At 42.5% G+C, this 111,910-nt stretch overlaps 2 protein-coding genes and 1 pseudogene across 2 annotated transcripts; 2 read left to right on the forward strand and 1 right to left on the reverse strand.

The window, feature by feature from the left end:
- The first annotated feature begins 5,279 nt into the window (after positions 1 to 5,279).
- ccdc12 (coiled-coil domain containing 12) lies at positions 5,280 to 67,624 on the forward strand. Its single transcript, XM_080194500.1, has 7 exons — positions 5,280 to 5,409; positions 48,133 to 48,215; positions 59,870 to 59,949; positions 62,405 to 62,466; positions 64,148 to 64,182; positions 64,369 to 64,445; positions 66,432 to 67,624. Exons 1-7 carry the CDS (start codon positions 5,326 to 5,328, stop codon positions 66,509 to 66,511), a joined length of 501 nt encoding a protein of 166 aa, XP_080050626.1. The 5' UTR covers positions 5,280 to 5,325; the 3' UTR covers positions 66,512 to 67,624.
- On the reverse strand, positions 30,962 to 33,385 carry LOC145346925 (large ribosomal subunit protein uL16-like; annotated as a pseudogene).
- Positions 67,625 to 74,319: 6,695 nt separating the features above from the next.
- tbrg4 (transforming growth factor beta regulator 4) lies at positions 74,320 to 100,157 on the forward strand. Its single transcript, XM_080194501.1, has 11 exons — positions 74,320 to 74,373; positions 80,574 to 81,039; positions 82,119 to 82,442; positions 83,868 to 84,039; positions 85,555 to 85,712; positions 90,202 to 90,312; positions 91,518 to 91,662; positions 92,907 to 93,155; positions 96,562 to 96,673; positions 97,326 to 97,440; positions 99,479 to 100,157. Exons 2-11 carry the CDS (start codon positions 80,623 to 80,625, stop codon positions 99,578 to 99,580), a joined length of 1,905 nt encoding a protein of 634 aa, XP_080050627.1. The 5' UTR covers positions 74,320 to 74,373; positions 80,574 to 80,622; the 3' UTR covers positions 99,581 to 100,157.
- Positions 100,158 to 111,910: the final 11,753 nt, after the last annotated feature.

Here is a 111,910-nt window from a genome sequence, read left to right on the forward strand (position 1 = left end):
ATGCATCGAAATAATAAAATTTAAAGGTAACAAAGGCATATATAAGGGTTTCGCCAGCCAACATATGAGCTGAAACGGGACGAAACTGGGCAATGACAGGAGTGGAAATAACTGGTCTTAGTTATGGCAGAAATTTATTTTGTGGCACAGTGGTGGCATCTCTAGTGTTAGGCCAGAAGCTTTGGGTTGAAGTCTCTGCCAGAACATATTGGTCATGGAAGGAGCATTCATTATGCAGTTCAAAGGGCTGATAATTAGCCTGGAAATCCTTCCAGTCTGCTAGTCTTTTAAAAGAACAACCTCCTTTTAAAAGTTTAATGGTTGGAACATTAACAGCTTCACGAACCCAGACAAAGCAATGTATACCCTTTATCAAAGCCAAAGTGGAGAGATTGCAGTCATGTGATACGATGCCCCTAGCTGGGAGAATTTGTTCTACTGTCTTGCTGCACCACAAGGCAGTCTGCCATCTTCCATGTAGCAAGCAGCAGTTCAGAAAATGGGCTCAGTCCAGGATTGAATGCTTGGTTCTTGTTTACGCTGGGATTTCTGAACATCTGTACCATCACTTACAAGACTAATTCCTCTCTGTGCACCTAGTTCATTGTGGAAGTGATCTTTACTGGAAAAGTGAATTATGTTTTCAGCCTGCAGGCCTCTGTTTAAGAATACAACATCGAACTTTGACTTTGGTCTTAGGACTCACGTGAGACAATAATTCTTTGTTCTATGATCTTTTCCCTGTAAATACTTCTTTCTCTATCCCTCTTCTATTAAGTAAAGTTTACTTATTAGTCACAAGTAAGGCTTTCATCAACATTGCAATGAAGTTACTGTGGAATTCCCCTAGTCGCCACAGTCCAGCGCCCGTTTGAGTCAATGCACTTAACCAGCATGTCTTTTGGACTGTGGGAGGAAACTGGAGCACCCGGAGGAAACCCACGCAGACATGGGGAGAATGTGCAAACTCCACACAGACAGTGACCCAAGCCAGGAATTGAATCCGGGTCCCTGGCACTGTGAAGCAGCAGTGCTAACCACAGTGCTACCATGCCACCTCATTGTATGAATGAAAAGAAGGTTACATTGCAATCCTCCTCTAGTGTTTGAGTGTGTGTGAATAAACTAACCCTCTTAGTTTATGCTCTTGAGTTTGCTGAGGGGTTATTAATAGAAATTGGATCACACCAAAACCAAGGGTTTGGGAAAATACGCCACTGCTTTGAAGGGGAAAATCAAATCACTTCACCTCTGGAGTTCAGCTCTTTCATCCATTTTGGAACTGGGGTATAATGAAATCATGAGCTGAGTGATCCTGGCAGGACTGTGTGTCAGTGAACAGGTTATTGCTAAGCAACTGCCACGTGATAGCATTATTGATGACTCCCCCCCACTTTACTGATGTTCAAGAGCAGACTGATGGTGTGGTAATTGGCACTTCTGGTCGAAGATTGCTGCAAATGTTTCAGCCTTACCTTTTGCACAGATGTGCTGGGCTCCTCCATCATTTAAGTTAGGGATATTTGTGGAGCTTTCTCCTCCAGCAAGTTGTTTAATTGTCTATCACCATTTTTGACTGGATATGGCAGAATTGCAGAACTTAGATTCGTTGGTTGTGGGATCACTTAGCTCTGTTTATCACAATGCTGCTAACATTGAATGAAATGCAATCAATGTGGTAGCCTGACTGGGTTAACTCCTCATTTTTAAGTATGCCCGCTGCTGCTCCAGGTTATTCCCTCCAGCACTCTTCATTGAATAAGGGTCAATCACCTGGCTTGGTGGTAGTGGTAGAGTGGGGGATATGCCAGGCTATGAGGTTACAGATTGTGGTTGAATACAATTCTCTTGTTGCTGATGGCCACAGTGCTTCATGAATGTCCAGTCTTTAGTTGCTAGATCCATTTGAAATCTATCCCATTTAGCGTGGTCATTGTGCCATGCAACACAATGGATGTGCTCCTCAATGTAAAGACAGGACTTTGTTTCTACAAGTATTGGTCACTCCTGAAAACAGTGTCATGGACAGATGCACCTCAGGCAGACAGATTATGACAATGAGGTCAGCTATGTTTTTTCTTCTTGTTCATTCCCTCACCACTGCCATAGACCCAGTTTAGCAGCTATGCCATTTAGGACTCACAGGTTTACTTGGTAGCACAAGCCACAAGCTTTCAGAGCACTGCTCCTTCATCAGATGAGTGGGAGTTCTTTCACAAACAGGGCACATAAAGCCATAAACTCAATTTACAAAATAATGGTTGGAATGCGAGTCTTCACAGGTAATTAAGTCTTAAAGGTGCAGACAATGTGAGTGGAGAGAGGGTTAAGTACAGGTTAAAGTGATGTGTATTGTCTCCAGCCAGCTCAGTTAGTGAGATTTTGCAAGCCTAGGCAAGTTGTGGGGGTTAAAGATAGTGTTACATGAATCCAAGATCCTGGTTGAGGCTGTCCTCGTGTGCAGAACTTGGCTTTCAGTTTCTGTTCAGCAATTCTGCGTTGTCGTATGTCGTGAAAGCCACCTTGGAGAACGCTTACCTGAAGGTCAGAGGCTGAATGCCCATGACTGAAGTGTTCCCTAACAGGAAGAGAACACTCCTGCCTGGTGATTGTCAAGTGGTGTACATTCATCGTCGTCCAATACTTCCCCGGAGCGGAGAAGCTACAACATCTTCTCCAAGCCTTCAACATGTCATCGATGAAGATAAACATCTCGCCAAGGCCATTCCCACATCCCTACTTCTTGCCTTCAAACAACCGCACAACCTCAAACAGACCATTGTCTGCAGCAAACTACCCAGCCTTCAGGAGAACTGTGACCACGGCACAATACAACCCTGCCACAGCAACCTCTGCAAGACATGCCAGATCATTGACACAGATGTCATCTTCTCACGTGAGAACACCATCCACCAGGTACACAGTACATACTCTTGCAACTCGGCCAACATTGTCTAACTAATACGCTGTAGGAAAGGGTGTCCTGAGGCATGGTACATTGGGGAGACCATGCAGATGCTATGAAAATGGACGAATGAACATTGCTCAACAATCACTAGGCAGGAGTGTTCTCTTCCTGTTGGGGAACACTTCAGCAGTCACAGGCATTCGGCCTCTGATCTTCAGGTAAGCGTTCTCCAAGGCGGCCTTCATGACAAACGACAGCGCACTGTTGCTGAGCAGAAACTGATAACCAATTTCTGCACACTTGAGGACAGCCTCAACCGGGATCTTGGTTCATGTCACACTATATGTAACCCTCGCATCTTGGCTGTAATTGCAAAATCTCACTAACTGAGCTGGCTGGAGACAATACACATCGCTTTAACTTGTGCTTAACTCTCTCTCCTCTCACATTGTCTGTACCTTTAAGACTTAATTACCTGTAAAGACTTGCATTCCAACCATTATTTTGTAAATTGAGTTTGTGTCTTTATATGTCCTGTTTGTGAACAGAATTCCCACTCACGTGATGAAGGAGCAGGGCTCTGGAAGCTTGTGGCTTGTGCTATCAAATAAACCTTTGGACTTTAACCCGGTGTTGTGAGACCTCTTACTGTGCTTACCCCAGTCCAATGCTGGCATCGTCTCATCTTTAGGACTCAGCCAGCTTGGTCAGTAGTGGTGCTACTGAGGTATGATTTTGTGAGAATCATAGAATCCCTACAGTGCAGAAGGAGGCCATTCAGCCCATCAAACCTGCATCAATAACAATCCCACCCAGGCTGTATCCCTGTAACCCCATGTATTTACCTCGCTGATACTCCTGAAGGGGCAATTTAGCATGGCAAATCAATCACCCAGAACACTCAGAGGAAACCCGTGCAGACAGGAGGAGAATGTGCAAACTCCACACAGACAGACACCGAGGCCGGAATTGAATCCGGGTCCCTTGTGGGGCAGTGGTGCTAACCACTTTGCCACCGTGCAAAGTATAACTATGTCAGGCAGTTGCATGACTAGATTGTGGGACAACTCCCCCAATTTTGGCACAAGTCATATATTAGTAAGGCAACTTTACGGTATCAACAGGGCTGAGTTTGCCATTGTTGTTTCTGGTACCTAAGTCAACATGGGGTGGTCTGTCTGATTTCATTCCTTGTAGACTTCCTAGCATTTGGATACAACCGAGTGGCTTTCTAGACTATTCAAGAGCCAAACACATAGCTGTCAGTCAGGAGTCACATGTCAGCCAGACCAGGTAAGGATGACAGATTTCCTTCACTGAAGAGCATCAGTGAACCAAATGTCTATCAACAATGGTTTCATGGCCATCCAAATTCGAACCCTGGGTCTGTGGATTATTGGTTCAGGGACAATACTGAGTGGATCAAAAGATAGTTTGTACCTTAGAAATGAAGGTGAAGAAAAAATTCAGAAAACTGACCCAGTTGAAGACAGTGGCTTGGTAATCTAGCTTCAGAAGGGACAGCAAATGGAGTCCAAACCTCCTCTTGTGAATCTGAAGTGTAAGCTGCAAACATGAAAGTAACCCATTTAATAAGTGCTGTTGATGCACCCTTTGTGCAAATGAGGAAGAACAGTGCTGCTATCAGAAAGTATATTGTATTGCACCATGAATGTGAGGTCTGGTGGTGAACACCTTTCTCAACATTGAAGTTTCACTTCACAAGATCTACATGTTGAACACGCTGTAAATTTGCTGTGCATCCTTTTTATAATAATGGACTGTCCAGAAGGAGGAAACACTTATCTGCAATAATTTGCATTTTACGTCCCTGAATGCACAGCAGCGCCCAAGTTAGGCTTGTCTGATACATGAAATTCCAAGGGAACGATGGATGCACTTTGGCACACTTGATATTTACTTCTCTTTTCTGGGGTGGCAGTTATACCTTAAAATGATGCAGGAGAGTCAAGGATCAAACCATCCAATCAGTGGGGATGCTAGATTGACTGCAGACATATGTTTCTTTTGCACAGGACAGATAATGTGCTGTCTTAAAATTCAAAGAAGCCGGTGCACCATAATCGGTCCCCATCATTTTAGTGGACTTGCAAAATTGAAAGCTTGCTTATGTTCATATAACAATACAGCACAGAAATTTTAAACAGATTTTAAACTGAATACCCTTGTTAGATAACCCTGTGTGTAAGAGTGAACCATTTTAAAGATACACTATGACTTCCCACTATCTGGAGACTCCCTGTGACCAACTTTGAATGGTTTGGTTTTTGAAATGCTGGTGTATGAATCGATGTATTCGGCGTTCCATCCTGGCCGATCGCTTTGTGAGCGGCTGACCGTGTCTGCCGCGAAGCCTGCTGGGAGTTGTAGGCGCTGGGCGGCCGGCGGGCGGGAAGATGGCGGACGGAGCCGGGAAACTGCAAGAGGAGGCCCTCAGGAGGAAGGAGCGGCTGAGGGCCCTGAGGGAGCGGCAGCTACAGGTGAGGGAGGTCAGGCCATTGGAGGTTGGGATGCTAACTACTTCAATTACCCGATCTCCTCTCTCTCCCCCCCCCCCCCCCCCAGCTCCTCAGGCCCCATCGTTAGGCCTCTGTTTACAACTTTTCAAACGATGTGAGATGCCGGCGTGGACTGGGATAGACACAGTAAGAAGTCTCGCAACACCAGGTTAAAGTTCAACAAGTTTATTTGGTGGCAAACGCCACTAGCTTTCGGAGTGCTGCTCCTTCATCAGGTGAGACATGCCTGACGAAGGAGCAGCGCTTCAACAACTTTGTAAGGGCAGGCCACAGTAGGGCACACCAATTATATGTATTATTTATATATAGTGTATATATACACAAACAGAAACACATATGTCCTACGTTTCTTTAAAATTAGAACTGCTGCCCTACATGTAGATGATAATATTGAATGGATCAAAGTGCATCCACCGTTCAACACTTAGTTCCATTGAGTTTCATCATGTGGTAAACATCCCTAATCTGCGCATTGTGTTGCTCTGAGGGATGTAAAATGCAAAATATTGCACAGAACTGTTTTCTCCTTTTCAGCAACCCTTCATTGCCAAAAGTTTCCTTTACACAGTAAAGGATAAGACTCCTGGTCCAGATGGATTTCATGGAAAATAGTCTGCAGCCGAGGCCTTCTACTCATTATATAACCCTGGAAAAAAAAACATAGTGCAAGAGGATGGAGGCAGAACTTGTCCAATGATAAACCAGTTGATCAGCTCAGTATCAGTGACTGGAAAAATAATGGAATCCTTAGGGCATCCAGAAGCAAGAAATATAATAAAGATTGGTCAGTGTGAATTTCAGAAGGGAAAGCCAGAATCATAAATAAAAGCAAAATACTATGGATGCTGGGATCCGAAACAAAAACAGGAAACGCTGGAAAATCTCAGCAATATCTCTGGTGGAGGTCATCCTAACTCAAAATGTTGGCTGTATTTTCTCATCATAGATGCTGTCAGACCTGCTGAGGTTTTCTAGCATTTTCTGATTTTGTTGAGGAAGTTTCAAATGTTAGGTTGGGGATTCAGAGTCTGTGTACAATTACTGGAAGGACAATTCAGGGAATTCTCCTGTCAGAGAGGGGATTAAGGGTTATGGGGAGAGGGCGGGAAAGTGGAACTGAGCAGCGACAGATCAGCCGTGATCTTATTGAATGGCGGGGCAGGCTCGAGGGGCTAGATGGCCTACTCCTGCTCCTATTTCTTATGTTCTTATGTTCAACTTTGCTCTTTCTCAGCTCTCAGTCTGACTTGTTTTCTCATCCCACTGTGACCTACGTATCCTCAATCTCCTCGAACCCCACAGCCCTCAGATTTCTGCATTTCAAGTAAGGCCACTTTAATTGGTCTACTGGCAGCATGGCATTCAGCTGCCTAAGCCCGAAGCTTTGATGTTCTCTTCCTAACCCTCTCTCCCCTTTTTAAAACCCTCCTTAAAACATACTTCACAGATGATCTAATATCTCCTTACGTGGCTTGCTGACAAGTTCCTTCAGGTGTTTTACTACAGTAAGGTATATAGGTTGTTGAATAAGGAAATGGAGATTCAGAGTGGTGAGGGAATGTTTCGTTAATGGAAGTGGGATTCAGGGTAACAGGATGAGGAAATAGAGCAGTAGAGTTGGGATTCATGGTCTGGGTTTGGTAATTTTTTTTTTTACTTACAGCCCATATCTTTAATACATTGTAGCAGGCACCTGTGATATAAACTTTGTGCAAAATTATGTATAATAGAGGTAGTGGTTTAAGAACATAAGAAATAGGAGCAGGAGTAGGCCATCTAGCCCTTCGAGCCTGCCCCGCCATTCAGTAAGATCATGGCTGATCTGTCGTGGCTCAGTTCCACATTCCCGCCCTCTCCCCATAACCCTTAATCCCCTCGCTTATCAAAAACCCATCAACCCGCGAGGCAGCCTCCACCACCTCAACGGGCAGAGAATTCCAGAGATTCACCACCCTTTGAGTGAAGAAGTTCCTCCTGAACTCCGTTCTAAACCGCCCCCCCCCCCCCCCCTTTATCTTGAGGCTGTGTCCCCTGGTCCTACTGTCCTTTCTGAGCGGGAAGAGTCTCTCCACCTCTATCCTATCCATCCCATTCATCATCTTATATGTCTCAATGAGATCTCCCCTCATTCTTCTAAACTCTAACGAGTACAAGCCTAGTTTCTTCAGCCTCTCCTCATAGCTCAAGCCCCTCGACTCCGGTATCAGCCTAGTAAACCTCCTCTGCACTCCCTCCAAGGCCAAAATATCCTTGCCTAAGTACGGCGACCAAAACTGCACACAGTACTCCAGCTGCGGCCTCACCAATGCCCTATACAGCCGCAGCAAGACCTCCCTACTTTTATATTCAATCCCCCTCGCTATGAAGGCCAACATCCCATTTGCCTTCCTGACCACCTGCTGCACCTGCAGGCTGGGTTTTTGCGACTCATGCACATCCTCATAGAACTCCAATAAATTTGTCAGACACGACTTCCCCTTAACGAAACCGTGTTGCGTCTGCTCTATCAAGCAATTCCCCTCAAGATGCCTCGCTATTTCCTCCTTGATGACGGATTCTAACATTTTACCTACAACAGACGTTAAACTAACCGGCCTATAATTCCCTGCCTTTTGCCTGCCACCCTTCTTAAACAACGGCGTAACGTTAGCCGCTTTCCAATCTTCCGGCACTTCCCCGGAATCCAGCGACGTCTGGAAAATAACCACCAAGGCATCCACTATCACCTCCGCCATTTCTTTCAGAACCCTCGGATGCATTCCATCCGGTCCTGGGGACTTGTCCACAATCAGCCTCTCCAGTCTGTCGAGCACCACCTCTCTAGTAACAACAATGTCATTGAGACCCTCCACTCCTACCACCTTTCCATCGCTAACACCAGGCAAATTATTCACGTCTTCCTCTGTGAAGACCGAAACAAAAAAGTTATTCAAGACCTCAGCCATTTCCCCATCCCCTACCACTAAGTCCCCCCTCTCATCCTCTAAGGGTCCAACGTTCACCCTAGCCAGCCTCTTCTATTTTATGTATTTATAAAAACTCTTGCTATCCTTTTTTATATTAAGCGCTAGCCCAGCTTCATAGTTTCTCCTACCCTTCTTTATCAATCTTTGTTGACATTTAAACCTCTCCCAATCCTCTTCTCGCCCACTACTCTTAGCTACTCTAAACGCCTCCGCTTTTAATTTAACACTTTCCTTCACCTCCTTCGCTATCCACGGCTTATTACCTCTCCTCCTACGGTCGTTTGTTAGTGATATAACGTTTCTGTTATATGGATGTTCATATTAGTTTGATTTGATTTGGTTTATTGTCATATGTATTGGTATACAGTGAAAAATATTGTTTCTTGTGCGCTGAACAGACAAAGCATACTGTTCACAGAGAAGGAAATGAGACAGTGCAGAATGTAGTGTTACTGTCATAGCTAGGGTTTAGAAAAAGATCAATTTAATGTGAGGTAAGCCTATTTAAAAGTCTGATGGCAGCAGGGAAGAAGTTTTTCTTGAGTCAGTTGGCATTGACCTCAAACTTTTGTATCTTTTTCCCAGTGGAAGAAAGTGGAGGAGCGTGTGTCTGGGGTGCGTGGCTACCTTAATTATGCTGGCTGCTTTGCTGAAGCAGCGGGAAGTTTAGACAGAGTCAGTGGATTGGGCTACATTCACTACCTTTTGTAGTTCCTTGTGGTCTTGGGCAGAGCAGGAGGTATGCCAAACTGTGATACAACCAGAAATAATGCTTTCTATTGTGCATCTGTAAAGCTTAGTGAGAGTCATAGCTGACATGCCAAATTTCCTTGATCTTCTGAGAATTAATATTAATTTTTATTATAATTGATATCAATTATTTTAATATTTATGTTTACTAATAATTTTAAAACAAATTATGGCCATTGTTGATGAATGTGGTAACGTGGCCCCTTTAAGGAAAATCCTTTGTTGGCCATATGATTGGACCGGACCTTTTGGAGCAGCCACGTGGGAAGGTGGGCCAATCGGGAGCAAGGCCACGCATCCTGGGGTGGGGAGGACTTTCAGTTGGAGACAGGAAGAAGAGAGTGGATGTATGCAAGTCTTTCTGTCAGACTCTTATCTTGTATATGTTTATATTATTTTATTAAATTCTTTGTTGTTGGAGTCACAATGAGTCGCCTCCAGTTATTACATTGGTGATGAGTAAATTGGTATAGTTCCTGCTCTGACCAAGGCCACAAGAATCTACAAAGGGTTGTGAAAGTAGCCCAGACCATCACGCAAACCAACCTCCCACCCATTGACTTCATGTACATTTCCCGCTGCCTTGGAAAAGCAGCCAGCGTGATCAACGACCCCACGCACCCTAGACATACTCTCTTCCACCTTCTTTCATCAGGAAAATGATACAAAAGGCTGAGGTCACATACCAACCCGGCAGCGAGTTCCAGGCACCCACCACCCCCTGTATAAAAAACCTGCCTCGTATATCTCCGTTAAACCTTGCCCCTTGTATCTTAAACGTATGCTCCCTAGTAATTGACTCTTCCATCCTGGGAAAAAGCTTCTGACTATCCACTCTGTCCATGCCTCTCATAATCTTGTAGACTTCTATCAGGTCGCCCCTCAACCTCCATCGTTCCAGTGAGAACAAACCAAATTTCTCCAACTTCTCCTCTAGGCTAATGCCCTCCATGTCAGACAACATCCTGGTAAATCTTTTCTGTACCCTCTACAAAGCTTCCACATTCTTCTGGTAGTGTGGCGACCAGATTGAACACTATAGTCTGAGTGCGGCCTATCTAAGATTCTATAAAGCATCAACATGAGTTGCCAATTTTTAAACTCAGTACCGTGGCCGATGAAGGCAAGCATGCTATATGCCTTCTTGACTACCTTCTCCACCTGTGTTGTCACTTTCAATGACCTGTGTACCTGTACATCCAGATCCCTCTGCCTATCAATACTCTTAAGGGTTCTGCCATTTGCTGTATATTTCCTATTTGTATTAGACCTTCCAAAATGCATTACCTCACATTTGTCTGGATTAAACTCCATCTGCCATCTCTCCACCCAAGTCTCCACCTGATCTAATCTCTGGAATTCTCTGCCCATTGAAGTGGTGGAGGCTGCCTCGCTAAATATTTTTAAGAAGCGGGTTGATGGGTTCTTGATAAGAGAGGGGATTAAGGGTTATGGGGAGAGGGCGGGAAAGTGGAACTGAGCCACGACAGATCAGCCATGATCTTATTGAATGGCGGGGCAGGCTCGAAGGGCTAGATGGCCTACTCCTGCTCCTATTTCTTATGTTCTTACGTATCATCTGATGGTCCTCACCGCTATCCGCAAATATACCAGTCTTTGTCGTCTGCAAACTTACTAATCAAACCAGCTAAATTTTCCTCCAAATCATTTATATATATTACAAACAGCAAAGGCCCACTGATCTCTGAGAAATGCCACTTGTCACAGCCCTCCATTCAGAAACGCACCCTTCCATTGTTACCCTCTGTCATCTTTGACTGATGTGGAGATGACGGCGTTGGACTGGGGTGGGCACAGTAAGAAGTCTCACAACACCAGGTTAAAGTCCAACAGGTTTATTTGGCACTAGCTTTCGGAGTCTCAGGCTCCTTCATCAGGTGAGTGAGGGCTTGTGTTCACAAACAGTTCATATAGAGACACAAACTCAATTTACAAGCTAATGGTTAGAATGCGAATCTTTGCAGGTTATCAAGCCTTAAAGGCACAGACAATATGAGTGGAGAGAGGCCCAAGCACAGGTTAAAGAGGTGTGTATTGCCTCCAGCCAGGACAGTCAGTGAGATTTTGCAAGCTCAGGCAAGTTGTGAAGACAATGCAGAATGGCTGAGCAGAAACTGATAGTCAAGTTCCACACACGAGGACAGTCTGAACCAGGATCTTGGGATCATGTCACAATATCTGTAACCCCCACGACTTACTTGGGCTTGGAAAATCTCCCTAAGTGTCCTAGATGGAGACAATACACACTTCTTTAACCTGTGCTTGGCCCTGTCTCCACTCACATTGTCTGTACGTTTAAGACTTGATTACCTATAAAGACTTGCATGCCAACCATTATTTTATAATTTGAGTTAACTGGCATAGGTCCCTGTCTTCAAAGCCAATGCCTTTTCATGAATATAACCTGTTTGTGAACACAAGTCCTCACTCACTTGATGAAGGAGCCTAAGACTCTGAAAGCTAGTGCCAAATAAATCTGTTGGAATTTAACCTGGTGTTGTGAGACTTCTTACTGTTCTTTGACTGAGCCAGTTCTGTATCCACCTTGCCAGCTCACCTCTGATCCTATGCGACTTCACCTTCTGCACCAGTCTGCCATGAGGGACCTTGTCAAAGGCCTTATTGAAGTCATGTAGACAACATCCACTGCCCTATCCTCATCAACCATCTTCGTCACTTCCTTGAAAAACTTGATCAAGTTAGTGAGATACGACCTCCCCTTCACAAAATCATGTTGCCTCTCACTAATACTTCCACTTATGATCAAGTGGGAATAAATCCTGTCTCAAAGAATCCTCCCCAATAATTTCCCTACCACTGATGTAAGGCTTACCGGCCTGTAATTACCTGGATTATTCTTGCTACCCTTCTTAAATAAAGGAGCAACATTGGCTATTCTCCAAGCCTCTGGGACCTCCCCTGTAGCCAGTGAGGATACAAAGATTTCTCTCAAGGGCCCAGCAATTTCCTCCTTTGCCTCTCTGTTTTCTGGGTTTATCACATCAGGCCCTGGGGACTTGTCTACATGAATGTTTCTCAAAAACCCCAATGCTTCCTCCTTTTTGATCTCAACATGACTCTATATACCCTTTTCCAGACTCATCATCCACCAAGCCCTTCTCTTTGATGAAGACTGACGCAAAGTACTCATTTAATATCTCACCCATTTCCTCTGGCTCCACTCATAGATTCCCTCCGCTGTCCTTGAGTAGGCCAACCCTCTCCCTGGCTCCCCTTATGCTCTCTATATATGTATAAAAAGCATTCCTTAATCCTGCTGGCCAATGCCTTTTCATGGCCACTTTTAGCCCTCCTACTTTCCATGTATTCCACACTTGCTTTGTGTGTTCCCAGCCTCCTAGGTTTGACAAATGCTTCCTTTTTCTCTTTGACTAGGCTCACAATATCTCTTGTTATCCAAGGTTCCCAAAACTTGCCGTACTCATCCTTCAACCTTAGAGGAATGTGCCGATCCCGAATCCCTATCAACTTACACCTGAAAGTCTCCCACATGCCAGATGTTGATTTGCCCTATATTCTGCACTCAGTCCTTTCCTTCTCCGATGTACCCTATGAATGGTATATTTTGCCTCATTAGTGTACAAGAAACAATACTTTTCAGTGGTCCTAATACATGTTTTTCTATATTCATTCATGGGACATGGGCATTGCTGGCTGGCCAGCATTTATTGCCAATCCCTAGTTGCCGTTGAAAAGGTGGTAGTGAGCTGCCTTCTTGAATCACTGCAGTCCGTGTTTTATGGTTGATCCACAATGCCATTAGGGAGGGAATTCCAGGATTGTGATCCAGCGACTACAAAGGATATATTTCCAAGTTATGTGACAATAATAAATCAAATCAAATTCACTTAAAGTTGAAGACTTCTGCCAATTTGTTAGGTCAAATGGGATATGCCACATTTGTTCAACTCCGCATCACCCAACCTCAAATGGCTTAGCAGAGTGAGCTATAGAAATATTTAAAGCTTCTATGAAAAAAAACAACTGACTGCATTTGGTAAGTTTCTTGTTATCGTAAAAAACTATGCCAAATGCCACTCTGGGGTTATGCCAACAGAATTTTTAATGAAATGATGCCTGCGAACCCACTTGGATTTGGTGTTTTCAGATCTGCATGACTCAAAGAAAAGGGACAGAGCTTTCGAAAAATTTTGGTAGCAGACTGACCTGGGTGTCAGGAAGGATTATTAGAAAGAATGGGACCTGTTGCATACGTTTTGGAAGGACAAGGTTTCTGTGTGAAAAAACATGTGGATCATTTGAGGAAGAGAACTGGACCTGATCCGGGGGGGGGACAACTGGCATGTCCTGGTGTGGACTCAAGTGTCCCAACTAGAGAACCAGAGATACCTGCAGCCTCTGTTAGGTCTAGGCAGCCCCTGGCTTCTGCAGCTGAGGAGGAGTTTGCCTTTCTGTTCAGCTGGACCGGATTTATTGCTTGCTGAAGGACCCTGTGTTGATTGAGGCGTTCCACAAGTACTGGAAGTCTTTGGGGCATTTGACTTTGTGCTTGGATTTTGCCTTGGTCTCCCTAATGTGGTATTGTGTCTATGTTGTTTCTCTGTTGTTATCAATCATAGGTGAACTCAAGTTGGGGAGGGGAAGGAGGGGTGTTGGGGGGGAAGGTGGGGTGTTGGGGGGGAAACGAGTGTAGTAACATGGCCCCTTTAAGGAATGATCCTTTGTGGGCCACGTGATAAGCGCAATCTTCTTGGAGATCCTCTCCACTTGGATCCGGCAGTTTGCAGTGTCGATAGTAGTCATGATGTGGAGATGTCGGATCCAAGTGGAGAGGATCTCCAAGAAGATTGCGCATATCGACCGGCATCTGTACATCATGGCCATGTGATTGGGCCAGACCCTTTGGAGTGTAGGAAGGTGGGGCAATTGGAAGTGAGGATGCGCATCCTGGGACGGGGAAGACCTTCAGTTGGAGCCAGGGAGAAGAGAGTAGACGTGTGCGAGTGTTTCTGTCAGACCCTTACCATTTATATTAGTTTAATAAACCCTTCGTTGTTGGAGCAACATTGAGTCGCCTCCAGTTATTACAATGAGGATAAAGGTAGTGATGAACCTGAGGACAGTTGACAGTCATGTTCATTGGTAAATGTTTGACAGGCAGCGTAAGACTGCAGATTTTTTTTCTCCAAAGGGCATGGCATTGGTGAACAACTGAGTTTTTACAATAATCCACAGCTTCATGGTCACTTTTACTTTGTATGCAGATTTTAAAAACAGAATTCAAATTGCCAGTGGTGGGATTTGAATGCACACTCTCTGGATTACGAGTACCTGAGTAACCCTTAGGTTAATGTATTAATTGTGGTGTTATTATCTTTGCATTTTATGCATTGTCTTATTAAATCAAAAGCTCTCAAAACGGCTTCACCTGTAGTGTAACAACTCTTGTTACGTAGGCGATAGTTGTTGTGGAACAACACAGCCTCACAATGAGCAACACGCGTAAGGAGTAATTTACATTTTAATTATGTTTTGAGGAAGGAGTGCTGACCAGGACATGAGGAGAGCTCCCCTCTCTCTCTCTCCTTCTCAGTGTTGTGGAATCTTGAATCTAGATTGTGTTGCATTCAAAAGATGCCAACCCTGACAATGCATCACTACCTCTTGCTGCATTGTTGCATCAACTTGGATCTTAAGCCCAAGCTGCTTATGTGAAGGTGTGCAGTGAGCACCATGTAACTTAAACTACTGAAATGGACTGAGCTGACAACATGTTAATTCAGTTAGTGGCTTCTCTCTGGAGCGTGGGTGAAAAGGAAGCAGTTACTGTGCTGCTGCTGTTTGTGATAAGGTAGCGTTTGGACTGCGGTTGAAAGAGGAAGTTGCTGCTGCAGCTTTATTGCAGTAGATTCAAATCATGTAAATACAGTACTTTCATCTGACATCGAAGAGCTTGTGGAATTATCAAGAAATGTTCGCCCCGAGGGAATTGATTTGGAATTTTTGATTTCTTGTTAATTGATGCCTCATTGTTTAAATAAAACTTTAAGCAAAGTGTAGTTGAAAAGCTACAAAGTGTACTAGAACATCTGCTGGGATAGGTTACTGCCCTTGGTGAGCAGACAAAGCAAGGAAGTTGGAGATGTATACACAGTAATTTGTATTGGCAGAGGACATGGGAGTCAATGACCGCAGCTTTTGTGCTCTGATTAACTTTCTTGCCTTTGAATTTTTGCACACCAAGTCAGATGTAGATTAAAGCTCATGGTGCTCTGCTTCAACAACCTGCCTTGGCCCAGCTTCAGAAGACTACCTGCTACTGCAACATTCTGGCATTTCCTACAGGAGTGATTCTGTAACTGCTGTTTAATGCAGAATTAGGAGCGGGTTTAAGCCATGAGGATGTATCTCTGGATATGATATTGGCTGCTTTCTAACAGTTGTTTCAACAGGCACTTAACTAAGATATGTAGTTTTAAACTGGTGTCACTTGTTTGCGATTGGGGCATCTTCCCTTTCTTGAAGGACATGAGTCAGCTAGTTGGGTTTTCATGATATTCCTGTGTTTCATGATAATTACTTTGCCAGCCCACAAATTATTGGATTTATCAAACACAATTGCATGTTGTGTAGATTGGATTGTTAGTCTAGAGATGCTACTTTTACACCCTAAACAGCTTACTCCGCCATTCAGTGAGATCATACTGATCTGATTGTGGCCTCAACTCCACATTCCCACCTACTCCTGAAAACCTTAGCGTCTTGACTAACTAGCGAGTCAATTAACATCTATCTTTAAAATATTCGATGAACCCTGCCTCCCCCTCTCTCTGGGGCAGAGGGTTCCAAACATTTCCAAACCACTGAGAGAAAAGAGTTCTTCTGTTTCTTTCTTAAATGGGAGACACCTTATTTTTAAACTGTGACCTATTTCATAACTACATGAGCACTGAAAACTTCTGACTCTTCAGTTGGGACTGAATTTGACAATTTAGAGATAGATCCATTGAATTTTGGTGATGTGTGGGCATGAATTGTGGCAGGACTGGATAGTAGGCTTTTCAGTGAGTTGGAGTTTATGAAGGTCGGAAAGTGAGTGATTGCTTGGACTGGACTGGTAGGAAAAATATTGTCAGATTAAGTTATGCTTAAGGTTTTATAGGAAAAGGAGTTGACCATTTAACCTCTCAAGTCTGTTCTTTTATTCATTGAAATTATGGCTGATCACAACCTGACTCCGTAGACGCACCTTTGTCCCATATCCCTTGATTCTTTTGGTTGACAAAATGCAATCTCTGTTTATTGATCTATCATCAGTTGCCGTTTGCAGGAGACACTGTCAAACCTCTACCATCCTTTGCATGAGGAGTGTTGATTGATTTCACTCCTGAAAAGTCTGGCTCTATTTTTGTTCATTGTGCCCCAAGTCCCAAATATTCACTCCAAATCTACTCTGTTTATTCTCCTTGATATCTTGGAATCTTTGATCAAATTCCACCCACTATGATCTTTTTGAATTCCAGAGAATCCAACAGGCAATTGTGTATTCTCCATACTTGGGTAAAACTGTGCTACACTTACTTCAAATCCTTTCAAGATTTGGTACCCAGAACTGCGCAAAGTACTCCAGGTTTGGCCTGACCAAGAACTTGCATAACTGAGGCATGACTTCTATCCCCTTTTATTCCTGCTCTCTAGAGAAAAGTCAAACATTCCATTAGCCTTTTGGATGATTTTCTGTACCTGAGATTTTAATGACCTGTGTTCCCTTGGACCTGATGTTTCTTTGGACCTTCATTGTTCCCAGCTTTTCATCATTTTGAAAGTACCTGTACTGTTCCACCCTTTTAGGTTCAGAGTGATTGATTGCATATTGGCCTACCTTGAAATCCAGTTGCCACAGTTTTACTCAATCTCTTAATCTATCAATGTTTCTTTGTAATTTTACACTCTCATCTGCACAATGCAGCCTATCTTTGTATCATTGGTAAATTTTGGTGTGGCTTTCCAGCCATCCTCTCAGTCATTTATATAGTAAATAGTTGCAGCTCCAACACAAATTTTTCTGGGCCACTGCTACTCACATCCTGCTAATTAGAGTACCTGCCAATTACCCTTCATCTCTATCTCCTTCCGCTCTGCCAAATTTCAATAATTTGTATTCAACTCCATGAGCTTCAAATTTAGCTTATTGTCTGTTATGAGTGACTTGATCAAATGCTTTCTGGAAATCTAGATAAAAATATCCATATAGACATTCTCCTGTCTACAACTTTAACCACCTTGTCTTAAAATTCATGTTTGCCAGACATGACTTACTCTTAGCAATTCCATGCTGGCTCTCTGATGAGCTGAAGATTTTCAAGATGTTCAGTTACCTCGCCTTTAAATATAGACTCGAATAATTTCCTGACAACAGATGTTAGGCTAACTAGTCTATAATTCCTTGGTTTCCCTCTGTCACCTTTATTAACTAGCATAATGGCATGCACAGTTTTCCAATTTAAGGGAACAGTTACTGCTTGGAAAGAATGTTGGAAGATATAGTCAGGACATCTGCAGTGTTCTCACCTTGTAAAATTTTGCAATGGAAACCATTTGGTCCTGGGGATTTTGTCGCTCTTTAGTGTTATTAATTTCTCTATTAGTGTTATTTTGCTTTTATGTTAGGTTTCAGCTGACAAAATAAACATTCCTGTTTGATGTTATCTAGGTTGATGTTATCTAAAGTGGGTACGTAGATGCAAAAATATAGGCAAATTATTGGAAGGGGAAGAGATGGGGAACAAAAGAACATAAGAAATAGGAGCAGGAGTAGGCCATCTAGCCCTTCGAGCCTGCTCCGCCATTCAATAAGATCATGGCTGATCTGTCGCTGCTCAGTTCCACATTCCTGCCCTCTCCCCATAACCCTTAATCCCCTCGCTTATCAAAAACCCATCAACCCGCGTCTTAAAAATATTTAGCGAGGCAGCCTCCACCACCTCAACGGGCAGAGAATTCCAGAGATTCACCACCCTTTGAGTGAAGAAGTTCCTCCTCAACTCCGTTCTAAACCGCACCCCCCCTTTATCTTGAGGCTGTGCCCCCTAGTCCTACTGTCCTTTCTGAGCGGGAAGAGTCTCTCCACCTCTATCCTATCCATCCCATTCATCATCTTATATGTCTCAATGAGATCTCCCCTCATTCTTCTAAACTCTAACGAGTACAAGCCTAGTTTCTTTAGCCTCTCCTCATAGCTCAAGCCCCTCAACTCCAGTATCAGCCTAGTAAACCTCCTCTGCACTCCCTCCAAGGCCAAAATATTCTTGCCTAAGTACGGCGACCAAAACTGCATACAGTACTCCAGCTGCGGCCTCACCAATGCCCTATACAGCCGCAGCAAGACCTCCCTACTTTTATATTCGATCCCCCTCGCTATGAAGGCCAGCATCCCATTCGCCTTCCTGACCACCTGCTGCACCTGCAGGCTGGGTTTTTGCGCCTCATGCACAAAGACCCCGAGGTCCCTCTGCACTGTCGCCTGCTGCAGTTTTTCGCCACATAGGTAATAGTCTTTCCTACCATTATTCCTACCAAAGTGGACCACCTCGCACTTGCCAACATTAAATTCCATTTGCCATTTCCTGGCCCATTCGCCCAGCCTATCTAGATCCTTCTGCAGACTCTCCACACCCTCCGCGCAATTTGCCGTTCCACCAATCTTGGTGTCATCAGCAAATTTCGACACCATACACTCAGTTCCCTCCTCCAGATCATCTATATAAATGGTAAATAGCTGAGGCCCCAGCACCGACCCCTGGGGCACTCCACTAGCCACCAACCGCCAATCCGAATAGCACGCATTAACCCCCACTCTCTGCCTCCTATTTGACAACCAATCCTCTATCCATGCTGACACCCTACCCTCAACTCCATGCCCCCTTACCTTCTGCAATAACCTCTTGTGAGGTACCTTGTCAAACGCCTTCTGAAAATCAAGAAAGACCACATCCACCGGCTCTCCTCTATCCACCGCCCTAGACACATCCTCATAGAACTCCAATAAATTTGTCAGACACGACTTCCCCTTAACGAAACCGTGCTGCGTCTGCTCTATCAAACAATTCCCCTCAAGATGCCTCGCTATTTCCTCTTTGATGACGGATTCTAACATTTTACCTACAACAGACGTTAAACTAACCGGCCTATAATTCCCTGCCTTTTGCCTGGCACCCTTCTTAAACAACGGTGTAACATTAGCCACTTTCTAATCTTCCGGCACTTCCCCGGAATCCAGCGACATTTGGAAAATAACCACCAAGGCATCCATTATCACCTCCGCCATTTCTTTCAGAACCCTTGGATGCATTCCATCCGGTCCTGGGGACTTGTCCACAATCAGTCCCACCAGTCTGTCGAGCACTGTCTCTCTAGTAACAATAATGTCATTGAGACCCTCCAGTCCTACCACCTTTCCATTGCTAACACCCGGCAAATTATTCACGTCTTCCTCCGTGAAGACCGAAACAAAAAAGTTATTCAAGACCTCAGCCATTTCCCCATCCCCTACCACTAAGTCCCCCCTCTCATCCTCTAAGGGTCCAACGTTCACCCTAGCCAGCCTCTTCCTTTTTATATATTTATAAAAACTCTTGCTATCCTTTTTTATATTAGGCGCTAGCCCAGCTTCATAGTTTCTCCTACCCTTCTTTATCAACTTCTTTGTCAATCTTTGTTGACATTTAAACCTCTCCCAATCCTCTTCTCGCCCACTACTCTTAGCTACTCTAAACGCCTAAAAGCAGAAGGAGAATTCAAAGAAGTGATTAACAGAGAGGGCATGGCACCTAGGTGACAAAGTGCAGGCACTAGTCATGGGGGCAAAGCTGCAATGGTTGAAAAAGAAGCTGGAGTCAAGGATAGAGAATTTGAGGGCTGAGTTATAGGTAGTTGAAGTATTGAGGACAGTTCTATGCTGAAACACGAATTATAATGCAGTTTAGGGTTGAAAATGTGTATTCTTCCCAAGTTAATTCACAGGAACTGTAGCCTCCACTAGAATAAAAACTATTGACACATGTTGCAAAACAGCATCATTAACTGCACCTCTGAATGTGCAATTAATATTTGAAGCAGCCCTTCCCTTCTCTTGTTAAATTTACTGTGTAACTTGATGCATGTTCAATCTAAACTTTTGGAGCTTTGATACAAACAAGTCTTTTTCAAGCAACCATCATTTTTCAGTGGTGTGTTTTCAGCATTCTTTCTTGTGGAGCCTGTTCTCTCCCTCCTCTAAGTGGGTGTCTGTGTTGTTTCAGTACATAGAAATAGAAGTAGGTCATTTGCCTTCTCAAGCCTGTTCAGCCATTCAATTAGATTATGGTTGATCTTTTACCTCAGTGCTATTTTCTTGCACTATCTCCATATCCCATGACATCTTTAATATCTAGAAGTCTGTCAAACTCTTGAATGCACTCAATGACTGAGCCTCCACAGCTTCTGGGACAGAAAATTTCAAATATTTACTATTCTCTGAGTGAAGAAATCCTTCTTCATCTCAGTCCTAAATGACTTACCTATCATTCATTATCTTCTACTCTTCTAAGGCAGTTGAGCATGACTTCCTTCCACACCAAAAAGGAATTCTCAGGTGACTGAGGAGTCCAATGTGCAACCTACATTCTGTGACACAGGTGGGGCAGACTGGTTGAAGGAGTGGGTGGATGGGGTGCCCAGGTTGCCACATGCTTCTTTCCCTGTCAACAACTTGCTTCAGCATGCTCTTGGCACTGAAACTCAAGGTGTTTAGTTCTTTCCTGGATGTGGCCTTGGGTGAGAAATTACCAGGTGTTGGTGAGTATTTTGCACTTAGAACATAGAACATTACAGCACAAACAGGCCCTTCGGCCCACAAGTTGCACTGATCACATCAATACCTACCAATCCATAGACCTATCTATAACCCCCAATCCCATTAAATCCCATATACTCATCCAGAAGTCTTTTAAAAGACCCCAGCGAGTTCGCCTCCACCACCACTGACGGCAGCTGATTCCATTCACTCACCATCCTCTGAGTGAAAAACTTACCCCTAACATCACCTCTGTACTTGCTTCCCTGCACCTTAAATCTGTGTCCTCTCGTAGCGACCATTTCAACCCGGGGAAATAGCCTCTGAGAATCCACCCTATCTATCCCTCTCAACATTTTATAAACCTCTATCAGGTCGCCTCTCAACCTATGCCTCTCCAGGGAGAAGAGTCCCAGCTCCCTCAACCTATCTTCATAAGGCATGCCTCCCAATCCAGGCAACATCCTTGTAAATCTCCTCTGCACCCTTTCAATAGCTTCCACGTCCTTCCTATAGTGAGGCGACCAGAACTGCGCACAGTACTCCCGGGTCTGACAAGGGACTTATAAAGTTGCAGCATTACCTCCCGACTCCTAAACTCAATCCCTCGATTAATGAAGGCCAGAACACCATACGCCTTCTTGACCGCATCCTCCACCTGCGAGGCCGACTTAAGAGTCCTGTGGACCCGGACCCCAAGATCCTTCTGCTCTTCAACACTGCTAAGACTTCTTCAAGGAACCTTGAGGGTGTCCTTGAAGCATTTCCTTTGCACTCCTGGGGCTCACCTGCTGTGTCAAAACTTCATTAGGGAGTCTTATGTCAGGATGTGGATGATGTGGCCAATATGGTCCATCCAGCGAAGCTACTTGAATATGGTCAATGCTTGGGATATTGGTCTAACTGAGAACACTGGCGGTGTGCCTTTATTGCATGGTGAAGATCATGTCCATTGTGTCCCTTAGTGGGCAGAATATGCTCCTCTGGGAGGAGCCCTTCAACCACAGGGAGAAGTGATTAAGGAGGACCTTCCCTGTGGCCGAGAACAGGGAAATACCTCTGTTGTTACAGCAGTTGAACCTGTCATCTTTCTTGAAGATGATCACGATTATAGTGTCTGAGATTTTCTGACATGTTCTCCTTCCAATGAGGTTATGTATTTGCACCAAGAATGCTTCTCTGCCAATTTTTAGTGCTTCAGTGGGGATTCTGTCTGCTCCTGGTGCCTTGTTGTTTAGCTGTCGGATGGCCTTTTCTACCTCATGTCAGTTTGGGGTTATGCTGAGGGATGGAGTCGAGGACACTAGGGTTGAAGACAAAGTCTCTGTTATGAGGTCTTCAAAGTGCTCCTCTACCTGGTTAGCAAGTCGTCAATTTTAACTCCATGTACCTGGCTTGGTTTTGGAAAAGTTACTATGCTTGCTAACAAAAATTACTATCAGTTTTCATCTGACCTAGCCTCCCCTGTTAGGTTAGAGAGATTCAGATTTCCACTACTCATTTGGTAAAGTTCTTTCTGATGCCAGTCCTGAGTAACCTGCCTCTAATTTTATGATTTTGCTCCTTTGTTCTTGTTCCCCTCACCAGGGGAAGTAGTTTCTATCTTGCCTGTCAAATTCTTTTAATAATTTTAAACACCTCAATTAAATAACCAGTTTATCTTCTACGCTCAAGGGAATACAAGCCAATTTTATGCAGCATGCCCTCAATTTAAAGTGCAAGTAATTTTTGAAATTACATAAACTGAGATGTATCTATTATTAAAATATTTCTACACATTGCTCTTTCCCATAGAATGTCAGATAGTAATGTAGATTATTATCTTTTTATGCATGTGTAAGGCATGGCACTGATTATAATTGCCTGTTTGGAAAAGTCTCACTGTGCCCAGGACCACCTGAAGTGGAGGAAAAGCATCCAGGAAGGAGCTGAACACCTCAAGTTGATGCTGGACGCACTGAACTGTTTTTATGTGCATTTGATGGACCAGCTTGCAAGTCCCGCAAGAAAGTGGATTTCTGGTGCAGCAGGACCTGGAAGAAAGTGGTGTAGTGGTAATGTCACTGGATCAGTAATCCAGAAGGCCAGGATAATGTTGTGGAGACATGGGTTCAAATCCTACTATGGCAGCTGGTGGAATTTGAATTCCATTAATATCTGGAATGTAAAGCTAGTAATGGTGACCATGACAGCCATCATTGATCATCTGGTTTGCTAATGTCCATTTGGGAAGGAAGCCTGCCATTCTTCCTTGGTCTGGCCTACATGTGATTTCAGACCCACAGCGATATAGGTCTGAAATGGCCGAGCAAGCCACAAAGTTCAAGATCAATTAGGGATGGACAACCAATGCTGGCCTTGTCAGCACTGCCCACGCCCCATGAAAGCATAAGGAACACCTAAAGTTGAAGCTTCGTATGTTTCTGATTGTAGCAGCAGACTGTACATTATTGTTGAAATAGTTTTTATTATACGAGTGTGTTTGGTTCACATGAGTGCAGTTGGTAGTGTGCTTGTCTCCAGTTTAAATCGTTGTCGATTGGAGCCCAGATTGAACATGTGATTCAGGCTGACGCCAGTTGGGTACTGCAGGAGAGCTGCAACGTAGGAGTACTGCCTTTAGATGAGATTCAGAAGCACCATCCAAATGGATGCTAAAGATATCCTGTGACTATTTGCGAGTTCTCCTGGTTTCTTGGCCAACATTCATTCATCAACCAACACCATATTAATGGGTTATTCATCTCATTACACTTGGTGCTAAGTGCACATTGGCTGCTTTGTTTACCTACATGAAAACAGTTGCTTTACTTAAAAGTGATTTATATGAAACCCATCAGGATGTTTAAAACAGTTGTCAGGCAATATAAAATATTCCCTTTTTGCTAAGAAAGCTAGCCACTCTCTAGGTTTAAAACAAAACTCAAAATATGTCTCGACCCAAATTTCCCATCAGAAATTTGTCAATGTTGCAAAGTCACAGTGACGTGCAAGAAACTGCTGCTATATAGGGTACAAAAAGGAAACTTGTGGTTCAGCATTAAGTCAAAATATTTTGAGCGAATAGCTGTTTAACTGGCAACAAAATAATGATGGATCTTAACTTTTTGGAAGGCAAACTTTTGCTGTTCCCTTTAAAATCATTGTGCACAGGTTCCCTCCATCTGCCTCGCTCTGAAGTAGAATTGACCTTGCAGAAATTCATGAAAACGTGCACCTGTGAACCTGTCATTGGATATAACCTTGAAAGTTAAATGTGAGGTGGTGGGTGTTGGGAGTATTTGTGTGCTTGCATTCTACTACAATCCATTTATTTCCTTGTACATTATTTTATAAGTCAATGCACTTCAGATGGATAAGTAGGGATGCTTGTCATGTTTTTATCTGCTTAAACTTATAAATGTCCCAAGCCTTGGTTCTGTCACCTTGCACAACTTCGATTCCTGGACCATAGTATTAATGTGCATTATGGAGAAAGAGTTTACCTCCGTATTGGATAAGCAGACAATCAGTGGTTTGGAGACCTCATGGTAAAGGAAGAATGTTGGCCAGGACAGCTCCATTTGAATTGTGCCATGTGACCATTAATACTTGTCTCACCTCCTGGTCTCAGTTTATCGTCTTTTGTAAAAGATTGCACCTTTGCCAGTACAGATGACATCACCCTGCTTCACCATCACCTTTCTCAATCCCTCCATTATTTCTCACTTGTCAGACTGCTTGTTCAACATCCAGTAATCGATGAGCAGAAATTTCCTGTCCTGAGTTTTAGGAAGACTGAAGCCATTGTCTTTACATCCATCACAAACTTGTTCCCCAGCCATAGATTCCATCTCTCTGGCAGCTGAGGCTGAACTAGTCTGCAATGTCAGTGTCAAATTTGACCCCAAGATGAGCTTTTGACCTCATGTCCATACTATTACAAAGGCTGCCTTTTTCTTTGTAGCTCGGTATGAAATTTTGTTTGGCAACACTCCTGTGAAAACCTTGGGAGATTTTACTATGCTAATATGCTATGTAAATGAAAACTTGTTGGAAGTTGTGCTAAAAACTGTACAAGACCATATTATGAACACTTGTCATGGTTTGGCTAGCATTCTAGCTCTGGGGCCAGTGTGCAAAAGGATTATCAGTCTAATCCATAGTTTCAGAGGAAAGACTTGGGCATTTTTGCCTTCATGGGTAAAGAAATATGGAAAATTAGTTCAAAATGACTGATTGTATTGCAATGGAAATGGATTTAAACGAGCAAAAGGCAAATTTCTGATCAAATCACAGAACAAACTCCCAGATTTAGCAGTGGAAACAAGTACCCTGAAACGTATTTAGAACAAGTGATCCCTGTCATTTACATTTATCTTTGAGCAAGTATTAGATGAGGACAGAATGGTGCACAAGTGTGATTCAGTGCAAAGACAGAGCCAAGTCTTGTGTGAATGGCCACTGGAGAAGGGACTGAAGGGTTTCCTTCATTGCTATTCAGCAAGAAGTCAATGGCAGGCAATAAGCTGGACTTGTAATTGACTCTGAACCTGACTGTTGATTGCCAGTTGCTTAATGATAAGAGGATCGTCTGGAAGTTAATGGATACATTAGTGGATGCAAATTTATTAGCATCAATAAGATATCTTCTGAGTTATTATGCGCTATATGAAATGTCTTTGGCAGAGTCAGTCTTGAACACTAATGAAGGTTGAAAGAGAAAACAACTTGAATGTACCTGTATACAAAAATATATTATATCTCAGTACTTTTTGTCTCTCATTGCCTGCTTTACATATCTGTTTCAGTCTGTTATGGAAAAAGGAATTGGAGTGCTGAATGTTTTAGAAAATGGAGAAGCTGCAGTTGTTCTCCTGGAACAAAGAAGGTTGTTGGCAATTTGGTTAAATGTATACAAAATGGCATGTTTTGGTATGCCAGTTGTTGGTTTAGGGACCTCAAATTTAAGGTTTTGGGCACGAGGTACAGGGAAATGAGGAAAAGTATTTTACACAGGCATGAACTGAAGGGCCTTGCTTCTTACAAAGGTGTGAGAGCAGAAGCAATTATTGATTTCTAAAGAAAATTGTAGGGAAATATTACAGATGAAGGGGTAAGTGAGGGGAATGGGATTGACTGACCTCTCTACAGAGACTTGCATGGACTTGGTGGGCTGAGAGTTTTAATAGATTATTTTTGATTGACAAATGCAGCAGTCATTCTGGGTCACAAATGTTCTACAGACAGCACTGAGATGAATAACTGATTTGTTTTTAATCTGTGTTTTGTTGAGAATGTAGGAACAAGAGTAAATCATTTAACCCCTAGAACTGGTTCTGCCAAAGTTAGATCATGACTACTCTCAAAATCAATTCTATTTATTTGTCTTTGATCCATCTTGTTTAATACCATACTTAATAAAAATATATCAGACTTGGTCTTAAAATTTTAATTGACCCAGCATCCGTAACCTTTTTGGAAGAAATAGTTCCAAATTTTGACTATCTTTGTGCGAAAAAGTGATCTAAATGGCAAAGCTAACTTTAAGATTGTGCGCTCGTGTTCTGGATTTCTGTCACCAGGGAAAATAGTTTCTCTTGATCAATCCTGTTGGAGGGAGGAGTGTATATCAGAATCCTCGGATATTGTTGATATGGGAACTTTATCATTCACCTGCCAATGAGCAGAGAAGCATGGATCCACGGCTTTTAACTCTGGTGTGAAAGAGTTACTGATTTACTGAGGGAAATAATTCAAACTCATCAAAAGGAACAGCATAGCATTTTACAAGCATATTGGTAACAAGGGAGTTGTTCGAGTAAGGTGAGTTTTGTCAATCTGCTAATCATTAAGAAATGGAGTAAGTACTTGGCTTTGGTCAAGCAAGTGATGTTGCAAGAGCAAACGAAATGCAAAACAAGTTGATAGTGAGGTGAGCCAATGTTATGATTGATAAAAGGAAATTTTCAGATAAATTGGTTAGGCCAAAGGAATACCATGTGCCTGACAGGATACATCCTAGCACACAGGGGGAAGAAACAGCAAAGGCCCTAGCAATTATATTTTAGGCTTGTGCCATGTGAATGTGTTCTGCAGCACTGCTGTGTGGTCAGTGTAATATCCATTTATAGAAAAGAAGACATAGATAATTCACATCATTTGGGTCAGTTAGTTTACCATTTGTGGTCATGGAAATTTTTAAGAGTCTCTAAATATGGAATAGTTATGCTTCTAGAAAAAGCGATAATAGAAGTAAATTAAGTTTAAACTTTAGTTATTAATCTTGCAAGGAGGCTTACATTAACACTGCAGTAAAGTTATTGTGAAAATCCCTGAGTTGGCGCACCCTGGCGCCTGTTCGGGTACACTGAGGAAGGATCTAATATGACAGTGCACTTAACCAGCACATCTTTCGGTCTGTGGGAGGAAACCGGAGCCCCTGGAGGAAACCCACGCAGAACGGGGAAAATGTGCAGACTCCACTCAGACAGTGACCCAAGCTGGGAATTGAACCCAGATCCCTGGCACTGTGAGACAGCAATGCTAACCACTATGCCATTGTGTCACCGATTGTCATCACAATTTCAAAAGGGACTCTTGTGTTCAAGAAACCTTATAGAATTGTTCAAGGAAGTGGTAGTTATGAGAGATAGGAGATGCAATCATGTTGGGTATGTGTTATTTAAGAAAGCTTTTAATAAGGTGTCCGGTGGGAGGCAATTATCAAGGATTGAGAGGAATGGAATTTGGAAGCCAATGGAAAATTGGGTTGAAGCTAGAATGAAGAAAGTAGAGAGGGATTAAAGGTAATTTTTCAATGTGGTTAGAAGCATTTAGCGATGTTCACAGAAATCAGTTATGTTCACTGTGGTTTGTTTATAGCCCTCGAATGAGTGATGTCAAAATTTACAGGTGATACCAAATAGTAGATATGCCGAATTTGTTAGAGCGCAAAAGAAACTGACGGAGATAGAATCATAGAATCCTACAGCGCAGAAGGAAGCCATTCAGCCCATCGAGTCTGCGCCGACCACAATCTCATCCAGGCCCTATCCTCATAACCCCAAGTGTTTACCTTAGCTAGTCCCCTTGACACTAAAGGGCAATTTAGCATGGCAGTCCACCTAACCTGCAATTTTTGGACTGTGGGAGGAAGCCGGAGTACCTGAAGGAAACCCATATAGACACGGGGAGAATGTGCAAACTGCACACAGACAGTGCTCCAAGCCAGGGATGGACCCCGGGTCCCTGGTGCTGTGAGGCAGTAGTGCTAACCACTGTGCCACCATGCTGCCCAGTATGTCAGTAAGTTTATTTTAGAAAAACAGTAATTACTATCAGAATGGATGTAGGCTTGAAGCGCTGAGGGATTTGGGATACAAGTTCATAAGATGTTGAAAACAGCACTTCCGGTTGATAAGGTCACAAAAACACTAGTTAATTTTGAAGTTTATCATGAGTTATAGAATATAATTGAGCCAATAGAAGAACTCAGTTAATTAATTTTATTTAGTGTTGGGCTCATTTTAGACGAGGTGTTGTGGAAGATTCATTGTAATGAAAATAGAGCCATAGAAAATAGAACCTGTAGTGAAGATGGGAGCAATTCGGCTCATCAAGTCTGCACCGATTCTCCAAAAGGGCATCTTACCCAAGCCCAGCTCCCTGCTGCCCTGTCCCCGTAATTCTGCAAATTTACCGTGGCTGATCCATCTAACCTGTATGTGTTGGGATGCTGAGGGACAATTCAGCATGACCAATCCACCTAACCTGCACATCTATGGATTGTGGGAGGAAAGCAGAGCACCCAAAAACCCATGCAGACACAAGGAGAACGTACAAACTCCACAGACTCACCCCAGGCCGGAATCAAACCTGGGTCTCTGGCACTGAGAAGCAGCAGTGCTAACTGAAAAATTGTGACCATTTTACGTTATAACAATGCATATTAGAAGTTGATTCATAGAAGGTGCATAAAATTGTGAATGCATGAACCATTTTTGATAGAAGCAGAACAGGTTTTTAGGTGCAAGATTGAATGCAAGAGATTTGACAGGATAGAGGATATTCCACACAACAGTTTGTGTGACATTTACTTCCAGGTTTCATGGTTGAGGCAGCTTCTGTTAACATTCAAGATTACATAGATAAAGGGAAAAGTGCATGAAAGAATCTGAAGAATAGAGGGGGCAAATGTGATTAGAATTGGGGTAAATGTTGATATGGACAGAATAGGCAAATGGTCAATTTGCTTGTAACTTTTCTATGTACGTAGCTCACTGGAGGGTGAAAATTGAGTTCAAAGTGCTGAAAATTAACAGGAGGCTGCAAGAGATTTGTAATCTATCAGCTGCTCTCTTCTGGATTTATTGTTTATGAAAAGAACTGCAGATCTTCACTCTGGGTGTCTGTCAGCAGTTCACTTAATGTTTGTGTATTTTTAGCAGGACACTGGCAGGAATGCTCCTCTCTAGATTTCCAAAAAAGCTGAAATAACTTATTCCCCCATCATCCCTGGTTCTGACCTTTGACAAATTACATTGTTTCGCTGACTGTGTACTTATCAGTGTCAGCTTTACACAGTGATAGAATGAAACTGCCTTACTGTTTATTAAAATGAGTCATTTTTATTGGAAATGTTGAGTATTTGGAGTCATGTCAGACTGCACTAACCTTACTGATCTATCTAAAACCAGGACACTGTAAAAGATGCTCTTGCACTTCTCTCCGACTCATCCTTTGTCTTCTGATTTTTTTTTACCTCCCCATTTCCTGTCAGTTCATGAGTGTTGAGGCTATTTATATAGCTCCGTTGCATATATACCTTGACCGAGATTCGCCACAGATCAGGGATTGAAAAGCGAGTGAGTGCTGAACAAAATCTCTGTGCTAGTTCAAGTGTCTGAATGACTAGTTCTGTTTCTATAACCTAATGAGTGTCAGGTTAGTGGTTGGGTTTACCTATTACAGTAGAATAATACACGGATTGGATGCTAAATGCTATGCCCACAGAACTCCAATTCAGTGCTCAATCTGTGGTGGTAAGAAGATTAGAAGTTGGAGTATAAAAGTGGACAAAACTGAAAAATTCCTTTCCTGTCTGGTGCCCTCCAGCTCCAGGGAAAGGGCAAGCTTAGAGATTAAAAAACAGAAAATGCTAGTATACGCAGATGGCCTGGCAGCATCTGTGGAGAGAGAAAGAACATTAACATTTCAGGTCCATGACCTTTCGTCATTCAAAATGGTAACTCTTGTTTTTCTCTGCATGGATGCTGCCAGATCAGCTAAGTATTTCTTGTATTCTGTACTTTAATTTCAGTTTTCCAGAATCCATAGTATTTTGCTTTTATTGAATGACTCGATGTGTATAGGGTTGCCCATGATTCCCCGCAGGATTAAATAACCCGAAATGTATTGTCTGTGCTCATGCTGCACAAAGAACTTACCGTGCTTCCAATGTTATTCAAGAATCAAATTTATGTAAATTGGAACCAAGACATTTAGCACATCACATATCTGAAAGGGCTAATCACTTAATTCCATAACCCCTGCTCTTGCAAATGGTTTTCTTTTTCAAATATTTCACATATTTATATGCTTCCCTTTTGAACACCTATAGATGTTTCTTCTATTGCTGTGTCTGGTCAGGCATTCTATCCTGACATCCCGCTGTCTGTGTTTTAAAAAAATCGCCTAATCTCTCCCTTTTTTTGGCAATTGTATCGCTTTTATTGACCCATAACTTCCTGGTTCCCCAGTGTTGCATTTGGGGGTACCCCAATGATGTGCTGGAGAATCTCTCTAGGAAATTCTCATGTAAGGGTTATTCGAATCTTGCCCAGAAGTGCTAACTTCCCTTGGATGATTGCATTGGGCTGAGAACCGTCCGACAGAAAAGATTTAAGTCACTAACTTCAGATAGTTCGGCCAGTTTTATCCTGATAGTTGCTCTGAAGGAGTTAGAAGAAGAAAAGCGCTTCTAACTCTCCACCCCGACCCGAGCCTTCTTGGAGATGTGGACCCTCTGCCACCTGGGAACTTGAACTTTGCCCGATGGAGGGCTTCATTCATGTAGGACTTATTCTGCGTCTTGATGTGCATGGACATAATGACCTGGTTGATGTTTACGCAGGCACTGGGGATTGTCAGAGGCCCCACGCACACCAGTCTGTACCAATCAGCGCTGGTACACAACAACATCTTGTTGATGCAGGTGACATAGAAAGGGTGCGGGTGCATTCGGATGTGGCACCCATCTTTGTCAAGGGTCTTCACACATGTACTTGTTGGCGCAGAAATGAGCAGCTTCCAGACCTTCAGAGGAGAACTGCTCAAATTCATCGGACACTATGTGGTCACATAGCAGGAACTTGTCCACCTTGGCTTTCCTACAGCCAAGGTCAAAAATCCTGATCTTGACCTCAGGATATCTGACAAAAATGGGAATTGGGGTATGACTTGTTCTTATCATCTATAAGAATGGTCTTCTGCCTTGGGGAGGGAGGGAGTGGGGGGGAGAGTGAATTTTTTAACTCTGCTCAAGATGTTGCATCTGATTTCAGTGTTTATAGAAACTTTTCAACTTTTTGGGAGTAGAAGGCAGATTGATGCTGGCAATGTCAGCTTGATGTCAATATAAGTCATTAGAAGTTGCAATAAGAAACTTTGTAGAACTCTTCAAAATGTTCTGCCATGATTAATTTGGTAAAATAGCTGAGTTCCTTCAGTCATAAGTTTTGACCTCTAGCTTCTGCTGTTATAGTTCATGTTAGCTGAGGGTGACTGTCAAGTTTACTGCAGTCAGTACTTGTAGCAGACCTCTGTCTTAGTCACATATCCTGGTCCCACGATATGGATAAAGAATGTGGAAGCACCTGCAAACAGCCTCTGGACAGTGTGGGGTTGGAGAAGTATTTGTGTATGCGTGCGTGTGTGTGTGTGTTAGTATTATTGTAACTGTTGCAGTTGGGCAGTCTGCAGTACGCATTCATCTCCCTATGTGAGATGCATTTTTTATGTGCTGGTAGGATGTACATAACATTGATAAGACACTATTTTACTGCCTGTTGCTAATTGCTGTGAAGGCATTAAGGCATGTTGAGTCTATGTATCTAAAACTTATCCCTCAATCAGCATCTACGCCAATATATAAAATCAATTCGGTGCTCAATTATTGAATTTCTGTTTGGGGGGCCTTGGTTACTCCTGTTGTGTTGGGTTTCACTTAATCTTAGGGACTTCACAAAGTACTTCACTGGCTGTGAGCAAGTCTGCAGTCTCCAACATGGATTAGGATGTCCTAAGCCACTATTATAGGCACTGGCTAATTGAAATCTCTTAGAGGTGCGAATTGCTAATTTTCCATTTTTATTTACTTTATCGTGCTCATCATACTGCCTCGCCCATGAATGGGTATGCTCTTACAGGGATGGGATTCACAGTATCCAGGAGTCCTTTGGCATCTTGCCTATGTGGCGAGTTCTTCCTATGTGCTGTTTTATTTGCAGCATTAATTTTTCATAAGTCAGAATAAGGTTCAGATCATGTGAACCAGAACAATGAAGGGAAAAACATGATACATCAACAGCGATTTCCAGATGGTGAATCAGCTGCGATTACATCCACTGTTGGCAAATATTGACTTGGATCCTAACAAAATTGTTCCTAACTCTGCCAGATTTGTAGATCGATTTTATTCATTTTAAAATCAATTACACTGTGCTCCAGGGAGAATGTGGCACGTAACCGGACATGCACTTAGCTGCTTCAGGTTAACGTAGTCAAAGTCAACCCAGTGACTTGGAGTTCAAAACTGATTTTGAAGGAGGAAAACTGAATTGAGAGATGTTTATTTGCTGCTGCAGTCCACCAACTTACACCTTGTTTACACACACACACACACACTCCCTCTTGGGCATACCTCTCCCTCTTGGAGAATCTTAAAAACTCCCCATAAATCTTCCTCTTTTGTTGTCCCCTTCTGTCTTGATTTGTCCTTTTTCTCTATTTATCTTATCTCTCCTTATCTTTGGCATTCCATGTTTCTTTGCTCTGTCTTTATTGGCTCTCCCTCGGCACACACAAGCAGGAAGTCACGGTTGCTCTACAGGTGTTGAGCATGTATACTTTTGAAGTAATGACTGAGGTTGTTCTTAGCAGTGTTTATTCTTGAAAAAAAACTATATGTATGACCAAGTATTTAGATATCATATTTTTAGTTTAGAGACAGTGTTAATTTATTTTTATTTTTAAATAGTGTTTGTTCCCCTGCCCCCAATCTCTGTCAATTTCTCCTCCCCCTATTTCCTTGGATCTTTCTGTGAACTTAGCGGGTGTGTGATTGCATTGCTACCAACTACATGCTGCTATCTCATCTTAGATTTTCATGGATTTACCTCCCCATCCTCATTCGAGCTGAAGTTCCATGCCTGCTCCGCACTCAATTTTTAATCCTTTTTTTCCTGCGTAAAAACTGACATGGTCAGTTTTGACATGGTCAACTGACAGGCACTTACTGTATAATTGGTTGAGTTTTACAAGCACAGTTCAAGTTACACTTAGCTGGGGAATGCTGAATAATATATAATACAATAATTGCTAGCATCTCATGGGCAACAGATAGTTCTGACTGCATAATTTCAGAACAGAAAATAATTTCAAGGATAAGAGGAACCAGCCCTCCTAGTTGCTTGCTTATGCATTTCCTTTGTCTTCTCTCACTATAGCTACTCTGTGTCTTTTTGTTGCCTATTTTCTCTATTATATTCCTGTCTCTCTTTTTCCGGCTCATTTGCCTCTTAGTTCTCTGTTGCATTCTCCCTGTTTCCCGCTCTTTCTTTTTTCTCTCTTGCTTTAAATGCAGGAGTGGAAGATTGGTGGACTCTTGGTATCATCCATGATTTATCAGCTGTTTAGTAGCAGCAATTGTTATAAGTTTTTTTTATAACATTTGAACACTTCAAAGTAACTCATGAAATGCTGCATCCATTCTGTAACAGCAGCATCCCACAATGAGATCAGCAAACCCTGCTGCCATGCCCATGTGTCAGCTGTTGGCCTGCTGCAATGATCCAGTGAAGCTCTACGCAAACTGAAGGAACAGTATCTCATCTTCCAGCCAGGCACTTCGGGTCTCAGTATCAAATTCAGCAACTTCAGATGGTTAACTCTACCCCACCTTGGTCCCTTTATTTTCTTCTTATTTAATTTTTTATTGCTCTCTACCTTTTTTTATTGTCTTTCTTCATTTGTCTTTTCCTCCCCCCCACTCTTTCCCTCTGTTTTATACCCCCTTTCCTTACCTTTTCTCCCTCTTTGCTTCTCCTTTCTTTCTTCTTTAAAATTTTGCCTTTCATTACCACCACCCCTCCCCCCCCCCAACCCCGACCCCGACCCCCACATCTCCATCTGTCACAGCTCACCCTCTAATTTTAGCTTTTCTGCCGTTTGGCCATTCACACCCTTTATTCTCTCTTTGGACTGCCAGTAGCAGCCTTTTCCTCTGGTTCCTGTGGCTATGACTCATCTTTCATTTCTTCACCCTGCAGTATAAATGTCTCCCACTTTCTAAGCCTTTTAGCTTTGACAAAGGGTCAGCTGGACTCAACGTCAACTCTTTTATCTCCTCACAGATGCTGCCCGACCTCCTGAGATTTTCCAGCGTTTTCTCTTTAGGTTTTAGATTCCAGCATCCGCAGTAGTTTGCTTTTATATTATTTTAGATCAACAAACAGATGATCTGTTTGTTTTTGAGGGATTAATGTTGGCCAGGACATTGGGCTAACTATTACTTACGTGGCGAAAAACTGCAGCAGGCGACGGTGCAGAGGGACCTCGGGGTCCTTGTGCATGAGTCGCAAAAACCCAGCTTGCAGGTGCAGCAGGTGGTCAGGAAGGCGAATGGGATGCTGGCCTTCATAGCGAGGGGGATTGAATATAAAAGTAGGGAGGTCTTGCTGCAGCTGTATAGGGCATTGGTGAGGCCGCAGCTGGAGTACTGTGTGCAGTTTTGGGCGCCGCACCTGCGCAAGGATATTTTGGCCCTGGAGGGAGTGCAGAGGAGGTTTACTAGGCTGATACCGGAGTTGAGGGGATTGAGCTATGAGGAGAGGCTGAATAAACTAGGCTTGTACTCGTTAGAGTTTAGAAGAATGAGGGGAGATCTCATTGAGACGTATAAGATGATGAATGGGATGGATAGGATAGAGGTGGAGAGACTCTTCCCGCTCAAAAAAGACAGTAGGACTAGGGGGCAAGCCTCAAGATAAAGGGGAGGCGGTTTAGAACGGAGTTGAGGAGGAACTTCTTCACTCAAAGGGTGGTGAATCTCTGGAATTCTCTGCCCGTTGAAGTGGTGGAGGCTGCCTCGCTAAATATTTTTAAGAAGCGGGTTGATGGGTTCTTGATAAGAGAGGGGATTAAGGGTTATGGGGAGAGGGCGGGAAAGTGGAACTGAGCCACAACAGATCAGCCATGATCTTATTGAATGGCGGGGCAGGCTCGAAGGGCTAGATGGCCTACTCCGGCTCCTATTTCTTATGTTCTTATGTTCTAACTGCAAGCTACTCTTCAAAGAGTGAATGTGGTTTTTAAATCTACTTGAAGGAGTGCACTGTGCCTCAGCTTATTTAAAGGGATTAAATGTCAGGGTGAGGTGATGACACCGGGCGAGAAAAATGGTTTTGGGGAGGGAAAGCCCTTTCCTGCCTAAAGAACAGAAATTTAAGCACGGTTTGTAAATCTTAGTACCCACATATTTCATCTAGGAGCACAGTCAATCCTCTTTTGTAACCAATTGGTAGATATTCATAGAATCCCCACAGTGTGGGAGGAGACCATTCAGCCCATTAAATCTACACCAACAACAATCCCACCCAGGTCCTAGCTCTGTAACCCCACGTATTTACACTGCTAACACTAAGGGCAATTTTGCCTAGCCAATCAACCTAACCCACACATCTTTGGAGTGTGGGAAGAAACTGGAGCACACAGAGGAAACCCATGCAGACATGGGAATTACATGCAAACTCCACTCAGGCAGTGATCTGAGGCCAGAATTGAACCTGGGTCCATGGCGCTGTGGGGAAACAATGCTAACCATTGTGTCACAAGCTGCCCCTTTTGATCAAGAACAGCCTGGGAAGCAAGAGTTGACCTATTCTTAGATCTCCTTGCACATCACCTTAAACATTCCTTCCCCCCACCATCAGTGCACAGTGGGGGTAGTGAGATGTAGCAACTTGCTAACATGTGAACAGCATCTTCTAAACCTCTGCCACCAGTGAGAAGAACCAGGGAAATCCAACATCTGCAAGTTCCCCTCCCAAGTCACATACTGCCTTGACTTGGAACAAGAATTTTTTTTTTTCTTGTTGCTTTGTCAAAATCCTGGAACTCCTGGCCCAACATCAATGTGGAATGCCTGCACCCCATCTCAAGGGCAATAAATGCTGGCATTGCTTGTGTCACTTTGGTTACATGAATGAGCAAAATGGCCATTTTGACTGTCCTGCTTAATAAATTGATCTTGGATGGTTTGGAGACTTCCAGGTTGGGGGCAAAAATAAATTTCTTTCCATTTCTGATCATTGTTAACCAACACAGCCATAGTGTATATACAAATGCTAAATGTGGGATGGGAAATCCTTCACGATTAAATTGTCCGCCTAAGTTCACATGAAGATTATACTTGGTTAAATCATACAAAGCCTGCTGGCATGGTTCCGAGTACTAACATTAACCAAATACATAAGTTGGGAAATTCTCTACTGCATCTGGGGAAAATCCTTCATACCTCAGTATTACCACTGCACTAAAAAATCCAAACTGGAGGTGTGAATACACGATGTAGAGAGCATCAGCCCCTATCCTCCATCATTACTTTATCAGTCCTTGCAGAAAAAGTAGTTTCATTTCTCTTTTATGAAGGATCATTGCCAACAGTATTTCCTTTGGGATAGTCTTAACAGTAAAGGAAAAGTCCATATTTATATACTATGGCATGGGAACAGGACAGCATTTGAGCGTTTGCAACTGACGTTGTGCTGGAGAGTATGTTCCCAGCACTGAGACTCCACGAAAGCATTAGCAAAGTTGAACATTTTGTAAGGGGGACCAAGGGTTAGCATAATGCACATTCTCTACTTATACTGGTGTTGTAAGAAGTCTCACAACATCAGGTTCAAGTCCAACAGGTTTATTTAGTATCACAAGCTTTTGCAGCGCTGCTCCTTCATCTGGTCAGCGACATATATTATTTATTTTGGTGTTATTTAACCTTTCTTCTGTTTTTCAGCAGGGCTAACTGAGGCTGTTGTTTGCATTTGCAAGCAATAATAACCTTCTCATTCAACTATTCAGTCTTCATAAGAAAATCTGGACAATAAATGTTCAACTGTGATGGGCATGGCAGTTAAACCCAATCCTAGCTGGTGTCTATCCATATATGTTTCCAGCATTTCTTGCTAACTAATACGAGAAGGGAGCTCTACCTGACTGTACCCCTCTATCTCAATTCATTGAGACCAATTATAGTTTCCTTTGATATTGCAAGGTCTGAGATCAGCCTTAATCAGTAACATTTGTGCCCCACAAATGCCAGGCAATGCCCATCACCAATAAGAGACACTCTAACCACTGCTCCTTACATTCAATGGTGTTATCATCATTGAATCCCCCACTGTCAACATTCTTGGAGTTACTCAACTGGACTTGCCACATAAACACTGACTACAAGAGCAAGTTAGAGGCGAGGAATACTGTGGCAAGTAACTCACCTTCTGACTCCTCAAAGCCTATCCGTCATCTACAAGGCAAAGTCAGGAATGTGATGGACTATTCTCCACTTGCCTGGGTTGGGTGCAGGTCAAACAGCACTCAAGAAGTTCAACATCACCCAGGACTAAGCAGCCCACTTGATTGGCACCTCATTCACAAACAACCTCTCCCTGCACCGCCGACGCTCAGTAGCAGGAGTGTGTACTATCTACAAGATGCATTGCAGCAATTCACCAAAGATGCTTAGACAGCACCTTTCAAACTCATGACCACTTCCAACTAGAAGGACAAGGGCAACATGGGAACACCACAACCTGCAAGTTCCCCTCCAAGTCACTCACTATCCTGACTAGAAAATATATTGCCATTCCTTCACAGTTGCTGGGTCAAAATCCTGGAATTCCCACCCTAATGGCATTGTGGGTCAACCCACAGCATCTGGACTGCAGCAAATCAAGAAGGCAACTCGCCGCCACCACCTTCTCAAGGGCTATTAGGGATGGGCAATAAATGCTGGCCAGCCAGTGACACCCATGTCCACGAATGAATAAAAAAGATCAGCCATCAGAACCAGGCCATAAATCAAACATTGGGGTGCGTTAGCTGTAAATAGCTCAGTACTGAGCTGTAATATTTTCCCCACAAAGTACTGAAGGGGTGAAGCTTTCCTACCAGTTGTTATTTACTGATAACAAAAGAAAGCACTGTACTCAGTTTTTATTCACTCATGGGATGTCAACATACAAACGAATTAGGGGCAGTTGTAGGCCAGTCAGTCCCTCGATTCTGCACTCCGCTATTCAATAAGACCATGGTTGATCTGGTTGTAACTTCACATTCCTTCCTTACCTGATAACCTTTCATCCCCTTATTGATCAAGAATCTATCTTGCTCTGCCTTAAAAATATTCAGAGGCCCTACTTCCACTGCCTTTAGGCGGAATGTTTCAGAGACCCATGACCCCCTGAGAGGAAAAAAAACTTCTCATCTTTGTCATAAATAAGAAACCGCTTATTTTTAAATAGTAACCCTTAGTCCTAGTTCTGGATTTTCCTGACAAAAGGAAACACCCCTTTTCACATCCACCCCATCAATACCCTTCAGTGATAGGGTCTGATAGGTTTCTATCAGACTCTAGTGGATACAAACCTAATTGCTCCAACCTTTCCTCGTAAGACAAGCTGTCTATTTCTGGCACTACTATAGTAAACCTTGCTGAATTGTATGTTGGCCTTCATATCTAGAGGATCTGAGTATAGGAATAGGGATGTTTTACTGCAGTTGTACAGAGCACTGTTGAGGCCACAGTTGAAGTATTTGTGTGCAGTTTTGGTGTCCCTATCTGAGGAGGAATGTCCTTGCTATAGATTTTGATTTGATTTATTATTGTCACATGTATTGGTATACAGTGAAAAGTATTGTTTCTTGTGTGCTGTACAGACAAAGCATACCATACATAGAGAAGGAAAGGGGAGAGAGCAGTATATAGTGTTACAGTTATAGATCAAACCAAATCAGGGTAAATTCAGGAAAAATGCTCCGGATGGTGGAGGACTCAAGAACTAGGGGTCATGGTTTGAGGATAAGGAATAAACCATTTAGGACTGAGATGAAAAGAAATTTCTTCATCCAGAGAATGGTGAATCTGTAGAATTCACTACCACAGGAAGTAGTTGAGGGCAAAACATTGTGTGATTTCAAGAAATTAGATATAATTAAATATAACTCTTGGGGCTAAAGAGATTAAGGGATATGGGGGGAAGGCAGGATCAGGATGTTGAGTTTGATGATCAGCCATTATCAAAATGAATGGTGGACAGGCTCAAAGGACTGAATGGCCTATTCCTGCTTCTGTGTCCTTTGTATGTTTCTAATGCATTTACATCTTTCCTTGAATAAAGAGACCAGTATTTTACCACAAAGATCCAGATGTGGTTTCGCCAATGCTCTGTACAAATTAGTATGACCTCCCTTCTGTAATGAATTTTCCTACAATAAATTATAATTATTAGCTTTCCTAATTACCTGCTGTACCTGTATACTAGCCTTTTGTGATGCATGCACTAGGACATCCAGATCCCTATGCACTTCAGAGATCTGCAGTCGCTCACCAGTTAGAATATAAGCTTCTTTTTACTCTTCCTGCCAAAATGGACAATTTCACATTTGCCCACGTTATGCTGCATTTGCCAGTTTTTTTTGCCCATGCAGTTAACCTGTCGGTGTCCCTTTGTGCTTTCTTACGTCCTCTTCACAATTTGCTTTCCTACCTATCTTTGTGTTATTCTCCTTTGGTGGTGTTCAACATGAAGGAGTTTTGATTCATCTGCTGAGAGGAGACAGAGGGAATCAGCTGATTTCCTTGCCCAGGTTTAACCTGATGCCATGAGACCTCATCCAGTATCAATGTTGAGAATTCTCAGGATCTGCTGTGGTGGGCTTGACCAGGTCTGACTGTTGTTCCCAAGGCTGATGCTGGATAAGTCTGACTGTGTTGAGGTGTTGCTTGACTGGTCCATGGGACAACTCTCCCAATTTAGGCAAAGTTCCTAGATGTTTGTGAGGAACAGTTTGAAGGGTTGACAGGGCCGGGTGTGTCTTCATTTCCAGTGCTGAGGTCAGCGCTTGGTGGTCTGTCCTGTTTTATTCTTGTATTATATACTGCTAGTGGTCAGGCCCTTATTTTGTACTGAAAACAGTCCTCTAAGTGATTTCCTGTAATGTTCTGCAGGTTGAACTGTTCCAGAATTAATCTTGTAAATGTACAATTTATACTTCACATGTTGCCAGGAATGTAGCCGTTTCCTATCATTGTCTTCGATCTAAGCTGTTTACTTTAACTGGTCCCTCCCGAAAACATTTTCCAGATTGCTTGATTAAAAAAACATTCACTTTTAGTGATGTCTCAGTGTGTGTCAGCTTGGCTCAGAATAGTGTTGGTCAAAGTTGCATTCCAGGACTTGAGCACATCCTCCAGGATAATGATGTCAATGCAGTATTCGGGATTGAGACATTAGACCATCTACTTGTTTTTTGCATTAAAGATCCCAAGACATTATTTAAGAAAGAAAATAAAGACTTTGCACTTATGGGGAGTGCAACTTATGGATGACTCAAACTGGGTGATAGCCACTGAGTACCTTTTTAAAATGTTATGACTGTTGTAATGTTAGGAAATAATGCTGAAGACCAGAGAGCTTGTTTGGATCTTGGCCAATACTCATTTCCTTAACTTACAGCCAAAAAAAATCAGTTAACTGATTATGTGCTCCATTACTGTTTATGGGGCCTTGGGCAGCACGTTGGCACAGTGATTAACACTGCTGCCTCACAGTGTCAAGGATCTGGGTTCAATTCTGGCCTTGGGCCACTGTTTATGTGGAGTTTTCACATTCTCCCCATGTCTGTATGGGTTTCCTCCAGGTGCCCTGGTTTCCTCCATGTGTGGGTTAGGTTGATTGGCCATGCTAAGTTGACCCTAGTGTCAGGGGGATTGGCAGGGTAAATATGTTGGGTTGTGGGAATAGGGCATGTTTGGGATTGTGGTCAGTGCAGACTTGATGGGCTGAATGGCCTTGTTCTGCACTGTAGGGATTCTGTGAATTCTAAATGCAAAACAGCTGCCATAATATTTACTGCATTTCAGATTAATTCATTTTAGGTTAAGCATGATGCAATATATCTAGGATGGAAGTTACTATAGCGCTAGAAGTCTTCATTTGTTCCTATACTGTGACAGTGAAAAGTGCTGTATAAGTCCAAATTATTGTTAATTTTCTATGTCATATCTGTGTAGCCTACTACATTGTAGTACCTACTGCCACCCTGGCTGAAATCAGTGAAGTGTGCAGCAGTTGAACTAGTGGCTTATTTTTAGAGTAATTCTGATCACTGCATACTTCATTTTTGGGTTTTATTAGTTGCTACATCAACATTGTGTCTACAAGATTGGGACAGGTGTTAGGTAATTTGTTATGAGTGATTGGCTCATCCCCTGACCTCTCAGAGCCTCTATCATGCATAGAGCTTCAGTCAGGAATATCATGCATGCATGGATATATCCGAAACAACAATCATTCAAGACAGAGGAGTAGTTGATTCTACCATTGAAGCTAACATCCACCTGTTTCACCGTTGATACATGAAGTAGAGATGTCGGCGTTGGACTGGGGTGGGCACAGTAAGAAGTCTCACAACACCAGGTTAAAGTCCAACAGGTTTATTTGGAATCAGGAGCTTTCGGAACACTGTCCCTTTCTCCTGTGACCACTGTTACCAAGAAAGCTGAGCATCAAGGTTGTGAGCTACAAGTTAGGTCAGGTAGCCGTGGTGTTGATGTAGCTGGCCCAGGTATGCTCTCATTAATGTTGAAATCCACTTCTTGATGATGAAGAGATGGAGATGGTATTTGTGCAGAAACTTAATGTGCCAGTTGCCAGCTCAGTGTTCTGCAGTTTGGCATTGGTTGATTCGTTATTAGAGAGGGTGTGAATGGAGCTGAGCAGTCCAAGCAGTATTGAGCAGCCTCAATCTTGACAGGGAGGGAGGTCATTGATAAAGCACTTGAAAAGGTTGGACTGAATGTGCTTCCCTGCATTGATGTCCTGGAGCTTTGAAGACTAGTCTCTGACATCTGCAGCTATCTTCCAATATGGCCCTGGAGGATCTCCCTTTTCATCTCCAAAGACCTTTCTTTTGTCAGAGATTCTTGGTACCAAACTCTGTTGAATGTTGGCTTAATACTGAGGCAAATACTCTGACATCTTCTCTGGCAGCTGGCTCTTGTATCTATGTCTGGATCAAAGTTATGATGAATTTTGCAGTCACATGTTTGTGATATTTGACAGCATGATCCAAACCCATAACATCTACCACTTGATAGGCAAGAGTAAGAAATGCACAGTTGATTGCAAGTTCCTCTCCAGGCCCCAGGCCATTTTGAGTTGGAACTATATCATTGTTCCTCCATACTAACAAGGTTAAAATCCTGAAACTCCTTTCCTAACAGCACAGTGGATGTACCTACTCCACATGAACTGCAGTGGGGGCAATTGGGGATGAGCAACAAATATTGATATCAACAGTGTCACCCAAATAACATGAAAGTGTATATTTAGAAAATGCCCTGTTTCAGTTGCTGGATTTGTCTTTTGTCATTCTACACTGAGTGAGGTGATGGTGATGTGACAGGATAGAGGATCCCTCTGTCATGGAGACAAGACAATATCTTCACAAGGACTGAGCAGTGACCACTTCTAGCTGAACTATTGTGGCAGATATTCCATAATGTGGGTGAGGATGAGGTCAACCTTGTTCTTGCACCACCTGGCACAAGTCCAGACTGGCAGCTATATTCACAAAAAAAGCAGGACAAATCCAGCAAGACCAATTACCACCCATCAGTTGACTTTTGATCATCAGAGAAGCAATGGAAGGATTCATCAATACTGCTGTCAGGTGACACTTGCTTAGCAATAACTTGCTCAGCTTGATTTCTGCCATGTTCATTCAATTTCTGACCTCATTACAGTCTTGATTCAAACATGGAAAAAAGGGCTGAATTCCACAGGTGAGGTGAGAGTAACTGACATTGACGTTAAGGCAGCATTTGATCAAATGTGGCATAAAGAAGCCCCAAGAAAACTGAAATCAGTGGAAATCATGGAAATGTCCCCACTGCTTGGAGTCATATCTTGCACAGTGGAATATGGTTGTGGTCGATGGAGGTCAATCATCTCTCGTCCCAGGGCACTGCTACAGGAATTCCTCAGAGTTGTGATTTAGACTGAACCATCTTCAGTTGCTTCATCAACGATCTTCCCATGGACATTGGGAACCAAATGAGGATGTTTGCTGATGTTTCACAATGTTCAGTACCATTTGTGACTCCTCGGGTACTGATGCAGTAAGATTCATGCTTGGGCGGATAAATGAAGAGTAACATTTGAGGCACACAAGTGCCAGGCAATGACTAGCAAGAGGAAATCTAACCAAGGATCTCTGCTTGACATTCAGTGGCATTACCTTTGCTGAATCCCCCCCCCTCATCCACCCTCCACTATCAACATCCAGGGTGGGGGGGTTATCTTTGACCAGAAACTGAACTGGACCAGCCACATAAATAATGTATACAGGAGCAGGTCAGAGGCTAAGAATTCAGGAGTGAGTAATTCCCCAAAACTGTCCACACTGGGCGCAAGACAGAAGTATGAGGGAATACTTTCCACTTGCAGTAAAGTAAAAGTTTACTTGTTAGTTGCAAGTAAGGTTTAAATTAACACTGTAATGAAGTTACTGTGAAATTCCCCAAGTCGCCTCACTCCGGCGCCTGTTCAGGTCAATGCACCTAACCAGCATGTCTTTTGGACGGTGGAAGGAAACCAGAGCACCAGGAGGAAACCCACGCAGATACAGGGAGAACATGCAAACTCCACACAGACAGTAACCCAAGCCAGGAATCAAACCCGGGTCCCTGGTGCTGTGAGGCAGCAGTGCTAACCGTTGTGCCACCATGCCGCCCCTGTCTGGATGAACGCAGCTCCAATAACACTCAAGAAGTTCAACACCATCCAGCACAAAGCAGGCCACTTAATTGGGATCCCATCCACCACCTTCAGTAATTATCCCCTCCACTGCTGCTGCACAGTGGCAGCAGTGTGTACCATCTACATAACTGCGGCAACTCAGCAAAGCTCCTTTGATAGCACCTTCCAAACGCATCACTAGTACCATCTGGAAGAACAAGGACAGCAGTCGTACACCATCTTGACTTTGAACTATTTCATCATCATTGAATCAAATCCTGGAATTCCCTTCCCCGTGGGTCTACCTACACTGCATGGAATGCAGCAGTTCAAGAAAGCAGCTTATCACCACCTCTTCAAGGGTCATTAGGGGTGGATAATAAATTCTGGCCTAGCCACCCATGCTTATATCCAATGAACAAATAAATTTTTTAAAAAATCTTCAGAACTCTAGCTTGGTCACTGATGAAGCCACTCTTTGAAATTGAAATCTCTCACCCAGAATTTATTACAGGCTTTTTATTAAGTGATGTTCACCATGGAATAATACTGATTCATCAGTTGAAGGTTGGTGGGAGGACTGGGAAGGGATGTACAATGCTAATCAGCAAGCCAGCTCCTTGATCTTTTTTCCTCTGGTATTAGAATTCACAGGATCTGGAGATAAATATGAGAACTGCCAGCCATCCTTATTTGTCTGGATATTAGAGGTCAGCTACATTGTGTGGAACTGGATGCCTCATGTATGCCAGACTGAAAAGGGGAGAACGGCTGATTTTTCTGAACAAGAGCAATCAGTCTTACAGCTTTCATCGTTTTTCTGGTACCAGCCGCTAAATTACTGCATGTGTTGAGTTCAGTTTCTTAACTTGGCGTAGTGGGATTTGAACTCTGGTTTGATAGCCCAGTGCTAGAACCACCAGGTTACTCTCTCCTTTGTGATAATTGTATCATGAACATTCCTTCTATACCTCCAGTTAACTTCCTACTTTAATGAACACTAACCTCCTTCCTCTAGCTCCTCTAAAAAGCAGTGCATTGAGCCCCTAATTCCTTTTTCTTAACATTTTCATTTGAGCATTATGAAAATTCCAGTTGACCATGAAGTGAATCCTCCCTGGGAGTCTTTTCCTCATCTAAAATCCTGCGTGGGAAAAGAGTTTTTAATCACTAGCCTTGCTGGAGGCTTGTGAACCTTGTGCTGAGTTAAGTGTCTTTCAGTATTCTGCAATACTCAACTATTTGAGGTGTTGCAAATCATTGCCTCCCAACACCAGTGACAGAATTTTAATGATTGATACTTCATTCTAGCGTAGCTCATAAAATGCCTGCAGACACAACCCATATTTGAAAGGACAGTGTAATTGTTCTTTTCAATTTTTTCCACAATTTGTTGAAGTTTATTTATTACTGTCACAAATAGACTTACGTTAACAGTGCAATAAAGTTACTGTGAAAATCCCCAAGTTGCCACACTCCGGCGCCTATACATGTAGGAGAATTTAGCATGGCAAGTTCACCTAGCCAGTGCATCTTTTGGACTGTGGGAGGATACTGGAGCACCTGGAGAAAACCCACGCAGACACGGGGAGAACCCGCAAACTCCACACAGTAACCCGAGGATACAGTCAAACCCGTGTTCCTGGTGCTGTGAGGCAGCAGTGCTAACCACTGTGCCACCATAGAAATAGATTGAACAGTTCATGTAACTGCTGTCACTAGCTGACTCAGAGACTGTGCCTGTGCACTACATGTTCATCTTCAGGCCTCCTATTGCATCCCTGAAGTGTGTGGGAGCTAGGCTAAGTTAATGGCTGTGTCACATCTATTCTCATACCTGTCATGGAAAGAGGATGGAGGTTGCAAAAGAGTTTGACTCTTAAAACATCTTTCAAAATACTTAATGTGGGTGGTGAAATAATTTAATCCGTCAATGCATTTAAGTCGTTCTTGTTTTCAGTGAGTAGGGGAGACAGGTTAAAACATGCTTATGCACTTGGAAGGTTTGAACACCTGTAGGTTAATCATTGAGGTGAAGGTGGAATGGGGTGGCGCCTGTACCTGAGACTATGCATTGTCAAAGAACAAAAACAGCCTGGGAAACAGGCCCTTTGGCCCGACGAGCCCACGTCGCCATCTCAACACCACCAATCCCCTTCTCCACCCATGACCCTTGTCTAACGTTTTATGGCCATCCAGATTGAGGGAAACTGATTTAGGGACAATTGATTACTGCCAATCAGCCTAACAGAGGTGTGGGAGGAAACCGGAGCACCCGGAGAAAACCCACGCAAGCACGGGGAGAATGCGCAAACTCCCACAGACACTGGCCCAAATCCATGCGTCTGCACAGCAATCAGTGATAGTCACTGAGCTGTTGTCTTGCCCAGTATCTGGTCCAGTTTAGGCACGCACTAATGACATGAAGCACTAGGCCAATCTCGAACAACCAAGAGCAGCCCAAGTACGACCCATCGCGTGTATGTGTCTGAATGTTTATGTGATACATGCAAGAAAACTAGTCAGAATATTCAGTGGGTCATATGTATCATTGTCGTTGACTTTGCTTGGGAAAAGTTTTTTGCTGTGTTGCTCTCTGTCCTTCACCCAAAACTAAAACCTTCCAGTACAACCTTGCGTACCCTTTGAGCCAGGAAAGTATAATGTTGAATGTCTCCCATTTCACTCAGCCACTTCACTCCCTTTAGTTTAATGTGTGGTGCCTGTTCCATACAGTGCGAGGCTGAGGCCAGGGAGCGGGAGATTTAGTGCAATGCACTGGAAAGTGGGGTGCAGGCTACCAGGCCCTGGAGTGAGGGACTGATGATCAGTGAGAGAGGAATGGTGTTTTTTAGAAAGAAAGTGGAAGAGAAAAAGAGTGACGTGTATCAGGAAACAGGAGCTTGGCGAGACAAGTTTCAGCAAACAGGTGTGGGAGAGCAGACAAAGGTGATAGTGAAGCAAGAGCAATAGTAGAGTTCAGATTATGTAGTAGAACAGGATAGCTGTGTGTCGTTTGAGATTGAACTGCATTATTCACAATTTTGTAAAGTAATGCCCTTTAGATGCAGGAATAATTTTTTAACATGAATCTAAGAGTATTTATAATTGTACGGCCGTACTTTGCAATTGTGTTTACTAATACAATCCTGGTTTTGAGTATGCATTCCTGGTCTTCAACCTTTTATCCCTCTTTGGTTCTGTTCCTCTCATACTACAGCTGACTTTGGCAGGGGTACAGAACCATCAATATCTAATCCTTTATATAGCACCTCAATTCATCATTTGTCATGCAAGAACTCAGGCAACACCAATGATGCACAGCAACTTGAATCTAATGAAATGTCCCAAGGTGCTTCAGAGGAGCATTATGAAACAAAGCATGATACTAAGCTACATTGAGATTTTAAGTCAGAGTCCCAAATGTTTGGTCAAAGAAGTGATTTTAAATATCATCAAGGGGGAAGTGAGGTAGAGTTGTGAATCACAGGGTTGCTGCAGTGCAGAAGGAGGCCACTCAGCCCATCATGTCTGCACCAGCTCTACAAATGATCATGTCGCCAATATTGTTCTCCTCCTCCTCCCTTTAACCCTGGAGATTGTTTTTTTTTCAAATAATTATCAAAGGCATTTGAAGGTTCAAACACTGATCTGATCAAGGTCATACAATTCAGCAGAAGCCATGAATTAATCCTGATACCAAACAATGCATGTTTTGCCAAGATTAAATGCAAAGTCCTTTCAAAGAGCTGAATATACTGTAATCTCGTGGGACATTACAGTATTTATGAAGTTAGTATGTGATGCGAGCATTATGAACAAGTTTTCTTTCTACATCTTTGGCCCATAGAACCGAAACCAAGATGGAGGAGAGCCAGAGAATAAACAGCTCAAAGAGGATGAGGAGAAGGGTGATGAGGAGGTGAAACACAAGTGAGTTTATTGTGTTTACTGACTATCTCAATGTTACTTCCACCTTAGTTTTCCTTTTTTTTGCACTGACTTGTATGGTTTTGTAATTCCAAAGATGCAAATGAAGAATTGTGACCATTAGTCGTGTGTCTGGAGAACCTTCAGGGTGTGAAGAATTGAAATGTTATGTGTACTTCATTCTTCATCACTATTTGCTGTTATGCTTTATGGGCAACAGGGAATGTAAAACAGTTGAACTATTTTCACAAATTCCTTTATCACATGCTTATCAGTGCTTGTTTTATGATCTTCCCCAAATGGGCTGCCGAAAACTCTTTGTAGGCTTTCTGAGAAGCATTAAGGACTGTAAAATGTCCAAAATCTCAACAAGCCCTTTCTCTTCTCAGGTGAAGCCCAGTTGCCCACCTCTTCTTAGCCTGATCTCACTCCAGAAATGTGTCCAGTTGTCTCCTGAACCCATCTAGATCATTGCGTGCAGTTTTCTTCCCTGGCAATTTATTGCACAGCTTATTGAAGAATTTCCTGCACTTCCCTTCTTACTTCTGACTTAATTAACTTGCACAATCCGCTAATACTTAATCCCTTCAAAGTTCACCAAATTTCATTCTGCTCTTATTGATTCACCACATCAAGACACCTTTTACTGCATTGGAGAAGTTTCCATTTAACAATTCCATTTCCTTTCTTGAGAAAATCCCACCATTCTGTGCTACTTCAACCTGTATGTCTGTTTTTATATCCTTCCTAATCAATGAAACTTCTTGGTGTTTTGATCTTTAATCAGAAAGCTGTGTTGAAGTGGTGAGAACGCCACAGTTTTGAGATGTTGAAAAAGAGGGAGGGCTCCATGGTTGCACAGGAGTTAGCATTGCTGCCTCATAGTAGCAAGGACCTTGGTTCTATTCCGGCTTTGGTTGACTGTGTGAAGTTTGCACTTTCTCGCCATGTCTGTGTGGGTTTCCTCTGGGTGTTTTGGTTTTCTCCCACAGACCAAAGATGTGTAAATTAGGTAGATTGGCCATGGTAAATTGCCCCTTAGAGTCAAGGGGATTAGCAGGGTAAATACATAAAGTTATGGGATAGAGCCTGGGTGGGATTGTTGTCTGTAAAGGCTCGATCAGCTGATTGGCCTCCTGTACTATAGTGATTCTGGGTTCTATGAAAGAATTTAAGAAATAAGCGCAGGTGTAGGCCAACACTGCATTTTATAAGATCGTGGTTGATCTTCACATTTTCAGTCAACTGAGATGGAATATGAATTGTGCTGTGAATTTCGGTTAAAGAGGTGAGCACGGAACGCTTTCCTTAACTGTCACCCCACAATGTTGGGACTATCAGGACTGGAGAACTGAACTTGGTAGGACATTGGAGATCACTTTTGTGTGTTGATAAGAGCAATAAAGAAAGAGTGGAATTGCATTATAGTGTGCCATTCATGACCTCAGGCTGTCCCAAAATGCTTTACAGCCATTAAATTTTATGTATAAATAGCAATGAGATACAAGCCCAGATTTCTAATGTGAGTTGAGGGATAAATGTTGGCAAGTACACTGGGAAAACTTCCTTGCAATTCTTATGGTGCAGTGAGATATTTATATCTAATTGGGAGGGCAAATTAAATATTGGTATCGAAATGCAAATTGCTAATCTGCTTTGAGTTGACTAATCTTAGCTAGATCTGCACAATTAAACCCAGTGCCACCCATTCGGGCAGATGGAAATTACCCGTGGTTCCTGCTTCTAGTCATGCTTCCTGTATATCTACATGTTTATGTCCAGCAGGGATGTATAAGGCTTAGCACTAATGCTCTCCCCAACTGTCAGAGCTCACGATTCAGACAACCAATGTCCATGATGTCCGAGGACTGCTTTAATCTATGGAGTAAGAAGTCTCGCAACACCGGGTTACAGTCCAACAAGTTTATTTGATAGTAAACCCGCTAGCTTTTGGGGTTTTCCCCTTCGTCAGGTGAGTGGAGAGTTTAACCTGGACTTTAACCTGGTGTTGTTAGACTTCTTACTGTGTTTACCCCAGTCCAACGCTGGCATCTCCACATCATTTAGTCAATGAGCCATAAGGAAGCAATGGTCTTAGGGTGTTCAGAAGTGATTGTGTGTGTGTGGGGAGGGGAGGAGGGGGGGGGTGTCAGAAATTAGTACTTGCAATGATTTTAAGACAATATTCTTGTTTTACTGTTGCAGTTTTCTCTCTTCCTTTTTGAATGTAGTGACCTTTAGTACCAAGCACCCAAAATGGTCACAGCGATTTGAGAAGCCAGCTCTCATCACCTCGAGGGCAATTAAAATTACATAATAAATGTGACACACACATTCCCATGAACGTCAGAAAATCTATCTTAGGACATCTTAGTGATTGAGCCCATGATCATTCCCCACTGCCTAGTTTAGCGACTTGCTAAATTAAATTACTGAACCATTTGGATAAATCAAAGAGTTGCCTTTAAGTAGGACTGTAGCCTAAACTAAGTATGGTTCACAGAGTTTCTTAGCACTGTTGGAAAATACAGTATTAAATCACACCCTAACTTCATTTAACTTTTGAAAGCCACATTGGAAAGTTGAAACCAAAATTATTGAAAATCTGAAATAAAAGCAGAATATAATAAACATGTAATTAATCTATGGAGTAGCACTATATTGCATCCCTCTGAATCCCGTTAAGGCTTGTTGCATTTACAATTAATTAGCAATTATATTTGAAGTGTGGTGATATTTGTTGTGTAGATGTGACAAGCATTTTGGGAATGACAAGATTCCTATAACAGTGGTAAGCCTCTGTTCAGGTGGTATTTGATGGCGGATTATGAACATAGGAAATAGGAACAGAAATAGACCATTCAATCCCTCAAGCCTGCTCTGCTGCCATTCAGGAAGATCATGGCTGATCTGTTGTGTTGAATTCTACATTCCCCACCTACATCGATTATCTTTGATTCCCTTGCCTAGCAAGAATTTATCAACCTCTGCCTTAAAAAATATTCAGTAACCCCACTTTCACTGCCTTTGAGGCGGAGAGTTTCAAAGTCATGCGACCCTCAGAAAATTTCTGCTCATCTCTGTCATAGAATCTTAAAATTGCCTGCCAGTACAAAAGGATGCCATTTGGCCATCGGGCCTGACCCCTAATTTTAAAACAGTACCCACTAGTTTTGGATTCACCCACAAAAGAAAACGTCCTGTCAACGTCAATACCATCCAGGATCTTAGAAACTTCAATCAAGTTACCACTCTTAAACTATAGTGGAAACAAGCTCAGCCCTTCCAAACTATTCTCATAAGACAACCCACTAATTACAGGTAGTGATCAAGTAAACCCCCTCTGAACTGCCTCCAATGCATCTACGTCCTTCCTTAAACAAGGAGACCAGAACTGCACACAGTATTTGAGAAGCGGTCTCACCAGTGCCCTGTATAACTGAAACATAATATCCTTCCTCAATGTTTAATTCCTCTTGTAATAGAGGGTGGTATTCCATTAGCTGCCTTGATTGCACGCTGCACCTCGCCTGCATATATTTTGTGACTCAATCATGAGAACATCTAAATCGGTTTGCACCTTGACATTTTGCAATGATTCTCCATTTAAGTAGTTCTCTGCTTTTTTAATTCTTTCAGCCAAAATGAACAACTTCACACTTTCCAACATGACACTCCCATCTGCCAGATTTTTGTCCACTATGTCCTATCTATGTCCATCTGCAAACTCCATGCCTTCTTCACAATATACTTTCTTACCTACTTTAGTGTCATCTGCACATTTAGTTACATTGCTCTCGCTCCCCTCATCTGAGTCTTTGATGTAAATTGTAAAAAGATGAGGCCCCAGCACAGACCCCTGTGGGATTTGATTCATCATATCTTGCCAATCAGACAAAGACCCATATGTGGATACTCTCTATTTTCTGCCAGTCAGTTTTCATCCAGGCTAATCTGTTACCCCCTATACTTTAGCTTTTAGTTTTGCAGTAAACTTTGATGTGTCACCTTATTGAATGCTTTCTGGAAATCCAAGTACAGCGCATCTAAGTGCTCCCCTCTTTCCACAGCACATCTTACTCCTTCAAAGAACCCTAGTAAATTGGTTAAACCTGATGTCCCTTTCACACTGACTCTTTCCAATTACCTTGAGCTTGTCTTTAAGTGTTAGCTCCCACCTCTTTAAGGTTCAATTCTAACACCTACCCCATGCAAAATGTCAAGCTAATTAGCCTATAATTTCCTTTTTTGTGCTTCCCTCCCTTCTTGAATAGAGGGGTTATATTTACTACTTTACAGTCAGACAGAACCTTCGCAGAACACATTTTGGAAACTTAGCACCAACCCACCAACTATCTAATTAGCCATTACATCAGGGGTACTTTTTGCCCATTGGATAGTGCCATGGAATCCTTAATTCCTACCCCAAGCAGGCAGGCAGAACCTCAGCTTAATGACTCACCGGAAGAGTCAGTACCACTGTGCTGGCCTGTCAAATTAGATTATGTGCTGATGACTTGGGTGAGGTTTGAAACTGCAACCTCCTGACTGACTCATCATGCGTTTGTGAGCAGATAGAGAAAGACTAGGAAAGGTGTGGAATTAGTTACCAAGTAATGATAACTGAGTCTCCATCCAAAACAATAACCTGTCTTTCTCCATAAAGCAGCCTTTGGAAGGAGAGGGAGCATGTTGAAACACCACTGTTTAGAAATGTGAGGAATTCACAATGAACAGAGGTAGGTTGATGCTGATTTTTCCCATTCAAATAGTATGCTCCTTAGTGACACCTGATGGCTTGCAGCTGCTCCTTCCTAATATTTGATCATTTCTAAATTAGTGTGTTGGTTTCTCTCTGAAAGCAGGGTTAAATGTCTGTCTTGATTGAACTTCTGTTATGAAAGCAGTTGGTTTGTTCTGTCATAAGATTTTGTAAATGATCCTCAGATGGAAGAAGCATGCTTATTTAAAAAAAAGTATGCTTTTTTTGTGCCTGTCAGTTTTTCCTTGTAAGTTTTGGCCACTTCCCATTAATTTATCCAAAGACAGGAGGAACGTGCATTTATGGGACCTTGACTTTATCTCATTTGACTCATTCCTCCAGTAATGCAGTGTGTCAACATACATAATAACCTCAAATCCTAGAGTTGATTTTAAATCCATAGCCTTTTGACCTGTGGGGTATAAATGTTATCAATTGAGCCAAGCTGATAACTGTCTTTTAAAGCTCCCATAATATATTATGTGCTCTTTGCATCCCAAAATCTCTTAAGTCCAATATTGATCCTTCAACTGTCTCCATTATTGCAACATCTCTGACTTTCCTTTTCACTATTGTGTTTAATATTTTACAGCTTGCTTGATACATGCTCCCCCAGCAGCTCCTTGCCCGGCATGACTGCCCCCCCTCCCCCCAACCCCCAACGGCCCCTTGCCCGTGCAAGGGTTCAGTGCAACCCGTTGCTTGACACGACTGCCCCTGATGGTCTCTTACCTGGTGTGAGGGTCCCCGGTAGCCTCTTGCCCAACATGAGCACCTCCAATGGCCCGTAGTCCGGAACAAGCACCCCCGACAGCCACTTGCCTAGTGTGAATGCTCACAACAGAACCTTTCCTATCTTGGCTGAAGCGTCCCTGGCTCAGCCTGTGTGTCCCACTGCCTATAGCTGGTAGAAATCTTTGGCAGTATCCCTTAATACTAGTGTGCCATTTATTATTTTGGCAATTTAGCTACATCACAAAGTGGTATAAAGTTTAAAATTCTAACCTGAACCTTCAGTTTCAAACATCTTCAGTTTGTTGAATGTACAGTTGAGCTTGCCAGTTAGAGATGTGGATATAATATCTGCTGCCTTCAAGTGATAAACATTCTGAAACATATATATGTAACCTGATGCATTGTGATGATGTGGTGCTCTCAATGATAGTAATACTTCAGCGGTCTCAGTGTCCTTGTGCTAGAGAAGGGAGGGAGCAAAGACAACGCATTCCTTCCTTTTTAAAGTTTAATTTTATTTATCAGTGTCACAATTAGGCTTACATTAACACTGCAGTGAAGTTACTGTGAAAATCCTGTGGTCATCACATTCCAGTGCCTGTTCGGGTACACTGAGGGAGAATTTAGCACGGCCAATGGACCTAACCAACATGTCTTTTGGACTGTGGGAGGAAATCAGAGCGCCCCGAGGAAACTCATGCAGATACAGGGAGAACAAAGAACAAGGAAAATTACAGCACAGGACCAGACCCTTTGGCCCTCCAAGCCTGCACCAACCATTTGCCCGACTGAACTAAAACTCCTTACCTTTCTGGGGATCATATCCTTGTATTTCCATCCTATTCATGTATTTGTCCAGAAGTCCCTTAAAACTCACTACTGTATCTGCTTCTCCCCAGGCAACAAGTTCCAGATATCCACCATCCTCTGTAAAATAACTTGCCTCGTACATATTCTTTAAACCTTGCCCCTTGCACCTTAAACCTATGCCCCCTAGTAATTGATTCTTCCACCCTGGAAAAAAGCTTCTGACTATTCACTCTGTCCATGCCTCTCATAATCTTGTGGACTTCTATCAGGTTGCCCCATTGTTCCAGTGAGAACTAACCAAGTTTCCGAAACCTCTCCTCATAGCTAATGCCCTCCATACCAGGCAACATCCTGGTATATCTTATCTGTACCCTGTCCAAAGCCTCCACATCTTTCTGGTAGTGTGGCGACCAGAATTGAACACTATATTCCAAGTGCGGCCTATGTAAGATTCTATAAAGCATCAACATGACTTGCCAAATTTTAAACTCAATACCCTGGCCGATGAAGGCAAGCATGCCATATGTCTTCTTGACTACCTTCTCTACCTGTATTACCACTGTCAGTGATCTGTGTGCCTGTACACCCAGATCCCTCTGCCTATCAATACTCTTAAGGGTTCTGCCATTTACTGTATATTTCCTATCTGTATTAGACCTTTCAAAATGCATTACCTCACATTTGCCTGGATTAAACTCCATCTGCCATCTCATTGCCCAAGCCTCCAACTGATCTATATCCTGCTGTATAGTCTGATGGTCTTCATTGCTATCCGCAAATCCACCAACCTTTGTGTCTTCAGAAAGCTTACTAATCAAACCAGTTACATTTTCCTCCAAATCATTTATATATATATTACAAACAGAATGTGCAAATTCCACACAGATAGTAACCCAACCAGGAATCAAATCCTGGTGCTGTAAGACAGCAGGTTCAGCGACAGGTACCCAGGTTCGATTTCTGGTTGGGTCATATTCCTGATTATTATCGAATGGCCACAGCTAGGAAGTGTATATAGTTGGCTGGGCTTTCCCTGTGCACAAGGAGTGCAGGCCTTCCCTTTGTGTGCATGCAGGACGTGGGCTTTCACAGTGTGCATATACGCAGTGTGTGAGCTTTACTTGTGCATGCAAGCAGTGTGCAGGCTTTTCCTTTGTGCATCCTGTCATATTTCGAGGGGAAGGGATGAGGGCAGAGATTATAGAGGTTTACAGCATGGAAACAGGCCCTTCAGCCCAACTTGTCCATGCTGCCCAGTTTTTACCACTAAGCTTGTCTCAATTGCCCACATTTCGTCCATGCCCCTCTTTACCTATCTTACCCATGAACTGTCTAAGAACAAAGAAAATTACAGCTCAGGAACAGGCCCTTCGGCCCTCCAAGCCTGCACCGTGCTGCCCGATTTAACTAAAACCCCCTACCCTTCTGGGTAGGTTTAAATGCTTTTTAAAAAACAAAATTGTACCCAACTCTACTACTGCCTCTGGCAGCTTGTTCCAGACACTCACCACCCTTTGAGTGAAAAAAATGCCCTTGTAGACTCTTTAGTATTTCTCCCCTCTCATCTTAAATCTATACTCTCTAGTTTTAGACTCCCTTACCTTTGGAGAAAGATGTTGACTATCTACCTGATCTATACCCCTCATTATTTTACAGACTTTCTATAAGATTACCTCTAAGTCTAGGAAAAACGTCCTAGTCTATCCAGCCTCTCCTTGTAACTCAAATCATTAAATCCTGATAGCATCCTAATAAACCTTTTCTGCACTCTTTCTAGTTTAATAATACCCTTTCTAGAATAAGATGACCAGAACTGTACACAGTATTCCAAGTGCGGAAAACTTTCCTAATCCTTGTTAATTTCAGACCTACATTTTGTATACTTCTCTGAATTTTCTACAGTATTGACCAGTTGGCATCTGATATGTGTTCTTTTTGTTTTCTTTATCCTACTCTGCATGTTTCTTGATACCTAGGTTGTCTAACTTTCTGAGTCCTATCTTTCTTTGCAGTGCATAGCTGAATCCTCTTTAAGTTATTTTTGAATGCCTCCTACTGCTCTGACACTGAATTATCATCATGTAGCTGCTTCCAGTCCACTTGTGCCAAATTGTATCACAGTTTAGGAAAATTGGCCTTTATTCAATTTAAAACTTTTGGTCTATATCCTTTTTCAAAACACCTCCAAACCTAACTGAACTATGATCAGTGCCACTAAAATCCTTTCCCACTACCTTCTATCCACTGGCGCTATTCATTCCCTAAACCTAAGTCCAGAACCACCAGTTATTTTGTTGGGCTTGCAGAGTACTAGCTAAAAATGTTTTCCTGAATACGCTATAAGAATTTTATGCCCTCTCTATCTTTACAATGAACTTAACTCAGTCACTATCAGTGTAGTTTAAATTCTCCACTATTATTGCACTTCCATTTCTGAACTGTTCAGTAACTTGCTCTTTATCTGCCTCTGACTGTAATATGCTCTCAGCAATGTGATTTTTCCATTTCTGTTCCTTGGTACAAGCCACATGAATTCATTTAATACTATTTCTAGTATGTCACCCCTCCTTGCAGTTGTCACTATTTCTTTAATCAAAACTGTGACCCCCCCCTTTAAAATATCCCTCTCTCTGTCCTATCTGAAAACCGTGTAACCAGCAGTAATATTGAGCTGCCATTCCTGTCCTTTATAAGCTATATTTCATTAATAGATATGATATTATAGGAACATAAGAGCAAGAGTAAGCCATGTGGCCCCTGGGGCCTGCTTCATTATTTAACTAGATTGGCTGAGCTCCTCAATGCCATTTTCCTGCACCATCCCCTGTCCCTTGATGTAATTGGTATCTTGAAGTCTGTCAGTCTCTGTTTTGAACATAATCAATGACTGAGCCTTCTCAGCCCTTACTGCCCTCTGGCTGAAGAAATTCTTCCTCATCTCAGTCCTAAATGCCTACCTCTTATTCTGACAATGTGTACCCTGGTTCTAGATCCCCCTCTTCCCCCAGTCTGGAGAAACATCCTTCTTGCATCTACCCTGAGTAGCCCTGTAAGAATTTTGTACACTTTAGTGAAGTCATTTCTAAACTGGAAAGAATACAAGCCCACTCTCCTCGATGTCTCCCCCTAAGACAATCCCACTATTACTCTGGTGAACCTGTTCTGTACTCCCTCTGTGGCCAGTACATCCTTCCTTGGGTAAGGAGACCTAAATTGCATGCAGTACTCCAGGTGCAATCTCACCAAGGCTCTATATAATTGCAGCAAGACTTGCTTACTACTGTACTGAAATCCCCTTTTAATAAAGGCTAACATAGCATTTGCCTTTCTAATTGCTTGTTGCACCTGCCTACTAGCTTTCAGTGCTTTATGAATAAGAATGCTCAGGAATCTTTGGATATCAACATTCTCTCCCAATAAAGAAATACTTTGCATTTCTGTTCTTCTTTCCAAATGAAAGAACTTCTCATTTTTCCTCATTATATTCCATTTACAATATTCTTGCCAGCTCATTTAGCCTAACTAACTCCCCTTGAGCCTTTTTGCATCCTACTCACAACTCACGTTCCCACCAAGTTTTGTGTCATCAGCAAACTTGGGAATATTGCATTTGGTTCCCACATTCAACTCATCTATGTAGATTGTGAATAATTGGGGCCCATGTACTGATTTTCACGGTACCTTACTAGTCAGATCCTGCCAACCTGAGAATGATCTCTTTATCCCTAACCTCTGTTAAAGATACCATAGTTGGATAAAGTATCATCATATAAACTAAATTGTACAATTGTAAAGAGGGTGAAGGAGTAGAGGGACCTACTGGCATATGCGCTTAAATCAATGGAAGTGGCAGAGGAGGTTGAAAATGTTGATAAAACATGTGGGATCCTGCACTTTATATTTAGGACAGAGAGTAAAAAGCAAGGTACTTATGATAAATCTGTATAAAACACAATTCTGGGCACCATCCTTTGGAAAGACTGGGATGGCATTAGAGGGGTTGCAGAAAAGACTGAATAATGGTTGTTCCAGTGCTGAGGGACTTGCATCATATAGATAGATTGGAGAAACTGGGACTGTTCTCCTCGGAGAAGAGGAGATTTGATAGGGGCATTCAAAATCATGAGGGGAGCTGGATAGGAAGAAGCTATTCTCATTAGCGGATGAATCAAGAACAAGAGGCCACAGATTTGAAGTGATTTGTTAAAGAAACAATGGCTCGAGGAAAGCCTGAGGAAAAACATTTTTACGTAGAAGGTAGGATCGGGAATGCCTGCCTGAGAGTGTGCTGGATGCAAATTCAATCGTGGCTTTGAAAAGAGAATTGGACAATTATCTGAAGAGAGGGAATTTGCAGGGCTACAGGGGAAAAGGTAGAAGTGGTACTAGTGAGTTTTTGTTGCAGAGAGCCAGCATGAATGCAATGGACCTAATGGTTTCCTGTGCTATATTCTATGATCATACTTCCAAATGTTTTTTGCTTAGTCCTCAGCTCATCAGCTTCATTCACTAAACATCTTTCATTGAAATATATATCATTAATCATTGAACTTTGTTCTATTTGCTTTCCTTTAATTTATTGACCTTCAGATAATGAATTGGCACTGCTGACGTGAGGGGTCAAGATTGTGAGCCTGTGTTGAATGTAGATCTCAGGTTGTGATGAAAGCGGGGCCTTGAGGAATGCTGTATTATTTTGAGATATCCGTAACCATGGCTGGAATTTCAGTGGGAATCCATCTGGGATAAATCTGAGCTGAAGATAGTTGCTGCGGAAAAATTCTTTCTTAAGAAAGAACTTGAATTGGTAGTATGCAAATCACGCCCTTAGAATGTCCCAAATTGCTTAGCCAATTAATTTGATTTTGAAGTTTCACATTGTGTTGTAGAAAATGTATCAGCCAGTTTGTGACTTAAAGGGCCCACAAATGGTGGTCAGACAAGCCACCAGGCAATTTGCTTTGATAACAATTTTTAAAGGATAATTATCGGCCAATTAAATATTAGCTGGGAGAACTCCCAAGCTCTTTCTTAAAAGGTGCTATGGAAGACTTCATACCAACCAAGAGGGCAAACAAGTGCTCAGTTTAGCATCTTATCTGACATTACGACATTTGTGTTGCACTGAAATGTCAGGCTGAATTAGATGCTCAAGTATCTTGTGTGAACTTAAACCTTCTGACTCATGAGAGAATGCTATCATGGAGTCAAAACTGCGACTTTGATCCAATCAGAAAGCTGAAACCAAAAATGTGTGAATGATAATTTATACTTTCGTTTTTTTGAAGTCTTCAATGTTGTAAAATCTTCTTAGTCATTCTGAAATACTTTTTTTGCTTTTTTCTTCCAGAGAATTAAAACTCCGTAACTACATCCCAGAAGATAAGGAACTGAAAGAACGACAAGTACCTAAAGCCAAGCCAGCCTCGGGTTTGTAACGTGTGAAGTAACTCATAAAACTACGAACCCTGAAGCCTCCTTTAGTAAAAATATAGAAAGATTAAGGGTACAGAAGATAGCAGTTTGCCCATTCTGTCAGTGTTGGTCAGAACAGATATCTGGCTTAATCCACTTTGCAATTCTTGGCCAGTAGCCTTGTAAATTATGGCACTTATAGTGTGTGTCCAGGTGCTTTTTGAATACAGTGGATGCTTCTGCTTCAACCAAACATTCAGGCAGTGTGTTCCAGACGCCTATCACAGTCTGGCTTAAAAAGTTGCTCAACTCCTTTCTCATCTTTCTACGAAATACTTTAAATCTATGCCCCATTCTTAGTTTTCTCACTAGTATGTCAATTTAAAGTATTGTTGAGCCAGGGATGACCCCGAAGCAGTGGCCCTTTACGAGAAGAATTAATAAGAGAGTTAATTAAAGGCAGCCTTTGCCTACTGATATGTTTCAGAGAAATCTAATAGTTTAAGTGTAGGGGAACAGATAGTTCTACAAAGACAGCCTCTTACTGTACAGCATCCTTTTTAATTGGGATGAATGTTACAGAAACAAAAGGAGATTTATAACTAAATATTTCACTGGTGAAATAGCAGTTCTATGGGTCGAGTAAAATCTGATTAGATACCATATTAAGGGAGTTATATTCATTAGCTCAATGGAAAAATAGGTGGTTAAATAAGGAAACTTAAAATTATACTAAGAAATAAGTCAATGAAGTTCTCCATATTCAGAGTTTTATTTTAACATTAACATAGGGCAATACATTACACTCAGCTGAGCATGGGAGCCCATACCAAACTTAGAAGTGAAGACAATCTGAAAGCCAACCTCAGAGTTTGCAAGTTGGATCCCAATACATGTGTCCGTCCAAGATTGTTTTTTTCCCAAATGGAGAAGTCTCTGTCATCAAACGATTTTGACATTGAGGGAAAACGGAGTCAAATGCCTTCAGGACAAGCGAGTGGGCGCAAAACCAATGCTTCCATCCATTCCTCCAACACTGACTTCATAAGCGATATTTGCAATCAGTTATGGTCTAATGTAACCATGAGGTGACATCAAAGTATACTGTAAACTGTTTTTTTGCCAGACACTGATCCATTGGAATGACTCCATCATAATGCATAATTGTTTGGATTATCATATAAAAGGAGTAAGTTGAGGGAGTGAGGAAAGTGGAACTGTCCATAATGAGTTGATTTTTAAAGGCTTAAGATACTAAGTTCAGTTATAATCATTTGAATCCCCAATCAACATTTATTAAGTGTAGTTGTAAATATTTCCGTTCAAATATGTTTAAGTACATTTGCATCTACTGCATGTAAGATAAACCAATGATAGCTAACTTCAATATTTAATAACCTTATTGATTTAGGAGCTAAGTATAAGTAAGATCTCTCTCTCCTTCAGCCAGTGCCTCATCCAACCTGCCAGGATCTGGTAACCTGGTTGTCTGTTGCTGGTTGCCTGGTTTGGTGTATTTGTACTAGCTAATGTGCTCAACCAGCCCAAGTTGGAAGACATGGATCCAATACCACTGAGTCACGGTGCCTGCTATTGTTGGGTACTCAAAGCTTACTTTCATTGTTTCTGAAATAGGTCCTTCAGAGTATGTGCTTCAACGTGAGTTAGAATGATGAAGGAATAAAATGGGGGGAAGGAGCTGGGTAAAACATGCGCCTCAGCAAGCGGAGTGATGAACTCCCAAGTGTGCTGCAGGAAAACAGAAATAGCTCTTGGGACCTCATAAGTTCCACCATTGCCAAAGCATCTGCAGCGGTTGAAAGAGAAGACCCGCAACCAATTTCTGGAGGGTAACTAGAGACCTACATTAAATGCTAGCCTTGCCAACTATGCCTGCTTTTTGAATGCAAAATATTAGAAAAATAGCTGATTTCTCCAATGGAGGAGTGAAAAATAGTTCAAACCTCCGGTTTTCTTTGCGCTTCTCATTTGACTCCCAAGGCTGATTTTGAGGGGCTATTTGCAAAACGTTGGGTCTGACTTTGTGCCACTTTCCTTTTCACTAAGGAATGCCATTTAAGTTCGACAAGATTGTGGCTTTACATGTCTTCATGTCCTGGTGAGTAAATACCCTGATTACAGTGGGATGAGCTGTGCAGCCCAGGAATGTCCAAAGTCTGATGCATGAAGAGTTAGTTGCCTATGTTGCCTAGCTAGAGGGAGGGAGAAACCAATCAGGATTGCTCTTGATGATCATTAGCCCATAAGGCCTGTTGGAAAATACATCGTCGGTCTCAACTGTGACAGTCCTGCTTGCTCTGGTACTACTACATGATGATCAGTTACTTAGATAAGGTGCTGCAGACTCTCTGACAATGAGTCAACTCCTTGCAGGAAGGTCAAGAGGCAGGTTACTCTGCTGAACAAATGAGCTGATTTCAATTTCTTATCTCTGTGTTTGTATTAACAGTGGAGGAGAAGGTGAAGGACCAGCTTGAAGCAGGGAAACCTGAACCAATCATTGAAGAAGTGGTATGTGATGTATTTTGTTCTGTACTGCTTTTACTGTAATTGCAATCAATGTTGAAGGATACAGCTGGTTGTTAGGAGGCTGCTCACAGACACTGTAAATGTCTTTTGCTAACAGCAATATTAATTGGCGAGACATCCACTAGCTTTAACATCCACTCCCTCCAACACTAATGTACAGCAACTACAGTGTGTCCTGCCTACAGAAGGCACAGTAGCAAGTCACCAAGTCTTCAGCAACATCTCCCAAACTTACCAACTCCACCACTTAGAAAAACCGGTACAGCAGAATGAAGCCCAGCACCTTCAAATTTTCTTCTGAGTCATATGCTGTCATATGTTGTGGGTACAATTTTCTCTTTTAAAAAGCGTTTAGACAGTTACATAGGTAAGATGGGTACAGAGGGATATGGGCCAAATGCGGGCAATTGGGACTAGTTTGGGGGTTTTAAAAAAAAAGGGCGGCATGGACCACCCTTCGGCCCAACTTGTCCATGCTGCCCTCTTTTTTTTGTTTCCATGCTGTAAAACTCTATGACTCTATATTACAGTTATGTCCTTGTTGCTTGGTCACAATTCTGGAGCATAACTTCATGGGAACACCTTCACCACACAGGTTTCACCAGTTCAAAATGAGGGTTTTTCAATATCTCGTCAGATGAATCTAGTGATGGAGAATAAATGCTGATCTTTCCAGCACTGACACCTTCCCAAGAATGAATAAAATAAAATACAATTTTTACTGTCTTTTAAATCTGCTCAATATTTTTCCCGTCTTTTATGTCTCATCCAGCCTTGTATCCCTTTTTGAGCTTTCCCCTATTTTGCTCCATCGTTTGAGACTGAAGTGTCAGCCCTGTTGAGGTTCATTCTTTAGACGTGATTGACACTCCTTTTCTCTTCTCTTTTCCAAAAGCCATCTCAAAATCTACATAAACTGACAGTGTTTTCTGCTGACACTCCAAATCTTGATCTTTGTATCTTGGTGCCTCTTCTTGCTACTTTATTTCCATTTGTGTCATTCCTTGGTATGCTTAACAGTTTATTATATTTTGACTTTGTTTGCTCCTCTTGTGGCATCAAGAGGGTTACAATACAAAAAGGATGACGTTAGGATGGTTCAAGAAGGAACACACCATCATCTTCTCCAGGACAATTAGAGTTGGCAATAAATGCTGGTCTAGCCAGTGACACCCGTATCTCATGAATGAATTTAAAACAAGGAAGGTGGACAGCCTCCCCTGTGACTCCAAGGTTCATGGTAAGATTTCCTACAATATGCCTTGATCCCACTCTCAGACATGTGACAGATCAGCCATGATCTTATTGAATGGCGGGGCAGACTCGAAGGGCTAGATGGCCTACTCCAGCTCCTATTTCTTATGTTCTTATTATCAGCCATCTTATGGCCTCCCTAATTGAGACTGGCAGTTCTTGTTCCAGCGCTCAAGTTTTTTTCTTGTCAGATGCTGCCAGCCAATAGAGATCTCATAGATCTGGGCTGGAACTGAACCCACGTCCTAAAGATGAAAGTACGTCAACAACCTGTCCTGTTATTCTTCCGGTTTTCAAAATGATGTTGAATAGTGGCAGTGATTGAATTTACATTATTAAATATTATCATTTGAAATAATATTAAATATTATTATTGAAATATTATTAACACTTTAACCATATCTTGTAGGACTTGATGAATCTTGCACCCAGGAAGCCTGACTGGTACGTGACTGAGTTTTGTATCTTTTTGGAAGTACCATACGTAATACTAGTTCTTCTTACCCATGAGACATCTTTCAGTGTGTCACAATGGCCACCTTGTGGCCATTATGTGATTTCCAAGTTAGTTCTGGATTAGAGAGCATTTTCAAAAAATATTGTGGTGGTAAAAATCGTTTTTTTTTGCAGGGATCTGAAAAGGGATGTAGCCAAGAAGTTGGAAAGGTTGGAGAAGAGGACGCAGAGAGCGATAGCAGAATTAATCCGTGAGTACTTAATAAATTAGTCTTTGAATGTGATATTCAAAGGCAGCTGACAAAGCATAAGCAAAATAGATTTGTTCATTGTGGTAACGAATTTAAAGCCCAGGGCCACACATTAAAAAATAAAGACCAGGATGTAAGAAGGGCAGTCAAAAAGTTCTTTCTAACCTGTAGGGATTTTTTTTTAATCAAGTTACTGAAGAGTGATATTGAAATGGAAAATTAACATGGATGGAATGTTGTTGGGGGATAGAGGAAGATATGAGAAAAGGATTATTTGGGATTAATCTGTGGAAAAAGGAAGAACTTGCATTTATATAGTAGCTTTCAAATCTTCAGGATGTCCAAAAACACTTTGGCTGATGCAATTCCCCAGAGCGCAACAATAATGTGCTAACAGCAAGCTCTCACAATTGCCGATGAGATAGGTAGTATGTTTCTGGTGATAATTGAGGGATAAATATTGGCCATAACCCTGGCAGAAACCTCTGCTTTTCCAAGACTCTTGTGGGAGTTCTTGCTTTTAATTGAAAGGGCAGCCTTGGTTGCATGTTAACTTGAAAGTCAGTAACTCTGATCGTGCAACACTCTTTCGGTACTGCAAGCTATAACTAAAAAGAGGAGTTCCTGGAAATTTATTTGCCTAGAATGAAAGAGTTACCTAGAGTTGTTGCTCAAGTGGAAACAGTGCTACTCTTAGTTTAAGACTGACACTTGAAAGCTGTTTCCTGAACCTAGTGGGTCTTACCGTATGGAATGCTGCAGCACAAGTGGTTACTGAGGCAGGGATTGTAATGTAATTTGGAAGGGAATTGGATATATGTTTAAAAGGAGGAATGTAATAGCATACAAGGAAGTAGCTTTGGAGTAGATGATGGGGTTGTCCCCAACACTAATGCAGGAGCCAAATAGCCGCCTCCTCTGAAATTTCTACAATTTAGGGCATTGTGTCCACCTGTGTATATAATTGCTTTCCTGTAAAAAAAAACTGTGTGGACTTTGTTTGAGATTGGGATCAGCCTTGGCTGTGATGCCAGTCAGCATTGATCAGCCTCCAGGTCAACCTCCCGCTGCTCATTGCAAGTCATTGCCATCATGAGAGGAGGAAGAATTTTGGGGAGAATAAATAAATAAATGTGGATGAAGTTATCGTTAAATAGTACAACTGGCATAGTACGCATATAGTAGCATTCTCCCACCATCGGTGGAGGGGCACATAACCAAATAAAATCCTGTCAACATTCGGCATAGTGATTAGCACTGCTGCTTCACAGTGCCAGGAACCTGGGTTCGATTCCTGGCTTGGGTCACTGTCTGTGTAGAGTCTATATGCTCTCCCAGTGTCTGTGTGGGTTTTTTCCAGGTGCTCCGATTTCCTGCCACAGTTTGAAAGACATGCTGGTTAGGTGCATTGGCTGTGCTAAATTCTCCCTCAGTGTACCCAAAAAGGTGCCGGAGTGTGGCGACCAGAGGATTTTCACAGTAACTTCATTGCAGTGTTAATGTAAGCCTACTTGTGACATTAATAAGTAAACTTTAAGCTATAAACTTTAAACTTTAAATTTCAGCATACCATCACAAAATATATCTCTCTTGCACTTGACCTCTCTTGCTTTTTCTCTCTGTCTAATATACTCCTTCTCCTTTTCTCTCAATGTTTCATTTTCTTACTCTCCCCAGCCCGCTCTAACTTTCTCACACTCCTATGCCTTCACTTTTGCACGTTTATTCCTTTGTTGTTCTCTACCATGCTCTCATTCAATCACTCTCCTTTACACTTACCCTCAATTGATCACATGCATAGGAATGCATAGGCTTTTAATTATATTAAGTCTAACTTTAAGTGTGTCTAGAAAAACATTGAAGTCCTGGACACAACGACCCTCGAGCAGTAGATATTAGATTGGAGAGACAAGAGAAGAAGCTTGTTCTTCAATTTTAAAATAATAATGTTGAGTCAGTGTTAATTATTTATTTTCAATCCCACAGGCGAGAAACTGAAAGGCAATGAAGATGATCTGGCATCAGCAGTTGGAGCTGTGAAGCAGGAGGATTATGACTCTGAGTGATTCAGATTCTGTCATGGACAATGAGGTGGGCGAGGGCCGAACATAAAGTTGACGTCTGGGTGTGAGAACACTGCCATAGTATCTGGAGACTTTTGTTCACCTTAGTCCTCGGAAGGAAACCCACTGAGTGGTCACGGCACAGAGGAAAACGGCCATTCACACCTTCTTCCAAGATGATCCTCTCCTCAGTGATTATCTAGCTGTTTATTCGGTGATTCCAAAGTCTTTACCACCTTGCCTGGAAGTCGATTCCACATGTTGATACCTGTCTTAAATTTTCCTGTCCCATTGTTGCAGAAATCTCCCAGGATTTTCTATTTCTGTACCATTATTCATTTTCTAGACCTTTATTCAATCTCTCCTGGTCACTTCCTTTCCAGATCAAACAGCCTGAGTTTTCTCTTGTAACTCAATCCCTCTGATGTTAGAGGTCAGCTTTTTAGCCTCTTCTCTGCACTGATTCCAGTGTTTGGATGACCGTTTTGTGTTATATTGACCAGAGTAGTCGGTGAAGTCTGTCTGTTGTTCTGTGCAGTTTTACACAAACAGCTATTTACTTTGGAGTGTTGAGTTCTTGTTTTACCTTTTGTTCTGGTTTCTTATGTGGTGAATTGCTTGATGTTGGTTTAAAAGGTGAGAACTTTATTAAGCATAGCGTTAAAGCCTCTCTGACATCTGCAGTATAATTAACTTCTCCCGAGAGATCATTAATATCTCTCTGTTATCACAGACTCTGCCTTCAGCTCACTTGGTCCTGCAAGAAATCTAATCAAATGGTTGTGAAAGGATTGGGGAAATGAGGGCTGTCAAGTTGTACAGGGACCAGAGCTTGCATCAAGATCTAAGAAGTGAAACCTGTACCATTAAAACATATTGAAATCAGTGTGACATTCATGCCAGTGGCTGCAGACACAGAATCTGAGCACACTAATAAACCTATATAACATTGTAAAATAACATAAGTCTGCAAAAGATTGGATCTGAAACAAGTCAGAGTTTAGCAAGCAGATTTGCCATCTGTTTACTGATTATCCTTTCTTCTCTGTGATCAGTTGGACATTTTTATACAGAATGTTGCATCAATTTATAATAAAAACAAAAGTACAATTTAAACCTACTGGTTTATAGCGCAATAAATCATGTTGCTGTTTGGAGCAAATAATCTAACCAAGACTATTCAAACTTTGACATGTAAGCCATGCCCAAGTCTGCTGGACCCAATCGCTCAACAATCACCAGGCAAGACTGTTCCCTTCCTTTTGGCGAACACTTCAGTGGTCATGGGCATTCAGCCTCTGACCTTCGGGTAAGCATTCTCCAAGGCGGCCTTCACGACACACAACAGCGCAGAGTCGCTGAGCAGAGACTGATAGCCAAGTTCCGCACACATGAGGACGGTCTCAACAGGGATCTTGGGTTCATGTCGCACTATCTGTAACCCCCGTGACTTGCCTGGGTTTGCAAAACCTCACTCACTGTACTGTCTGGAGACAATACACATCTCTTTAACCTGTGATCAGTACTCCTTCCACACACGTTGTTAGCCACTTTAAGACTTGAACAGCAGGTTAGGTGTAAAGATTCGCATTCTAATCAGTAATCTGTAAACTGTCTGTGCTTTATATGCTCTGTCTGAGGCCAGAACTCTCCATTCACCTGCTGAAGGGGCTAACCCGAAAGCTAGTGAATTTACTATCAAATAAATTGGTTGGACTGAAACCTGGTGTTGTCAGACTTTTTACTGTGTGGACCCAATACCACCAGCCCTGATCTATACGGTCACCTGCATTCCACCAATCCTGACAATTCCAGCTTTAGAAGTCGGGCATCGTCCACCATCCTAACAAGCTGACCTGTAGAAGCCACTAGCATTCTGCCAGTACTGGCATTGACTTACAAAGTCGGGGTAGCTACATCTTATTTGGATGGCGTTAGTACCTTTTAACGATAAAAGTTTAAATCTCATGGAGGGTGAACAAATGGCAGAGATACTAAATGAGTAGATTGTTTCAAATATTTTCATAGAATTATATAGAAAGTATACACTGAAATGGACCATATGTTTACGCTGTGCACAAGTCTTGTCCCATTCCATCTACCTCATTTCAGCTTCTCAGCATATCGTTCATTTCCCTTTTCTCTCATATGCTGTAGTTGCTTTTTAAAAGCATCTGAGCCATTTGCCTTGAACGCTTCCTGTGATAGCGAACTTCACATTCTAATCACAGTAAGAAATAATTTATTTTCCTGTAATTTTTCATAGAAATCATAGAATCCTACAGTGCAGAAAGAGGTCATTTGGCCCATCGAGCCTGCACCACCAACCACAATCCCACCCAGGCCCTATCCCCATATCCCTACATATTTACCCACTAATCCCTCTAACTTTTGCATTCTGGGACACTATGGGCAATTTAGAATGGTCAATCAAGCTAGCCAGAACATCTTTGGACTGTGGGAGGAAACTGGAGCGCCCAGAGGAAACCCACGCAGACACAGGGAGAATGTGCAATCTCCACACAGACAGTGACCCGAACCAGGATTCGAACCCAGGTCCCTGGAGCTGTGAAGCAGCAGTGCGAACTACTGTGCTACTGTGCCGCCCATACTAATTTTTATTAGTAACTTTTATTCATGGCCCCTAGTTTTTGATTTTCCAGGTGAAAATATTCTGCCACATCTACCTTATCCAACCTGTTAATGATATTAAAAACAGCCATCAACTCTACTTTTCCAAAGGAAAATACCCCAACATGTTCTTTGATGTGGAGTTGTAGTTGGAATCAAAAGGGTACAAGAGCTATGGCTATTAGATATGGTGAAGACAGATAAGAAGTACTACAGTAAAAGATAAAGTTCATAGTGGCTTTGGCACTGGGACCTGATGACCTGGGGGAGACAGGAGCCTATGGTATTGTCACTGGACGAGTAATCCAGAAACCATGGGTAATCGTCTGGGGACCAAGGTTCAAATCCCAGCACGACAGGTGGTGAAATCTGAATTCAATAAAATTTTGGAATTAAAAGTCTGATTGATGATCATGAAATCATTTTCAATTGTTGTAAAAACGCAGCTGGTTCATTAATGTTCCTTAGAGGAGGAAGTCAGCCATCCTTACCTGGTCTGACCTTCATGTGACTCCAAATCCACAGCAATGTGATAGATTCTTAAATGCCTCCTGAAATTGCACATTCCGTTCAAGGGCAATTAGGAATACACAGTAAATGCTGGTGCAGCCAGGGCTGTGCACGTCGCATGAATGAATTTTAAAAAACACTCCATCATAGGGTGCTGAAGTAAGTCAGACATTAATGGCAGAGATAGTGGTTATGGAAGTTGTAGCAGAAGATTATAGGTTTGCCAATTTAACATTCCTGTTAGAACATGGAATAAGTAATGAAGTGGGTGTTTGGCTACTCAGCTGAACATTGATAGGCTTCTGGAAGAGGTACTATCAGATGATATTTACTCAATGGGGCATGGATTCATTTAGGACTGTAAGCATGAATGCGTAGGCCAGCAGTATCTGACAAAAGTGATAATCCATGGTTGCTTTGCGATAAAGGTGAGTGAGTAAATTGTAGTGTGCCTTGGAGAAGGAAACATAGTGGATGTGATTGATGTGGAATTTCAAAAAGTATTTTGTAAAATGCCATGCTGAAGTACCTGGATGGGTGCAACTGCAACATCCGGGACAAAGCAGTCTGTTTGATTGACAGTCCACTCAACAACAATAAACATTCACTCTCTTCACCACTGATGGATTATGCCTGCAGTGTATACTATCTACATGATGCACTGCACTGTCTCACCAAATCTTCTTCGACAACTCCTGCAAGACCTGCAGCCTGTACCATCAAGGGGAGCAGACACATGGCAACACTGTCACCCTGTGTTTCCTTCCAAGTTGCACGTCATCCTGGCTTGCTGTTCCCTCATCAGCGCTGGACTAAAATGCTGGAGCTCACTAGTTATTGTCACCTTCACCATATGGATTGCAAACCTGGGAGCATTTTAAGATGAGCAATAAATGTCTTGATAGTGATGTGTCTATTCCAAAACTATGTTTTAATAAAGGTGTTTGTGATAAAATTAAAGTATTTAATATCATTGCTGATTGTGGGGCTTGTAATGAGCAAATGAGCCTCTCTTTTCCTACATAAGATTGGGACCAGATTCCAGCTGGTTGTCAAGCACTTTGTAGCATCCTGATGTTACAAAGAAATATAAAAGCAGGCTCCAAGGGTATTACCCTTTCAATATCTTTTTTTACACACTGTTTTGCTTCCAAAGTAAATTATCCCTTGTCCAATATTCCATCTAAGCTTTCTTTGCATTGGGTGAGCTACAAATTCTTCCTTTTTTTTGTGGCTATGATGTGGAGATGCTGGTGTTGAACTGGGCACAGTAAGAAGTCTCACATCACCAGGTTAAAGTCCAACAGGTTTATTTGGAATCGTGAGCTTTGGGAGTGGTAACCTGGTGTTGAGACTTCTTAATGTGCCCACTTTTTTTGTGCACAGGTAGTATGCATTTTAAAATTCAGTATCATAGTGGTTAAACAACTGAACTAGTAATCTGGAGGTTGGAAATCTGAAATGAAAATAGAGAATGTCTGGCTGCATTTATGGAGAGTTAAAAACAGAACAAGACATTAGTTCTTTCTTCAGAACTTTGACCTAATTGGCCTATAATTATCTGTTTATTCATTTCTGGAACATGATTGTCACATTTTGGACATTGAGGATGGGGAAAGTATTAATTAAATTCAAATCTCTCTGTTTTCCAAATTCTGATCCTTTGGCAAAATTTCTGTTCCCAATTGAAAGAATAGATTTGTATCTCAGCATTTTGGAATGTAAATCATCTGCAATCTTTATCCATGTAGTTGTCACCTGCAGCTCACTAATGCTCTCCTCAGCAGCTTCTCATCCCTTATTCTGTATAAACTTCAGCTCTTCAAAAACTGTGGGTCGAATTTTCTCCTCTGCACACTGTGTGGTGGTGGGTGTAGAAAGCAGCGTACTCCCTTCCAGGTGCAATAAGTAGCAGATTTTTGTGTCGTATTGTCTGCTTCACACCTCTTCAAATATGTGACAAAAGACACATTGGAATATGGGTGGTGGGCTAACTTATGACCTCTGTGCATCATCCCTCTGAAATGCCATTTTAAAACTGCACCTGTGCACAGCTTTCTCGATGAATGCAATCCAGGACTGACTTCACTGAAGATATGGCTCCTAAATGGAAGAAACATGCTGCTCCAAAATTTAGTAACTCCTTGCTGAGCCAATTGCTGACTGCCCACCGCAATGTCCTCTAGCCCCATTATGGGCTCACCACTCTGGCTTGGGAGGTGTCATGATGTGGAGATGCCGGCGTTGGACTGGGGTAAAAAAGTATGAAGTCTCACAACATCAGGTTAAAGTCCAACAGGTTTATTTGGTAGTAAACGCCACTAGCTTTCGGGGTTTGCCCCTTTGAAGCCTGAAAGCTAGTGGTGTTTACTACCAAATAAACCTGTTGCATTTTAACCTGGTGTTGTGAAACTTCTTACTGGGAGGTGGTGGCAGCAGTAGTCAGTTCTAATGCCCCACAAAAGAGGTCAATAGTCAGTGTAGAAAGGGTGAAAGGCTCTGCCAGGTCAAGTCAACTGTCTCACCTCTCTGAATTCTCTCATTCACCAATCTATCAGGCATTCAGAGGATGACACTACACTGGCAGTGCCGACTCAAGGTACACCATCACTCATTCACACCAAAGCTCCATCTCGATCCTCATCCCTTGCACAGCTCCATTACCACGCAAAAAAGACTGGCATTGTTTTCATCTGCCTTTGTACGTATCCTGCTCTCTCTCTCTCTCCATTTGTCTTTATGCAGGACAAGCTTGCATGCAATAGGAGGGAGAGATCCCCAATTGGGTAGATGGCCCAAGTGATGTAGGCCAGGGGTGCGATGTGGGGGAAACAAGATGGAAAGTGAGATTTAGAAGTGGACAAGTAAAACGATGGAAAATATATATGTAAATATATAAGAACATTAATAAAAATGGATTAATAAGATATAAAGAAATAAAATACAATAAATGGAGTGGACGTTGAGAGTTCATGTTCTATGAAATTTTTGAATTGGATACTCAGGTGGTCTTCCAGTTTGCATTGGGCTTTTGTGGAACATTGCAACAGGCCAAGCACTGATGTGTCTATTTCTAAATCCATTTTCCATTTTATTCACACCCTCCCTCACCCAACTCACTAAGACCATCTGCCATATTCCTTAGGTTGTTCTTTGACATTCTGCATCTATGTTGTACATTTACATGCCATTCTGATCTCTTAATGGACACTATTAACACTTCACAGCCTTTATCACCACTATTTGCATTCCCTTTGTCCTCTTGTCTCTGACCAATTTGGTCAATTACACACTCCCTCCACTCTTATAATATAAATCTCATCCTATTTTCTTTGTCTTCAGCTTTGACACTTGAAACATTGGCTCTATTCATTTGCCACAGATGCTGTCTGCCCTGCTGATATTTTTCAGCGCTTTCTGTTTTTATTTCAAATTCCAGCATCTACAGTATTTTGCTTTAGATCTGGGATGCACTGCCTTAAGAGTGATGGAAACAGGTTCAATGGAGACATTTGGAAGGAAGTTGAATTACTATCTATGGGCAAAAGGAGGGGGGAGCTGTAGTTGGTATGAAGTGGATTTTCTCCTGAGAGCTAACATAGATACGATGGACTCAGTGGCAGCCTCCTGTGCTGTAACATACATAGTCATGATGTGGGTATGCCGGCGTTGGACTGGCGTAAACACAGTAAAAAGTCCGAGAACACCAGGTTTTAGTCCAACCTATTTATTTGATAATATATTTATTTGATATTATCAAATAAATAGGTTGGACTAAAACCTGGTGTTGTCGGATTTTTTACTGTAACATACGTACAGACTAGAAGCAAGTATTGACCATTCAGCCTTTGAGCCTGCTCTGCCATTCATTATGATCATGGCTGATCATCAAATTCAATATCCTGATCCTGCCTTCCTCCATATCCCTTGATCCCTTAATCCCAAGAGCTATATCTAATTCCATTCTATGAACTCTATGAGTTGAACCTGCAAATGACCAGAAGTTAGCAAAATGGCGCAAGTGAAATTATTGTATGGGAAAGTTTATTTGGATGAAAGCTATTTACATAGTACACTCAAATTTCACAGCTTCATCTAAAAATTTAGAAAGACATATACCAATTATACTTTGAACTTTTGAATATTTGTGAATATTCAAATCCTTTACTAGGAGTTATGTTAGCCTTATAGAAGGTCAAAGTATAATTGGTATATGTCTTTCTAAATCTTTAGATGAAGCTGTGAAATTTGAGTGTAATATGTAAATAGCTTTCACCCACAAATATTCAAATATCTTTGCTAGGAGTTGTGTTAGCCTTTTAGAAGGTCAAAATATAATTGGTATATATCTTTCTAAATCTTTAGATGAAGCTGTGAAATTTGAGTGTAGTAGGTAAATAACTTTCATCCAAATAAACTTTCCCATACAATAATTTGACTTGCACCATTTTCTCTTGGGATCTTGGAACATCCTAACTGTTCAGCAGCTCTACCCTCTGGCCCTTAGTACCTATTGCAGGGTGGGTAGACACGGCCCCAGCCCCCGTCATGTGATCATGGTCCTTCCGATCGGCTTCGCCGACTTCTGGGCACGTGGCCGCGGCGTGCATGTTACGTCATGCGGACGAGTTGATTGGTCGAACTGGCTGGTTACTCTGACGACCGCCTGCACACGTGATCGCCTCCATCCTGATGACGTATGCCGGCGGCCATTCCGGAACTGGGTGAGTGGAGTCGCGCGTTTTAAGGTGGAAATGGAGACGGGAAGCGGGTGGCCGCGGCCTGGCCTTATAGCCCGAGTCAGCCGTCCGCGGGCCTGGCGCTGCCGGCTGCCCCAAGCCTCTGTCACTTGCACCCACCTTCCAGGCCTGCCCCTCCCCCCCTCCTCACGCCTGCAGAGGAGGCTGAGGGCTGTTCTGTTAGTGTGCAGCATTGTGAGGAGTTTGACAGTGTGAATGGGAAGGTCGTGTTCCTATGTGAGGACGTAGATTTAGGATAGGAGGTTTGGAATTGAGGAAAGTCTCCCAGCGGGGCGGTGGGGATTTGTCTGAAGGATGATTTATTCCGATGGTTAAAAAGGACCGTAGGAGGAGGGGTAATAATCCGTGGATAACGAAGGAGGTGAAGGAAAGTGTTAAATTAAAAGTGGAGGTGTTTAGAGTAGCTAAGAGTAGTGGGCGAGAAGAGGATTGGGAGAGGTTTAAATATCAACAAAGAAGTTGATAAAGAAGGGTAGGAGAAACTATGAAGCTGGGCTAGCGCTTAATATAAAAAAGGATAGCCAGAGTTTTTATAAATATATAAAAAGAAGGAGGCTGGCTAGGGTGAATGTTGGACCCTTAGAGGATGAGAGGGGGGACTTAGTGGTAGGGGGTGGGGAAATGGCTGAGGTCTTGAATAACTTTTTTGTTTCGGTCTTCACAGAGGAGGACGTGAATAATTTGCCGGGTGTTAGCAATGGAAAGGTGGTAGGACTGGAGGGTCTCAATGACATTATTGTTACTAGAGAGGTGGTGCTCAACAGATTGGAGGGACTGATTGTGGACAAGTCCCCAGGACCGGATGGAATGCATCCGAGGGTTCTGAAAGAAATGGCGGAGGTGATAGTGGATGCCTTGGTGGTTATTTTCCAAACGTCGCTGGATTCCGGGGAAGTGCTGGAAGATTGGAAAAAGGCTAATGTTGCGCTGTTGTTTAAGAAGGGTGCCAGGTAAAAGGCGGGGAATTATAGGCCTGTTAGTTTAACGTCTGTTGTAGGTACAATGTTAGAATCCGTCATCAAGGAGGAAATAGCGAGGCATCTTGAGGGGAATTGCTTGATAGAGCAGACGCAGCATGGTTTCGTTAAGGGGAAGTCGTGTCTGACAAATTTATTGGAGTTGTATGAGGATGTGTCTAGGGCGGTGGATAGAGGAGAGCCAGTGGATGTGGTCTGTCTTGATTTTCAGAAGGCGTTTGACAAGGTGCCTCACAAGAGGTTATTGCAGAAGGTAAGGGGGCATGGAGATGGGGGTAGGGTGTTAGCGTGGATAGAGGATTGGTTGTCAAATAGGAGGCAGAGAGTGGGGGTCAATGGGTGCTATTCGGATTGGCGGTTGGTGACTAGTGGAGTGCCCCAGGGGTCGGTGCTGGGGCCTCAGCTATTTACCATTTATATAGATGGTCTGGAGGAGGGAACCGAGTGTATGGTGTCGAAATTTGCTGATGACACCAAGATTGGTGGAAAGGCAAATTGCGCGGAGGGTGTGGAGAGTCTGCAGAAGGATCTAGATAGGCTGGGTGAATGGGCCAGGAACTGGCAAATGGAATTTAATGTTGGCAAGTGCGAGGTGGTCCACTTTGGTGGGAAGAACTATTACTTACGTGGAGAAAAACTGCAGCAGGCGACGGTGCAGAGGGACCTTGGGGTCCCTGTGCATGAGTCGCAAAAACCCAGCCTGCAGGTGCAGCAGGTGGTCAGGAAGGCAAATGGGATGCTGGCCTTCATAGCGAGGGGGATTGAATATAAAAGTAGGGAGGTCTTGCTGCAGCTGTATAGGGCATTGGTGAGGCTGCAGCTGGAGTATTGTGTGCAGTTTTGGTCGCCGCACTTACGCAAGGATATTTTGGCCTTGGAGGGAGTGCAGAGGAGGTTTACTCGGCTGATACCGGAGTTGAGGAGTTTGAGCTATGAGGAGAGGCTGAATAAACTAGGCTTGTACTCGTTAGAGTTTAGAAGAATGAGGGGAGATCTCATTGAGACATATAAGATAATGAATGGGATGGATAGGATAGAGGTGGAGAGACTCTTCCCGCTCAGAAAGGACAGTAGGACTAGGGGGCACAGCCTCAAGATAAAAGGGGGGGCGGTTTAGAACGGAGTTGAGGAGGAACTTCTTCACTCAAAGGGTGGTGAATCTCTGGAATTCTCTGCCCGTTGAAGTGGTGGAGGCTGCCTCGCTAAATATTTTTAAGACGCGGGTTGATGGGTTTTTGATAAGCGAGGGGATTAAGGGTTATGGGGAGAGGGCAGGAATGTGGAACTGAGTCACGACAGATCAGCCATGATCTCATTGAATGGCGGGGCAGGCTCGAAGGGCTAGGTGGCCTACTCCTGCTCCTATTTCTTATGTTCTTATGAGAAGCAGAACCCTCCGATATTTAGGTTGGACTTGGTGTGTAACATACAAGACTATGGGCCTAGAGCTGATGAGAGATTTGGCTGTATGGCTGCTCGTTGGCTGCTGTTGACTCTGTGTCCAATGATCCATGCTGTAAATTCCTATCATTCAATTTGCAGTCAGTCATCAACCTCCTCATCCATTCCTCACCACCCCAGTGTTCACTCATCCACCCATTCCTAACCTAATCCCATTGCGATCTACCCTTGATGATGATACCTGTAATTCACATGTGGTAGGGGTGAAAACCATGATCAAGAAGGGGATGAGGCTAGGCCATTGCACTTGAGGAATGCTGACACCTGCAATCGTGGTTTTCCCAGAGGAGAGTAAGGGATCAGGGTAGCCAGTGAGGTTAAATTGAGGTTTTACATAATGTAATTGTTCAAAGCCATCTTAGCCTTTGACCAAGATGGAGTGTTAGATCAAACCTGGGAGGGGTGTAACCTCATTCTGTCAGCTTGACCTTGTTTGATCAAGCCCAAGATGGGATGTGCATCCTTGTCAGCTTTCACCTGGCTTGTCCCTTGTGTGGACTCTGATTGGACTTAATTGGCTTTTTTGATTAGGAATAAAGTACCTATGAGATGTTGACTGAAACCTCAGCTCTCTCATTGCTTCCTGTGAAAGACAATGGTATGAATGTCTTCAGGAGCACTGCTTGCTTTACCTAGGGATATTGGTGGTCATCAGAAAGAATGGCTTAGGCAAGGATACTGGACTTATTTGAGAAACTGCAATCACATGTAATGGGGAGATAGTGTTGATGGTGTTCAGAAAGGAAATTAAATGGGCCTGTTTTGTCTGAACAGAGGAACAGGAATAGACCATTTAACCTTTTTAGATGTGACCTATCTGTACATTTCAGTTCAAAGTAAACACTACTTAATGTACAATTTCCAAATATAAATTATAAAATTTACTCATCTATATTCATAACTGTGCAGGCTGGATCCATTTACATTAGAAATAGAGTATGCTGATCAAACATGTTCTTCGAAGAGCACATTATAAAACTGGAGCAGTGACTTGGCTCAAAAAAACTATATTCATAATTTCTCACCACCCCATGATATTCCTCTATCCTGTTGTTTTTTGAGTTCTGTCGCTGCTCAGTTCCATCTTCCCGCCCTCTCCCCATAACCCTTAATCCCCTCTCTTATCAAAAACCCGTCAACCCGTGTCTTAAAAATATTTAGCGAGGCAGCCTCCACCACTTCAACGGGCAGAGAATTCCAGAGATTCACCACCCTTTGAGTGAAGAAGTTCCTCCTCAACTCCGTACTAAACCGCCCCCCTTTTATCTTGAGGCTGTGCCCCCTAGTCCTCCTGTCTTTTTTGAGCGGGAAGAGTCTCTCCACCTCTATCCTATCCATCCCATTCATCATCTTATACGTCTCAATGAGATCTCCCCTCATTCTTCTAAACTCTAACGAGTACAAGCCCAGTTTATTCAGCCTCTCCTCATAGCTCAACCCCCTCAACTCCGGTATCAGCCTAGTAAACCTCCTCTGCACTCCCTCCAAGGCCAAAATATCTTTGCGCAGGTGCGGCGCCCAAAACTGCACACAGTACTCCAGCTGTGGCCTCACCAATGCCCTATACAGCTGCAGCAAGACCTCCCTACTTTTATATTCAATTGCCCTCGCTATGAAGGCCAGCATCCCATTCGCCTTCCTGACCACCTGCAAGCTGGGTTTTTGCGACTCATGTACAAGGACCCCGAGGTCCTTCTGCACTGTCGCCTGCTGCAGTTTTTCGCCCCGTAAGTAATAGTCCTTCCTACCATTCTTCCTGCCAAAGTGGACCACCTCACACTTCCCCAAGTGTGGGAAACCCCTAATCTGTAAAGCCCTCTGTAAGTATTGAAGATTTCAATGAGATCAGCTCTCAAAACTGTAGAGAATACAGGCCCAGTTTCATCAATCTCTCTTTATATGACAGTCCCCCCTCGTGGGAACAAATCTGGTGAACCTTTGTTGTACTCCTTCTATGGCAATACCATCCTTCATAAGGTGAGGGGATCAAAACTGCACACTCCAGGGGGTAGGCTAACTAAGGTTCAATACAATTGAAGCAGGATATATCCCACTCTGTCTTTTGAAGATAATCTGAACTAACACTCAACAATCCTATGTGCTAACACCAAGGAAAAGGAGCGGGTCATTCTGCACCTCAAGTCTACTTTAAATCAGGGCTGATCTGCACCTCAGTTCCATTCACTTGCCTTTACTCTATGTACTTGCATACTCTTGGCTAACAAAAATCTATCAATCCTAGTCTTGAAAGCTTTAAACTCCAGTAGAACCTCTATTCCTCTGTTTATAAAGTGAAGAATCCCATAAACAGCCTTCTCAAACTTCTGCACCTTTCCAAGATTTGTTATGTACACATATTCCTGTACCCAGTTTAGAACTGTACCATCTAATCCATATTCCCCTCTCCTAATGCTTTGCCCTTAGAACACAGGAGGAGGTCTTATGGCTGCTTGGGCGTGCACTGCGGTTGCATAACATCATGGCTGAACATCCGCTCAAGGTTTCACAACTTACCTTCGAATTCCTTGATTTGCTTACGCTCAGAAATCTCACCCTCGAGTATATTCATTGAGTAATAACACCACATCGAGGGTTGAGTATTCCAAAGGTTACTACTGTCTTGAGAAGTTTTTCCTCATCTGAGTCCTAAATAGCCAACCTTTTATCCTGAGACAGTATCTGCTAGTTCTGAAGTTGCCAGCCATAAAACCAGTATAGATCCTTTTAAGCCCTCTGCAAATTTTATATGTACATTTGCTTGATAATACAGAACTTGAGTATTGCTGAAAAAGGAGACATGTCAAATCTTTATATCTTGCACTCATGGAGACTTCACAAGAATACCAGTATAAGGAGAAAATGACAATTGCTCTGGGTCTCTGGTCGAATGACAATGCCACTATGTTGCCACCTTCCCCAAGTCTTGTTGCATGTGGGCACAAACCGCTTCAGCATCTAAGGAGTTGTGAATGGTACTGGACATTGTGCATTTTTGCAGCTACCATCCCTGTTTCTAACCTTACAATGGAGGGAGAGTCATCGATGAAGCAACTGAAAGTGTTTAGGCCTGGGACGTCCTGAGGAACTCATGCGGAAATGTCCTCATAGGATTTTTAAACTCTCACATCAATATTTGAGTACATAATCTAGTTTGGTTACTCCAGTGTAATACTGGGAGTGCTGCATTGTTGGAGGTACTGTATTTTGTTTGAATCTTCAAACCATGTTCCTGTCTATCTCTGATTAGTGGACCTTACAGTGCCATCATGTTATTCGAAGTAGAATACATGGACTTTCCTGGTATCCCAGCTAACATTGTTCCATCAGGGAACAAACTGGTCATTTATTATTGCAGTCCGCAGGATCTTGTAGTTTAATAATGTCGGGTTGTATGTTTGCATGAAAGCTTGGTCAGACACCATCTGGAATATTACCACAATTTTGAGCATTGCACCTCAGGAAAAATATATTGATTTTAAAGCTGAAGTAATACAGATTCACCAAAATGATAGCAGGCTTGAAAGGAAATGGAACAAAGACGAATAAATGAAGTTGAGGTACAGATCAGATAACATGGAACTGATTGGTGAAACTTACTTGGAGGAGTTGAATGGCTAACTTCTGTTCCAGTGTTAAGCACTGAGACATTTTAACACAGTGGGAGTCATTGCTGTAAATGCTATTTCACGTTTAATATTGTCATCACAATTTCTGTTTTTCCTTTAGGTGTGCGATGTAAATGTAAAGGAGTTTCTATCCCTTCTTGTCAACAAAGATGGCGGCTCGGCTGATACACAGATGCACACGGCACTTGTGTGCTTCATTCCTCGCTGTGCCAGCTCCTGCTACTGTGTTAACTACTTGCAGATGGAGAACAGCAGAACCTTACCGGTCACCAGTGCCACTGGCTGGTGTCTGCACATCCGTTCACCGTCCCACACCTGATTTGACACCTACCGCCGAGCACACGTGCGCCAGTCAGCCCGAGCACGTGAAAGTAGATGAACTGATTGAATCTGCTTTGAATGCAGAGGAGCTCCTGCGGATTCCCTCAGATCATAAGATCAATGGGAACCAAGCAGCTGCACTGCTTATCCGCACGTGCCGCCAAATGGTGGAGCAGAAGCTGGAGACTCAGGATGTCCTGGGAGACAGTCGCTTCCAGCAGTTGTTGAGTGTTGTTGACAGCCAGGTTAGTGGCTTTCTTTTGTGTGCAGTTCACCTTCAGTCAAGTGCTCAGAGTCATTAATAACAGTGGAATATTATGTCGCGTTTTCAGATCTGGTAATAGTAAAAGTGGCCTTGAGGCTGCCAGCTTGTAAAAATCCAAATGCTTTGTTGTGTCCTTGTGAGAAAGAAATCTCATGTTCAGACCCTTTTTGCCCTTTCTGTGAATTCAGTCCCACTTCAAAGTGGTTGACTCATAATTGTCCTCTGAAGTGGTCTAGCAGACTATTCTGTTGTAGTAGGGCACCGCGTCCCAATAATGAATTTTGAAAAAGGATGTGGAATGCATTCTCCCACACACGCATGAGCACAAACACACAGATACACAACTTCTCTCATTCTCATTCCTTCCCTCTCACAAACGCACTTACTCACAGTCTGTTTCACACTCATTCTCTCATTCTCTCATTCACTCACTTTAACACAGACCCAACTTCTCACACACACTTTGTCTTACAACCCTCTCAGGCTGTCTCCCTCATGAATCATTTATTTGCATACATATACACACACCCTTTAGTTCTTGCATTCTCTCCTTGCTACAAGATGGGAAGGAGTTAATTTAAAAATTGCTCACAAACGGTCAGGAATTTTTTATGTGCGAAACTTACGTCGGGAAGTGACCCTCCCCTATGTGAACCCTCTTTGGAGTTAGGACCCTGGACATTTCCCTGACTCTTAACCAGAGTGATACCACCAAATTGTCCCAACGCATGGAGAATGCAGCTGGCAGCTTACTCTTCACAGTACCAATAACCTCATTGTGTCATTCAGTTTCCTTGTTAAGTGCCGTGTTAAAGAAAAGCTGTGCAGCAATGTCACGAAATGTAAGGACAGTAGGGGTGAAAGGGAAGCAGCTGCATACTTTGATCAGTGAGAGTATACACTTCTCTCTGGCCTGACATTGCAATCATTTCAACACCACATTTACATTGCCACCCTGTGGGGAAATGGATTAATATAGCAAGGGATGAGTCCTGCTGATTCTGGCCCTTAACCCCAGCTGGTTGTATGATCTCTGGTTTTATAATTTTCTCTTTTCAGATTTCTTCAGTGTGGAATGGGAATCTGGTAAGCTTGCTGCGGAGCTTCATTGTGATCAAACTGAATGCCAATAACCGTGTCCTAAGGTCTGTTGAAAATGAGGTTCACTGGCGGTTGCGGCGTCTGAGTTTGAAAAATCTCACTTCACTGGCCGACTATTACACTAGCTATGCACGGACAGAAGGGCAGAAAGTGCTGCTCAGTGACATAATAAAAAATGTGGAGCTGCGGTGGACAGAAATTGCAGATGCCAAGACTGTGGCCACGTTGATGACGAAGCTTGGACACCGATCAAGTGTACTGATGGACAGACTAGAAGATAAGGTAAATATTACCCAAACAGTGTGTTTTATCATCATAATTTTTTTATTCAACCATGGGCCATGGGTGTTGCTGGCTGGCCAGCATTTATTGCCTATCCCTAGTTGCTGTTGAGAAGATGGTGGTGAGCTGCCGCCTTGAAATGCTGCAGTCCACATGCTTTGGGTTGACCCACAATGCCAATGGGGAGGGAATTCCAGGATTTTGACCCAGCGGCTGTGAAGGAATGGCAATATATTTCCAAGTCAGGATGGTGAGTGGCTTGGAGGGGAACGTGCAGGTGGTGAAGTTCCCATGTGTCTGTTACCCTTGTCCTTCTAGATGGAAGTGATTGTGGGTTTGGAAGCTGCTTTCTAAAACCTTTGGCGAATTGCTGCAGTGCATCTTGTAGATAGTACGCACTGCTGCTACTGAGCATCGATGGTGGAGGGAGTGGATGTTTGTGGATGTGGTGTCAGTCAAGTGGGCTGCTTTGTCCTGGATTGTGTCAAGCATCTTGTGTTGTTCGAGGTGCACCATCCAGGGAAGTGGTGAATATTACATCGCACGCCTGACGTGTGAATTTGTGCCTTGTGCTTAACATTACATCCCAGCAATAGGTACTGTGTTATACTACGGATCATATGCAGTTATTTAGACATGCTACTCTTCATAATGTTTATGGCAACCAGCAACAGACAGTGTGTTATATATTGAAATCCTGCAAGCATTTAAAGGGTTACTTCATAAATACATGAGGGAGAAAGGAATTTAGAAGACTATGTTGTTATGGTGAGATCAAGTAAATAGAGTAAGAGAAGACTCGTGTGCAGTAATGATGCCAGCACAGTCCTGTTGGGGCAAGTGGCCTATTTCTATGGTGTAAATACTAATTCCAGTTTCTCTATCCAATTCACTTTTAAGTTAGTAGACTGCTCACACATTCACCACCACCTGTGCGTACCAGCCTGTTCCCAACTCATGCTGGGCTCAGTACAAACCTCACTCTTGTGGCATGACCATATAATCCAGGCTTAACCCTTCAATCCAATACTAAGGAAGCATTGCCTCATTTGGAGGTGCCATCTTTTAGATGGGGGCACTAATCCTGGACTTACGTATCTTTTAGGTGTAAGTTAAAGATTCCATACTACTATAGAAAGGGACATTCTCTTGGTGGCCTGGCCAACATTTATCTGTCGACTAACATCACTAAATGGATAATCTGGTTATGATCTCGTTGCTTTTTCTGGAACTTTGCTATGTGCAGATTGGTCACAAATTTACAACATTGCAACAGTGACAATACTTTGGAGAGCACTTCATTTGCTGTAAAGCTTTTTGTGATATCCTGAGATTGTGAAAGGTCAATATAAATACAAGTTCTTTCCTCTCCTGAGCCTACAAAGTTTGGATTTTGACTGCATATTTGTTAATTTTACATTTCAGGGCTTGGAACTGGCCGAGTTTTTCACTCCTGAAGACACAAGGAAGGTGGCATTGGCTTTGGCAATGCAGAATCGGCGCTCCATCCCCTTGCTCCGTGCCCTCTCATATCATTTCTTGCAGAAGCACTGTGACTTGAAGACTGGAGTATTGATCGACATGGCATTTGCTTATGGTTTGTGAAAGTCTAAAGTCTCTGACCAGTGAGAGCAATGTGACAATGCGCCGCATGAACCAGGACTTTACGACAAGTGTTTCCTGTGAGGGCACCTACAAACAGATTTTAACAATTAAAAAGAAATTACTGTAAATGCAGCAATTCTGAAATAAAATCAAAATGCTGGGGGGGAATAGTAATTCCATTAGCATCTGGGGCAAACCAGTTGTTGTTTATTTCATTGAAAACTGCACAATTGGAAGGTCATTCTATCATTCTTTACTGAGGGTTCTGTTGGTGGATTTCCAGCAATCTTTCAAATACTGTATAATTGACACCTAGGGAGGGAGTTACAGGTTGAAACTTTATCAAAAGATTTGGATATTTGTATATGGAACATCAGAGAAAGGATGAAGAACTTGCATTCATATGGTGCCTTTCTGTATTGCGGTCATCCAATAGCCTGCTGAAGAATAAAATGTGCAAGCGTGAGACTAAAAAGGAAATTAGGAAAGCAAAGTGAGGGCATGAGAAAACATTGTCAAAATAAATTAATGAAAACCTAAAGACGTTTTATAAACATGTAAAGAACAAGAGGACTAAGTAAAGAGTAGAATCAGAGACCAATAGGTAATTTGTGGAGATGCAAGACATGAGAATGGTTTTTGATGAAAACATTTGCCTCTGTTTTCAGAACAATGTGAACAGCTATCAGTGGATTTTCTTTTAACTCAGTTGGGTGGCATGGTGGCACTTTGGTTAGCACTGCTGCTTCACAGCGCCAGGGACCTGGTTTGATTCCCGTCTTGGGTCACTATCTGTGCAATGTCTGCACATTCTCCCTGTGTCTGCGTGGGTTTCCTCCAGGTGATCTGGTTTCCTCCCACAGTCCTGCTGGTTAGGCGCATTGGCCGTGCAAAATTCTCCCTCAGTGTACCGGAACAGGTGCCGGAGTGTGGCGACTTGGGAATTTTCACAGTACCTTCACTGCAGTATTAATGTCATTCTACTTGTGACACTAATAAATAATCTTTAATTGTGAACAGGAGTAATCATTCTCCACCCACCCTGTTGATTTTCTTAGCTATTTTAAATTCCTTGTCTGATCACTTCCCTTGATTTAATCTAGAACAGGCATTTTTATAACTTTAGCTTTGGCCCACATGCCCTGCCTACCCTTCCACTGTTACCTTTTCTTAATTATGATTGTATTTTTTCTGCACCCATCTTGCTATTTTTTAATGTCTACTTTTTTCAGGCTCCACTCACATGTAAAGAACATGTAGAAGTGTGAGTGAGCTGCTGCAGTATTTATGCTAATGATGTTGGGGAGCTACATAGTTTAACTCTGCAGACTTGCTCACCCACCCTTGTGTGACCAAGTGCCTTCTCTTTGATTGACAGCTCCCATTGTAGTGTGATTTGGGAATTGTCCCCACAAAGAAACCTGTAGCAAACAAATGTCCCTGCCTTCATTAAATACAAGATAGGAACTACAGAAAAATATTAATTTTCCTTCTGATGTTCCAACAGGGAAACTGAATTTCCAACAGACGCAAGTTTTCCAACGGTTAGCTGCTGAGCTTCTTCCGAGGGTACCGGAGCTAAGCCCTATAGATGTCATGCGATGCACAAAGTCGTTTGCTTACCTGAAGTGGCTTAATCTGCCTCTATTTGAGGCTTTGGCACAGGTGAGGCAGCAAAGAGTAACATAGATGTTGGAACATTCTCTTTAAGGCCAAATTCCACTCCCCTTATCTGTGTTACATTAGCTGTGTAAGAAGTCTCACAATACCAGGTTAAAGTCCAACAGGTTTATTTGGTAGCACAAGCCACAAGCTTTCAGAGCACTGTCCCTTCATCAGGTGAGTGGGAGTTGTGTTATAGACACAAGGGGCAGCACAATCCAATTCAATGTCAGCATCTCCACATTAGCTGGCTGTGTCCACATTAGTGATGGAGCGTTGCAATGCACAGAGTCTGGAGTTGGGAGGCTACAACAACCTGTACTTTAGTTCCCAAGTTGCTGCTCAGAAAAAAGGAGAAATGTAAGGTGATGTGATTGGAGGACTTTAGTAAGTAAGTACTTTTTTTGGAGAGGCCTTTTAAGCTGGGAGCAAAATAGTGGAGAGAAGATTCCAGAGGGAATTAACAGGGATGAAGGTAGAGCAAAGGAAGTGGGGGAAAATATGTGGTGGGTAAAAGCTGGATGAGTGGAATCTGCATTTTGGGTTGAGGGTGTTGTGTCAATCCGTTTGATTGAACCCTGGGAGGAGCTGGTCAGTGAAGACCAAGGAGAAGGTGAAGGAGGACAGGCATGAGAGTTGAACAGTGCTTGATGCAGGAAAGGATATGGCAGCAGCAGTTGGAACTTGTGCGGTGCACAGTTCAGGATCCTGATCAGAATGGAAGTTGGCTGAGGTTTCTGCTAAACAGGGCATATGAATGGAGGATGGCTAAGTACAGGATAAATTATGGCTGGAGAGTGGTGGTTTGTGATAAGTTACCCAAGCATGATGACACCTCCAGGGCAGGAGGATAACTAAGAAGATTTTAGAATGTCACGGGAAATGCTTGTAATGCTGAGATGGTGGAAGAACTAAGATGCCATTAGAACTTGATATGTTGCGTTCAATAAACGTTTTATTTGCCTTCTCTAGCCCTCATACATCAGACAGAAGCATGACAACTGTAAAAGAAAAGAACAAGTGATTTAGCACTAGGTCTTTCTGAGTTGTAGTTTGGAACTGACTATCGTCTTCCAACTTGCATAGATCCCTCTCCAACAATAAAACTCTTTTGCTACTGCCAAGGGCCATCAGCATTCCTTCTAGGTGAAATTGAATTTACTTGTACTTTTTTTGAGTTTAGTATACTATATTAGTTGCTAGTGATGCAGTCTGCTCTACATGGGAGACCGAACGCAGAATGGGTGACCTGTTTGAGGAACATTCAATCCAAAATGTGATGCAAACTTCCAGTCATCCATCATTTCACTATCCCAGTCCCATCCTGACCCTTCTGTCCTCAGCCCCCTATACTGTTCCAATGAAGCCCAGTGGAAACAAGAGGAACAGTGCCTCATCTTTCAATTACAGACTTTACAGCCTTCTGCACTCAACATTGAATTCAACTGCTTCAGATCCCAACCTCTAGTTCTATTTTTTTCAGACATTTTGGTAATGATTCTGCTATGGCCATTTATACTTCTGATAGGCCACCCTTTTCTTGTACCAATATCCTCCCTTTTGCTTTTAATGTCATTCCTTTAGTCATTTATTGTTCCCACCCTATCAAAGAACTTCTCTTTTGTTCATCCTTCTCTTTTCTGTTTGTGTATTTGCTTAAAAACTGTTACATCTATTATGTAACATTTTCTAGTTCTGATGAAATGTTATCAATCTGCAGCTTTGTTCCCTCCTTCGCACATGCTGCCGACTTGCTGAAAGTTTTCAGCGTTATCTGTTTTTATTTCAGATTTCCAGCAACTGCAGTATTTTTCTTTTGCAAATACCGTCACACAGCATTGTTCAGAGAGGGAGATTGGGATGAGAAAATACATTCTGTGAGGTGGTTTCTTTCCACTCTATGGGGAATTTTCCCGTCCTGCCTACCATGGGAATTGTAATGGGACGGGGATGGGTATGGACTGTGCAAAGTTCCATTGACCTTGGGTGGGACTTTCTAGTTTTGAGTTGTGCGCAACTAGATCCCGTCCTATCAGAAGCCAAAGGGTGGTTGTAGAGAAATGTTTTTCAAACTGGAGGCATGTGACCAGTGATGCACCTGAGGGATCAGTGCTGGGTCCACTGTTATTTGTCATTTATATTAAAGATTTGGATGAGAATGTAGGAGACATGGTTAATAAGTTTGCAGATGACACTAAGATTGGTGGCATAATGGACAGTGAAGAAAGTTGTCTCCAATTGCAATGGGATCTTGATCAATTGGGCCAGTGGGCTGACAAATGGCAGTTGGAGTTTAGTTTAGACAAATGCGAGGTGATGCATTTTGGTAGATTGAACCAGGGTGGGACTTACTCAGTTAATGATAGAGCATTGGGGAGAGTTACAGAACAAAGAGATCTAGGGGTACATGTTTATAGCTTCCTGAAAGTGGAGTCACAGGTGGACAGAGTGATGAAAAAGGCATTTGGCATGCTTGGTTTCATTGGTCAGAACATTGAATACAGGAGTTGGAATGTCTTGTTGAACTTGTACAAGACATTGGTAAGGCCACACTTGGAATACTGTGTGAAATTCTGGTCACCCTATTATAGAAAGGATATTATTAAACTAGAAAGAGTGCAAAAAAGATTTACTAGGATGCTACAGGACTTGATGGATTGAGTTATAAGAAGAGGCTGGATAGACTGGGACTTTTTCTCTGAAGCATAGGCTGAAGGGTGATCTTATAGAGATCTATAAAATAATGAAGGGCAGAAATCAGCTAGATAATTTTTTCCCAAAGGTAGGGAGTCTTACAATAGAGGGCATAGGTTTAAGAAGAGAGAGGAGAGATACAGAAGTGTCCAGAGGGGCAATTTTTTCACACAGAGGTAGTGAGTGTCTGGAACAAGCTGCAGTAGTAGTAGAGGCGGTACAATTTTTGTCTTTTAAAAAGCATTAGGTAGTTACTTGGGTGCGATGGGTATAAAGGGATATGGGCCAAATGCAGGCAATTGGGATTAGCTTAGGGGTTTTAAAAAAAGGGCGGCATGGACAAGTTGGGCTGAAGGGCCTGTTTCCATGCTGTAAACATCTATGACTCTATCTCTCTCGCACATAGACGGCCATTGACTGGTCAATCACATCCTTGTTCGTTGATATTTTACAGCCATTTTCCTGCAGTAAGGATTTATACAACATCTCATTCTGGAATTTTAATATGAAATTCATCATCACTGTTAATGCAGGAATTGAAGAGAAATAAACTAGTGCGGAGTGAATTGTAATGTTCAGTTAAGGATGAATATTCATATTGGATTAAGACACGAAGGGGAATTTTAAAAAGTTACAGTTTAGTAATTCCCTAGAGTAAGTTTCCCTTTTTTATTTGAGCTATTCATTAATGTCAGATTAAGATGCAGAATGTGATGTAACTAAAGCTACATTAATAATTATTGCTAAAGCTTCTTTATTTCTTTAAAATGAGACTGCTAAATAAAGCAAATGGAAGTATGAACATATGTAGAATATAATGTAAGCAAGAGTAATTTACAGACGGAGATCTAATCTAGGGATTTAGATGGTTTTGGTGCAGAATAAAGGACATCTAGAATGGGTCACACATTGAAATTTTCTTTGGTTTATAGTACAAAGTAAATAGATGGGTAGCCAGTAATGAGTTACTGGCTGGAAGCTAATTGAATGGTAGTTGTCCCCCTGGCTAAGCTGTTCTAGTACAGCCCCAACCCTGGCATCTACCCGGTAATGTGGAAAGTTACACTGGTATGTCCTGTATGCAAGAAACAGAACAAATACAGCTCGGCTAATTACCACTGCATCAGTATACTCTCAATCAGCAGAAAAGTGCTGATAGTGCATTGATAGTGTGGATGGTAGAAGCATATATATGGATGGATATATGGTAGTAAGTTACAAATTAAACAAGTTAAATCAGAAGTTAATCAAGAGATGGAGATGATAATATATATATATACATGTAAATGTTTGATATATATCTTGAGTTCTCTGCCTGAAGACAGCTTTGTGATCTCCAAGGAGGCAGATCTCAAATCCACCCCAGCCAGAATGGGGATTGAACCCTGTGCTGTTGACATCAAATAGATCCACATGTAATGTCCAGTCAACAGAGCCAACTGGCCCCAAAGGAGTCAATATGGCAACCCACTTTTACGTGCATGTTGTAGCCCAGAGCTACGGACAATGATGACAGAGACTCTAATTTTATTTCCATTACATGGCAGACCAGGAATGGCTCCTGCTGTTACTTCCTGTTATTGGCACATGTTGGATGGACTTGCAGGTTGACACTTGCCCTGTTTGGCCATGTTACCTCATCTGACCATCAAGTGCTGGAGTGGAACTTGAACCTGGAGCTTCTGGCCCAGAGACAAGGATACTACCCATTATATCACGAGACCTCCAGAGTAGGGATTCTATATATGTAGTCATTTTCAAGGAAAGGTATATTAACATCTTCTGTTTGCTTATACAGTATGTACTTGAGCATTCTGACAAGATGACTGAAGTGCAGCTCTGCAACTTTATTATGGCCTTCGCTCGTCTCAATTATCAGCCAACCATAGGAGAGGCCTTCTATGCTAAGGTAAGAATGATGATAATTGGTAGAGAAGTATGGGAATTTTGCCTAAGTCAGAAAGTTGATATATTAATAAAGAGTAGAATAGGATGAGGCTGTAAAGCTGATATTGCATATATACTGACAGTTTTGGTTAAAGTTACCCCCATAATATCAACTAGGATTGCAGCAATTGTTCTCTTGGGTACAGGAGCAGGGTATTCAACCTTGTTTCACCATTCGGTTGGACTGTAACTGATCCAAACCTTGGTTCTACTTATCTGTCCATATCCTTAGCTCCATATCCTTTAATACTCTTCTCTAACGAAAGCGTATTGATCTCAGCCTTGACTGCTTTATAATCTTTTCAGATAGAGAATTCTGGATTTCTGTCACCTTTTGTTTGAAAGCTTGCTTCCTGATTTTGCTACAGCATGGACTAGATTAAATTTTAAAATTATTTCTCCTTGTGTGTAATTTCCCTCACTAGAGAAAATGTATTAAATGCTTTTATCATTTTAAACATTTCAATGATCATCTCACCTCAATCTTCTATACTGAAGGGACTACAAGCCAAAGCCTGTTGTCATAATTTAAACCTCTAAGTCCTGGTGTCATTCTGAAGAACCAGTGCTGCACTCCCTCAGAGCCAATAATCATTTCTGAGATGCGATGCCCAGAACTGAATGCTGTACTTCGGATTGCATTTAGCCAAGTTTCTGTACAACTGCAGCATAACTTCTTCCCCTTTGCTTTCCAACCTTCTGAGACAAATGTCCATATTTCATTAGCCTTTTCGATCACTTTTCATATCTATTGTCAGCTTTAAATGATTTCTATATTTAAACTCCCAACACTCTCCTTGCCACTTCCTAATTTCTCATTAGAAAATACTCCAATTCATCTTCCGCTGGTCCAAGATAAATGACCTCACACTTGGCTCCAATAATTTATCCTGTCTCTAGAGATGGAACGACAAACTAGGCTCTTAACTGCATATATCATCATGATATCTGCAGTCTGGCTTGCCTTTGAACAGCTACTGGGTACAGTATCAGAAGGCAGTTGACACCAGGGTGAGGGAAGCACAAAAGGTGAAGGGGAGGAAAGTAATTCACTAAAAAGCAAGACCTTGGCCCTATTAGCCTTAAGTTACATTCAGTTGGTATTATCAAAGGATATTTGTCAGCAAATGTATCCTTTTCATTTAAATATCCATTTTTATTCTGCAGATTCATGAAAAGCTAAGCAGTGCCCTTAAGGAGATGGATCCATTCCTGCAGGTTGATCTAGTCTGGTCTCTATGTATATTACAGCAAGTTAACTCTTTTTACCTCAGTCAAGTACTTGATCACCATTTCTTCCAAAGAATTGCAGGTATGCCTTTTATTTTGACTAGCTTTGTTGAAAATGTTCTGGTTTTGTGTGGTAATGGTTAACTACTAGAATATATCAGTTCATATCCCACCATAAGAAATTGACTGAATCTGATAATTTGTGGGTTGATAATAGAACAATGATTGTGGAAACTGCCAGATTATCATAAATACCTAACTGATTCATTAATGTCGGTCAGGGAAGGGAACTTGTCACCCTGGCCAGGTTTGGGCCTGCATATGCTTCCAGGCCCACATCAGCAGCATCAAAACTAAATAACTGGCATTGCCTTTTTGTGCAGATGGACAATGATCTTTGTCTACAAAACAGCAATGACTACACTTGCAAAGTAATTTATTGACTGTGACAAATGAATACGAATGCTTTTGCTTTATGGTGGCGCAGTGGTTAGCACTGCTGCCTCCCAGCCCCAGGGACCCAGGTTCAGTTCCTGGCATGGGTCACTGCAGAGTCTGCACATTCTCCCCGTGTCTGTGTGGGTTTCCTCCAGGTGCTCCCACAGTCTGAAAGACGTGCTGGTTAGGTGCATTGCCATGCTAAATCCTCCCTCAGTGTGAACAGCTACCAGAGTGTGGCGACAAGGGGATTTTCACAGTAACTTCATTGCTGTCTTAATGTAAGCCTACTTGTGATAATAATAAATAAACTTTAGACTTTTACCTAATTAAATATGGCTGGCAAGCTGTTTGCTCATACAACCGCTTATCACATTTCTGGGGAAACTAGTAATGGGAATTATATACCATTTTACTCCAGTTTTGTCCATATCCTGAGAATAAATAAAAGTATTTTCTCCCAAGCTAAAAATAACACGGTCTCATAATCCAGACCCAGTGCAATACTAAACCAGTGCTGTATTATCATTGAAATCTTTAGGTGAGCTGTTAAACCAAGGCCTTATCTACTAAAACATAAATATCCTCTACTTAGAGAGTAGGGCATTTTCTCAGTGTCTAGGCCAACATTCTTCCCTCAACCAACAACACTGAAAACATGAAATCATTGTGATCCATAGCATATTGCTTGTTGAAAACTAGCTGATGTGTTTGCCTATCAGATATGAGTGACTGCATTTGTTCTCCATGTTGCCTTGTGACTAGTTCTGGATGTATATCAGTTGCATACTGCAATCACATCTTGAAAGACAGAAACCGTTATCTGGTGGAATTAGTGTAGTGGCTATCACCAATATCTTTATTTCTTTCTGTTTCTGCTGTTGTCAGAAGGGACCCAGGCACAAAAAGGTGAAAACTACAAGCTAAAGCTGGTCCATGTCAATGCTACAGCCCAACTCGAGTGCTCCGATTATAGTGGTCCCTATTTACCATCTCACTGCCTGGATTCTTGGACCTCTGTAACTAAGAAGAAGCAAAGTCCGCTGGGTAATGGCGTGCGTGAGGCATTGCAAACTGCTGTTGGAGACCAGGCCAATTGTCGCTGTGGTGTCGAGACTGTGTATGGCTGGGTGATTGGTAAGTCAATAAAATTGTAGAATGTTAATTTTCTTTGTTGTCAGTTCTTCTCTTGAACATTTTTTGGGTTATACTTCCACTGCTGCCATTTGACCTCCTGTAACTGACGCAAATGGCAGTTCTTCACTTTTGTGCCTGGACCATGAATATCGGCAAGCTGTTTGGTCTAGCTGGATACTGCAGTCAAGCCTGATCCACCCCCAAGAATGAATATTCTAAAGCACAAGCACAGCAAGCAGTCACTGGATAGTGTGCAAAGAAAGATGCAGCATGTGGCTGACTCTCCCTTTCCAAATCTACATGGGTTCAGGATACAATTTCCAACATATATTCGAGTGCACTACTGAGGAGAATTTATATTGTCGGAAGTGATGTTTTCTTGAGAAGTCAATGATCCTGGGTGTTAGTTGATGAGGTGTTTATCTAATTGCCAAAAATAGATTAACTGGTCATTGCTGCTTGAGATGCAGGGTACAATTCTCCATGTAGCTTTTTGTAGAGGGGTTGTTAATGATTAAATAATTCTGAAACTAAAGGTGAATACTGCCCCTAATGTATTTAAGCCAACTTTTAGAAATCAAGAGTTTTGACTAGGCTCTGATCACTTCAATATCAGCAATTTATAGTACAGAAGAAGGACGTTTGAGCCGTTGAGTTTCTGTCAACTCTGCATTATCAGTGCTCTCCTTTAACAAAGACGTGATGTATTTATGATGTGGAGATGCCGGTGTTGGAATATGATGGTCAAGGTGAGAGGTTAGTTTATAGTCCAATAAGTTTACTTGAAATCACAAGCTTTTGAAGCACTGCTTCTTTGTCAGCTGAATTGATCCATTGAGAGGGATTTGAACTAAGGATCATCAGCAAAAGAATAAAGTGAGAGATCAGGAGACGTTTGGCACAAGGTTACTGGTATAGGGAATGTACATCTTCTCCTGCCCTCCCAATTCATCATTCTGAAGAACCTATCCCCTTGACAACACCTCAGTCACCCCTAACATCCCCTCACTTCCCTACGATACCTTTCTATTCAAGCAAGGAGATACAATACCTGTCCTTTTACCTCTTCCCTTCTTACAGTTTAAGGCCTCGAACAGTCCTTCCAGTGAAACAAGAATTAATTATGCTTCTTTTGATTTAGCATACTGTATTCACTGTCAGCGTAATTTCCTCTACATTGGGGAGACCAAACATAGACTAGTTGACCATTTTGTGAAACACATCGGTTCAGTCCACAGTGTGGCCCTGAGCTCCTTGTCGCTTGTCATTTTAGTTCTTCAACTTTGTCCACTCTGACCTTTCTGTTGATGGCTTGCTACAGTGTTCCATTGAAGCTTAACACAAGCTAGAGGAACAGCATCTCATCTTTTGTCTTTACACTCCACAGCCTTTTTGGACTCAATGTTCAAGTCAGCAACATTAGATCACAACTTTTGCCTTCGACTTATTCTGTATTTTTTTTTTTGCAGGCTTTATACCTTCATTTTGGATTCAGACAGCTGCTATATAACCATACACACCTCATCTGGACACCACCTTTGGTCTTTACTGTACCCATTACCACGCTCTGGTTTTTATAACACGAAATTTTTAGTGACTTAATTTCTCCTGCCTTCTACCCTGTTACAGAGCATCCGTTTTGTTCTTTTGCCCACCCCCCCACTCCCCGACACCCCACCCACTTCTATTTGCTTGGGGAGGCGATGGCCTAGTGGTATTATTGCTAGAATATTATTCCAGAAACACAGTTAGCTTTCTGGAGATGCGGGTTCAAATCCAGGAACGGCAGATGGTGGAATTTGAATTCGGTAAAAAAAATCTGGAATTAAGACTCTACTGATGACCATGAAACCATTGTCAATTGTCGGAAAAAGAACATAAGAAATAGGAGCAGGAGTAGGCCATCTAGCCCTTCGAGCCTGCCCCGCCATTCAATAAGATCATGGCTGATCTGTCGTGGCTCAGTTCCACATTCCCGCCCTCTCCCCATAACCCTTAATCCCCTTGCCTATCAAAAAACCTATCAACCCGCGTCTTAAAAATATTGAGCGAGGCAGCCTCCACCACTTCAACGGGCAGAGAATTCCAGAGATTCACCACCCTTTGAGTGAAGAAGTTCCTCCTCAACTCCGTTCTAAACTGCCCCCCCTTTATCCTGAGGCTGTGCCCTCTAGTCCTACTGTCCTTTCTGAGCGGGAAGAGCCTCTCCACCTCTATCCTATCCATCCCATTCAACATCTTATACGTCTCAATGAGATCTCATCTGGTTGACTAAATGTCCTTTGGGGAATCTGCTGTTCTTACGTGGGCTGGCCTACAGAGTCTCAGCAATGTGGTTGACTCTTAACTGACATCTGAAATGGTCTAGCAAGCCACTCAGTTGTCACCACCACCTTATCAAGGGCAACTAGGAACGGACAATAAATGCTGTCCAGCCAGCAATGCTCAAACTCACGAATGAATAAAAAAGACTTTTAACATTTCTACCTTTAGTTTATCTTTCTGAAACATGAACTCTGCATAGATGCTGCAGTTGAGACTACCTTTTGAACAGTAAGGGAATTAAGGATTATGGTGAGCGATGGGTATGTGGAGCTGAGTCCACAAAAAGATCAGCCATGATCTAATTGAATGGTGGCGGACCAGGCTCAAGGGGCCAGATGGCCTACTCCTGCTTCTAGTTCTTATGTTGTGCCTGACCTGCTGAATATTTCCAGCATTTAAAAAAAATTCAGATCTGCAACATCTGCAGTATTTTGCTTTTGTGTTGCTGGGAACATCTGGCTTGAAACATGGTGAAAACACAGTGCATTATAAGATTTAAAAGCTGTTTTTTTTTGTGGGAGGAGAGGGTAGTGTGATAAGGGTAAAAAGGAATTAAAAGCGTATGGGAATGGGATTGAATTTTCCTAAGGACAATGGGCTGAATGCCACCAACTGTGCTGCTGATGTCTGATTCTGCGACATTAGAATTCCCATGACACTATTGAAGAAAGTGCTGAGTTCTCTCAATATATTGACAAACATTGTCCCTCATTCAGTATTAAAATAGCTGCTCAATCATGGCTGTTTGTGGAACGTTGCTAATGCAAAATGGCTGCTGCGTTTGTTTTCAGAACAATTGCCCTTTTTAACCATTTCAGCATAACAAGGTGTTACTTAAATATTTTTCACTCAAATACCCTGATGAATATGGCTAAGACAGGTATTCATTAATTTGCTGAGTATCAGAAGAATTTGTTTGATTTAATAGTTGTTTTCTTTCTTTCTCGGTCGCCTGTCTCATCGGCACAGAGTGTCGGTTGTGACATGCATGTATCCAATTGTCTGTGCCCTACAAGTCCGTGGCACTGAAATTAGAACACTACTGCTTGTGGGTGATTACTGTTTCTCTCTTTGTGTGCAGATGGAGAAATTTTGATTGATTCTGAGAATAGGCCTCTTGCAGTGCATGAATACACTGCTTCACATATACCTCAGCCAGAGGGGACAAAGCCCCTGCCCTTTGGAGCCAAGAGGTAAGGAGTGAATGTGTATTGGATAAAAGTTATTGGCAATTGAAATGGTCCATTCTACATTGACTGGAGTTTAGTAAGACTTTCCCAAATGTAAATGAACAAACTGTGTACGTTTCTAGTTAGCACGAGAACGCAACAGGACTGGCACTGACATAGTAGTTTACAGAGACTGAACCCTGTAGTGGCTTATTCAGCAATATTCCTGCAAAATGTGCAAGAAAATAAGACCTTTCTTCTGGATACCATCCAGAATAAAGCAGTTTGCTTGATTAACACTTCATCCGGTAGCCTAAATTCCCACCCTTTTTCATAAGCAAGCTAAAACATTCAGTATTCAGGCAAATAGATAGAGGAGTCCTTGCTGGATCCACTATTTTGTTCTCAATACTTGTAGCTGATTTGAATGTGGGAACCCAATGTTGAAATTTGGTGCCAGTATAAAAATAGGAGGGTTAAGCCAACAATGAGGGCTGTAAAAGATCTCAGTCACATGTAAAGGGGTAATCAAACAAATTGATGTGCAACAGTTCAAGGTTCTGGGGAAACAAAATTTTGCATTCTGTGCTGTTCTCTTGGAGTTTCCTTTATATTGTGGCCTATGTCCCTTTGTTCAAATTGAAAATCAAAATGAAACTTTCTTTTAACTTCACAGGTTGGCATTTGTGGCTCGGGAATTTCCAAACTACAACTCACGGAGCCGGGACCTACTGGGGCGCTTTGCTATGGCTCGCCGGCATTTGCAAGCTGCTGGATTCTTAGTTGTGGACGTAAGTCTCCAACTATTTTTGTGAAGTCTTTCTCTAAGTCCAGAAGTGTGTTGGGACAGTTCATTACTGTGACGAATAATATGTAGCACGTGGATCCCAACTTGCAAGAGAGATCCAAATCTGCACTTATGCCAATTAATTTCGTATTAATAATGCTTTAAAGTCCTGTGACACTCTTAATTACAGCTCAGGTTGACAACATGCAGAATTATACTAGAAGCTCACAATGTATGGAGCGTACCATACAGATCATTGTTTTGGAATCACACCTTTTTTAAAATCAATTGCACTTAAGTACAATCAAAACAAAACTCGAGGAGCAGTTGCTGTATTTCTTTTCAACACTACAGACAATATGGCTTTGACACTGCCTTTAAAACCTTCACATTTGAACTATAACTTCTCCTTTCTATGATGTGGCATTGATGCTTGGGTTACAGACCACCAAAGGTGGAGGGGAGTGAGTCCTAGGTGTTGGCCTGTTTTCCTTCTCTTTATGGAATCCAATTTTGCCAGCATCAATTTCAGATTGCACTCACCCTTCACTGCATCTGCTATTCACATTTCAATATAGAACATAGAACGCAGAACAGTACAGCACAGTACAGGCACTTCGGCTCTCGATGTTGTGCCGAGCTATGTCCGAACCCAAGATCAAGCTATCCCACTCCCTATCATTCTGGTGTGTTCCACGTGCCTTTCTAATAACCGCTTGAAAGTTCCTAAAGTGTCCATCTCCACTATCACAGCAGGCAGTGCATTCCACACTGCAACCATCGCTGAGTAAAGAATCCACCTCGGACATCCCTCCTATATCTCCCACCATGAACCTTAATGTTATGCCCCCTAGTAACAGCTACATCCACCCGAGGAACTAGTCACTGCATGTCCACTCTATCTATCCCCAAGATATGTCTCTCATATTTTTAATTTATGTTGTAAACTTTATCTTGTGCAAATAGCACTTCAGCTTTTTAATTATTTAATTTCTTTTACCCGCACTCCTTGATCCGATGTGTGCTTTTTTTCTTCCTGCCGAATCCTTTTGCTCTGATTCTATTTGAGTAACGTTCATTTTCTTAGTCATAAGAACATAAGAAATAGGAGCAGGAGTAGGCCATCTAGCCCTTCGAGCCTGCCCCGCCATTCGATAAGATCATGGCTGATCTGTCGTGGCTCAGTTCCACATTCCCGCCCTCTCCCCATAACCCTTAATCCCCTTGCCTATCAAAAACCTATCAACCCGCGTCTTAAATATATTTAGCGAGGCAGCCTCCACCACTTCAACGGGCAGAGAATTCCAGAGATTCACCACCCTTTGAGTGAAGAAGTTCCTCCTCAACTCCGTTCTAAACCGCCCCCCCTTTATCTTGAGGCTGTGCCCCCTAGTCCTACTGTCCTTTCTGAGCAGGAAGAGCCTCTCCACCTCTATCCTATCCATCCCATTCATCATCTTATACGTCTCAATGAGATCTCCCCTCATTCTTCTAAACTCTCTAGTTTATGATAGATTAAAGTCAAGTTGTTAACTTGTCTGTTCTTTTCCCAGATTCTGACTGATCTGCTGTGATCCAGAATTCTGTTTCTGTTTTAGATTTTTGATATTTGCCCACACTTTGCTCTATTTTTTCTTTCCTGATTCTTTCTTTTTGATTCTAGTATGCAGCAAAGTTCTGGTATCAGTTATTCTACATATAAACCATCTCAAAAAAAAATTCTTGATTTCAGACTGTAACTCATCACAAGGTATCCAATATTGTGTGCATCAATAATCAAAACCCCACTATTAGTTTTTGGCTCTTAAGTCAACCCAGACATCCATCAATCTACATGTACTCTCATTATTTCAGATTCCAGCCTGGAGTTCACTTTTAATTATCCATTATTTGATACTTAAAATACCTGATCCATCAGTTAGATTTCAACTTAAGTTATGTATCTGTAAAGGATTTTATTGATATGAAAAGCTTGACTGTTGAGAAAATAACCTTCTTTATTTACTGTTCTGCCCCCTTCCTTGGGATGCTTCTCCCTGCAGGTTCCATACTATGATTGGCTGGAGTTGAAGTCTGATTGGCAGAAGGTTGCGTACCTGAAGGACAAGATGAGCAAAGCCATCGCTGAGGAAATGGCACAATGAAGTGCAGAGACTTATTTCAAAATACTGTTCTTCAAGAAATAGGCTGAGAAGCTAGAATGTTCCCTCCGAAATCCATGTGACAAAATGTCAGTGGAGTCAGTTCTTGGAGAGATTTGTACTGTACTGAGCGTATTTTAAATTAAAAAGAACCTACTGATTCCACAGCTAACATATGGGAAGTGCGGGCAATTCCTTTGCCAGCTTTGCGTATCATACACAGTCTGGTTTTGCTCCTTCTGTCAGCCATGTATCTTCCATATTTTTATCGACTGACAGGGAGGTGACACTCCTTTCATGCATGTCTGAGACAAATAGTGGGGAGTGGAGACCTTCATTGGCAACATTTCATCTTGTAAAGTGATGGTTTGCACCACGCTGATCAACTCTGTGTGAATCGTCTGGCTCAGCAGCCCCATCTTGTCATTAGTATAGTCATGAGTGTCCCCACTTGTCATATGGGAGACCAGGGTTTAATCCCCCAACTTGGAGCAGAGATCACTTTGGAAGATTTGTAAGACAACTCATTGGAGCTCAAGCATAGCTTGCTAATTGATTACAAGTTCAAATTTTTTTTTGATTGTTCTGCAGTGAGCGTTTTTTATTTTTCGACTTAAAGACCAAAAATTTTGAGCCACAATTTCTCCTTCCCTCCTCCCCTGCCATCACCCATCCCTCCTCTCTTTTTCTCCATTATTCTCACAAAGTGTAAACGAGATTCAGCACAGCCTATGTTTAGGAGGGAAAAAAATGTCAAGATTCCTTGGCTGGCATTGAGTATGCCTAAGCATCAGGTGAGTCCAGAATCAGGCTCCTTGGTGTTTGCTATCTGCCCCTGATTTGTGCTTTGTAGCACGTGCAAAATAACCGGGGCTGCATTAAGAGTGCTGACCAATGCCTGTGAATTGGTACCTAGGAAGAATCATCCTGTTTGGAATGGTTGGAATTTATGTATATAATTATAGATACATTCTTGGTACCCGAGAGGGTCGCTTTGTTCTCTCTGCCCATTTCCTTGTAAGGTGAATGAATCCATAACATCAGATTGACCAAAAAGTTATGCATCTTTTTCTTCCTCTGTACTCATTGCTGAGAATTAATTGGGCAGCTTAATGCTGGTGTCAGTCTTGGTTACCTTTGAGCCGACTTGCTTCAGATGTCTGGACAGATGCGGAAGGATAGGAAGAAGGAGTGGAATTAAAGGGTATGAGGATCAGACAGGAAAGTGAAGCTGAGGCCAAGATAAGATCAGCCGTGATCATGTTAAGTCACGGAGTGGGCTCAAAAGGCTGAATTGCCTACTCTTAATTTGTATGTTCATATGTAAAAACACCAAAGAAAATAAAAGTTCTTTATGTAGTGAGTGATTTGGATCTGGAGTGCACTGCCTGAGACTATGGTATAGGCAGAATAGTTTTGTGACTTTTAAAGGTATATTGGTTCATTAAATGAAAATATTTGTAGAGTTTTGGGGAAAAACGTCAGAAAAGTGCGACTACCTGAGTTGTTTGCAGAGATTTGGCATAAACACATTGGGTTGAATTGCCCTCTTCTGTGCTGTAACCATTTAATGATAATCTTGCAAACAACTAACCCTCCCTTTGACAGTCTCCTTTTGCTTAGTGTAAATTGACATCTCCTATTTATGACACAACTGAAAAGGCCACTTGCCAGATGGCAAGATTGGGAAAGACAGAAATTTGCTACTAAAAATATTCAAATATAAAAGGGAAAGTTAATATTCTTTTAATGTGTAACTCAAACATGTGCAGACCCTAATTCAAATACAAACATTATTCTTGCATTTTCTAACCGTTGTATTTCTTTATGGGATGTGAACATTTACTCATAAGACCAGCATTTATTGTCTATCCTTAATTATCAATGAGCAAGTGTTGATGAGCTGCCACCTTGAACTGCAACAGTTCATGTGGGGTAGCCCGTAGTGCTGTCAGCAAGAAATTGACCCAGTGACAATAAAGGAACAGTGATATAGTTCCAAGTTTAGATGCTGTGAGACCTGGAGAGCAATTTACAGGTGGTAGTGCTCCCATGCCTCTACTTGCTCTAGATGATAGAGGTCACAGGTTTGGAAATGCTGTTAAAATAAGAACATAAGAAATAGGAGCAGGAGTAGGCCATCTAGCCCTTCGAGCCTGCCCCGCCATTCAATGAGATCATGGCTGATCTGTCGTGGCTCAGTTCTACCTTCCCGCCCTCTCCCCATAACCCTTAATCCCCTTGCCTATCAAAAACCTATCAACCCGCGCCTTAAATATATTTAGCGAGGCAGCCTCCACCACTTCAACGGGCAGAGAATTCCAGAGATTCGCCACTCTTTGAGTGAAGAAGTTCCTCCTCAACTCCATTCTAAACCACCCCCCCTTTATCTTGAGGCTGTGCCCTCTAGTCCTACTGTCCTTTCTGAGCGGGAAGAGCCTCTCCACCTCTATTCTATCCATCCCATTCATCATCATATATGTCTCAATGAGATCTCCCCTCATTCTTCTAAACTCTAACAAGTACAAGCCTAGTTTATTCAGCCTCTCCTCATAGTTCAACCCCCTCAACTCCGGTATCAGCCTAGTAAACCTCCTCTGCACTCCTTCCAAGGCCAAAATATCCTTGCGTAAGTGCGGTGACCAAAACTGCACACAGTACTCCAGCTGCGGCCTCACCAGTGCCCTGAACAGTTGCAGCAAGACCTCCCTACTTTTATATTCAATCCCCCTCGCTATGAAGGCCAGCATCCCATTTGCCTTCCTGACCATCTGCTGCACCTGCAGACTGGGTTTTTGCGACTCATGCACAAGGACCCCGAGGTCCCTCTGCACCGTCGCATGCTGCAGCTTTTCGCCACGTAAGTAATAGTCCTTCCTACCATTATTCCTACCAAAGTGGACTACTTCACACTTGCCAACATTAAATTCCATTTGCCAGTTCCTGGCCCATTCGTCCAGCCTATCTAGATCCTTCTGCAGACTTTCCACACCCTCCACACAATTTGCCGTTCCACCAATCTTGGTGTCATCAGCAAATTTTGACACCATACACTCGGTTCCCTCCTCCAGATCATCTATATAAATGGTAAATAGCTGAGGCCCCAGCACCGACCCCTGGGGCACTCCACTAGTCACCAACCGCCAATCCGAATAGCACCCATTGACCCCCACTCTCTGCCTGTTAATGGAGCCTCGGTGAGTTGCTGCAGTAAACCTCATGGATGGTACACACTGATACCACTGTGCACCAGTGGTGAAAGCTGCAAATATTTAAGGTGGTGAATGAGGTCCAATGAAGTGGGCTGCTGTGTCCTGGATGGAGTTAAGCATCAGTAGTACTCAGCAGTACTCAGACAAGTATTTCATTGTTCCTGACTTATACTTTGTAGATGGTAGATAGGGTTTGGGGAACCAGGAGGCAAGTTGCTCGTTGCAGATTTCCAACATCTGATTCCTTGTAATGATGTATCTGTGACTGGTGCAGTTAGGTTTCTGATCAATGGAATCACGCCACTGCTGAATCCACCCGGGTATTGATGATAATGCGATAGTCAAGGTGCAATGGTTGCATTTTCTCTTGGAAATGGTCATTGTGTGATACAAATATAACTTCTGAATCATCAGCCCAAACTTGAATGTTGATCAGATCTTGCTGCGTGTCATTATGGATTGCTTCAGTAACTGAGGAGCCGCAAATGGTGCTGAACATTATATGCAATCACTAGTGAACATTCCCACTTCTGACGTTACAGTGGAAGGAGGGTCATTGATGGTTGAGGCTAGGGCACTACCCTGAAGAACTATCTGCTGCAATATCCTGGCACTGAGATGTTTGATCTCCAAAAACCACACTCTTTGCACTGAATATAGCTTCAACCAGTGGAGAATTTTCTCCCTGACTCCCATTGATTCATTAGGGCTCCTCGACAGCACACTTGATCGTAATAAACAGCTTTGATGTTGAGGGCAATCATTTTCACCTTATCGCTTGAGTTCAGCTATTTTGTCCACTTTTGGACCAAGACTGTAATGTGGAGCTGAATGGCTGTGAGATCCAAACGGAGTCAATGAGCAGGTTATTTCTGAGTAAATGCTGTTGAATACCATTGTTGATGACCTCTTCTGTCACTTTGCCAACAATTGACAGTACTGGTAATTAGTAAGGTTGGAATTATCCTGCTTTTTGTGTATTGTCACGTAGAGCCAGTGTTATAGCTGTACTGGTAGCACTTGACTAGAGATGCAGCTGGTTCTGGAGCACAAGTCTTCAGCACTATTGCTGAAATGTTGTTAGAACCCATAATCTTCGCACTTAGCAGTATCCAGTGCCTTCAGCCATTTCCTGATATCACATGGATTGAATTGAATTGGCTGAAAACTGGCATGTAATGCTAGAGACCTTGGGGGAAGCCACGATGGATCAGTTACGTGACACTTCTGGCTAAGCATGGTTGCAGAAACTTCAGCTTTCCCTTTTGCACTGGCGTGCTGGGCTCCCCTGTTATTGAGAATAGGAATATTTGTGGAGCCCCCCCCTCGCCCACTTTGTTGTTTAATTGTCTGCCATTATTCCCAATGTGGCAGGATTGCAGAGCTTAGATCTGATGCATTGGTTGTGGGATCACATATCTCACTCTGGTGCAAGCTGCTTACACTGTTTGGCATACAAGTAGTCCAGTATTGTTGCTTCATCAGATTGACACCTCATTTTTAGGTATGCATGGTGCTGCACTTTGCATGCCTATTGTGCTCTGCATTGAACCAGGGTTGATCCACTGGCTTGATGGTAATGATAGAGTGGAGGATATGTTGTGCTGTGAGGATACAGATTCTGGTTGAACACAATTCTGCTGGTGCTGATAGTCCATAGCACCTCCTGGATGCCCAGTTTTCAGCTGTTTGATCTGTTCAAACTGGAGGGTATTCTCCATGTGAAGTCAGATCTTTGTCTCCACAAGGTGGTCACTACTTTCAATACTATCATGGACAAATGCATCAGTGACAATGATAATTATGAGATCAAGAAGATTTTTCCCTCTTATTGGCTTCCTCCCACCTGCCACAGACCCAGTCTAGCAATTATGTCCTTTAGAGCGTAGTCCATAGTGGTGCTATCAAGCCACTCTTGATAATGGACATTGAAATCACCAAGCCACAATACATTCTGTGGCCTTACCATCCTTAGTGCCAATTCCAAGTACTGTTCAACATGGAGCAGTACTGATTCCTCAGCCAAGGGAAGACACTATTGGTGATAGTGGTAGGTCAACAAGCAGGAGGTTTACTTGCTCATGTTGACCTGATGCCATGAGACTTCGTGGGGTCCATAGTCAATGTTGAGAATTTCCAGGACACTACTTTCCCTGCCCTTTTGTGGTGAATACTTAATCCATGATGCAAGTTGATATTTTAGTGATAATTTTTAGTTTTTTGCCAAAACATCAAAGGAAATGGCAGTTTGCAAGGTGACCCACGTTTGTCTAATGAAGTCATAAGTTCAGAATAGAGAAGATATGAAATAGCAAGTGGGTTACTTAGCTAAAGAGCTGGAGTTGTAATGTCTGCAATGCTTGCAAGTGCACTCCTGAGAGATGTTTTGTTTTGGGAGTTAGGCTAAATTATTTTAAAGGCATTCAGTCATTGAACCCCAAAAGATTATGAAACCCATTTACTTCAGACCAAAGAGGAAAAATAAGTGTGAGATAATTAATCATGGAACCATAGAATCCCTACAGTACAGAAAGAAGCCATCTGGGACCAACTCTCCGAAAGAACACCCATGCCCTTTCCCCTGACATATAATCATAACCCTGCAAATTTACCATGGTTAATCCAACTAACCTAAACAACTTGAACACTAAAGGCAATCTAACATGATGAATCCACCTAATATATACATCTTTGGACTGTGGGAGGAAACTGGAGCTCCCAGAGAAAACCCATGCAGACACTGTGAAAAATGCAACACAGTCACCCAAGGCCAGAATTGAACCCGGGTCCCTGGCGCTGTGAGGCAGTAGTGCTAACCACTGTGCCAATCTTTTTTTTAAGCCTACCTTAAGGTCAGTTGGAGGCTAACTCATTATTATGGATAAGTGGAGCTTCTCTGGTTTCAATTTGTCTGAGTGTTTTGTGAAAAGATTTTTCATCTCACTGAGAGAAGGTGGCCAAAGTCGGGCATGACAAACCTTTGTTGTAAGCAAAGTTTAAAAAAAATTGGCATCATCAGCATCGTTCAGCCTGTGGAATGCGGGTGTGTCTTAATCTCAGTTTGAATGTTGCGAAGAAGCTGAAAGATTGCCTAGTTTGAAACTAGTGGAAGAATCTGCTGTGGTTCTGAGAATCTTGTGTAAGTAATTAGCTAAGAAATATTGAAATGGAACCAAAACAATAGACTGAGGCATCCGCAGTCAATAGATGGTAAATGTAAGTTTTACCTCAGAATAACTAGAGCTACGGAGAATTCTCTGGAAGTCTAAGAAATAACTAAACTTAATATATGGCAGCCAATGTTGTCTTCAATGTTACAGCACTGTGGAGGAGTTCTCTGAGGGATAGTGTGCTCCATGTTTCTGGAGATGCCTGATTCGAAAGACCCTGCAGGAAATGCAGAGCAGAATTGAGGTGCAGAAAGGTTCAAGGGGACTGGGACCCAATGATGATTGTTGCTCCGTGGAAGATACAGGCCAATGCCTCTGCCTTGAAGGCTCCCATGTTTACTTAGAGTCATAGAGGTTTACAGCATGGAAACAGGCCCTTCAGCCCAACTTGTGGTTAATTTATTTCTATTTACATGTCTGTAAAAGCTTTTACAATCTCTTTACATTTCTTAAAAATTTGCTGCCATTCTATTTTTAAGTATTTTTAACCAATTATCAGACATAAGCCTCAGACAATGGAAATACAGAAGGGCACAAGATGTGAGTAAAGCATTGCCAAACACCAGGCTTTGCCCTACTCTTGTCACCATTGTAGAATTATAATTAGTTCAGTTAAGCTTCAAGTCAGTGTCGACCTTCAAGATACTGACACAAAAGCAAATGACTTTGGATGCCAGAATCTGAAACAAAATTCTGTTCAAGATACTGACATTGGAAGACATGATGATACTGTCATTGATGTTTGGGCGAAATAGCTGGGCTTTCTCATAGGAATTTAAAGGCTCCTTCACTATCAGGGTAATTGTAAATTGAACTGAACACTCTGGAGTGGTGAGTGAATAGCTCCACCCTGATCTTGTGACAGAGATAAGGCAAAGAAAGAGTTGAATTTATACAGATCCTTTCAAGACCTCAGGACATCTCAACACTGCATAGCCAATGAAACGTTTTTGAAGCTATTATTGTGATTGGCTAAGCCACACCAGGTCAGTTGCCAGTCAAGTTCGAATTCATGAGTGGGAACTGAGAGCACAGCAGGGAGCAGCTGCTGGGGTTGAGTGTAGGAATAGGGGCAGACCTCAGGAGGCCTTGTATGTGCCCAGGGAGGGCACAGAGACATGGGGTATGTGTGGGAAAGAATACGTGTGCCTTACCCCCAGTCTCAGGATTCTCACTCCCTTTTACCATTCCACACCAACACATAGAAACTAGAAGCAGGAGTAGGCTGTTCAGCCCTTCAAGCTTACTCCGCCATTCATTTTGATCATGGCTGATCATCAAAATCTACATTCTGATACCCCGCCCCCTCCCATATCCCTTGGTCCCTTTAGCCCCAAAAGTTATATCTAATTTCTTCTCGAAACCACACAATGTTTTGGCCTCAACTTCTTCCTGTGGTAGTGGATTTCACAGATTCACCACTCTCTGGGTGACAAAATTTCTCCCCACCTCAATCCTAAAATGTTTTTCCCTTAAGCTATGACTCCTAGTTCCACACTCCCCTGCCATCGGTAATATTCTTTCTGAACATACCCTGTCTAATTATGTGAGAATTTTATGAGTTTTTGAGCACCAGGGACTTGGATTCAATTCTGGCATTGGATCACTGTCTGTGTGGAGTTTGCACATTCTCCCCGTGTCTGCGTGGGTTTCCTCTGGGTGCTCTGGTCTTTCCATAGCCCAAAGATGTGCTGGTTCAATGGATTGGCCATGCTAAATTGTCCCTTAATGTCTGAAGAGGCGTAGGATTTTTTTTATCTTGTAGTTCTATTATTGGTGTCACTTTTTCTGTACGTGGCAGCCCATTTTGTTACAGCAGCAATATAAATGATCTTAATTTCTAGAATGTTTGTTTTAATCTGGACTAATGGAGGGTTGTTATTTTACTGTTTTCTGTTGGGATTTTTCAGAGTAGGGCTTGGATTAGATTGATTGACAAGTAAGATCATGTGACAGGGCAGGGCTAGGCTCACATAAAGAAACACAGCTCAATTGTTATTTGGGATCTGTGAAGAGAAGAAATAGCTCTCTGTCTCTTTTCTTCTCAGGATTTGGAGACTGGAATGTGCCAGAAAATAGGTCTCTCTCCGAAGTTCTGCTGCTTGAAGGTGGATCTTTCTCTCCATATGGGGGTCAGAAAGCAGGTTTTTTTCTGTGACCATATCTATTTTTGGTATTAATTGGCTCTGAAGTAGGATTTATGTCTATGGGGATATTGCTTAAATTGGAGCTAAAGTTTATTTATTAGTCACAAGTAAGGCTTACATTAACAGTGCAATGAAGTTACATAAGAACATAAGAAATAGGAGCAGGAGTAGGCCATCTAGCCCTTTGAGCCTGCCCTGCCATTCAATAAGATCATGGCTGATCTGAAGTGGCTCAGTTCCACTTTCCTGCTTTCTCCCCATAACCCTTAATTTCCTTGCCTACCAAAAACCTAAGTACCCGTGTCTTAAATATATTTAGCGAGGTAGCCTCCACCACTTCAACAGGCAGAGAATTCCAGAGATTCACCACCCTTTGAGTGAAGGAGTTCCTCCTCAACTCCGTTCTAAACTGCCCCCCCTTATCTTGAGGCTGTGCCCTCTAGTCCAGCTGTCCTTTCTGAGCGGGAAGAATCTCTCTACCTCTACCCTATCCATCCCCTTCATTATCTTATACGTCTTTATAAGATCCCCCCTCATCCTTCTAAACTCCAACGAGTACAAACCCAGTCTATTCAGCCTCTCTTCATAGTCCAACCCCTTCATCTCCGGTACCAGCCTAGTGAACCTCCTCTGCAGTCCTTCCAAGGCGAAAATATCCTTGCGCAAGTGCAGCGACCAAAACTGCACACAGTACTCCAGCTGCGGCCTCACCAGTGCCCTGTACAGTTGCAGCAAGACCTCCCTGCTTTTATATTCTATCCCCCTCGCTATAAAGGCCAGCAACCCATTTACTTTCCTGATCATCTGCTGCACCTGCAGACTGGGTTTTTGCGACTCATGCACAAGGACCCCCAGGTCCCTTTGCACCGTAGCATGCTGCAGCTTTTCGCCCTTTAAATAGTAATCCCTCCTACTATTATTCCTGCCAAAGTGGATAATCTCACACTTGCTAACATTGTACTCCATCTGCCAGGTCCTCGCCCACTCGCTTAGCCTATCTAGATCCCTCTGCAGACTTTCCACACCCTCCGCACAATTTGCTTTTCCACTTATCTTCGTGTCATCAGCAAATTTCGTCACCCTACACTCAGCCCCCTCCTCCAGATCATCTATATAAATGGTAAACAGTTGAGGCCGCAGCACCGATTCCTGCGGCACTCCACTAGTCACCAACCGCCAATCAGAATAGCACCCATTGATACCAACTCTCTGCCTCCTATTAGACAACCAATCCTCTGTCCACGCTAACACCTTACCCCCAACTCCATGCCCCCTAACCTTCTGAAGCAACCTTTTGTGCGGCACCTTATCAAATGCCTTCTGAAAATTGAGAAACACCACATCCACTGGTTCCCCTCTGTCTACCGCACAGCTATAGAAAAATCACAGCTATTTTAACATCCCATTTAGGGACCAGTAACCTTTATGTTAAAGTGGACAACATTTGAAATCCCAAGTATTTACTAAGAGAATAAAGCGACAAGATTCTGTGGTTTTAAACAATCATGTAAGTAATTTTACTATACAAGAATCAAGAAAACTATCAATACTATCTCTCCTATACTCTAACATCCAGAAATAACATGAGGTAAATATGAAGTAACAGGTCAAACGTGGTCAAACACAAACCACAAACTGCACAGTAAATGGCAGACAGAACTAAAAGTTTATTTATTAGTCACAAGTTAATTTATATTTACTGTGAAAATCCCCTAGTCCCCACAGTCCGGCACCTGTTCAGGTGCACTGAGGGAGAATTTAGCATGGCCAATGCACCTAACTAGCATGTCTTTCGGACTGTGAGAGAAAACTAGAGGACCTAGAGGAAACCCATGCAGACATGGGGACAATGTGCAAACTCCACACAGACAATGACCCAAGCCAGGAATCGGACCTGGGTCCCTGACGCTGTGAGGCAGCAGTGCTAATCATTGTGCCACTGTTCCACTAGGGCAGATCCCACAAATTTTCTCAGCAACCCACTCAGATATTAATGATCTCTTGAGTCACAAAATCTTTTTAATGTTTGTCTTCTTCACAAGGGATTTCAGCTTCTTTCCTTGAAAAAAAAATTTGCTGGCAAGTAACTCACTTCCTGTCTCCCCAAATCCTCTCCACTCCTGTCTGCCCCATCTGCAAAGCACAAAGCCCGGATGAGTGCAGCTCCTACAATACTCAAGAAGCTTGACCGTTCAGGAAAAAGGCCAACTTGATTGGTCAGCAAAGCGACGGAAGGTGTTGTTGATACAAAAGAATAAAGGGTAAAGAAAATTACAGCACAGGAACAGGCCCTTTGGCCCTTGAAGTCTGCACCGACCATGCTGCTTGACTTAACTAAAACCCCCTACCCTTCCGGGGACTATATCCCTCTGTTCCCATCCTATTCATGTACTTGTCAAGCTCAACTCTAGCCCCTTAAAAGTCACTACCGTATCCGCTTCCATTATCTCCCCTGACAACGAGTTCCAAGCACCCACTACTCTCTGTGTAAAACATCTGCATTATACATCTCTTTTAAACCTTGCCCCTCGCACCTTAAACCTGTGCCCCCTAGTAATTGATTCTTCCACCCTGGGAAAAAGCTTCTGACTATCCACTTTGTCCATGCCTCTCATAATCTTGTAGACTTCTATTAGGTCGCCCCTCAACTTCTGTTGTTTTAATGAGAACAAACCAAATTTCTCCAACCTCTCCTCTTAGCTAATGCCCTCCATACCAGACAACATCCTGGTAAATCTTTTCTGTATCCTGTCCAAAGTCTCCACATCCTTCTGGTATTGTGGCGACCAGAATTGAACACTATATTCCAAGTGCGGCCTAACTAAGGTTGTATAAAGCTGCAACTTGACTTGCCAATTTTTAAACTCAATGCCCCAGCCGATGAAGGCAAGCATACCGTATGTGCCTTGACTACCTTCTCCACCTGCATCGCCACTTTGTGACCTTTGTACCTGTATACCCAGATCCCTTTGCCTATCAATAGTTTTAAGGGTTGTGCCATTTACTGTATATTTCCTATCTGTATTAGACCTTACAAAATGCATTACCTCACATTTCAGCTATCAAGCAGCATTTACGCAGCAATAACTTCAGGGACAATCAGTTTTGGTTCCGCCAGGGCCACTCAACTCCAGACCACATTATAACCTTGATCCAAACATGGGATAAGGGTTGAACTCAAGAGGTGAAATCTGAATGGAAACATGAAGGCATCATTTGACCGAATGTAGCATCAAGGAGCAAAATTATGGTCAGTGTGAATCATGGGAAAATCTGTTCACTGCTTGCAATTATACCTGATACAAATAATGTTGGTTATGGTTGTTGGATTCCAGTCATCTTAATCCCAGACATTCACTGCAGTTCTTCAGGGTAGTGTCCTAGGCCCAATAATTTTCAGTTGCTCCATCAATTGCCTTCCCTCCAATACAGTCAGAAGTGGAGATATTTGCAGGTGAATGTACCATCTGCAGCACCATTTATAACTCCTCAGATACTGAAGCAGTCTGTATCCATATGCAGCAAGGCCTGGGCAACATTCAGATTTGGGTTGATAAGTTGCAAAGTAACATTCACGCCACACAAATGCCTGGCAATGACCATCTCTAATAACACAGAATCTAAACATCTTCCTTTAATATCCACTGGCATGACCATCACTGAATTCCCTGCTATTAACATCCCAGGGGTAACCATTGACTAGAAACTGAACTGGATGACTCAAATAAATACTGTTGCTGCAAGGGCAAGTGAGGGGCTGGGTATGCTGGTGAGGGTAACACATTTCCTGGCTTCCCAAAGCCT

Source organism: Carcharhinus amblyrhynchos, chromosome 8 (assembly GCF_965287045.1).
Source record: "Carcharhinus amblyrhynchos chromosome 8, sCarAmb.v2.hapA, whole genome shotgun sequence".
NCBI classification, from domain to species: domain Eukaryota; kingdom Metazoa; phylum Chordata; class Chondrichthyes; order Carcharhiniformes; family Carcharhinidae; genus Carcharhinus; species Carcharhinus amblyrhynchos.

Excerpts from the sequence above, each read along its gene's own strand:
- ccdc12 (XM_080194500.1), top strand. The coding sequence starts at position 5,326 with ATGGCGGACGGAGCCGGGAAACTGCAAGAGGAGGCCCTCAGGAGGAAG. Across the intron at positions 5,410-48,132 it reads TGAGGGAGCGGCAGCTACAG|AACCGAAACCAAGATGGAGG; the intron begins GTGAGGGAGGTC and ends TTTGGCCCATAG. Across the intron at positions 48,216-59,869 it reads GATGAGGAGGTGAAACACAA|AGAATTAAAACTCCGTAACT; the intron begins GTGAGTTTATTG and ends TTTTTCTTCCAG.
- tbrg4 (XM_080194501.1), top strand. The coding sequence starts at position 80,623 with ATGGCGGCTCGGCTGATACACAGATGCACACGGCACTTGTGTGCTTCA. Across the intron at positions 93,156-96,561 it reads TGTGTATGGCTGGGTGATTG|ATGGAGAAATTTTGATTGAT; the intron begins GTAAGTCAATAA and ends CTTTGTGTGCAG. Across the intron at positions 97,441-99,478 it reads CTGGATTCTTAGTTGTGGAC|GTTCCATACTATGATTGGCT; the intron begins GTAAGTCTCCAA and ends TTCTCCCTGCAG.